The 141,920-nt window shown below is 39.7% G+C and overlaps 10 protein-coding genes, 1 non-coding gene and 1 pseudogene across 16 annotated transcripts; 7 read left to right on the plus strand and 5 right to left on the minus strand.

Annotated features, from left to right (window-relative positions):
- The first annotated feature begins 982 nt into the window (after positions 1–982).
- On the plus strand, positions 983–2,956 carry LOC115693157 (uncharacterized protein At2g34160-like). Its single transcript, XM_030620132.2, has 5 exons — positions 983–1,226; positions 1,599–1,647; positions 2,366–2,428; positions 2,515–2,579; positions 2,691–2,956. The coding sequence occupies exons 1-5, from the start codon at positions 1,092–1,094 to the stop codon at positions 2,787–2,789; spliced, it is 411 nt and encodes a 136-aa protein (XP_030475992.2). The 5' UTR covers positions 983–1,091; the 3' UTR covers positions 2,790–2,956.
- A 1,597-nt stretch (positions 2,957–4,553) lies between these two features.
- Positions 4,554–7,253, plus strand: LOC115693158 (uncharacterized; the record flags this gene model as incomplete). Its single annotated transcript, XM_030620133.2, has 4 exons — positions 4,554–4,776; positions 4,928–5,031; positions 6,764–6,895; positions 6,993–7,253. Coding segments are annotated over 4 exons (486 nt in total), but the record flags the coding sequence as incomplete, so codon positions are not given.
- Positions 7,254–8,292: 1,039 nt separating this feature from the next.
- Positions 8,293–8,374, plus strand: TRNAS-AGA (transfer RNA serine (anticodon AGA)). The gene has a single exon. It is a non-coding gene; the product is annotated as a tRNA-Ser (tRNA).
- Positions 8,375–17,269: 8,895 nt separating this feature from the next.
- On the plus strand, positions 17,270–27,210 carry LOC115693135 (protein NRT1/ PTR FAMILY 6.2-like). 4 transcript variants are annotated; one of them, XM_056306174.1, is made up of 6 exons: positions 17,270–17,425; positions 17,518–17,620; positions 18,826–19,043; positions 25,130–25,677; positions 25,866–26,209; positions 26,400–27,210. In XM_056306174.1, the coding sequence occupies exons 1-6, from the start codon at positions 17,321–17,323 to the stop codon at positions 26,930–26,932; spliced, it is 1,851 nt and encodes a 616-aa protein (XP_056162149.1). In that variant the 5' UTR covers positions 17,270–17,320; the 3' UTR covers positions 26,933–27,210. The 4 variants fall into 4 exon arrangements, with proteins under 4 accessions (XP_056162149.1, XP_030475961.2, XP_056162150.1 ...); XM_030620101.2 differs by having other exon boundaries at positions 25,130–25,671; XM_056306175.1 differs by having other exon boundaries at positions 17,342–17,425; positions 17,505–17,620.
- Positions 27,211–30,770: 3,560 nt separating this feature from the next.
- LOC130136114 (probable sugar phosphate/phosphate translocator At4g32390) lies at positions 30,771–31,877 on the minus strand (annotated as a pseudogene).
- An 11,632-nt stretch (positions 31,878–43,509) lies between these two features.
- LOC115663226 (protein NRT1/ PTR FAMILY 6.2-like) lies at positions 43,510–48,365 on the plus strand. The gene is made up of 6 exons (XM_030585244.2): positions 43,510–43,590; positions 43,685–43,787; positions 45,885–46,102; positions 46,295–46,836; positions 47,069–47,412; positions 47,605–48,365. The coding sequence occupies exons 1-6, from the start codon at positions 43,588–43,590 to the stop codon at positions 48,135–48,137; spliced, it is 1,743 nt and encodes a 580-aa protein (XP_030441104.1). The 5' UTR covers positions 43,510–43,587; the 3' UTR covers positions 48,138–48,365.
- A 1,684-nt stretch (positions 48,366–50,049) lies between these two features.
- Positions 50,050–51,641, minus strand: LOC115663227 (probable sugar phosphate/phosphate translocator At2g25520). The gene is made up of 2 exons (XM_056306254.1): positions 50,433–51,641; positions 50,050–50,211 (listed from the first exon to the last, which is right to left on the minus strand). The coding sequence occupies exon 1, from the start codon at positions 51,506–51,508 to the stop codon at positions 50,444–50,446; it is 1,065 nt and encodes a 354-aa protein (XP_056162229.1). The 5' UTR covers positions 51,509–51,641; the 3' UTR covers positions 50,050–50,211; positions 50,433–50,443.
- Positions 51,642–73,348: 21,707 nt separating this feature from the next.
- Positions 73,349–77,001, plus strand: LOC115691238 (beta-glucuronosyltransferase GlcAT14B-like). Its single transcript, XM_030617838.2, has 4 exons — positions 73,349–74,164; positions 74,994–75,069; positions 75,164–75,279; positions 76,009–77,001. Exons 1-4 carry the CDS (start codon positions 73,597–73,599, stop codon positions 76,524–76,526), a joined length of 1,278 nt encoding a protein of 425 aa, XP_030473698.1. The 5' UTR covers positions 73,349–73,596; the 3' UTR covers positions 76,527–77,001.
- Positions 77,002–79,030: 2,029 nt separating this feature from the next.
- LOC115691203 (nuclear pore complex protein NUP205) lies at positions 79,031–110,677 on the plus strand. Of its 3 annotated transcripts, none has more exons than XM_030617782.2 (45): positions 79,031–79,338; positions 79,605–79,700; positions 80,392–80,466; positions 80,647–80,751; positions 80,826–80,933; positions 82,896–83,055; positions 86,473–86,558; positions 86,708–86,830; positions 86,905–87,126; positions 88,702–88,791; positions 88,866–89,027; positions 90,091–90,207; positions 90,381–90,587; positions 93,427–93,528; positions 93,649–93,789; positions 94,456–94,586; positions 94,676–94,795; positions 95,033–95,156; positions 96,340–96,537; positions 99,388–99,506; positions 99,848–99,998; positions 100,122–100,234; positions 100,328–100,409; positions 100,549–100,635; positions 100,748–100,825; positions 101,653–101,847; positions 102,855–102,947; positions 103,028–103,141; positions 103,260–103,430; positions 103,641–103,696; positions 103,771–103,843; positions 103,916–104,106; positions 104,192–104,315; positions 104,422–104,499; positions 105,510–105,674; positions 106,354–106,518; positions 106,597–106,734; positions 108,017–108,160; positions 108,313–108,435; positions 108,516–108,611; positions 108,703–108,837; positions 109,054–109,154; positions 109,857–109,976; positions 110,058–110,190; positions 110,301–110,677. In XM_030617782.2, exons 1-45 carry the CDS (start codon positions 79,198–79,200, stop codon positions 110,382–110,384), a joined length of 5,637 nt encoding a protein of 1,878 aa, XP_030473642.2. In that variant the 5' UTR covers positions 79,031–79,197; the 3' UTR covers positions 110,385–110,677. The 3 variants fall into 3 exon arrangements, with proteins under 3 accessions (XP_030473642.2, XP_030473644.2, XP_056162189.1); XM_030617784.2 differs by having other exon boundaries at positions 108,313–108,420; XM_056306214.1 differs by having other exon boundaries at positions 103,284–103,430.
- Positions 110,642–113,150, minus strand: LOC115691205 (heme oxygenase 1, chloroplastic-like). The gene is made up of 4 exons (XM_030617787.2): positions 112,704–113,150; positions 111,510–111,733; positions 110,979–111,086; positions 110,642–110,870 (listed from the first exon to the last, which is right to left on the minus strand). The coding sequence occupies exons 1-4, from the start codon at positions 113,065–113,067 to the stop codon at positions 110,766–110,768; spliced, it is 801 nt and encodes a 266-aa protein (XP_030473647.2). The 5' UTR covers positions 113,068–113,150; the 3' UTR covers positions 110,642–110,765.
- A 1,492-nt stretch (positions 113,151–114,642) lies between these two features.
- On the minus strand, positions 114,643–118,215 carry LOC115691202 (SPX domain-containing protein 1-like). Its single transcript, XM_030617781.2, has 3 exons — positions 117,629–118,215; positions 115,932–116,058; positions 114,643–115,228 (listed from the first exon to the last, which is right to left on the minus strand). Exons 1-3 carry the CDS (start codon positions 117,911–117,913, stop codon positions 114,819–114,821), a joined length of 822 nt encoding a protein of 273 aa, XP_030473641.1. The 5' UTR covers positions 117,914–118,215; the 3' UTR covers positions 114,643–114,818.
- Positions 118,216–128,715: 10,500 nt separating this feature from the next.
- On the minus strand, positions 128,716–129,844 carry LOC115691250 (ethylene-responsive transcription factor WIN1-like). The gene is made up of 2 exons (XM_030617845.2): positions 129,700–129,844; positions 128,716–129,599 (listed from the first exon to the last, which is right to left on the minus strand). The coding sequence occupies exons 1-2, from the start codon at positions 129,777–129,779 to the stop codon at positions 129,050–129,052; spliced, it is 630 nt and encodes a 209-aa protein (XP_030473705.2). The 5' UTR covers positions 129,780–129,844; the 3' UTR covers positions 128,716–129,049.
- Positions 129,845–141,920: the final 12,076 nt, after the last annotated feature.

A 141,920-nucleotide genomic window follows, 5' to 3' on the forward strand; every position in this document is an offset into this window, starting at 1 on the left:
TTTTCCTTTCCTTTTTTTTTTTTTTTTCTTCTCTTCCTCCGCCGGCCATAGCTGGGCCGGCGGAGGTCGCCGGCCTCAGGCGAGCCGCCTCGCCTGGTCTGGGCGAGGTCGCCTCGCCGGCCTCAGGGAGGCCGCCTCGCCGGCGTCGGGCGAGGGCCGCCCTCGCCTGGGCTGGGCGAGGCCGGCTCGCCAGATCTGGCGAGGGCTTGGCCCGCCGGCGTCGGGCGAGGTCGCCCTCGCGGCGGCGAGGCCGGCTCGCCATTGCAGGCGAGGTCGAGCCTCGCGGCGTCGGGCGAGGCCGGCCTGCCAGTTGCAGGCGAGGTCGAGCCTGCCGGCGTCGGCGAGGCCGGCCTGCCAGTGCAGGCGAGGTCGAGCCTCGCCAGATCTGGCGAGGCCTCGGCCCGGCTCGGGCGAGCCGGCCTCGCCAGTTGCAGGCAGGTCGAGCTGCCAGATCGGCGAGGCCCGGCCGCCGGCGTCGGGCGGGCCGGCCTGCAGGCGAGGCCGAGCCTGCCAGATCGGCGAGGCTCGACCTCGCCTGCAACTGGCGAGGGCTCCCCAGCCCAGGCGAGGGCGGCTCGCCCGACGCCGGCGAGGGCGGCCTCGCCTGAGGCCGGCGACTCGGGCGGCTATGGCCGGCGGAGGAAGAGAAGAAAAAAAAAAGAAAAGGAAAGAAAAACAGAAAAAGTAATAAAAATGAAAAGTACTGTTCCGATTCTTGCCGGCCGCGCGGGTATTTCGCGACTGCTGACTTCCTTATGACATTCGAAAACTTTCACAATATACAAATTTTAACACATCGATCCACATGTAATTTAATTATAAGTTTTTTTTAAAATGGTGAATGATATTTTAATACTAGAGGAGAAGAAAAGATTGCTTTTTTTTTTTGCTTTTGTCGAAGCAGAATTAATTATACTGTTTTCCCATTTTTCATTTTTTTTCACATAAAAATTTTGCTAAAAAACCGTTTTCGAAAGAATACCATATTAAAATTCCGCAGCCATTTCTTCACCCCGGAAGTTCATCTCCTTCGCGTCGAGAGAGAGAGAGAAATCTAGGGTTTGGTTTTGCAGCGTCTCTGCGGTTTCCCGATGGCGATGGAGCAGATCACCGAGGGCGTCAGCAGCATCGCCCTGAACGGCGGCGGCGGCGAGGCCGTCAAGAAGAACCGCATCCAAGTCTCCAACACCAAGAAGCCCCTCTTCTTCTACGTCAACCTCGCCAAGGTAAACGTATGGAGAGATTCGTTCGAATGAAATGCGGATTCGACTTAGGTTTCTGGGTTTTTGTTTTTTTTTTTTTTGGGTCGTTTTCGTCGGTGGACCTGCTCGTATCGATTCACGTAGTCAGGTTGATGTGTGAGGTTTGTTTGGCTTGTTGTGGTTTTGTGCTTCACCGTCTGCGGTCGGGGCGGAGCCGATAATGTGTGCCGTCGCCGGCTTATGTGTTTGCCTGTTTTTGCTTTGGAATGTGGGATTTAGTTTTGGTTGATCGTCTCGCGTGGAGTTGTATGTGTAAAAGTTTGGTTCTTTTGCGGGAATCGATGGACAATCGGTCGGCGGTCTGGTGATTGGTGCGGTTTTTTGTTGTGAATGCAGAGATATATGCAGCAGTACAATGAGGTGGAACTTTCTGCTCTTGGGATGGGTATGGATTCTTATTCGTTTTTGTTGTTTTTGTTTCGCCTTTGATTCGTATGACTGTGTTTGTCGGAGTCAGGACTGTGCGTATGGCGATTAGAACGAGTCGATAGATATTCCATTTAACTTGTAAGCGTGCTTATAGAGCAGTCTCCTCCTGTCTGAATTGGAAATCTCGTCGCCAGTGCTTGTATACTAGTACATTCTTCCTCTATTTCTGCTTTGGCCTTGATCATAACTGAAAATTCTCATATGCAATCCCCTTTCTGAGGCTTTTTGCAAAACCAATTACGGGTATGCCTTGCAGTTTATATAACTCTATAGAGCAGGCAATAGTTCTTAGTTGTTGAGGAATTCGTGCAGAGGGTTGTTTGAGGAGCCATAAACCTTTCTATCTGCTCGGGTTTACAGTATCTAGGGGTTTCTGCAGTTGCCCTCGAACCTTCTTTTGTCTCTTAGGATGACTAGACTGGTCCTTATTGGACAGACTAAGGCTTGTAGATATATGGTTTCTGTTTTCGGGCAAAACAATTCCCAGTTTTGGGTTGGTTGGTGATGAGTTTTAATTAACTGTCAGTAATGCACAAGATTCAGCTAACTGGCGCATTGTTAATTGTTAATTGCTCTGTATGTTCTTTTTTATTTTGAAAGAGCTTTGGCTACCTGTCTGCTCATTGTGGCAATTGGCATTCTTAGTTTTTCATTCCATGGTTTTACATATGCAGCTATTGCGACAGTGGTCACCATCGCGGAAATTCTGAAGAACAATGGATTTGCCGCAGAGAAGAGTATGATATTCTCTATGTTTTCATAATATATGTTTGAAGCAGGTAATGTGCAAGTTTATGAGGAAATTCAAATACACTTCTTGCAGAGATCACAACGTCAACTGTTGGTATCAAGGACGAATCAAGAGGACGACCTGTCCAAAAGGCCAAGGTGAGTAAGCATTAGTCTTTATGTGCGCTTGATAGCGAATTTTCGTCTACGATTTTTACTTTTAGTACTCATGTGGAGTTTGATAACCTAGGGGGATTATATACTGTGCAGATAGAGATATTGCTGGGGAAGTCAGAGAAGTTCGATGAGTTGATGGCAGCTGCTGCGGAGCAGGCTGATGCTGGAGCCACTGAAGAAGAGCAGAGTTGAAGACTTGAAAGGGCTTCGCCATTTACCATTTGCTTTGTGGTCTAGGTCTAAACATGATTTGTAGAGTAGTCCTGATTGAGTTTGTAGCCTTGGAAATTTTGTAGGAACAGGAATGAAGTCCAATCTGCTGTCCACTTCCTTTTCATTGAATTTTTCGTGTTGATGTCGTGATTCGTGCACTGTGCATTCGCAAGATGAGCATATATCTGTGCAGTCTCGATGTGTTTCTTTGTACTTGGAAGTAATCATTCTTGGTCGAGTCTCTCTCTGCAGATAACGATCCCGAATATATTCGGGACATCGGATGGAGAAGAGGCAGTCATTCAACTGAGGGAGTGTTTGCACCGTCACTCGTCATTTTCTCTTGGAAACTATGAGCAATTCGTAAGTTCCATCAAGGTTCTTGAACGTGTTCTTATTAAATGATACACCAGAAAAGGCTCTTTGGGATGAAACTCCGAAACTGTGCAATGATCACCGCGACTTGAGTCGCTAGATCGAATGTTTCATAAGAACCCTTGGCAGAAAGTAGGTAATGAATTGAACTTTTAATATGGTTTGAGAATCATGCTCTGGGAAAATTTATCCAAAGGCATATTATTGTTTACCTCAAAGGGAGACAAAAGGCAAAGAGGGCGATGTTGTCGTTCTTACCCTTTAAGCGCATCACGGTTGTTTACCTGAATGTATGTATGGAACATTTCGAGTAAGCTTGGACAGAAATTGGCTCCAGACAGTTGTACGATGATATTAAGAAGCAAAGAAGAAGGTTGGTCAAACAGTGTCAACATTACCCATTGTCGTCAGTCGACACGATATTCTCTTCTTTTGCCGCCAAAGAGAAATATTCAGTGCTCTCTTTATCCATTTTCGTATTTTCCCAAAGACTTTTCCCGCGTGCCGAACCAATTGCCGCCTAGGTCCCTATAATTAAATCTTGAACATGGTACCGTGAAATCCCAATTATTCAATATTAATGCTCTGTTCATTTTGCAAAAAATGAATGATTTGGAAAATGTTTTTCAAAAAACGATCGTTCGTATCACTTGAAATAATTAGCCGGCGAAAATTTTATTCATTATCAATAACAATTCATACCTAAATATTTGCAAGCAATACAAGCTATCATTTTTTGGGAAATAATTTTTCAAATTATTCATTTAAGGCGAAACAAACCCACTTTGAAAAAAAGCTTTAATTTCATTAAAAATCGTAAACCGATGGCCCGCCATGTATTTATTCTAAATTAAATTTTCCGCTCACAAACAGTTCTTATACTGGCACCCAGTATCACAAAGTAATTTTTGGTCTCACGAAAATTCCTATATCGGCATTCCTAACATAAATCGGCCCCCCTCCACTTCAACAACAAAAATTGCTAACGGATGACAAATTTGGATCAGAGATACTTATTTGAGAATTCTTTTTAGGTCCGAGCTCCTAGTTTGGGATTTTTCGCGAGACCAAAATTAGTTCAGGTGGGTTGGAATTTTTTCGTAAGAAGAGAATGAATTATGGATAAATATATCACGAGGGTACCGGATCGGTTTGGAATTTTTTACGATATTAACCCTTCTTTTCCTTTTTTTTTTGTTCAAAATTTCAATTTTAACGATAGCGGAAAAATATTGATTAAAGATATCAAGGGTGTTGAAATATCACTATCACCGTCGTCTGACTCGTCTCCTTCCTCTCGACAAAACCCTAGCAGGCGCTTCCACCCCCCGCCAACTCGATTTGCAGAGACTCCTCGAAAAATGGTAAAACTTGTCGCTTCGATCGCCTTCGTCGACAGCTCGATCGATCCGTCGAATCGGCGGCAGCAATCTTAACTCGTCCCTCGTTCTTCGCCTACGTGTGTTGCAGACAGGTGAAGCGGTGAACCCGAAGGCCTACCCGCTCGCCGACGCCCAGCTCAACACCACCATCCTCGACCTCGTCCAGCAGGCCGCCAACTACAAGCAGCTCAAGAAGGGCGCCAACGAAGGTGTGTGTGTGTGTGCGCGTGTGCGTGCGCGCCTTTGAGTGAATGAATGTGCGGCGCGCGCGCGCGCGCGTGTTTGTTTCGTGCGTGTTCGCGAGCGGGGTGGTGGTTGTCCTGAGTGATTGACGGGAAATGCGGGTGCTTTGGTTTTCAGCTACGAAGACCCTGAACAGGGGCATCTCCGAGTTCGTCGTGATGGCCGCCGACACCGAGCCGCTCGAGATCTTGCTTCATCTCCCGCTGCTCGCGGAGGATAAGGTATATGCCAAGTTCGTGTTTTTATTGCTGCTCGCTTTGTTTTTTCAGTTAATTTGGGTAACGATGGCATGTGGGATGCGCTTGGTTTTAATCTGTTGCTTTTAGCGATAGGACGGGGAACTTTTTGCTTGTTTGTAGAAGAACCGTCTTTTCGGGGTTTACAAGTCAGGGCAAAATGAGTGTGTAAACTGAATCTGTGGTTTGTTTTGCTGTTCTGGGTTTTGAAAGAAAGCCCTCCTTTTTCGGATATCATGCAGGTTATGCTTTCAATTTTCTTTCTCTCATCTGTAGTTTCCCAAGAGGAGGTCTCGTATTTTTTTTTTTATCTTTATTTAACTTGCTGAGGGGGTAAAGTTCCGCTGAGTGTAACTTGCGAATATGCGCTTCTGAGCAACTAAAATGAGTATTCGATATCTGAGTCTTATGATGGGGTTGCATCCGAGGGATGGGTTTAAGAAAAACAGAAGACTGGTAATTGGTTTGTTGCTTTGATTCTGGCCTGGGGATAATAGACTAACTCGACTTGGTTTCGCTCGTTTTAACTTCACCAATCTGAATTCATACTGGATGGTTGATATTATTCAGTCTGTTGTTAACTTAAGAGTATGTGGAATAACAGAATGTTTTACATGACGATGCAATAGTCTGTTTTGATAGTCCTCGGAACCAGATCTTGTGCATGACTTGTGGGGTCTGTGGATTGGCAATGTAGCTGCATGGCTTGCAAAATTTGAATCCATTATCTAGCAACAATTGTGAATATTGGCTTGTTAATTATGCGGGGGAATTGAGGTCTACAAAATAAGAAATGCAGAATAACTTGAACCTAGATCGTAGAACATTTAGTGCTTGTTTTATTTCCACTTAACGATATGTAGCTTTCCCGCAAAATTTGGAATACTCTCCAAATTTCAGAAAAATTTAAAAAGGTACACAAATCTACGTGTCAACGTTTATATGTTGTGAAAGTTTCAAGTGTTTTGGCTTGAAAAAACTCAATAGTGCGTGTACCGCAAGATTTAGATTGAGAAAACAGTAAAAAAGTGAAAGTCAATCCGGACATGCCCTTAATCTATAGAGTATACAAAATCAAGAGAATTGGAAGTTATATTCATTAATAGTGATTAATGTGAGAAAGATGGCTCCCAATAGGGTTTAGGGACTATTTGTAACGACTTAAAACGACTCTAGAATGTAAGTCCTTAATCTACTTTAAGACCTCTTAATCTGAACCGTTGAATTTCATTAAAAGCCATGTCAGTCACATATGAAATGACTTAAACTCTAAAAGGGCATAGCTGATTGATAAAATCAGAAAAAGAAATAGTACCACTTAATTACGTAATTGAAATAATTTAGAATGGCATGCCTAATTAATATTCTTCAGTTTTTTCAATGCACCTGAATATTTTAGAGCATAGAGGACTTCAACTTTGGTAAAGAGTTCCCTCCACCTCCACCTCCACCTTTTCCTTTTCCCCAAAGTCTGCTATTATCGAATTGGCAACGCTTGGTGCGGAAGCGAATTATCTAGAGTTTTAGTTACCGGCTAATTCTTCAATTCAATGCTTTTGATAGGTAAAGAAAAATGCAGCTTTATGATTTCCTTTTTGAGATACGATAAATGGCGTTTGCCAGTTGAAACGTTTCTTAATACATCAGTATACACTGGTTTGCTATCACCTTGCCTTGGCATGTACAGATTCTTACCTTTTTCATGTCATATATACAGAATGTGCCGTATGTCTTTGTCCCTTCAAAACAAGCACTTGGTCGAGCATGTGGAGTTACACGACCTGTCATTGCATGTTCAGTGACATCAAATGAGGGAAGCCAGTTAAAATCCCAGATCCAACAGCTCAAGGTATGCGCTCTATCAGATTAATGCAATGCAGGGGTTGTGATTGTAATCATCCCTTAAATGCAATACAGACTCTTAGCTTTTCCCTGTGGAATTGCAGGATGCCATAGAGAAGCTATTAATCTGAAACTACATCCTGCATGTTCGGTGTGATGGGCCTCTTTGTCCGTGCGTTTGCTCTCCAAGAGGCTTTGACTGAGGAATGTGTTAGCTTTAAAGTTTTCGTGTGTCGGCTTAATGAAGAGTTTTGGTCTTTGGAGTTTCTTTCCTCCAGGTTCCATGTGCAAACAATTTGTATCTCGGTAGCTAATAGTAATCGTTGACATGCTGTAAGCTGATATTTTTAGTTGTGTTTGTGATCTCTCTCTCTCTCTCACACACGCGCGCGCGTTAGTAATCGTGTATGTTTATGTGCAAATTTGTGCCAATTGGGTCGAGAGGCATCTGGGATCTGGTCTTGGATCCTTCTCTGTGATGCTGAGAAATGATGGATAGTTGAAGAATATAATGCACCGAGCGATGATAACTTCCAATGAGGTAGCTGTTTTGCACCATGCTGTCTGGTGAGCATGCTTTGAAGCTGTTGACCGTATTCCCCGTTCGAGCCTTTCTTAGACAGAGTTGTTGGGGTTTTCTCTGTGCTTGGAGTCGGTCATTATTGGCTACCTCTAGCTCGGTTTCGTGATAGCCTTAAGTTTCAGTGGGAGTTGGGGGAGTGGTCAGTGATTGCGCGCATCATGGCCAGGAGAAAGGGTGATTGCCCCTTCATGATATCATGAAGCCTGACGATGCTCGTCTGCTCAATGCAATTTAATTCAATTTCGGTTCACGGTTGGAGATGAGTTCTAGGCTACGACTTCTAGTGAGCTAGTCTTGTCGACTGCTCGAGACCGACATGATGCCCGTCGAGCTTGACTCAAGTTCTACTATAAAAAGTGCTGAGTTTGAGATCACTCCATCGAAGGGGACAACCTGCCTCAGGTTACTAAACCCCAAACCTATCAAATACCTTACCAACTTCATGAACCAACTAAAGTGAGATGGCCAGACATGGAAAGTATAGCGTAATCTTATGTTTCCTTATTTCATGGATAATGCCGCAACCCTAAGGATCGAAAAGAATGTACGGCCACTTGAGAGATATCAAACGCAGTCAATTATCGAGGTTGAGTATTCGACTTGAACCGAGTAAGACCCGATTGCGTCCTCATTTTTCGGTCTACAACCTTTCTTTGGCCATGATAAGGGGGAACTTTTTTACGAATACTTGACGTCCTCGAAAACAACAATAAACTATGCATGATCCTAAAAGAGGCTCCACTGTATTATTTTATTCGTTTTTGTGCGATCGATGAAGATAAGGAATAAATAATTTAAAACGGAGAATTGAGCAACGGTGAGTGGGCGTGCCGGAGTGGTTATCGGGCATGACTAGAAATCATGTGGGCTTTGCCCGCGCAGGTTCGAATCCTGCCGCTCACGCTTTTTCCCTTTCTCTATCTAATATTTTTCTTCAATATGAAAACGCTCAAAAGTACAAATCTATCTCCGCGTAGCAAACTCGGAAAGACTGAATCTCAGATCCCGAGCAATGATGAACATGTTGCCATTCTCTTTTCCTTTTCTTTCTGTATTTTTTCCCGTGATCCTGATATGAATCATAAAAAACAAGCCATTCGGCTCCGAGCAAATGATGAACATGTTGCCTTTCTCTTTTCTTTTTCTTTCTACTTTTTTCCGTGATCCTGATATGAATCATAAAAAACAAGTCCTCTGGCTCCAGAAATGATGTCACGATTCGAGCTCGAATTCACCTGAGCCGAGCTCCTTAAAACGAATTGCTAATTGAGTATCTAATTGATGGCTTTCAGGATCAATGTAAGAGAACATCATCTCTAAGCATATTCCATGTTGTGATAGATTATGCTGATAGTGTATCTCTACCACCAGCGCTTCCCACTCTATATAAGTCATATTTCTTGCTAACACGACAGCACATCTCATAAGAAAATCATACCCCCTTGAACTGTTCACCAATTTGACCGTAAATGATGGATAAAGCACATGAATTTGATCTTTTATCGAGGGAGAAATTTGATTATGAGAATTAGCGAATGCTTCAAGATTGAAGGGTGCCTAACGATTTTAGTGTATTTCATTCAACCCAATTTCCTCGAATTTTACATTGAAAATTTGAATTTTAGTTTTCATTGGAGTCTCAGAATTACAAAATCCATGTATTCTATTCTTTATTTTGGGTTTTATGCATAATCGAATGGCTCTCTCTTTCAGGGACGAAATGCCTTTTGATGGCAGTATTATGACTTGGTTGAACATTTGCAAAAAGTTTCGTTATGCCAAAAAGACAGCATAGATTATAGAGTATAGAGACAACACAACAAGCTAACATGGTTCGATCGACATGACTTACTTCACAAGCGAAGGAGAATGGATATTCAATGGATAGAACTCTGCGTACAATGAAAAGTAAACAAACCTCTAAAAACCCTAGCTCCATATACACCTGATATTTCTGACACGCTCTGTATATATACGAAAAACCCCCATAGAAAATACTAAAAGAAAAACCATATTTGGGCCAATCCAAACCTCTTGAAAAAAATTCTCAATTCGTTCACCACAAAATAAAGAAATATGGGTCATAATTAATTAAGCCGATACATCGAGAATTCAAATAATAATTAATGAGTTTATTAGGAGCTAATTGACCCACACATAAGCGTTTATGATTGGTTTGTAACTTATCCCTCTATTCTTTGTAATATAAAAATTGCATTCCATTACCCCAACAAAAGCCTCTGTGATTGCTTCACTACCTTCTGCATCAAATGAGACTTTTGCAGGTACAGACAACCGAGGGAAAACCTCCAAAACGGCGTCTAGAACGTCATCTAAAACCAGAGCATATTCTTCAATTCTTGAAGATTGTTCCTTTCTTTTCCAGCACAAGTATTGCTATGACACCAAAATCATCAATAAATCTATGATCAATCCCTCTCCTCCGCCGCCACCCCCCCAAAAAAAAAAAGTTAGAAACAAAAACATTCGAAGACCGTACTCCATTTCAACCAACTTTATCAAGATGATGACAGTCAGAAAAGTTCCCGAATAGACAGAGAGGGAAAAGATAGCGTGGTCTGTTCTCCATGCATAAGGGTGATTTATATCTTAAACCATTTGACGTTGTGAAAAAGTTGATTATAGTGGGAGAGTCTGTCGACGTGATCAATTACACAGCCTGAGAGGTTTTGGTGGGAAAACCAAGAACAAAGAGACATCATTGTTAAATGTAATAAAGAGCAGTATATAGAAAGGCATTCCATGATCATGCTTTGCGGTTGGTCATGCAGAAATTTGTAGGACAGGAACTTGAAACATAATGGTTTGGTGGGAGCAGGTATGCATGCTGAGATATTTTTTAATGCTGCAAATTTCCTTTACGCAAAGTAATGGAACTAACAGTGTAGAAATGGTGAGGCCATGTTTCTGTTTCGAAATGTATATGTTTGATATTCATCAAACATGTTTCTGTTCCAACAACCGTATTTTCAAAATTTGAACCATCGTGTACACAGTGGTGACAATTTGATAGGGTGTTGGAGTCAAAATTAGATAGAGACACTCAGAATCAGACAATATATTTATAACATTACTCAAGGACAAGAAGTCGGTTCTCCCATCAGCTGATCTGAATCTTTGCTGGAGATGGAGAATGTACATTCCTAATGCAGAATGAAGAGAGTTTGCTTCTATTGCTGTTTAGTTGCGAGATTCTTCGATTTGTTGATTGTACAGCTTGAGATACTTCAGTGGTACTTACCCAGCTTTGAGGCGAATGAAAGCTATTTACTTATCAAAGAAGGGACTAGAAGTCTTTAAATTTAGAAGGTAACTTCATATGACCTCTTGTCCATGTTGGACGAACCAGATCTACTTTCGCTTTTTCATCATTCTGGTTTTCTCTTCTGCTCTTTCTTTTGCTCGACACTATCGCAGCACACAGAGAGTCTTCCACCGCCGTCGACCGACACCTGCAGTGGCCGCAACCTCTGTGGTCGCAAGAGGTCGTTACCATCACAAACTCATCTGCCTTCGTTGTTAGTTGGGAAGACCAATTATACTTTCTTTGGGAGATCAGGGAGGGAGGGAGGGGGAGAAATTTGAGAAATTTTGATCCATTGAAATATGTAAAGTTTTCTCCGCCCTCTCCCACGTTTTCCTCTTCATATATCTCCCTAAGAAAGCAAGTTTATGATTCCAAAGTGGCCTAATCTGAATTGTGCAATGTGCGGACCTGTCAATCAAGCGGATTGAATCGTGTTGGATGGGTCGAAAATGGGTTTGATCCATATTGATCCATTTATATGTGACATAATTTTAGCGACACGTATCTGACCTGAACCCACTACCTAACCCAGACTCCAAATTTTTAGCAACCCCCCTTAAATATGGAAAATAGAATACTAAAAAAAATCAATAAAAAACAAATTAAACACAAAAAAGAATTAGCAAATAAGAAATGACTAAAAATTTTGACGGATCAAGTTATTGGAACACATTTCCTGTTCTTTATCCTAGGGCTCTAAATGTAATCTAATTTTGTTTTTAAAAGAATGTTTTCCTTTTACTTAATTAAAATAAGTGGAATTTTTTTTTTTGAATTGGAAGTTATTCCTTTAAAATGAACTATCACCCTCAACTTGAGCTCCAAACTTTGCACAGTTCTTTTAGAATTAAGACGAACACAATTATCAGTAAATTAAAAGGTTAAAAGTTCTAAACATTAAGCAATTGACCCAATAGGAGCTAAACATTCTTAAAATTAGATGTTCTTCCTTTAAAATAAACTATACTCCTTGACTTGTGCTCCAAACTTTGTGAAGTTCTTCTAAAATCGAGTTAAACAAAGTTATAAGTAAATTAGACGTTCTAAAAATAATGCTGTGTTTAAATATTTAAGAAGCATACCTAAACTTTATAAGATAAAATAAAACAAAATAAAATAAAATATGAAAAAAGTAAAAAAAAACGAATCGTCATCTTGTTGCAAATCCGCTATTGAAGATTTGCAACATTTCTCTCAACCACTGGGTACCCGTTGTCGCAGCTAGATTGTCACTGTGTTTGAGTAGTCACCAAGCCATCATCGTGGCCAACTCATCATCAAGCCATCACCTATGAGTGTGTCTTCGTAAGTGTGTGTGTATGTGTCACGCTCGAGCGCAATTAGGTCACGAGCTTGAGCTCTCTATGTCGCGCACTCGAGCGCCAACTCATCGTGAGGTCGCCGGCTCGCTATTAATGGAGGACAAGTTTGAACTGTCAAGTAACTGTTTCGATCAGATCTGAAGATTAGAAGAGAAAGAGAAAGACCAATCATCTTCGAGCCAAGGACATTGTTGAGTCGCAAGCAACGCCGATGAGATCAACCGCAACTTTGGGCAACATGTTCGGCAAGATCCACTGCTATGGACGGCATTGCCAATATCCATTCTCTTTCTATTCTTTCTTTGTTTTTATTTTTTTTCGGATTGCAATTACGCCGCAGTGAAAATAGGTTTGAAATGAGCATGTTTCCAATCCATTAAAATTCATATGTAGTTAGACGCTAATTCTTTCGATCCATATCAACCCGTTTTTAAAATTTTAGATAAACCAATTATCGCTCGACCTATAAAATATGAGCTGAAAAAGGATTGTCGGATCCAATCTTGCCCTCTTTAGTATTGCCATGTCATATCCTAGAAGTCAAAGGGGGGGCGTTTGATGGGGGTCTCGGGTCACCCCTTCGCCTAGTTATGTGGAGGTGGTGGTGGTGGTGGAGGTGGAGCAGCTTTCCGGTTTCTCAGTTCTCATGTTGCGTGTTGCCGCAGTGCATGGCCGGTGGGCGTGATCATCCCTATTGCCCTGTCAGCTGGTACGTGCGAAGGTGCGTTCTATTATTGATCCCGGCTCGTGCCAAAGTGCTGCAAAAAGGGAGCTCGCCCTCATCCCCACGCGCAGCGCACATGCAGTGACGGAGCCCTGTTTGTCTACTCTCTTTATTATGGGTGTGATTCATACTCTCCATCGATAGAAACGTACGAGAGTTCTGCTCTCCGGTAAGCAGGCGAGGGTTCAGGGTAATTGCCCTAACAAGGGTCATAGGACGCGTTAGAGGGCTTTTATAATTATGGCATGTATTTTACTGGTAGTTTAGACTTGATCTCACGAATATTTGCGGAGTATATATAATCTCTTTTTCTTGTAATTGAAGGATGCAATAGAGAGGTGAAAGATGTTAAATATAGTTAAATTATTTGCTGGACGTAGCCTTAGTTTAAAGATAAACTAGGATAAAACTTTGTGTCTCGATTTTTTTTCCTTACTTTTACTCTCTATTTTGTTGTGTCTGTGTGATTACTCTTCAGATACCAGTCGTGTCTTGCTAGTTATAGTGGATGGGTCAACTCCGCCATTTGGAGAATCTCGCCTACTGATTGATTTAGTGGCTCCTCTTCTTTGAGCTGATTCCATTCACTCATAATTGCCGGCCCTAATAAAGCTACTCGTTATGGCCTTGCATACCTTATATTTCTCTGCATGGCCCTCAAGGGGCCACGACAAATAGGAACCTATTGTCACGGTCGGCCAAGAGAAAGAAACTTTACTTTTCAGTTGAGATTTAGTCACTGTTATCTTTTTAGTCCAATCAAATCTTGAAGCGGCTCAAATGGTGAAAAGGGTGTCAAGTGAGGATCCAGAGATTCCATTTGATTTCATGGAAGTTCGAATTTGGAATAGACAGCAGAAACTATTCATCCGGATTGATCCTACTGTGTGAAGAGAGAGAGGCCACGGATGCACGGAATTCATTCGGATCCATACCACATTTGTAGTGTAATACAGAGTAACTGTGCTTTCAAAATGCCATGTATTTTGATGATATGCTAAACTCGGGGTCATCGGCCTCAGCCGACTGTGAATCGTGTTCCTAGAGAGAGAGAGAGAGAGAGAGAGAGAGAGAGAGAGAGAGAGAGAGAGAGAGAGAGAGAGAGAGAGAGAGAGAGAGAGAGAGAGAGAGAGATCTGGTGGTGTGGTGGTGGTGGCGACGATCAATGGTGAGCCTGAGGCAGTGACAACAGGTAACGGCGAACCATGGGTGGTGGTGCTTGGTTCGCAAGGGGGGCGATCAAAAGGGAGAACCGTGGGTGGTGGTGCTTGGTTCGCAAGGGGGGCGATCGAAAGGGAGAGAAAATCAAGATTATGGATCATCATATATGATTCTTTGAAAACGTGAGGGTATTTTGTTAAGGTCTTAACCTTTAGATGACTTGACTTAACCCGAACTCTGTAATATTCGATTGTGCACACATCCCTCATTTGAAAATGGATGATTTTAGAGTCTCTCGATTCTTTCTTATCTATATAAGGCTTAGGCAGCAATACAGACAGTGATGTCTAATAAGATGATCATCGAATGTATGTGCGCGATGGTGAATATGGTGTGTCGATCGAGTCAACTCACTTGACCCTACTTCTGCACTCATGTTTCCAAGTAATGGTGGGTCAACTTCTAATTTAATCTCCTCCACCACTGGTTTGCATGGTTCTTTTTCAGCTTGTGGACTCAATCGTTCTACTTTAATTTGAGAGTTATCCCACTTGTGTGATTGGGTTGCGTATCATGATTGACTGGATAAGTTGATTGGATCACCTTTTGTTATAAGTTTTGCAATATTATTTGATAAAAAAAGGTTGAATGACACAAATGATCATTGAACTTTGATTCAATATGCAACGTGGTCCCTAAACTTTGAAATATTCAATGTGGTCCATGAACTGTAATCTAATATGCAATGTCATCCATGAAATTTTGATTTATTCAATGTGATCCTTAGACTTTGGTACATGTTGAATTTAGTCCTTATATTGCATAAAAATGTTAATGTTGTCCCTGGACTCGAATAATGGAAAGACAACATTGAATATTTTCATACAGTCCATGGACTAAATTAAACGGTACCAAAAGTCTAAGAACCACATTGAGTAAATTAAAAGTTGAAGGACGACAATACATATTGGGCTAAAGTTCAGAGACTATATTAAATAAATTTGAAGTTCAGAGATCATATTGCATATCAAACAAAGCTCAAGGATTATTTGTATAAAAAAGTAAGCGTAACTTCGTCACAACGCTGATTAACCCAAGTCCATAGTATCTTTGGAGGAGTGATAGGGAGAAAAAATACTTGTATGTGTCCGGAGCATGTGAACACACTTTATATCGGTCATTCAATGGTATGGACCCCATGATTAATTATGATTTGTCAAAGGATTGAATGTAAGACGATTGGCATATTCTTATGCCCAATTGGCTGATGACTTTGATTGCTGATTAGATGACTAAGTGAATTTTACACCGTTTGTATATGTAATGGTGTGGTGGACGATTTGATCAATGGCTTAATGATTTGATAGCTTGATCGATGATCTTAGGATTTACTGGTTTGATATGCGAATGATGAAGATCTGAATAGTGATTTGACGAATGTTGTGATTTATTACGCTTAAAAGATTTGATGACTTTTTCGAATAGTGGCCTACACTAAGATGGAACGGGTTCACATCTATTGAGTCCATGCAAGTCTTGTTCGATAAGGAGAAGGCAAAACCGTTGGATAATGACAGGGCGTCGACGATTCCGATGGATTGATTAAGATTGATAATTTGTTATCTCGTCGTAAACAATGAATTGGTACAAGGGAAAGAATATTTTCAAAGTTAATGGAGAGGGATTGGGAGGAATTTGTGAAAGTGGATGACGGACCACGAAGATAGTAACAATGATTTTGGAATCGTCTAATCATGAGTAATATCAAACCAATGGACCCTTAAAGTTTCTACCAAAGAAGAGGAGACACAATAATGGGAGAGTGAGACTATGAAAGACGCAAGCCAAATTTGAGTGGCTTGCAATTGTTCTAATCTTCTTCACCGTATATACCACGGATTTTATTCTCTATGGCAACATTAATCAAGTTTATAAAATATATATACTTAGGTAATTTTCCCTTTGACTCACTCTCCTTTGCAAGTTACAGTTCTCGCAAGTTCCTAAGACTAGTTGCTATAATTGATTGACGCATTTATCTTGGCCACAAAAGTAGGATATTCATCGTACGATCCTTTTGTCCTTGATCGGTGTTTTTAATTCTAATCCAATGAACCGGTCTGGCTTCCTTAAAGCTAATGAAGGGTCGACGATACGGTCAACTCCGGTTCAATTGACCGGTTCATAGGGTTTAACTCACTGGGCCAACGTCGGATTGGACCGATTCTTGACCACTCCGGTTGTTAAGTAAAAACCAGACGGGACCGTGGTCCGGAACCCTCGTTAAGTACTTTCATGGAGAGAAAGGGAGAGAGCCTCCCTCCTTATAGTGCATATGGCTACACGAATGCATGTTTCCGTTTTTAGTCACCACGAAGTACCAAGAAATTTCACCAAAAGTCCCAAATTCTTTGTACAACATTGAATTAAGTCGTAAAAATCATTCAATGAGCACAATCAAGCCCCAAACAATTTCGAGTAAGCTCAATCAAGTCCTTTAAATAAACAACGACGAACGATTACTTTCGTGATATTCGAATATTGCTAAACGTATCAACCTAAAATAACACCGCTAAATAAAAAGTCCAAGACTTGATTGCAAAAGAAGATTTAAGATTCAATTGGGCGAATTGAAAAAAAAAAATCTAAAAAAACTATTAACCCCCGCACAAAAATTTTAGGACTTTTTTGGAAGTATTTTTCTCCAAAAAGAACTCATCTCTATTTCTATGGTACAAAACCAGCTCCCGCTTAGAGTCGCACGAACTCTGGCCACCTTTGGTGGGGGTAACAAAACCACTACTACAAAAGCACCCCCCCCCCACCCCCAGAATACGTACAGACCGTGGTTCACCATCTCCATCCATGGCCATAACTTCAACATAAGTTGTACCGCAAAAAGATAGAAAACGAATGGGAGACTCCGTTACAATTCCATGTTCAAGATTCCCCATGTTTCTTCTCCGTCTCTCAGATACACCCTCCTCAATCGCCATCACCTTTTCCAAGAAACGAATAAACAAATGAGTAAGCAAATCTTCCCCACTTTCCTTGATGAATGCTGCACCAAATATAGTCTTGCAAAAAACCTCTCAAAAAGTTGTGTACAAACCCTCCATCATTAATCCCCAGAAGCTTCCTCTCAAAGGAGATGGTGATAAACATAATCCCTACCTTTATGAGGAGCAACAAGCAGTGATCTGTCTCAATTCCTTAGTGGCGGGTCCCCTATCCATTTCTTGTTTTCTTTTGGAGGGGGTAAACATGTGCTGAGAGAGTCTAAGTCTCTCTTTGCCTATAAAAGGACAAAGCTCATGAGGAAGTTAGTGAAGTGTGCACTCACAGTACAAGAACCAAAACCAATCCCTCTTGTTCTGGTGCCTTTCAGTCTATTCGAGCTCATTCAAGTTTTTGCTATGGTGGGTGAAGTGATCCCTTCTTAATTTTCGTAGACTTTCGTCATCCAACAACAAAGGAAACGGTAGAAATCCATAACAGTTATGTTTTTCAGGAGGAGAAGATGAGTTGGGCAGTTTCAGATGCTGTGGACTACAAAGGGTTCCCTGCAGACAGGTCCAAAACTGGTGGTTGGGTTCCTGCTGCTCTCATTCTTGGTCTGCCCTTCTACTCCCTGCTTATTATTCTCGCGTACACATATATCTTCCCTCCAAAATGCATATTCAAGAAAATGGAAACGATTGACACAGATCTGGACACAACAAACGAAAAATTTGGTGGGACTCGTTACATGGCATACGAAGTTCCAGTCCCCACACACTTTCCAAGTGATGATGTAGTGTAGGACTGAGTCATGTCATTTTCTTTTTTGAGGAGGAGGGATGAGATCACGCTCACTGAATATTTACAGATATTCTGCTGATAATGGTGAGATAATTCATGAGTGGCTTCACGAATTCACCTCTGACTCCTCCATTTTCTTTTAACTTTCATAAGATATCCTATGTATGTCATCAAATGATACTGCTCATGATAGTCTTTTTATTAGTTATCCTTTCTTTTGCTCTTCTCCCTTTTCATTTAACTTGGGCTAGGTTTCCACTTCAACAAGAACGAGATTTTATAAGTTTCATTTTTTTTTTGATTTCATTCGGTTGTAAATGGTGCATATGTGCATAACAATTGAAAGATGGATAATGCATAGAAGGTGGATTACTTATGACCTGACCTAACCCTCGGTGAATTTTGCAATCCATTAGTTGTTGTATTAGTGGAATGAGACTACAATATAATAGAGTACAGAACACTAATAACTATTTAACTGTTTGGTTTACATAATGTACAACCTTTTTATACCCTTGATTCATTGATAGCAGACGTAACGAGAGTGAAAGAATATATAAATACTAAACCACACTTTCATCTAATAGCTTAAGCGTTTAGCACAGTCAGCATTAGTTCCACAAAATCGCACATGATATTAAAGTAGGAGGTCTTAAGTTCAAATCTTCCAGACCCCTATTTGCTTCCCTATTTAAATATTTGCATGCTTTAGGCTAAGGTCAAAGTCCCACAAAATCTCAGAGAGAGAATAATATCATCAATACTCCAGAAAGAATAATATCATCAATACTCCAGAAAGTCATAAGTACAAGGATCATAATAATTATCACATTAATAGCCAATCAAGGGTTTAATATTACATATATAAACTGTTTATGGTTATTACTACAATTTAACCATATAATAATTGTATTTTTATAAGGATTATCACTTTAATAACCAATCATGAGAGCAATACTCATATAATCAAGATGTCATGATTTTGATGTATAATTTATTTGAGATTATTGGATAACAGGGGTAGAGATATGTGAGAGGTTGTCGACAATGGGAATAGCAGTGAACCTAGTGACGTACTTAGGCGGGACCATGCACTTGCCAAGCTCAACCTCGGCCAACACCGTCACCGACTTCATGGGCACCTCCTTCCTGCTCTGCTTGCTCGGTGGCTTCCTCGCCGACTCCTTTCTTGGCCGATACAGGATCATCGCCATTTTTGCCCTCATCCAGACTCTGGTAGGTCTCAAATTGATTTTCACATGCCTAACTATCACAGATTTTCACTATGTTTTCGGTTTACATGCTCACTCAACTCGTTACAATGATCGGAAAAACGAGTAAAATATATATATGCCCCAAACGGGCCCAAAACCTAAACCTATATAAAATCTCTTAATCTCGCACTATACGGGCCAGCCCAAAGCGGAACCCCGTCGGGGCGCGCCCGAACCCCGCGTGACCGGCTGAAGACCGTGTCGGGCGCGCCCCGAACCCCTGCATTCCGCACGCATGGGTCACATGTCGTTGGACAACACTTCGGTTTCCCTAAGCTCACGTGGGCGTACCCGGTGTGAGAAACAAGGGTCCCAGTATTCGCCAACTCCAACATTCTCCCACTTGGTGGATACTTCGCGCAAATGAGGGCCTTTCCAATATCATTCTTCTTCAATCCAATCGCAGTGAGAGCACCATTCAAACTTCGCACCTGTGACGGCTTTAGTAAGGAAGTCGAACTATTTTCTACCGTGTCAACCTTTACAAGCCGAACCTCTTTCTTCTCTACCTTTTCTCGGATGAAATGATATTGTATATCAATGTGCTTTGTGCGTGAGTGAAATGCTGGATTCTTAGCTAAATAAATAGCCCCTTGATTATCACATCTCACCTCTATGGCACCTTGCTCAAAACCGAGCTCCAAGCACAACCGCCGTAACCATACGGCCTCTTTTCCAGCATGAGTAAGAGCCATATACTCAGCCTCAGTAGAAGAAAGCGCTACCACGCTTTGCCTCCTGCTCATCCAACTCAATGCAGCACCAAACAATGTGAAAACATATCCGCTAGTGGACCGTCTACTATCAATATCTCCACCCCAATCAGCATCTACATGGCCTACGATATCAAACATGTTTCCATTCCACTGTACCTTCAAAACATAAAGAAAAATTCAAAGTTCCACGAAGATACCGAAAACTCTTTTGATCGCATTCCAGTGTTCTCTACCGGGTTAGACATGTATCGACTCAAGACTCCCCTTTGCTTGGGCTATATCCGGACGCGTGCACACCATAGCATACATCAAGCTACCCTGCACTCGCGTATGGAATTCGGGCCATCTCTTGACTTCTTCATCCGTTTTGGACATTGTTCCTGAGATAGCTTGGTCCCTAAAGGTATAGGGGTACCAACGAGCTTGCGATCTATCATATTGAATTTCTTCAATATTTCTTTTATGTATTTCTCCTGCCCTAGCCACGGCTTCCGTTTCTCACGGTCCCTCTAATCTGCATGCCCAAAATAAAATTTGCGAGGCCCCAAGTCTTTCATTTCGAACTTTTTGGCCAGCAAACTCTTCACAGAATTCACCATCTTCACATTATTCCCAATCAACAACATATCATCCACATATAGCGTGAGAATGACAAACTGATCGCCCGTTCTCTTCACATAAACGCAATGGTCAGAATTTGAACGCACAAAATTAAGTCTGGAGCATGTACGTGTCAAACTTCTGGTACCACATCCTCGGTGACTGCTTCAGCCCATATAAAGACTTTTTCAATTTGCACACCAAATTCTCCTTTCCTCTTACTTCAAAGCCTTCTGGTTGCCTCATATATATCTCCTCCTCCAAGTTCCAATGAAGGAATGCCGTCTTTACATCCATACGTTTCTACCTCAAGATCATATGCAATTGCTATAGACAGAACAAACCGTATCGAGGTCAACTTCGCCACGGGAGAGAAAATCTCGTCATAGTCAACTCCCTCAATCTGAGAGTACCCCTTGGCTACAAGCCTAGCCTTGTACTTCTCTACAGTCCCATCCGGTTTCAGCTTTCGCTTGAACACCCATTTACACCCAATTGCCTTTCTATCCTTAGGCAATTTACACAAGCTCCATGTTTCATTTTTATCAAGCGACTGCATCTCATCTATCATTGCGAGCTCCCACTTATTCGCATCATCCATAGATCTCGCCTCTTTTACAGAACTAGGATCATCTTCGGTAATGCTCAAAGCATGAAACGTACTTAAAGCACTAAGTGAGTATCGAAGTGGTACCTTTCTTTCCGCGTCGATCTCACGAGAGCCGGCATGCTATACGTATCCAGTCTTCATACGAATCTGCATCCTCGACTTCATTAACCGAGTCCCCTTGCTCCGATTCAGAATCAGACTCTACTAGCGTGCCTTGTGGAACCATCTCCACAGTTTCAGTTTTAGGACTTTCTTCAAGCACTACCACTTTCTTGGGCTCATCACCTTTCTGTGTGCCAACCTGGGGTTGTGATTCACGAAAGACAACATCCCTGCTATATACAATGGTCTTTGATTCTGGATTCCACAGCTTATAGCCTTTGACCCCTTCCTTGTATCCGACAAATATGTTCTTCTCAGACTTGTTGTCAAGCTTGCCCCGCTTTTCCTTGGGTACATGAACATATGCGTCACACCCGAACACCCGAACATGGGACAGATTTGGCTTCTTCCTAAACACTGCCTCATATGGTGTACGATCCTTCACTGATGAGGTCGGTGACCGGTTCTTCAAATAACTGGCTGTGGCTACAGCTTCTGCCCAAAATTCTGTCCCCAAACCTGCCCAACTCAGCATGCATCTTGCCTTTTCTATGAGTGACCGATTTAATCTTTCGGCTACCCCATTCTGTTGAGGCGTATATGGAGTCGTCTTCTGCCTTGCAATACCATTATCCACACAAAATTGCTCGAACTTATCCGAACAGAATTCACCTCCGTTATCTGTACGAAGGACCTTGATTTTCCTGCCCAATTGGTTTTCAACCAAAACCTTAAATTCTCGAAATTTCTCGAATACATCTGATTTACTTTTAATAAAATAAATCCAACTATATCTCGAAAAATCATCTATGAACGATACATAGTACCTGGATCCTTCAATAGATGGAGTCGGAGTAGGTCCAAAGACATCGCTGGGAATCAGCTCGAGAACCTCAGTTGCTCTTGTACCGGTGTGTTGGAAGCTAACTCGGTTACGTTTTCCATGGAGACAGTGTTCACGAACCCGAAACCCATAGAGCATTTTGGAATTCCTTCTACCATCTGACTTGAAGCTAAGGTAGACAGTCCCTTTTCACCGATATGCCCTAACCTCTGATGCCACAACATGGACGTATCATGTCCATCTTCCTTGGCCTCTTGGGAAACGAACCCGCTACCAATGATCACTTGTTTCCCGAGCAGCTTGTATAATGTCCCGTAACGGACTCCTCGTGCAATCACAATAGAACCTCGAGTCATCTTGCACGAATCCTTATCACGACTAAAAATAACCCCGAATCGGCCATCGTACCACGATAACAAATTTCTACTCATCAAGGGTATGTGCATCACGTGCTGGAATAGTCTTCACGGTGCCATTACTCATCCTCGGCTTCACCGCCACGCCCAAACAATTTGAGCTGAGTATCATCTCCGAGCATGACATCCCCACCATTATATTGCTCATATTCACAAAACCAGTGTCTATGAGGCGTCATGTGGTATGAAGCACCGGTATCGATCAACCATATATCCTTGTCATTGCGCCATACACGCAGCTGACCAAATACATATCTCCGCATCGACCTCCTTTTTACCCGAGGATGATTCAGCTTCTTTCTTAAAGCGGCTTGTTTTACGGTCCCGCTTCACATGGCCCCATTCTTGACATTTCCAGCACTGTACCCTCCTCTCCCTACTCTTCGATCGCCCACGAGATTTGGATCTGGATCCTCTCGGATTCAGAGTCTTCTCTGCTGGCCTTCCCCTGGCCGACAATGCCTCTTTACCGGAATTTCCCGATCCCTTTCTTCGTGTCTCCTCCGATAACAAGGCAGAACACACACTTTCATACGATAATTCCTTATCCCCACCACCGATCACCACAATCAGGTTATCCCATGAATCCGGCAGTGAACAGAGCAGTGTTATTGCCTTATCATCATCTTGGAACTTAACACCGGTTGATACGAGTTGACTAATCAATGTGTTAAAGTTATACAGATGTGCAGAAAACGAGTCGCCCTCATGCATCCGAAGATTATACAGCTTTTTCCTCAAAAATAGCTTATTAACCAACGACTTACTTTGATACAGCGACTCCAGTTTCTGCCATAGGTCCCTGGCTGTAGGTTCCCCCATCACGTTTGTCAGAATAGAGTCTGCGAGACAAAGCCGAATCAAACCCTTTGCTCTCCGATCAATCCGATTCCAGTCTTCAATCTCCTTCGGATCTGCCGGTTTGGAAGTTGAATCCCCATCGTCACCGCTTCCTTGCCTATCACGACACCGGGTTGCGCGCAACGGGCCTTTCCGTTTCGATTGCCGACCGGAGATCTCGATCACGAGAGAAGATCCTCCATCTTCATCTTCCATGAGATCAAATCGCGTCCCATCGAATTTTTCTATGTCAATTCGTGATCCTCCTGACATCTCGAATAAACCCTAATTCCTCGAACAACTCCGGCTCTGATACCAATTGAAGGGATGTGTCGAGAACCGAAACAGAACGATCACGCAGAAAACAGAGAAAATAGACGATGCACGAATTTACCCAGGTTCACCCTCGATTAGGGCTACGTCCTGCAAAGAGATTTTCACTATGTTTTCGGTTTACAGCCACTCAACTCGTTACAATGATCAGAAAAACGAGTAAAATATATATATGCCCCAAACGGGCCCAAAACCTAAACCTATATAAAATCTCTTAATCTCGCACTATACGGGCCAGCCCAAACCCGTTGAGGTTTCGGGGGGCGCTGCCCCCGAACCCCCGCCCGCTGACCGGGCAGCGGGGCACCCGTGTCGGGGCGCGCCCGAACCCCGCATTCGCACGCATGGGTCACATGTCGTTGGACAACACTTGGTTTCCCTAAGCTCACGTGGGCGTACCGGTGTGAGAAACAAGGGTCCCCGAAGTATTCACCAACTCCAACAGATACAGGACCATCGCCATTTTTGCCCTCATCCAAACTCTGGTAGGTCTCAAATTGATTTTCACATGCCTAACTATCACAATGCTATCTATCTATCTAGCTTGCTTTGGTCCCGGTTCAGGTTCATTCGTCTTCGGTGTAGGTCCACAACATTCATTTAACCCCAAATTCAGGTCAATGGATGAAATCCTAGGGATTGGGAAACGGGTTTCCAAATTTGGTTCGTAAAGTGATGTGATATATTATGAATGGACATTTAAATAGGTCGGTACATGCAAATATCCAATCAACATCCACCACTAGGGGTGAACATGGTTTCAGGGTAGAACTTGGAACTGGAGAACCGAACCATTGGGAGTCTGTCCGGTTCCAAGGTATACAAGGTAAGTTCTATGATCCAAAAATTGGAGAACCTGTATCGAAGGGTAGAATCTAGGTTCTAGGTAAGTAGAACTTAAAACCTAGAACCTAGAATAACTTTTTGTATTTTTCTTGATCTATGTCTTCGTGTGATCCTGTGGTATTTCACGGCATCTGATGATGAGTATATAATCTGAAACCACTAGTCTAAACTTTCATTTTATGATCGAGACTTTTACTTTGTTAATGTTTCATATTTTTCGTATGTCTAAGTGGTCAGTGGATTATAGCAGAAAGTGGTAATCATTAAATGTGTTGATTCACTGCAATCGTTCAATTAATAATACAAATTGAACTTGAGTAAACCCTGGGACCTGCGATAGGTTAGGTTTCAGGTTCTGAGGTATGCATGGTAGATTTCAAGTTCCAAAAAATGAGGAGCCTATTTCAACGGATAGGTTCCAGATTCCATGTGGAACCTGTACAGAACTTAGAATTGCTCACTCATATCCGCCACCTCACTATATAATCAGTCCGTTTTATAAACCGATCTCTATCCTTTTGGTATACTTATGAAACTTGTATACTTGTGAATGTTATTTAGTAGCTTTTAGCTTGCTTCCAAACCGTAAGACTCTCAATCCGCCTTTATTTTCAATTTTACTATGATAAAGTCAAGTTATATACCCAGGAATTCTTTTAGAATATTTCTCGGTAGTTTTTCCACTTTGTCTGTATGCTCATCGATGACTTTTAAGGTGGGGCACACGCAAACTATCTACAGGGCACGGCCATGCTAGCAATATCAACAAAGCTCCCACGGCTTCGCCCACCTCCATGCCAACCTGCCCGCCCATGCGAGCAAGCAGATGGGCTCCAGATGGGGATCCTCTACTTGGCCCTCAACCTCGTGGCCCTCGGCACCGGCGGCCTCAAGTCGAGCGTCTCGGGCTTCGGGACGGACCAGTTCGACGACAAGGACGAGAAGGAAAAAGCCCAGATGGCCTATTTCTTCAACCGTTTCTTCCTCTTCATCAGCGTGGGGACGCTGACTGCCGTCACCGTGCTCGTGTACGTGCAGGACGAGGTCAGCCGGAGCATTGCCTATGGGGCGTGCTCAGTCGCAATGCTCGTCGCGATCCTCGTGTTCTTGTCGGGGACGAGGAGGTACAGGTACAAGAAATGTTCGGGGAGTCCCATTGTGCAGATAATGCAAGTTGTGGCGGCTTCGAATAAGAAAAGGGGCTTGGAGGTTCCGTACGATGCTGGGTGCTTGTACGAGGATGGTCCTGAAGGGTCTAGGATTCATCACACTGATCAATTTCAGTGCGGGTTCATGCTCTCATTTGTTGTTTGTCTCTCCCTAGTTATTTTTCTCATCTTTCACAAGAATCACTCTCATTGCTCCTGATATCAAGCATATGAAGCTTTACTGAAACAACAACCTTCCATCTATTGAATCATGTCATTTTTATGATCATATCAAAATATCCACTCCCTCATTTTTGTCTCGACCACAGGTGCCTGGACAAGGCGGCTATTGTTGCCGAAGGTGGCTTCATGAAAGGCGGTCATAATTCTGCACCAAATCCGTGGAAGCTGTGCTCAGTGACAAGAGTGGAGGAAGTGAAGATGATGATAAGATTGCTTCCGGTTTGGGCAACGACAATCATATTCTGGACAACATATGCGCAGATGATCACGTTCTCAGTGGAGCAAGCTTCGACCATGGAAAGGTCCATTGGGAGCTTCCAAATCCCAGCTGGCTCGCTCACTGTGTTCTTTGTGGCGGCTATAATGATCACTCTTGCTGTTTATGACAGGTTTATCATGCCCGTGTGGAAGAAATGGAAAGGAAAACCAGGTATATCGACACACATTGCAATTGCATGAGTCATTGTTACACGTGATATTTCTGTTCCCTTCTAGTGATGTTGGTTCATGAAGCATTATTGAGAGAAGATCATCATAATAGGAACATTTTGCAAATAGCATTAACTTTGTTTAACATGCAAAAGTTCAAATCTGTACATGCTAAGCATTTCTCAAAACAGGTTTCTCCCATCTACAAAGAATTGCAATTGGACTCTTTCTTTCGACTTTAGGAATGTCAGCTGCCGCAATAACTGAGAGGAAGAGACTGTCGGTCACCGCATCTGTCGGCCTCGATAACACCACCCTACCAGTGAGCGTGTTCCTACTGATCCCGCAATTCTTCTTGGTAGGCTCTGGCGAGGCCTTCATATACACGGGCCAGCTCGATTTCTTCATAACTCAATCACCTAAGGGCATGAAGACCATGAGCACTGGGCTCTTCCTCATGACCCTATCGCTCGGCTTCTTCATCAGTAGCTTCCTCGTCTCCGTCGTGAAGAAGGTAACAGGCACCGGCGCGGGACAAGGATGGTTGGCCGATAACATCAATTACGGGAGGCTCGATTGCTTCTACGGATTGCTAACGGTCCTGAGCCTAGTGAATTTTGTTGTGTATCTTGTTTGTGCAGCTTGGTACAAGCCACAAAACCCTAAGCCTACGATGCAGATGGAAAAGATTGGCAACGGGTCCTCCATGGAGGAGAAAGTTTGATGTGCGCTTAAGTTTATGAAGGCTTGGAATGTCAACAATCAAGTGGGAAAATGGATTTTGAGCGTGTTGATGTACAATAGGGACAAGTGAGGTTGGGGTTCGATATACCTTTCACTTGTAATTTTGACTGGCCATGGAATAGTTTGGATTTTCTTTATGTTGCCTTTTCTTTTTCTGTAGGTAAGTACTCCGACTTCCTATTCTTATATATGTTTCATATGTTTGGCCCCTCTCATCAAATGTATTACGATAAATGGTATTTTTGCCAATTAAGTCCACCTTCTCGATCGATCCAATCAAGACAGGCCATCCAAATTAGGACTAAAAGAATTGCAACGACTTATCATATATAATCAGTTCACTATTATCTATTTGCTCGGATTTTCTCAGTGACAACATATATACTGCCCTTCACTATGGAGGTTCAATTGAAATGTCAAATTTTTGTTATTCTGATCGCTTATGTGAACAATCCTACTAATTGTCCTTTCTGCAGCTGAAATACAGAATACATGGATAGAAGTCATCGCATGTCATCACGGGTCATACTATCTTCCATTCTCCATTGAAATAAGTCGAAAAAGTGTATGAAGTCACTCGAGGAACCAGTTGCATATTGACTCCTTTTTCAACTTTACTTCTTTGGACATCCAACTCCATACATATACAAAGTACAGTTTGGTGGTAGGCCCCTTTGTGGGACTGAATCACCATATGGAGAACAGTGATCCTTGCTTTCAAAAGAGACGGGAATGGTGGTCCCAGAGTGAAAAGTTCCATAAGGAGAAAAGATGCATATGTGCCCAACTTTGACAATTTGACAAGTTTGACTTCATGTCAAGCCTCATGATTGATCTCCAGTCCATGGAAGGGTCCCATCTTATTCTTCCAATCATGGACGCATTTGCAAAAAGCCCAAAGCCCACAAGGCTAGCCCACAAAATCAACTTAAGCAGGGTAGGAGAGGAATTACTCGAGTCATTATGAAATGAAATTGTGAAAGGACTGTCCAAGCTTATAGCTCGTCACATGCGACGTCATCGGTTGAAATGATGCGCAACTACTAAAAAGGTCGCGTCGCTTTGTGCACAAGCTGGCTCTAATGTACGGCTCCATACTTCGGATGGGTTGTGCTTGTTGATTACCGCACACCGCATCGATTGAAGATATGACTTGTGACTATAACGGCAAGATCGTTTGGTACCCAAAGCTTCAACGAAATTGCTTCTATTACGGTTTCTTTTCCCAATTTTGATGTTTGAATGATCATAACACAAAAGTGTTTGACTAGATATTCGCTTATTTCCTTTGTTGTTGTGGCCGACTTGAAAAAGGCATGAAGGCCCAAAAGGAATGAATTAAAAGAAAGTATAAAGGCCAGCATTATTCATGATTAATACAATATATAATGCAATGTCTTAAAGGCAAAGATCAAGAATCACTAACTTCCTAATTTTAGGGGATATTGTCCAATCAATCCTAAACCTATTATACGAATGCCAATTCAGTCCTAAATTTTTCAATTTTGTCAAAGAGCGAAAATTGTCCAAATAAAAGTCATAAATCCATTGTACGATGGCCAATTCTATCCTAAACCTTTCAATTGTGCTATTTTATTTTTAAACTTATCGTACATCGGCCAAATCTAAGGGTGAGCACGGTTCCAACATAAAACTGGGAACCGAAGAACCAAACCAGTGGGTCCACTCCAATTCTCAATTCTAGGGAGAGAGGTTATGGTTTAGGAACCGCCGGTTCCCGGTTCGATTCTCGGTTCTTATATGAACCGAAACCGGGAACCTTAAATCTAAAATCCCTATTATATGAAAAATAGGGATGTTAAAAGAGGAAAGGGAAAATTTTGTTGCAATCATTTTTGTTTTATTTTACTAAAAATAAAACAAAAAAAAAAAAAAGAACCAGTTAGATCCTGAAACTGATCCTGGAACTTGTGACAATGTAGGTTTCAGGTTCCAAAAAATGAGAAAATTGTACCGGATGGTAGGTTTCACATTCCAGGTGAAACCTGTAAAGAACTCGAAACCGCTCATTCCAAGCCAAATCAGTTATAAACCTTTTAATTGTGCAAATTTAGTCCTAAACCTATTATATGGCGGCTAATTCAGTCCTATCCTTTCAATTGTGTCATTTTAGTCATAAATCTTTTAAAAATTTCCCAATTTAGTCTTAAACATTTTTAAAGATTTGCCAATATAGTCATTCCGGCGAATTTTGACCGAAAATCCCTGATGTGGTGATATATTCAGCGCCTACCGTCTATATGGCACAACCGGTACTGAATTGGATAGTTTTTATTATATTTTTAAATTTATGAATTTCTTCTTTTATTTCTTTTCTTTTCTTTTTTCCTTTCTTTTTACAAAAGGCCGAAGTGGGCAGATGGTTTTGGCCCTCACCGAATCTAAGTGAGGGCTTGCGAGCCCTTGCCCAGGCCCTCTCGTGTAAGGTCCTCGCCCACCCTCACTATGGTCGACAAAGGCCACGATGTTCTCGCCTGCCAAATCTAGCAAGGTCTTCTCGTCCCTTGCCCAGTGGTTGATGGGGCTATGTAAAAAGAAAAAAGAAAAAAAGAGAGAGAAAATTTCCATTGTAGTTGTCGTACAATTGGTTTGGAACTTTTCAAACACTTTTCCCCCTATTCAATCTTAAATAGTTACGCAAAATTTCAATATAATCATTCCGATCAAGTTTCGTTGGACATTGTTGACGTGGCAATGTGCTACGTAGGATAGCCAATGATAATTGGACCAAATGACTATTTAGGACTAAATTGACAAAATTGAAAAGTTCATAACTAAATCAGAATCCCTTTAGGACCGATTGAATAATTTTTTCCCTAATTTTGTAGCCTTCCGTTTTTGTGCCAATATCAATTGAAACAAGGCTAAATTAGTTCCTATACGTATACCAAAAAATCGCCAAATGTTTTAATACGTTACATCTATAAAAGACCCTTTCGATTCAATACTTAGTCGGATGCGTGAAAGAGTATCTAGAATACCACGCCACCCGCACATTTTGGTGGTTAAAGAAAGACAAAAGGAGAAGAAGATGCTTGTGTAGACAAGGCACATCATGTGATCAATAAATTAGTATATTCCTCAAATTCATCTTGACCATAAACATCTCTCTTACAGGATCATCTGGACCGACGTCTCCCCCCGAAATATAAATATAAAAACTATATAGTATAAAATTAATGACCCCAGTTTACCACCAGAAGAAGAGGAAAGAGGAGAGTATCCGATTTATTCATGCTAATCTTGTCCTCTAAACAAAAAAAGCACAAAAGAAATTTGGAGATAAAATTTACCATCTCATATCTTAAAACTTCTTTTCGTTCACTGAAATTCAAGAAAAATAAAATGAAAGGTTTACCAATTTCAACATCAATTTTTCTTCTCACTTCTCCTGAGGAAAAATTATTCAAAAAGTCATAAACCTATTGTACGGCGGCCAATTCAGTCATAAACTTTCAATTATGCCAATTCAGTCCTAAACCTATTGTACAGTGGCCAATTCAATCATAAACTTTTCAATTGTACTAATTTAATCATAAATATTTTGACAATTTGCTAATTTAGTCATATACTTTTTGATGATATGCTAATGCAGTCCTTCGGAGATTTCCGGCCACAATTATCCAGAATGACTATATTGACAAATCGTTAAAAGATTTATGACTAAATTGACGAATTTTCAAAAGGTGTAGAACTAAATTGGCTATCGCACTATATGTTTATGTTTAAATTGACACAATTGAAAGGTTTAGCACTGAATTTGCCGTCATACAATAGATTTATGACTTTTTGGACAATTATCCCCTCTTCTCCAACTCTTCTCCATCCTTCATCCCCTTCTCCTCCTATAGCTTCCTGGCCTCCTCATCGCGGCCCTCTTTGGCCTTCCCCATCTTGGCCTCCTCTACAGCCTTCATCGCCTGGAGCTTCGTGTTGTTGTAGTAGGCGACCTCGAGGACCGCGATACCGTACCCGACAGGCTCACTGGGGTCACCGTGTCCTTGATCACCAACCACGAGAAGCCAATGAGCAGCCAGTCCTTCACCACCCCTGCCACGTTCATTGTCAACGCCGGCGTCTTCCCAATAAGTAGGAACACCACGAGGTTCAGAGCGAACGCACACAACGATTTTGTCCCGAAGATGAGGAAATCAAAATGGAAGCTTGACGTCCGGATCAGCCTCAGCATCTCCATCACTGCCCACAGCAAGGTCAGGAACACAAAGTAGCACAGCGCGACCTAGTAGAGCGCCGTGATCGTGTTGAGCTTGATCCCGTCGGAGGTGAGGAGTATCTGTATCGGACAAGGTGCGTGGCCTCGAATGCCACTGCGCTGAGCTGCAGGAAAAACCCCATAGGCGTGGAACTTGGCCTCGCCGTAAGCTGCAAGATGCCTTTCGAGCTTAAAGTTCTAGTATCAAAAGCGTTGAGTTTGAGCACACTTCATCGAAGGGGCCAACGAGCATTGTCAAGTGGCCGTATTTTATTTTCAATTTTTAGCTTTGTGCATTCTCATGAAGGAAAAAAATAAAAATTTTCTACAATTTTCAGGTCCGGGATTTAGTAACCTATAGCAGGTTTCTTTATCATTGAAAAAAGTTAATCCTACAAAGCTTTGAAACTCAAAATTTGAGCTAGACGTTGAGTTTGCGCATTGAGAGATCAAATGCAGTCAATTATCTAGTTGAGGATTCGACTTGAACTGAGTTTGAGTACGTAAGACCCAATTGCACCCTTATCTTTTTTTTTTTTCCTTGGCCATGATAATGGGAACATTCTTATGACAATTTGACTTTCCTTGGAAAAAAAAAAACCAATGTATGATCCTGGGAGAGGCTCCAATGTCTTACCTTAATCCTGCCGCTTACGTTTTCTCTTCTTTCCTCCTTTTTGCATGCGCACATAAAGACATGAAGGATTTGGATGCAGGTCGACAAGACATTTAGACTAACACATGTATGACAAAGCAGTTAATTATGTCGAATTCCAAACAGATTGGACTTACATTGAGTCAACATATGACACACATATTCTTTATGTATTGTGATTTACTCCGTTCATCACATTATCCTTAGAACGAATGCATCTGGTATCTTTTCAATCTAACCGCTCAAAAGTATAAATCTCTCTCTCTCTCTGTAGCGAAAGCAGTAAAACCAAATCTCCGACTCCACGCAATGATGAAGTTTAGCTCAAGAAATGATATGATAATTCAAGCTCGAATTCACGTGAGCCAAGCTCCTTCAAAAGTTGCTAATCGGGTATCTGATTGATGCCTCCAAAATCAATGTAATAGAACGTGATCTGTAACATATCACATATCACGATCGATATGCCGAGAGAGGGTGTTGCTTACCATTTAAGTTCTCCAAATCCCAAATTACTAAGGTGGACTGCCCATGATACTTGACTTTCTGTTGGGGTGTGGTACGTACTCCCTAGCGACTGGACAACATGGGAATTTCCTAGAAAGATATTTCCTATTTTGAATTAAACTATTGCCTATATATATGGTACTTGAGAGATGTAGCAGAGAGATGCGAGGTGCTAATTATAGCGGAATCCATTGCTAGACGTAGCCCTAGTTTAAGGGTAAACCAGAACAAAAACCTTGTGTCTCGATTCTCTTTCTCGTTTTTTACTATCTATTTCTTTGTGATTATGCGGCAATCCTAACACTTTCTTCACCATTAAAATTCACAAGTCAATATAATTTTCTCAACATTGGTTTAAATCCACGTGGGTTAAGTCTCAAACAAAAAAGATAGTGTTGAGAATTGAACTCTACCACGACCTCCTCCCAGTCTATACAGAAACCGGTATGTAATATTGTCAAAGTCTTGCTAACGATGGCAAATCTTACCGGAAAATCATACCCTTGGATGTTTCACCAATTTGGCACAAAATGATGGGTAAAACACATGAATTTGATCATTTATCGAGTGAGAAAGTTGATTATGAGAATCAGTAAGCAATACAAGATTGAAGGGCGCCGAATGATTTGTGGGTATATCATCATTCAAGTCAATTTCCTCAAATTTTACATGAAAAATTTGAATTTTCGTTTTCATTAGACTTATCAAAATGGGTCAAAAACCAATTTCTTAACCCATATTTAATGAGCAGAGTCATTATATAAGTTAGTTATATTTAGTAAATGGATTATAAATAAGTTTAGAATGGCAAAGCTCAAAAAAAATATGGGTGTTAAATGCGTTATAGTTTATCCAAACCTAACTCACCTTTGTGACTCTCTTTTCACCCTCTATGAGCAAATAATGGACTCCTTGGACTTTTCAAATTCAGAGAAGTTTTGGTGGACTCACAAGATGGGCTCGACTTCACCCTTATTGAAAATATCAAGATGGCTTCTTTTTTTCTCATTATTTTTTATTTTAATTTATCTTATAAATTTCATCCGTTAGTTATTGGAGTATTTTTTTATTGGTTGCATTTGGCATTGCTATTTTTATGTAATATTCTAATCTTAGTTCTTGTCATTGCAATTCATGGTCAGCATAATCAATTTCATCAATATCTTACATTCCATTTAATTAATATTTTAATTCCTACACGTTTATTTGTTGCTGTAATTTTATGAATTCACCATCAAGTGTTAATTATCTAATTCTTCATTGTGAATCAATACAAAAATTGAAAATTCTACACAACGTTGAAAGTCAGTTTTTTAGCATCTTATAGTTGAAATAGCGATTTTATCCAAATAACATATATACATAAAGAGCTTAAAGTGGATTAACTAGGTGGATATGGATCTTCATAAGTTTGATTAAATATGAAAGTATTTTAGTAAATGAGTGGGGTCAGGTATGGTTTACTAATTTGTATTGTATATAAATGGGTTAATTTGGGTCGAATTATTTTCGATCCAACCCAAACCCAACCTGACCCACCTATTTGACAACCCTAGTTTTCCTTTGGAGTCTCGTAATTATAAAATCCATGTATTCTATTCTTTAGTTAGGGTTTTATGCATAATCGAATGGCTCTCATTTTCAGGGTTGAAATGCCTTTTATGGTGATAGTATGACTTAGTTGAACATTTTTCAAAAGGTTTCGTTATGCAAAAATGATAAAGTATAGAATATAAAGCAACGAAACAATACAATGAAATTACATGGTTCGATCCGTGTGACCTATTTCATGGGCAAAGGGAAACAAGAAATTTCACTAGACAGAATTTGGAGGGCAATGAAAGGTAAAAAAAACTCTCAAAGCCCTAGTTCAATAAATGCTCGATATATTTCACACACTATATATATCCACGGAAAGGAACCATACTTGAGCCAACTCAGACCTCATGAAACAATTCGCAATGGGATCACACAAAATATAGAAGTTTGGGTCATAAATAATGCTCCCTAACACCCCCCCAAAAAAAAATAAAACAAGAGAAAAAATTCTTTGTGATTGCTCCACTACCTTCTGCATCAAACGAAACTTTTGCAGGTACAAACAACTGAGGGAGGCCTCTACAATGGTGTCTAGAAGGCCTAAAGCCTTGTTGATATCATTGTTTGTTAAGCATCACTTTACACATGTTGCAAGCGTAGGAAGTGAGACACTCAAAATTGACTTCTAAAACTAGAGCATATCCTTCAGTTTGTTGAAGATGACACCTTTTTTTTCCAGCACAGGCATTACCCTATGACCAAAATTATCACCCAACCCATGATCAATCACCCAAAGAAAGTTACGATCAAAAACTTGTAAAGATCTTACTCCACTCAACCAACTTTATCAAGATAATGACAGTCACGAAGATGCCCGGATAGACTGAGAGAGAATAGACACAAAGCAAAAGGAAAAGCATAGCGTGGTCTATTCTCCATGCATAAGGGTAATTTATATCTTAAACCATTTGACATCGTGAAAAAGTTTCTTATAGTGGGAGAACCTGTAGGCTTGCGTCCTTTGAATAGTTACATGATTAATTAAGCAGTCAGAGAGGTTTTGGTGGGAAAACGAAGAACAGAGAGATATCATTGTTATATGTAATAAAGAGAAACAACACCTAGAAAGGCATTCCATGATCTTGCTTCGCGGTTGGTCATACAGAAACTAGAAACATATTGGTTTTGGTGGGAGCAGGTAAGCATGCTGAAATATCTTCTAGTGTTGCAAAGTTTCTTCACGCAAAGTAGTGGAACTGATAAGTAAAAATGGTTACGGCATGCTTTTGTTTCGATGTGTGTGTGTGTGTGTTTGATATTTCACGAAAATGAACCACCGGGTGCCCAGTGGCGAAGATTTGATAGTGCGTTGGATGTACAGGAGATGGAAACCGGCCGTGGTAAAACCCATAGTAATAGCCTCACTTCTCACATGCATTAATTAAATAATAAAATAACCTTCACTATGTCTATGGAAAAGTAACAAAAAAGTTCTAAATATTTCAATTGAACCAATTTAGTCCTAAATATTTTGCAATTGTACCAATTGAGTTCATTCAATAAATTTTGGCCGTAAATCGATAACATGGACGACGGCCGTCCTACGTGGCACGACCGAGACGACCGGCGCTGATCTACACAAATTTTACAATTTCTTAATATTTTCTGAATCTTTTATTAATTTTTCTTTTCTTTTTATTTTCTTTTGTTCAGGCATGGCCAGCCGCGGGTGAGGGCCATCACGCCCTCGCTAGAGGCCGCAAGGGAGCTTCCAGATCTGGCGAGGGTTCGACCCTCGCAGCCAAGCAAGGGTCGCCAATCAATCATAGTCTTGCTAACTGCGGCACTTCTCAACGGAAAATCATACCCCCCCTGAATTATTCACCGATTTGACGCAAAATGATGGGTAAAACACATGAATTTGATCATCTATCGAGTGAGAAAATTGATTATAAGAATTAGTAAACCATTTTAAGAAACTATTTTATCACCTAGCTCGGGAAATATGAGCTAAAATTGGATTTTGGACCTATTTTGCCCTCTCTAGAGATGGGGTATGAAAATTTAGAAGTCAAAATAGGTTGTACAAATAGAGGAGGGGGAGGGGATTGGATGTGATATCAAATATCAAATTTTAGAAGTCAAAGTAGGTTGTACTAACAGGAGTTCCCCTTCACAGTTATGTGGAGGTGGAGCAGCTTTGTGGATTCTCAGTTCGTTGTGTGTTGCCATGGTGGGCATGACTATATCTAAGATCCTGTATGTTGGTACGTGCCAAGTGCTGCAAAAGGAAGTACCTTATCATGCGGTGGATGGAGTCCTGCTTGTCGACTTTCTTGACTCTCATTTTTGCGCTGTGATTCAAGTGGGTCGGTCACTTCCCAAATTTGGAGAATCTCGCCTACCGATTGCCCAAATAAAGCTACTAATTATTGCCCTATTAGCCTTATTTCTATGATTGGCCAATGGCAAATAGGAACCTATTGTTATGGTTGGTCAAGAAAAAAAAGCCTTATTTTTCATGTGGGGTTAGTCGCAATGATCTTTTTGGCTTAATCAATCTTGTAAGCAGCTCAAACAGTGAAATGAGTGTCAAGAGAGGATGCGCAGATTCCATGCGATTTCATGGAACTTTGAAATCACAATAGACAACAGGAGCTATTCAACCGAATTGTTTGAAGAGGCCACAAATGCACGATTACATTCGGATCCATAAATCCACACAAGGTTTACCAGTGTAATGTAGAGTAACTTGCTTTCAAAATGTTATTTGTGTTGATCGTATTGTAGAGGTTTAGTGATGTGTTGGTGGTCGCGATGGGCAATGGTGAGCCTAAGGTAGCGACAATGGGCAATGACAAACCACGTGCAGTGGTGCTTGGTGGGCAAGGTAGAAAGTGTTTGGGTATGGTTCATACTCTCTAGAGACAAAAAAGCACAGGGTCCCGCTTGAGGAAGGTCTTATCTCGATTTCTTTTTCTTACTTTTTACTCTTTATTTTCTTGTAATTATGTGCTGAATCTTAACAGAGAGAGAGAGAAGGGGGAGGGGAGAGAAAATCAGGATCAGCATAAGTGATTTTTTGCAAGAGTGAGGGTATATTGTTAAGTTATAGTCTTTAGAGACTTCACCTGAATTCCGTATTATTCGATGATTCACATATCGCTTCTTGAAAATGGATAACTTTAGAACCTCTCGATTTTTCTCATTCATATGAGGTTTAGGTTTAGGCAGCAAAAGCAAGTAAAATTTAATAAGACGACACCGAAAGTCTCCGTGACCGGATTCAGCATTCTTGCAGACATCATGCGACGTGCATGTCGAATTTATGTGCGATGGAAATGCTGTGTGTCAAGGCAACTTACTTGACCCTACGCTACACTTATGTTCCAAGTAATAATGGGTGAACTCCTAATTTGCATAGAATCTACTACATCCACCACTAGCTTGCATGGTTCCTTTCCATTTTGGGGATTCAATCGCTCTTCTTTCTTTAGAGAAAAAATTACCAAAAAAGTCATAAACTTATATAAGACAATTCAGTCGCAAACCTTTCAATTTAGTCAATTTAATCTTAAACATTTTAACGATTTGCTAATATAGTCATTCTGGCCAATTTTGACCTATAATTGCTAATATGGACGCCAATTGTCCTACGTAGCACGGCCAGTGGCCGGTGCTAACGTGGATAATATTTTACATTTTTTTAATTATTTTAATTTTTTTTTATAAATTTTTCTTTTTTATTTCTTTTTCTTTTCTATCTTTTCATTACCTTCTTCCTCTACTGGTTACCGAACCTCAGCGATAGCTGGCAACCGGCCACAGGCGAGGATCGACGAGGCCCAGCGAGGTCCAGCGAGGCCACTAGCTAGGGTCGAGCCTCGTTGGCCATTGCCAATAGCTGGACCTCGCCATGAGGTCTAGCCTTGCCAGTGGCTAGGCGAGGTTCCGCCTCACCGGTCGCGAGCCACCACCAAGGTCTGGCGACTAGCGGAGGAAGAAAGAAAGAAAAAATCAAAAAATTTATACAAAATTTAGAATATGTAAAAAATTGTCCACACTACGTCAGCATCGATCGTGTCATATAGGACGACCGACGTCTACATCAAGGATTTTTAACAAAAATTGGTCGTAAGGACTACATTGACAAATTGTCATGAGAATTATGACTGAATTGACTAAAAATTGAAAAGTTTAGGATTGAATTAGCATCCGTACAATAAGTTTAAGAATTTTTTAGTAATTATCCTTTTCTTTAAGAGTTTCTTATATTGTATAATTGGTTTGCCTAATAAAATTGAATTGATAAGTTGATTGGATAACCTGTTCAATATATGTCCTTAGTTCAATTACCAAATTAGCAGGTTTTGTGCATTATTATACGATACATAAATAAGCTTAAGCTTATCATGAGGCTCATTAACCAAGTCCATTGTATCTCTCTATACATGTGTGTTGAAATATCCCATATCGCTTTACTATAGGGTTTAGAAGCTCCGATGTAAGATAATAGATATAGCGGAAGAGTAAATATCCTAAAAAATTGAGCCGTTAAATTAATATATTTTATTTAAAATATCCTAACAACATGCATCTGCAATTGCTACCAAGTTGAGATTCGTGGTAGAAGAGAGAAAAATGTAATATTATGTACATTCCAAATGAAAAGTACAAGCCTCCCCATATATAGGGTGAGAAGACAATTATTTTTAATTACAAATGTAAATCATAATTAAGCTAATCCCAAATAGTGATTATATATATTATATGGTACTCAAGGCAAATGCTTCAGTGGACATCTTTTTTATGTGATGTGCGGATTGCAAGACATGGAGTCCATTTTCAGTTGACCTGTCAAAATGGATCATAGACTCATTTCTAAACCCATGTTTGATGGGCTAAGTTGTTGTATGAGTTGGTTATATTCAATACATAAGCCATAAATGGATTTACAATGGTAAAGCCCAAAATTATATGGGTGTTAAATGGGTTCACAACTTCTTAGACTAAACCTACCTCTATGACTTTGTATTCACTCTCTCTCTCACTTACTCAATGTCTCTCTCACCTCAGTTAGTGTATGAGTTTTCATAGATTGCGTTAAATATGGAAGTGTTTTAGCAATATGGGTTGAGTCATGTATGTGTCACTAGATTTGTATTGCTTAAAAATGGGTTAGACAATTTTCGATCTGACTCACCCGTTTGACAGGTCTAATTTTCAGTGACATGCTGGCATGGGCAATTTGTGCCTTGCCATTGACCTATCATAGATTTGTTGCGCACTTGACTCAAATTTTCCTTTTCACATATATACCTGAAAATAGACTAGTAAACTTTCTTTTTGTTGCTTCTTAATTAAGGGGGAGACATCTTATTATTCTTTTCCTTTATGGGGTAGAATGCATTCTGGAGGGGCGATCGGGACGAAAAATTCTTGTACATGTCCGGAGCATATGAGCAAATTTCATCTCAATCGTTCATGGTATGGACCCCTCGATTGATTGCTGATTAGAATACTGTAAATTTAATCATGTGGCTAATGATATGATCAATGACATGGCATCCTCGCAGATTGCGTTGAATTGACAATATTAGCGGATTGATTAGGCTCGACAATTTGTTTTGTCGTTAATACCAGTCAATTTTTTTTGTGAAAGTGGATGATAGACTATGGCTCCGTTCGTTTCACAGAAAATGCTTTCCAGAAAAACATTTTCCATAATTTCCGTTGTTTGGGTGGCGGAAATTGAGTGGTCAAGGAAAATATTTTCCGATCAATGGAGAATTTCCTTTGAAAACCGAGGAAAATGAGGAAAGGAAATCATTTTCCCTCTTCTCACGCCCTCTCCTCTCTTCTCATGCTCACGCCCTCTCCTCCTCTCTCTCTCCTTTTCCCCATCGTTCTCACGCAACCTAGGGTTTTCATCTCCAGAGCCGCTCCTCCTCCGCTGCTGTCTCGCGCTTCGTCTGGTCCTCCTCCGCTGCTGCCTTGTGCGTCCTCTTGTCCCACGACCGGCGAGCTCGAGCGAGGCCGAGCCTAGCCTCACCTTGCCAGATCTGGCGATGCTCGATCGAGCTCGAGACCGGCGAGGCGAGGCCAAGCCTTGCCAGATCTGGCAAGGCGAGGCGAGGCCGGTTGTTGGCCAAGGCGAGCCTCGCCGACCTTGGGCGAGCAAGGCCGAGCCTCGCCTGTGGTCAGCCACCGGCCGTCGCCCTGGCCGATGACCAGCAGAGGAAAAAGAAAGGGAAATAAAAGAAAAGAAAAGAAATATTAAAATAAAAAATTATTAAAAATAGTGCATGAAGGAAAATATTTTCCGGGACTTTTTCATATTCCAGCCGAACACCGGAAAATTGTGTTATTTTTTAGGAAAATAATTTTTTAAAAAATATTTTTCAAAAACGTAATATTTTTCGCGGAATGAACGGATCCTACGAATATAGTAACCTAGATTTTGGAAGCGTCTAATCATGGGTAACATCAATGGCCCGTTAAAGTTTCTACCAGAGAAGAAGAGATACAAAGCCAATTTGAGTGGCTTGCAATTTTATTAATCATGTTTATCTAAAAGACCTTATCCTCATTTTCATTGCGTCACAGATCCATTTCCATTAATGAAAACGTTCACCCTAGAATCGATCATCTATATGGTTACATTAATCAAGTTTATATATTAAAGAATATTAGATAATTTCTCTGGCACTAACCCTCCCTTGCAATAAACCCGTCAAACGAGTAGGTCGGATCGAAAATGGTCTGACCCAAATTGACCATTTTTCTTACAATATAAATCTAATAACCCATAATCAACCCATATTGCTAAAACACTTATATATTTAACTTCTATGAAAACACATACCCAAATCGAAGTGAGAGCACGGAGTAAGCGAGCGCGAGATCAAATAAAGGTGAGAGAGAGTGAAAAGAGAGTCATAGAGGTGGATTAAGCCTAAGTAAGTTGTGAACAAGATCACCGCCAGACTCAACCAGTTCTCGACCACTCCGGTTATTAAGTAAAAACTAGATCAAACCACGGTCTGGGAATGGGAAAAATACCAAAAAAGTCATAAACTTATAGTAATTATGCCAATTCAGTTCTAAAACTTTCAATTATATCAATTGAGCCCTAAACATTTTAACAATATGCCAATGTAGTCTATCCGATCAATTTTGGCCCGAAATCGCTGACATAGACCCTAGCCGTCCTACTTGATATGATCAACGCTGACATAGACAAATTTGACAGTTTTCAAATGTTCTTTTTGAATTTTTTATTTTTTTATTTTTTTTCTTTGTTCTTTTTTTTACAACTCTGGGTCGGCAAGGTTGCCAGGCAACTATCGCCGGCCATAGGCAAGGGCCGGCAACCCTCACCGGCCACGAGCGAAGGCCTCCGCACCCTCATTAACCACAGGCAAGGGTGTCGTGCCCTTGCCCAAATCCAATTTGGGTGAACGCGTCGCGACCCTCGCCTAGATCCGTTCACCTGTTGCTGACAAGGGCATTATGGCTCTTGCCTCGACCAAGCAAGGGTGTCACGGCCCTCTTCTGGATTTGGGCGAGGGCATGGAGAACCTCGCCCGCGGCTAGCAACTTCGCTGGCCCACGATTGGGAAAAAAAAAAGAAAAGAAGAAAAAGAAAGGAAAAACAAAAAAAAGTAATAAAAAATTTGGAAAATTTAGAAAATTTGTTCACATCAGTGCTGGCTATGCCACACAGGACAATCGTCATCCGTATCGACAATTTCCGGCTAAAATTGGTCGGATAGACTAAATTAACAAATCGTCAAAACGTTTAGGACTCAATTGGCTCATTTGAAATGTATTTTTGTCTGTCGAAAGAAAGATGTCGTTCATATTTCAGAATAATACTCGAAAGATACATAGAAGGCTTTCAAGCCTAACAAATCTCAAATGACTGCAGAACAAAACAAAAGTCAAAAAGCAAAGAGCAAAGAACAGTCTGCAGCTAAAAGCACACTCTCATTCATCAAGAACAGATATACAACCGTAAATGATCGGCGGCCGAGATCTCACACTCCATTTACAATGGCTTGCGTCGCACATCTAGGTTCAACATCCTCATTATCATCATTGTGCAAAGACAGTAACATCAAAATGTTGAAAGAACACAGATCAAATATCCATAAGGCTCCAAGATCTATATCTAGATCTAGTTCGATAGAGTAAAACCTCCCAAACTTGACCTAAATCTAAATCGAAAGAGAAAAGCGGCTTAATCTCGGGAAGGTTATGGAGCCATGTTACGAACATCCTCCTCGGTAGTTGTTGACTAGACGAATACCCGAACTGGTCTCCACATTCACCTGAGATCAGCTGCAAAAATTTATTCAAACACACAAATTGTCAGAACAGAATAGGAGAGAAAAGAAAAACAAAAAGCTTCAAAAGAGGGAAGAGGGAGACAGAGAGGGAGAGAGGGGAGGAAGGGAGAGAGAGAGAGAGTCTCCCTCAGGGATGGCACTATAGGGAGATGGCGGCTTCAAGGGAAAGGAGAGGAAACCCTAACCTAGGAAAAAGAAAAGAGAATTTACACAATTGAAAGATTTATGATTGAATTAGCACAAATACAATAGATTTATAACTTTTTTGGTACTTTTCCTGTCCAAGAACCATTGATAAGTACTTTCATATAGAGAAAGTGAGAGCCTCCCTCCTTATATTGCATATGGCCATACAAATGCATGATCCTGTTTTCAGTCACTGAGAAATACAAGAAATTTCTTTGAAAGTCCCAATTTTTTTTATAGCATTCAGTTGAGTCATAAATCATCCAATCAGTGTAATCAAGTCTTACACCTGCTCAAGAAAGCTCAATCAAGTTCTTTCAGTAAATAACAACAAGCAATTACCTCTGTAATATTCGCATATTACCAACATGTCAACCTCAAACAACACTACTAAATATAAATTCGGGGCTTGATTGTGCTTTTCAAGAAAGAAGATTTAGGATTTAATTGGGCGAATCGAAAAAACAATCTAAAATACAATAACATTCTTTATATAAATTTTAGGACTATAGGGGTATTCCTTTTCAAAGAAATGGTTTCTGTGGTACAAAACAAACTCCGCTTGGAGTCGCACAAGCTCTTGCCACCTTTGGTGGGGCAACAAAAGGCACGGAAAAGCCTCCGCTGGAGAGTGCGCACGCACTTACCTCCATCCATGACCATAACTTCAACATAAATCTAACCGCAAAAGGATAAAACAAACGGTGAGACTCTGCTACAGTCCATGTTCAAGATTCCCCGTGTTTCTTTTCCATCTCTGAAACACATCCTCCTCAATCACCATCACCTTTTCCAGAAAAGATAAAATGAATAAATAAGTAAATCTCCCCACCTTTCTTGATGAATTCTGTACCAAATATCGCCTTGCAAAAACCCATCAAGAGTTTGTTTATAGATCCTCCATCCCTAGAAGTTTCCTTTCACCTTTATGAGGAGCAACAAGCAGTGATCTGTCACAATTTCTCAGTGGAGGGTCCCCTATCCTATTTTGTTTTCTTTTGAGGGAGTGATCATGTGTTGAGAGAGTTTAAGTCTCTCTTTGCCTATAAAAAGAGAGGCTCCTGAGGACGTTCGTGACTTGTGCACTCACAGTAGAAGAACCAAAACCAATCCCTCTCTATCTGGTGTCTTTCAGTCTATTTTAGCCCATTCAAGATTTTGCAATGGTGGGTGCAGTGACCTCTTCCTAACCCTCATGGATTTTCATCACCCAGTAACATTATTTCACATTTTCCATTACTTTCTCCTAATATTCTTCAGGAAGAGAAGATGAGTTGGGCAGTTTCAGATGCTGTGAACTCCAAAGGGTTCCCTGCAGACAGGTCCAAAACTGGTGGTTGGATTCCTGCTGCTCTCATTCTTGGTCTGCCCTTTGGCTCTCTCCACTTGTTTTTCTCCACACTTTTCGGACGGAAAAAGTGCCAAAAAAGTCTAAACCTTTTATTAGTGCCAATTTAGTCTAAACTTTTTTGGTGCCAATTCAGTCCTAAACCTTTTGCATTGGTACAATTTAGTCTAAACCTTTTTTGGTGCAATTAAGTCCTAAACCTTTTAAATTGGTGCCAATTCAGTCCTAAACCTTTTATTTTTGTGCCAATTTAGTCCCTTAGGTCAACTTTGGCCGGAATTTGTAACGTGGACGCTTGGCCGGCGCCGGTCACCGCGCTGACGTGGCGCTGCGTGGACAAATTAAATAATATTTTAATATTTTTTGAATTTTTATTTTTCCTTTTTTTTTTTTTTTTTCCACTTTTTTTTTTGGTTTCTTCTTCATCGGCGGTCGCCGGTCGGCGGCTCAGCGGCTCGATGGCCGGCGAGCTCGACCTCGCCGGCCCGGGAGGCGGCCTCGCCGGCGAGGCCGAGCCTCGCCTTGGTCGAGCGAGGCTCGAGCCCTCGCCGAGGGCGCGGCGAGGGCGAGCCTCGCCATGGTCGGGCGAGGCCCGGCCTCGCCGGATCTGGCGAGGTCGAGCCTCGCCCGGCCGCCCGGCGAGGCTCGACCTCGCCGGATCCGGCGAGTCGGGCCTCGCCCGACCATGGCGAGGCTCGCCCTCGCCGCGGCCTCCGGCGAGGGCTCGAGCCTCGCCATGGTCGGGCGAGGTCGGTCCTCGCCGGCTGGCCGGCGAGGCCCGGCCTCGCGGATCCGGCGAGGTCGAGCCTCGCCCGCCATGGCGAGGCTCGGCCTCGCCGGGCGAGGCCGCCCTCCCGGTGGCGGCGAGGTCGAGCTCGCCCGGCCCGCAGCCTCACCGGTCAGCCGGACGGGCGGCAGCAATGAAGAAGAAACCAAAAAAAAAAAGTGGAAAAAAAGAAAAAAAAAAAAATAAAAATTCAAAAATATTAAAATATTATTTAATTTGTCCACGTCGGCTTACGTCGCGCACGGCTGGCGGCCACGCTAGGCCATCGCAAATCGTCCAAAGTTGACTAAGGATAAATTAGCACAAAAATAAAAGGTTTAGACTGAATTGCACCAATTTAAAAGGTTTAGGACTTAATTGACACTAATAAAAGGTTTAGGACTAAATTGGCACCAATGCAAAGGTTTAGGACTAAATTGGCACCAAAAAGGTTTAGGACTAAATTGGCACTTATGCAAAAGGTTTAGGACTTTTTTGGCACTTTTCCCCTTTTCGGACACGTCAAATGCTACCTGCTTATTACTGTCATGTGTACAAACTCAACAAACCGGAAATGATTAATACAGATCTTGATTCACCTCTTATATCATATACAAGATGAGATGATGTGCACACACTTTCCAAAGTGATGTAGTGTGCGATAGAGTAACGTTTTCTTTTTTGAAAAAGGAGGGATGAGATCATACTCACTGCATATTTGCAGATATTCTGCTGATATTGGTGCCATACTTCATGAATGGCTTCGGGAATATATCTCTGATTCCCCCCTTTTCTTCTTACTTTTTAAGATGTCCCATGCATATCTTCAAGTGATACTCATAATAGTCCATTTTACTAGTTGTCGTTTCTTTGTTTCCTTTTGCTCATCTCCATTTTTCTTTTAACTTGCGGTAGGCTTCTACTTCTACAAAACGAGAGTTTATAAGTTTTATTTTTTTGTTTTTATCATATAGATGGATGATGCATAGAAGGTAGGTGATTCCTGAAAAGCATATGTTTATAAGAAAATAATATCATCAAAATTCCTAAAATACTCCCAAAGTCACAACTACGCGGAATATAATAATTATCACTTAACAGCAATCACGAATTTACTATTCCATGCATCATGCATGTTTAAATTTATTACATCAAATATTTATCTTTCAATTATATATTTTTTATAATTGCAAAAATCTAGTCATTTAATAAATATATTTTTACAATGGTTATCACTTTAGTAACCAATCGTGAGTGTAGTTCCCATATTTATCGAGATATTACTATCTTGCTATATTAAAATCTAATTATTATGTAATAATTTATTTGAGATTATTGAATAACAGGGATAGAGATATGTGAGAGGCTGTCGACAATAGGAATAGCAGTGAACCTAGTGACGTACTTAACCGGGACCATGCACTTGCCGAGCTCAACCTCGGCCAACATCGTCACCGACTTCATGGGCACCTCCTTCCTGCTTTGCTTGCTCGGCGGCTTCCTCGCCGACTCCTTTCTCGGCCGATACAGGACCATCGCCATTTTCGCTTTCATCCAGACTTTGGTGGGTCTCAAATTGATCTCTTACATGCCTAACTATCACATTTACTATCTATTTGTCTAGCTTTGCTTTGGTCCCAGTTCAGGTCCATTCGTCTTCAGTGTAGGTCCAGAACATACTTTCCTGAAATTTTCTAACAATATTTGTCGGTAGCTTTTCGACTCATTTCCTGTACTCATCGATGATTATTTACAGGGCACGGCCATGCTAGCAATATCAACAAAGCTCCCACGACTGCGCCCGCCTCCGTGCCGACCCGGCCTCCCATGTGAGCAAGCTGATGGGCTCCAAATGGGGATCCTCTACTTGGCCCTCTACCTCGTGGCCCTTGGCACGGGCGGCCTCAAGTCGAGCGTCTCGGGCTTCGGGACAGACCAGTTCGACGACAAGGACGAGAAGGAAAAGGCCCAGATGGCCTATTTCTTCTACCGGTTCTTCCTCTTAATCAGCATGGGGACGTTGACTGCCGTCACCGTGCTCGTGTACGTGCAGGACGAGGTCGGCCGGAGTGTTGCCTACGGAGCGTGCTCAGTCGCAATGTTCGTCGCGATCCTCGTGTTCTTGTCAGGGACGAGGTGGTACAGGTACAAGAAGTGTATGGGGAGTCCCATTGTGCACATAATGCAAGTTGTGGCCGCTTCGATTAAGAAGAGGAGCTTGGAGGTTCCGTACGATGTTGGGTGCTTGTACGAGGATGGTCCTGAAGGGTCTAGGATTCATCACACTGATCAATTTCGGTACGTGTTCATGCTCTCATTTGTTGTTTGTCTCTCCCGAGTTATTTTTCTTATCTTTCACATGAATCACTCTCATTGCTCCTGATATCAAGCATATGAAGCTCTACCCTTTCCCCTTCTAAAGAAAGGAGAGATGTTACTGAGATCCATTCCTTTTGTCTCGTCTATTGAGTCATGTCATTTTTATGATTGTATCCAAGTATCCACTACCTAATATTTGTCTCGACTTCAGGTGCTTGGACAAGGCAGCTATTGTTACCGAAGGAGACTTCGTGAAAGGCGGTCATAATTCCGCACCTAATCGGTGGAAGCTGTGCTTGGTGACAAGAGTGGAGGAAGTGAAGATGATGATAAGATTGCTTCCGATTTGGGCCACGACAATCATATTCTGGACAGCATACGCGCAGATGATCACGTTCTCGGTGGAGCAAGCTTCGACCATGGAAAGGTCCATCGGGAGCTTCCAAATCCCAGCCGGCTCGCTCACCGTGTTCTTCGTGGTGGCCATTATGATCACTCTTGCTGCTTATGACCGGTTCATCATGCCCTCGTGGAAGAAATGGAAAGGAAAACCAGGTATATACGCATACATTGCAATAGCATGAGTTATAGGTAAACGTGATATATCTGTTCCCTTCTAGTGTTGTCGGTTCATGAAGCATTGTTGAGAGGTGATCATCAGAATAGGAACAATTTGCAAATAGTATTAAATTGTTTAATATGCACAAAACGTTTATATCTATCCATGCTAAGCATTTCTTCATGCAGGTTTCTCCAATCTACAAAGAATTGCAATCGGACTCGCTCTTTCGACTTTAGGAATGTTAGCTGCCGCAATAACCGAACGGAAGAGACTGTCGGTTGCTGCATCCGTCGGCCGTGCTACCACCACCCTACCGGTGAGTGTGTTCCTATTGATCCCGCAATTCTTCTTGGTAGGCTCCGGCGAGGCCTTCATATACACGGGCCAGCTCGACTTCTTCATAACTCAATCGCCCAAGGGCATGAAAACCATGAGCACGGGGCTCTTCCTCACGACCCTGTCGCTCGGCTTCTTCCTCAGTAGCTTCCTCGTCTCCATCGTGAAGAAGGCGACAGGCAGCGGCGGGACACAAGGATGGTTGGCAGATCACATCAATTACGGGAGGCTCGATTGGTTCTACGGACTGCTGACAATCTTGAGCCTAGTGAATTTTGCTTTGTATCTTGTCTGTGCAGCTTGGTACAAGCCACAAAACACTAAACCCACTTTGCAAATGGAAAAGATTGGCAACGGATCCTCCATGGAGGACAAGGTTTGATGTGTGCTTGAGTTTAGGAAGGCTTGGAATGTTAATGATCATGTGGGATAGTAGATTTTGAGCGTGTTCATGAACACATTAGGGAAAAGTGAGAGTGGGGTTGGATATACCTTTCACTTTGTGATTTTAACTGGTCATGGTATAGTTTGGATTTCCTCTATGTTGCCTTCTCTTTTTCCGTAGGCATGTACTCTGACTTCCTATTGTCATATATGTTTCATATCTTTAGCCCCTGTATTACAATGAATGGTATTTTGGCCAATTAAGTCCACCTTCTCGATCCAATCAAGAGCGTCTATCCAAATTAGCTCCAAAAGAATTGCAATAACTACTTATTTTATCATAAAACCGGATCGTTATCATTTATTTGCTCGGATTCGGTGATTACAGATACTTCCCTTCACTATGGAAGTCCAATTGGAATATCAAACTTTTGTTATACTGATCACTTTGGTAAACAACCCCACTAATTGTCCCTTCGACAGCTGAAATACATGATACATAGATCAGACATGGGACATCCCACCTATATTACTAAATGTCGTCACCGGTCATATTTTCTTCCATTCTTTGTTAAAATAAGTCTGTAAACGGGTGCGAACCCGACCGAGGACATCGAATGGACATTTTTGGATTTTTGTAATTTGTCGAAGTGTCATCCAACTTATCTTTTTTGAGGATTCATCCTACAAACTTTCGGGTGCTTCGACCGTGGGTCCAACTTTTGTACGAAGTCACTCGAGGAACCAGTTGCATATCAATCCCTCTTTAACCTTTACCTCTTTGGATTTCCAACCCCATATACATGTAAAGTTCAGTTCGGTGGTAGCCCCCCCTTTGTGGACTGAATGATGCCAAGGGGAATTGGTGGTCCTTGCTTTCAAAAGAGACAGAGGGATAGTGGTCCGATAGTGACAATTCCATGAGGAAAAACAGATGCATATCTGCCAAACTTTGGCAATTTGACACTTTTTTGACTTCAAGTCAAGCCTCTTGATTGATCTCTAATCCATGGAAAGGTCTCCCATCTTATTCTTCCAATCAACACATTTGCAAAAAGCCCAAAGCCCACAAGATTAGCCCACCAAATCAACTTCAGCAGGGTAAGAATGGAATCACTTGAGTCATTATGAAATGATATATTGAGAAGGTTTTATTTCAACTGTTCAATGTCATAGCTCGTCGCATGCGACGTCATCGGTTGAGATGGTGCGCGACAAGTAACAAGGTCGCGTCGCTCTGAACACGAGCCGGCTCTGATGTATGGCTTCGTGCATCGGATGGGTCGTGCTCGTTGATTACCGCACGCCGAGTCGGTCGTGGATATGATTCGGGACTATAATGGCGAGATCTTGTTGTACCCAAAGGTTTGACGGAATAGCTCCTGTTAGAGTTTCTTTTTCCCAAATTTGATGTCTACATGAATGATCATAACACAAAAGTGGTTGACTAAATTATTCACTTGTTTCCTTCGTTGGTGTGGCCAACTGGAAAAAAGGTATGAAGGCCCAAAAGGAATGAATAAAAAGAAAGTATAAAGGCCAGCAGTATTCAATGACTAATACAATGTATCATGCAATTTCTTGAAGCCAAAGATCATGAATCACCGAACTGTCTAATTTTGGAAAAATTATCCGATCAGTCCTAAACTTTTAGGCGAAATTTCAATGTAGTCATTACGGTCCATTTTCATCGGAAAAAGTTGCCGATACAGAGGATGGCCGACGATGACTAAATTGGCGAAATCGAAAAGTTTATGACCAAATCGAACCGATTGGCTAATTTTCTCCCCAATTTTGTAGCCTTCCATCTTTGTGCTCCATATCAATTGAAACAAGGCTAAACAAGTCCCTATGCGTACACCAGCAAATTGCTATATACTTTTAAAACATGACATCTATGAAAAGACCGGTTCGATCCAATACTTGGTCAGACGCGTGACTCGGTCGGTGGTTAAAGAAAAAGACAAAAAGAAGAAGAAGATGCTAGTGGTGTAGACACATCATGGGATCAATACATTGGTACATAGTCCTCAAATTCCTCTCGACCATAAATATCTCTCTCACAGCATCATCTGGACCGAACATATAAAAATATAAATATATTAAAAAAACTATAGAGTATAAAATTAAATGACCCCAGTTTACCGTTTATTCATGCTAATCTTGTCCCCTAAAGAAAAAGAAAAGGTACACAAAAAAATTTGGACATAAAATTAATTTGCCATCTGACATCTTTAATTTTTTTTTCCTCCTCCACTGAAATTAAAAATTAAAATAGAAGAAAGGGTTTTACCAATTTCGACATCAATTTTTCTCTTCGCTCTTCTTCTCATAGTCGTCTCCGTTCTTCAACTGCTTCTCCTCCAGCAGCTTCCCGGCCTCCTCGTCGCCACCGCCCTCGCCGGCGGCCTTCGACGTCTTGGCCTCCTCCGCGGCCTTCATCGCCTGGAGCTTGGCGTGGTTGTAGTAGGCGACCCCAAGGAAGGCGATGCCGTACCCGAACAGGTTCACCGGGGTCACCATGTCCTTGATCACCGACCAGGAGAAGGCGATGAGGAGCCAGTCCTTGACCACCCCGGCCACGTTCATCGTCAGCGCCGACGTCTTCCCGACGAGCAGGAACACCGCCAGGTTCAGCGCGAACGCGCAGAGCGAGTTGGTACCGAAGATGAGGAGATCGAAGTGGAAGCTCGACGTCTGGATCAGCCTCGGCATCTCCATCACGGCCCACGGCAGGGCCAGGAACACGAAGCAGCAGGGGGCGACGTAGTAGAGCGAGGTGATCGGGTTGAGCTTGATCCCGGCGGAGGTGAGGAGTATCTGGATCAGGACGAGGCGCGTGGCCTCGAAGGCCACCGCGCCGAGCTGCAGGAAGACCCCGAAGGCGTCGAACTTGGCCTCGCCGTAGGCGGCGATGGCGACGCCGAGGGTGATGGATATCATGTTCGCCATGGTGTTGGACCGGAAGGTCTCCTTCTTGAGGGAGATGCCGATGGAGTAGACGGCGACGGGCATGAGGGCCTTGAGCATCTGGATGAAGGAGACGGAGAGGTAGATGTAGGCGGAGTTGGAGAACCAGAGGGAGAGGGCGTAGAGGGCGCCGATGGGGACGACGTTCTTGAGGTAGAACTCGCGGGTCATGTTGGTGACGGGGTCGACGACCTGGAGGACGCGGACGAGGAGGTAGGCGAGGGAGGAGCAGAAGGCCATGTGGGTCATGGTGAGGGAGATGGGGAAGGGCCAGCCGTAGAGCTTCGGGTCCAGGATGTACTTGTTGTACACGATGACCGCGAAGGAGAGGGAGATCCAGATGGCCACGTAGGCGTAGGAGATCGCCACCTTCTTCACCACCTCCTTCGAGAGCGCCATGGCGGAGGAGGCGGCGCGGCGGAGGAGGAGCGGCGGCGGCGGCGGCGCGGCGGAGGAGGGAGAGGGTTTCGGGGTGTTGAAGGCGGAGGCGGCGGTGGATCTCTCTCTCTCTCTCTCTCTCTGGTTGAGGGCGAGAAGAGGAGAGATTAAAAGAGGAGAAAGAAGGTGGGTTCGTTGACTTGGAATGCTTCCACTTTCTTTTTTCTTTTTTTTTTCTTTTTGTGGCTTTAGGGTAAAGTTCTTTTAAGAACATTTTTATTTTTATTTTTTTTTCCCGACATAAACCACATCGATCGACATTAATTTGGATAGTCGATCGACTTTGTAATTCGCTGTCCATATAAATGGTGATGAATTTGATTGTGTAGGAACTAAATTACACGGCCGGTATATGATATACCAATTCGAATTGTTTTTTAATAGGAAGGTTATCTTAATTCGATCGGAAAAATGTTTATCTATTTTATGAACATGTTTTTTTTTTCTTTCTGCCTCTTGTAGTTACTTTTTTGTGTTCATCACATCTCTTAACTAGGATATCCAATATTTCCTTTTTTTTCGATTTGCATTTATGTGTATGTCTTTCTGTAATCCAGATACACGAGTGTAGATATCCGATTACTTGGAAGTATGCAAAACACTTTAGAGAATTCCACGTACAGTCAAAACCTTTGATTTATGCATTAAATGCAATTGGTGAGATTTGATTGAGTAACCTCCATTTACGCGCACCTTTTCGAACTGCTTGAAAAAACTTTGATTTGCATCTCCTCCTCGAACATAACATATCCATAATTGATTCGACGATGTGCTTAAATTTTATTTTTATTTTGGTCGAAGATGATGTGCTTAATTGATCAACTTGTGTTCGATCAACTATTGGATTGTCCAACCCAAGAGAAAACTATTGGGTTGAGTAGTTGATCTATTGAGCACAGTTAACTTCATCGCCATCTTTTTATATATTCTCAATTCAGACATTTAACAAGGAGATAATTTGTTATTTTCAGTTTGAATGATTATCAACTCGCAATCTCCGAAGACGTATTTCCCCATATAGAAATGACAAAAAAAGAACTATTTATTATCACTAGCAAAAAATAAAAAATACAAAATGAACTTCTCTGGTTTTTATTCTGCTCCTAAGGGAAGCACTTCTTTTGTCATGCCAAGGCCGCATCGCAAGCCATGCCTTAAAAACCTTGTGAAAGGGAGAAAACAAAATAAAAATAATTTACCGTTACGTAATATCACTAGCTAATCAAACATCTCTATCATATTTTTAAAAAATTCAAAAGTTAAATCTAACCCCGGCATTTTATCGATCGATAATTTCACATTTGCATAGTGTGCGATAAGATAATCGAATATGCGATAACAAATTGAATGTAATAATAATAATCATTTATTACTTATTAGGCAGAGATTGGACCAGGAGACACCTAGGTTGAAGTCAAATTTTTTTGGTTACGCGTCTTTATCAGTTTGGTAAATTGAAATCTTGTCTGGGTTTACACTTTACATCTATAATTTTTTTTCCTTTTTTTTTTTTCTTTTTCTCCAATTCCATGTCTTTAAAAAGATTTTTTCGATAGATTTTGACTTGTAATTAGACCGAAAATTACCATATGAGAATTGTTATGCGCGAAATTTTTCTTCGCTTTATATTTTTCTTCTGAAAATTCCGCTCATCTAGACAGTAACTATAATAAAATTACTTTATTGCTGAGATACCAATGAGGGAATTAATGTGATGGTTACCACCGTAATTAGTAAGTTAATTAAGTTTGACTAATCTCGAGATAAGCGGTCCATCTTTCGTCTGTACGTGCTTTGATTGCGCATAGAATGGTCCGCCAAATTTGGACTTGCGTGTGTAGATTGCAGAAAATTTAATTTCTTAGGACCCCCAGAAAAAGTTGGTCAACTACTGCAAATTCACGCTTTGCTTTGTATAGACTAAAGATTTGGGTATTGAAAAAGGAAACCCTTTTTTTTATATGGAAATTAATTATTGATTGGGTTTGTTTTTGTCAAAGAAAGAAAAAGAAAATTAGAGGGGGGTGGGGTATATTGTAAACCTCACAAAATTCAAGGAAATAATTTGCAAGTCTTGTCGTGTAATACATATATGAATACAAATTTTAAGGAAAAAAATCAAGTGAGGAGGGATAAGTACAATCTCTTTTCGCATCGATTTGTTTCGGTAAATACAGTATTTCACTTAATTTTTTTGCATCATAAGATGAATTGATGGATATTGCTCTGTCGTGTCGTCGTATAAAATATTGACAATTCTCAACATAGATATTTTCCCAAATTTATCTATCAATGTGAAGGGAAAAAAATTATATCTATTCACGTCTTTACTAAATAAAAAGTAAAAAAAAAGGGTGGTTTCAAAGTCGAAGTTTTATAAATAAAAAAAAAGGAATTGATTGAATCTTCTCCATTCTAATTTATAGACATAACAATAATTCAAAAGTAGCTCATATAATTACAAAAGGCGGCTTCTCGAATTTCTCGTACTTTTTAAAATTGAATTTTAAAAAATTCCCAATTCGACGAAATTCCAAATCGTTCCTTTCCAAAATAGATAAAATCTGTAGACGTTATTCTTTTCTCTACTTATTTAAAACCTTATTTTCCCGTACCCTTTTTCACACGCAAAGCATTTACACTTTCACCGTTACGAATAATCGGAAAAACTTTACGGGCTACCTCGATCGAAGAAGCTTTTAATTAATGGAAAAAATTCAAGATCAAACATTTTTCTTTCCTCTAACCGTAAAATTAAATAAAGGAAATAATTTTTTTATGAAAAAAAGCAGAATTCTAACGTAAGTACCACGATGTACGTACCAGTCTAGGTCTAAGGAACGTGAACTCACGTAGCGACCACGTTAAAAATTTAATGGTTTGAGAGACACTTGGACTTAGGACTTAGGAGTCGGTGGCCTTTCTTCTTCTTTTTTTTTAATTGTCCTATTTTTTTGTTTAATTTTTTTTTTTTCAGTTCTTGGGGGTTTACATTGACTGAATTCACATGGGATTGCTGACCTAAACGCATATATTGACCAATAAAGTTATTCGATTTCTATTAGTTAATTGAAGTCTTGGAGCTGTCAATGGGGTACCCTTTTGCTTCTTGGGCAAAGCAACGTTACTTGCAATGGCGTCCAATGTTTATTATATAGTGAGATTATCGAGCGGAAGATCCAATCTCGTGATCGCCTATTCCCTTGATCTCGTGCATCTTCGACACGTAGAGAGAATGGTGAATAGGAAAATGTTGGGCATGGCACATGTAAATCGTGATTGGAAGGTTATAGCTTAGGGAAATTTACCAAAAGTCCTGAACCTGAACTTATGCCAATTCAGTTCTAAACATTTTCAATTTAGCCAATGTAATTCATTCCGCCAATTGTCCGGAAATTGGTGACATGGACGTCGGCCGTCATACGTAGCACGGCCGACTATGATGTGGAAATTTTTTGAAATTTTTATTATTTTTTTCTTTTCTTTCTTTTCTTTTGTTTAATTATTATTAATGACCTGCGAGGGCCGCCAACCGTGTGCGAGGGCAGCGAGGCCTGCCGACTGAGCCCTCGCTCAAAGCCGCAATGGCCCTGCCCAGATCTGGGAGAGGTTGGGTCAGGGCGTCTCGGCCCTTGGCCACCGTCGACGAGGGCTTGGCCACCCTTGTCAACCACAGTAAAAAAAAAGTAAAGAAGGAAAAGAAAATTAAAGATATAATAAAAAAATTAATAAAAATTCGAATAGTATTAAAATCATCCACATCAACGCCGACCATGACACGTGGGACGGCCAGCGTCCACGTCACGATTTCCAATCAAAATTGACTGGATAGACTCAATTGATAAAACGTGAAAATGTTTAGGACACTACAAAAAAACATGTTCTTTGCGACGGATTTTGCGACGAAAAAATCGCAAAAATCCGTCGCAAATTGATTTTGCGACGAATTTAGCGACGGAAAAAATTCCGTCGCTACTAGGTCGTCGCAAATATTTGCGACGAAAATTTAGCGACGGAAATTCGTCGCAAATAATTCGTCGCAAAAAAATTCGTCGCAAATAATTCGTCGCAAAATTCGTCGCAAAATTCATGGCAAAATTCGTCGCAAAATGTATTGGACAGAAATTAGGCACAAACTTGATTCGTCGCTACTTATTCGTCGCAAATTAACCACAAACTGTAATGGTCGCGAAATTCGTATGTAAATATTCGTCGCAAATTTTACAGCATTTCGGCCATCAAATCTTGTCCATATCAATTGCTACGCATTATTGAACATCATGTAATACATTGAAAACAGTCAAAGGACACGAGAAAACCGTAGATTCCGCTTCAGAAACAGAAAACGAACAAACCAGACACAAAGCCATATAATTGAAAAATGTAACTGAAGGAAAGATGCTAGTCCGCAAAAAATAATGAGATATGTCAAGTTGCAAAGCCTCACACGATGATATTTGATATCCAATCTTATAATACATTCAAAACATTCATAGGAGGCGGGACAACCATAGAGAAATTTAGAAAACGAAAAATCGACAAACCAGACACAAGATTGGGCAGCTGTGGTACTCGGCAGGACACCAAAAGCATTCACTTTTGTGGACACACGATGAAATGTGGATACATAAATAAAGATATTCGATCAGATACTGGAATATAACGAAGTGCTTATGCATGGATGTGGAACTAGGTATAAAAAAACAAGTAAGAGGGTTAACAAAAAAACGTTTCAGGACGAACATCAATGTTCTTACCTATGAGTATGAGTCAACTTTGACATCCACTGTAATTTTTTCACCCTTGTAAACCGTATTTCTGTCACATAGGAAAAATTAGATCCTTGAACCTAGTTGTGAGAAAGTTGTGCACAAAAAGTAATTGTAGGGCATGAACAAATTGGGTGAAACTGTACTTATGACGCACTTGCAGAACCATCACTACCACTAGCATTGCCCATTAAAAGTTCATCATATTTTTCCTACATTAACAATATAGATGAAAATAAAATAACTTCATATATATCTCTACCATAAATATTAAAAGCATTCACGATTTTCATTCTAGTTTCCATAAAGTCCAAAGTATAACCTTACGTACCTTAACAGCTTTTGCTCGATAGACAATCCATGTCTTATCTTTCTTTTGAAATGTGCGTTCAAATGTAGCTGCAAATGTCGGTTCTATCCCCAATTCTTGTGCCTACAAAATGTAAACATGAGTAATTGAATTAAATTAACTTATAACTTATTTAACAGACTTACCAGTCGTTTGCGATGCTCCCCAATGTTGATACAGCCCCCAGCATATGTGGCAGACCCTTCACTAGAACTAGAAGATCAATTCTTTTTATTCTGCTCACTGATTTGCTGACTCTTCTCAGTTTCCCAAATTCTGTTAATTTTCGCCCAATTGTCAGCTGTAATGAAAGCCGGCTTCACTCTTCTGCTCTTCGCTCTATTCATCACATTTCGTATGTGATCACTGACTTTCTTCTGAAAAATTCTTCTCACTTCATTCTCGAGCTGGTCATCCCACTTGAACTTCCGCTGCAATCAATACAAACAAAACTGAAAGTTATTATGATGGTCACATATCCATTACCATGCACCGGACAATTCGGCGATAGACTTTGTTAAGTTCATCTCGGGGAAAATATTCTTTCCCCTTTAGTACCGAAAACTAAAGAGCTGTTCTGGTCCCTTTACATCATTCTTGACCATCAATATACTACACCGAACTTAGTTGGTAAGAAAATAGAATATCTAAAACTTACCTTGAACTCATTCCACCACAAATCTTTCACCTCTTGTGGAACACTTTTGTAATTAACATACTCCCCCATCCAATAGTTTTTGATTATTTTATTCAGTTCCCTCACAACAAACGTAGCATCCGTGAATCTGCAAACACACGGATATTGTGCAACATCGACAATTCAGTTGACATCCATATCGAAAGCCATAAATATTACATATACTAAAAAAAAAATTGAAGTACTTACGAATCTCCAAATGGGCATATCAGGATTCGGTTATCTTCTTGACCTTCGTTTCCGTCATTATGCGAATGTTGCGCTGAATAATAAGGTGGAACGGAAGGAGAGGGAGCCAAAGGTGATTGAACTGGAGGAGATTGAGTTGGCATGTGGCCAAGTCCCATAACATGTTCTTGAGCGTTGGAGGAAGGATCAACGTGTCCATATTGTCCATCAGCATATCGTGGTTGCAGGTTAGATGAAAGGATAGGAGAAGATGAAAGGGCGGGGGACGAGGATGTTGAAGAGGCTGGTCTTCTATGCACGTGACCTCCACGTTTAAACTGACAAGTAGGAAGGTTAGACAAATATGTAAAAAAATATGAACACGTATTATGGAGACATAATGACGTACATGACGAAACTTACCATTTTGATAGGCTGCAGAAAATGTTCCCTCTTAATTAGCCATTGCCGAGTGTTTATGACGTGCAATTTCCTACGAACAAATATACTATGAATCGCACTCATTTTGATATCAAACATCAATATATGAGCATGATATGCCATGCTAAGCCGACATTAGCCATAATTAACCACACGATCCACTTTCAAACCACATGATAATTCATCAAGTACAAGAACAACCATGAAACATCAATTTCAGTCACATGATCTTCGTTCTCGGCCACACGATCATCAATCAAAGTGGCTGGCCACAGGCATTATAAGCCTTTAATTTTTTGGCCATCTAAAAAAATTTAAATTTCACTCAAAGTGGGTGGCCACATGTATTATAAGCAATTCTGAGGAGTTTTCAAATTTTTTACATATTTAATATTTTTTTGGCCACCTAAAAAAAATTATTTTTCACTCAAAGTCGATGGCCACGTGTATTCTAAGCCATTCTGTGAAGTTTTGAAATTTTTTATTTTATTATTATTTTTACATTTTTCGTGCACCTAAAAAATTTACAATTTCTCTCAAAATGGTTGGCCACAAGTATTTTAAGCCATTTTATAATTTTTTTTAAATTTTTGAATTTTTTATTATTATTCTTTTTTCGGGCACCTAAAAAAATTAAATTTCACTCAAAGTGGGTGGCTGCAGTTATTTTTTGCCATTTTGTGATATTTTCAAATTTTGGTTTTTTTAATTTAAAAAAAACATTCACCAAATTTAATATTTTCCCAAAATATGACTTTTTTTAAATTTTCACGAAATTTTTCGGATTTTTTCAAGAATTGTTCAATTTTAATGCATTTTCTGAATAAACGCTTAATCAATCACCCGATGATCATTAAACGGTTAATCGGCGATATAATGAATAAATTAACCAGTCGAACATCGATCAAAGCAACATGCAATCCTCAAATCGACTCCTAACTTGGTCAACCAATCAGACACTAAACAATCCCTAAACAAGTCCGATTAATACTCATTATAATAGGTAACATTTAGAGAGTTGCTTACTTGGTTCAAGGCCAAGAAAAACCCAACAATAATTAGATTTTGCGACGGTTAATAGTGGCGGGCTCGGCACGGGCGGCGGCGGCGGGGGCAGGTGGCGCGACGGCAGCGCAGCGAGCGGTGGCGGGCGGGCGACGGCAGCGGGTGGCGGGCGGCGGCGGCGGTTGGGCGGGCAGGCGGCGGTGGGCAGGCAGCGGCCGGGCGGCGACGGACTCGGGGGCCAGCGAGCTAGGCGGCAGCGAGCTAGCGCCAGCGGCTGCCTCGGGGCGGCGGTAGGCGGCGGCAGCGAGCTCGGTGAGCTGGGGCGGCTGCCGGTCAGCTGTGGCCCAGCGCGGGCGAGTAGGCGGGGGCGGGCCCAGGTGGCGGTTGGGCGGCGACATTTGGGCGGCGAGGCCCAGGCGGGGACGGTGAGCTCGGCTTCTGGCCCAGGCGGCGACGGTTGGGCGGCGACAGGGAGCTCGGCGACGGTTGGGTGGCGGCTGGGCGGCGACGGCGAGCTCGGCGAGGCTGGTCGACGACGGCTTCAGGCGGCTACAAGGCGGGCCGGCGAGGTGTGCGGGCGAGCGAGGAGGCGACGAGTGGCGACCCCACGCGCGGGCAGACGACGACGGGGACGGCGGCGATGGTGACGGGGGCGACGGCTAGACGGCTGCGGCGACGGAGCAAAGAGACGAAGAAGACGGCGAGCTCGGCCAGGCTAGGCCGCTGCTGGGCAACGACGGTTGGGCGGCGACGGGGAGCTCGGCGAGGCTGGGCGGCGACAAGGAGCTCGGCGAGGCTGGGCGGTTTCTGGGCGGCGACGGTTGGGCGGCGACGGCGAGCTCGGGGAGGCTGGTCGACGACTGCTTGAGGCGGCTGCGAGGCGGGCCGGCGAGGTGCGCGGGCGAGCGAGGAGGCGGCGAGCGGAGACCCCACACGCGGGCAGACGACAACGGGGACGGCGGAGACGGCGACGGCGGCTGCGGCGACGGAGCAAAGTGACGAAGAAGACGGCGGCGACGGCGACGATAGTGCACTCGGCGATGAAGACGAAGAAGAAGAAGAATAATAATTTTAGGCGAAAAAAACCAAAAAATGTCAGAGAGGAAAAGCTGACCAGGGCACGTGCGCGTGCAAGCGGGAGAGAGAGTTTGCGATGGACGGGAGTGATTCCCCTCCCAAATTTGCGACGGACCAATTTGCGACGGATGTTTCGTCCGTCGCAAATTTGCTACGGACGCAAATTTCCAAGCAGTCCGTCGCAAAATTTGCGACGAACGACTCTCGTTTGTAGCAAATTTGCGACGAACTGTTTTGTCTGTCGCAAAAGTTGCGACGGACGACTCTCGTCCGTAGCAAATTTGCGACGGACGAAACAGTCCGTCGCAAATTTGCCAAGGACGCAAATTTCCGGTGACTCCGTCGCAAATTTTCGACGGACTTTTTCGTCGGTCGCAAATTTGCGACGGACTGTTTTTTCCGTCGCAAATTCGCGAGGGAATTTTTTGTCGTCCCAAATTTGCGACGGACATGTTTTGGTCCGTCGCAAATTTGTGACGGAAAAAACAGTCCGTCGCAAATTCTTTTTCTCCACCACAAATTTGCGGGAATTTTTCCCGTCCCAAATTTGCGACGGACTTTTTTTTGTCCGTCGCAAATTTGCGACGGACTTTTTTTATCCGTCGTAAATTTGGGACGGAATTTTTTTTTCCCATCCCAAATTTGCGACGGAATTTGTTGTGTTGGTCGCAAATTTGCGATGGAAGAAATAGTCTGTCGCAAATTTGCGACGGACTTTATTGTCCGTCGCAAATTTGGGAGGGAAAGTCCTCCACCCGCTCCCAAATTTGGTCGCCGGTTAACCTCAATGGTGGACGTGTTCTTTCAGTCCTATTCTTGATGAACTCTTTTTTATTCCTTCTGAATGTATGATTTATCGGTAAAAATTTTCTGTGACAGTCAAAATAGCTGGGCTTCTTTCCATGTTTTAATCTAAATGACTTTGATCTCTCCAAACATATCGGACATCCTAAGATCCCAGCTGTACTCCATCCAGATAACATTCCGTAAGCTGGAAAGTCTTTTATCGTCCAAAAAAGAGCAGCCTTCATTACAAATGTTTGATTGGTAGAAACATCATATGTAAGGGCACCTTCCTCCCATAACCGTTGCAACTCTTCAATCAATGGTTGCATATAAACATCTATTAACTTTTTCGGATTTTGCGGGCCAGGCACGATCAATGTCAAAAACATATAAGGTGTCTTCATGCACATACCGGGTGAAAGATTGTACGGCGTTAAGATAACTGGCCAACATGAATAACTTTTTCCTGATTTCCCAAATGGGGCAAATCCATCAGAGCAGAGACCTAACTTGATGTTTCGAGGCTCTATCGCAAACTCAGGGTACGTTCTATCAAAATGCTTCCATGCCTCTGCATCTGAAGGATGACACATTAGATCCTCTTCTGGTTCATGATTTGCGTGCCAAGTCATGTGTTCAGCTATGGCTTGAGACGCATAAAGCTTTTGCAATATGGGGATTAAGGGCAGATAAAATATTTGCTTGCATGGTCTACGCTTCTGATTACGACCCTGCCTCCTGTTAATCTTGTACCTAGGTTGGCTACAGAATTTGTAAGATTCTGCATTTTCATCATCTCTCCAATATAACATACAACCCCTACTACATACATCAATCCTTACAACCGGAAGACTTAACTTATCCACTAGCTTTGTCATATCGTAACAATCACTTGGCATGCTGTTATCACGAGGCATTGTTTCCCGCATTACTTCAACAAAAGAGTTGAAGCAATCTTGCGACACATTATGCTCTGCCTTGATATTTAACAGTCTTGTTGTCACAGATAACTTAATATGGTTGTCACAACCTGGCCATAAAGGTTCATCTGCTGCTTTCAACACTTCCCAGAATTGATTATATGAAAAAGCTCCATTACACACATTCTCATCAAAACCCATTACTCCCATGTCTTCCAATTGTGATGCATGACTAGTACCCACTTGTTCATGTGTAGGAGTGAAACTAGTACTTGCATGGTTCGAATCTGAAACAAAATTCTGACCAGCTGCATCAATCATCATCCTCTCGTATGGGTTCAATTGGTCATAATAGCTACTTTCTTCCCCTCCTAAAAATTGGTCACTTCTTCGATATCCTTCATCAGATATAAATGGTTCACCATGGCAAGTCCAATTATAATAATTCGGAGTAAATCCAAATCTACAAAGATGTTCTCTAACTATATCACACACATGAAATTTACCATTACTGCACTTTCTACACGGACACCTTAACTTATTTCCATCCATGAACTCATATTTACTACTAACAAAGTCTAAAAATAGTTCCAACCCAGTCCGAAACTCATCGGTCAATCCTTGACGTCTAGGTAAGTTCTTATTATACATCCAAGCCCTGTTTCTTTGCATTGTGTCTATATTAAAATAAAAAATATAGTAAAATATTTAAAATATCATATCTACCGTTGTTAATTAAAAAAAATTTATGAAAATTAAAATTTTGTTTTTCACGCAACAATTACTACGAAATTTTAAAAAATGAAAAAATTACCATGTAAAGAAGACTTACCCAGATATTTGACTGAAATCTTGGTAGCTGAAAGTGGTCAATTTGAAGAGAATTGCAAAGTTCACTTGGATTGCGAGACCTTCAATTGGACACGTACCTAAATAAAAGCAAAATCACTTAACATTTATTTTTTAAATTTTTTAAATTTTTTCCGAATTTAAAAAAAAAATTCTTATAATTTTCTCCGATCGCCGGACCGGCGACCGGCTAACGAGCGGCCGGTTGACGCCGGCGAGGCGGCTCGGCCTTACCATGGCAGCCGACCCGGCTGATTTGGGCGAGGCCGAGCGGGGTCGCCATGGCCGCGAGTCAACCTCGCCGTCGCCCGGGTGGGCGACGGCGAGGTCGACCGGCGGCCTCGCCCAGATTCAGGGGAGGCCGGCCGGGGCGACGGCGAGGTCGACCCGCGGCCCCGGCGAGGCCGGTCGGCCTCTGGGCGATGGCGAGGTTGACCGCGGCAATGGCCACCCCGCGCGGCCTCGCCGGCCATGGGTCGGCAGCCGGTCGGCCTCGCCAGATCGGGGGAGGCCGCCACGGCGGCGAGGTCGGCCGGCACCTCGCCCTTTCGTCCGTCACAAATTTGCGACGGACGGTATTGGTCCGTCGCAAATTTGCGACGGACGAAAGGGCGAGGTGCCGATCGACCTCGCCGCCGTGGCGGTCCGTCGCAAATTGGTGGCCAGTCGCCGGTCGGCCACCAATTTACAACAAAAACAGAAAATAATGTCAATAAAAAAAAAATTCGCATCTGACGATGAATCAGAAGGACAGGACAATATTAGTTGCACGTTTAAACGGACTTAATTAGCTACGATACTTACCTGTGGAAAAGCTTCACCGAGATTGATTTCTGTGCGCACGGATTATTGAGAGAAATGATAGAAGGAGAAGGTGAGAGAAAGCGGGCGACCTGACGAATCACTACTGAAAGAGAGAGAGAAATTGACGGGTGGGGTGGGGTGCTTATCACAAAATTAATTTTCCGATACAAATTTGCGACGAATCCAATTTCGTCGCAAAATCCGTCGCAAAATTCGTCGCAAATTTGCGACGGAAAATTAGTCGTCGCAAATTTGCGACGGAACTAGCGACGACCAACTTTCCGTCGCAAAGTTTGTCGCAAATTTGCGACGAAAATAATCCGTCGCAAAAAACATTTTTTTTTGTAGTGGGACTCAATTGGTATAACTAAAATGTTTATGACGGAATTGGCAAAAATGCAATGGATTTTTTGGTAATTTTCCCTAATAGCTGGTACAACCGAATTTACCAAACGGAATTTGAAATCCATATTTATTGAGCGGTAAAAGCTAATATTATTTTCCAATTTATATCACGATGGGTGTTGAGTACGGCTAAAGATCGAATTCTCTACCTCGTACATCTATCATTTTAAGTGTCCCGATAGATCCCAATTATTGATTTATGTAAATGAGGCTTTCGTCAATCATTAAAATTTGTCGAGACAAAAAAAGGAAACATTGTATATGATAGAAGAACACCCATTCTGACCTAGATTCACCCTCTCAAGTCGATTACAGAAGTGTCGGCAAAACGAAGTTAGGGCATAGCGAGGACAATTTCCTCACTGCGAAAGAGCATGGGCAAGCAACACTGCACAAATCAAACCAAAGGCCTCCCCTTTTGCGAGGCATAAAGTACCAAAATTCCCTTTTTGTGTCCAACCCGCTAAGCTCTTATCGAAACTTGCTTCTTAAATCAAGAAATTTAAAGGTAAGTTTGTCGAGAGTATAGTATGCCACTATCACTAGATGTTCATCAAAAAGATTTCGGTGAACATCATGTAACTACACAGTATCAGTGTCAATCAAATTCAATGTGCCCAACATCCAAAACATAAGAAAAAATGACTCTTCACCTAAGGGTTGTAGTTAGGGGGCGACGAAAGAACTGTTCAACACGTTTAATCAAACCGCCCTCTTGCGGTTTATTGCGGTTCAATAGTCCTTTTCCCGAAAAGCTACTCCCGAACCGAACCGAATCATTAGTTTGGTTTCAAATTTTTTGAAACTAAACCGAACCGTTTTACATATTTATTGTTGTTAATTTTACCATTCATGCATGACGTAACATATTTTTTTAGATTCGAAGTATGTTTGATTTTCTAATGCAAGCACCACATTAGATGCACCGAATTTAAACGATAAAATCGAGTAGGACTTGCAACCACGATGAGGTTAATGTCATCTACCGTTGCCGCTACGGGCCTTGCCAAATCACCTGCAACCATGGTCGCCTGTGTGTGAGTGTGTGAGCGTGCAATGTACGGATTTGTGCTTGCACTAGGCAGGGCGACCTCCGTACTAGAGCCAGTGCCGGAGGCCACATGCGACATGTTGGCGGTCAAGGGCACGGGGTCGAGCGATGCAAAAGAAGAGGACAAGGGGCCGAGACACGGAGAGAGAACATGAGGGGATCCGAGCGCTTAGTGGGGGGTCATTGGTCACCGCCAGGGGTGTCAGAATCGAACCGAAAAATTAGTGTATTTCGGTTTCGGTTAAGTTTTGGTTCGGATAATCAAAGCTAACCATTCTTTTTTTTCAGTTCGGTTCATATCAGTTCGGTTCGGTTCGGTTCGGTTCGGTTCGAACCGAACTAAAAAAATAACTTCGGTTTATACCTTAAAAGAGTGAATCCCCTCTCTCTCTGGCTCAAATCCCCACTTTCTACCGCAACGATGAATCGCCGCCACGATCCCAACCCTCTCAACGAGGAAGAAGACCTCCATTCTGCGCTTCCGTCGCTACTCTTCTCTCTCGCACGCTTGAGTCTAGATCTGCTCGCTCTGTGTGGTCGGGTTCCGTAGCATACGAAAATGGTTCGATACCGAAAATGGTTCTATTGATCGAGCTGATAATTCTTCTGGGTTCTTGCGAGAGGTTCCATTTTTGACATTTCTCCTGACTCTTTAATTGCAAGGATTTGCTGCGTTGCTCCTCTACTTGCAGTCTTAGTTTGGAGTCGGGGTTTAGCCGTTGTATCTTCTGGGTATTGTGGATTAGCTTTTGTAATGGTTGGTTTGCAGGTTGATGGTGGCGCTTGTACTGTGGACTTGCTTAAGCGTCCTCGGATAAATAGATTTGTTTCTAAGGCTCCGTTCGTTTGCGAAAAATGTTTTCAGGAAAATATTTTCTGGATTTTCCGGTGTTCGGGGCGGAAAATAACTTCCACGGAAAATATTTTCCCTCCCCACGGGCAATTTGCCTTCACTTTGGGGAAAATGATTTCCTCTTTGAAAGAGGAAATCATTTTCCCCCAAAGTGAAGCAAAATTGCCCGTGAAGAAAAATGTTTTCCGTGGGAGAGGAAGTTGATCGCCGGTCACTGCCGTCGGCCGCCGATCACGCCGGCGTTCGGCGGTCGCCGCCGCTCTGCGGCGTTCGGCAGTCGCCGTCGCCGCCCGGCGATTCGGCGGTCGCCGTCGCCGATCCACCAACCCCTTCGGTGCGTCGGCCGCCGCCGCTCGCCGATTGCCTCCGCCGGTCATCGATCGCCGGTCACCGTCGGCCGCCGCCGGCCGTCGGTCGTCGGATCACCGCCGATCGCCGCCGTCGCCACCGACCGCCGTCGATTCCGATCGCCGCCCGTCGCTGCCCGCCATTTGCCGATCGCCGCCTCCGGTCGCCGGATGCTGCCGCCGGTCGCCGGACACCGCCGGATCGGCGGTCGCGAATCTACGAGAAAATTGTGTTCTAGGAAAACATTTTCAGGAAAATGACTCTAGGGAAAATATTTTCCAAAAGGAGAATATTTTTAAAGCGAATGGGCTAAGTTGGGTGATGGTTATCTCTATTTAATTCCTATTAGAAACAGTTGCTTCACTGGGCATTTCTAATCCTTGATTCAGTTCATTTATTGAGCTTTCTTTCTTTTGTTTGCAATGAGCTTTACAAGAACAACATTCAAGATTTGCAGGTCCTTTCTTGGCCCTTCTCAAACCATATCAGTTTGGTTTGTTCTGGTCATGTTTGTTTGTGCTGAAAACAAAAAAAAAGAAAAACTGAAAACCAAGCTGTGAATAAAAAGCAAAAAAAAAAAAAAAAGAAGAAGAAGAAACCGAAAACCGAGGCAGGCAAGACCAAACCGGTTTTCGGTTCGGTTCATATTTAGTTCGAGCAAGATTCGGTTCGGTTCGGTTCGGTTCAAGTGCACCTTAACGGTTTGGTTCGGTTCGATTTTGAGAGAACCAGAGCAAACAAACCATTACACATAGTCACCGCTTGCCGGTCATCATCTCGGCGGCGGTGAGCAATGGAGGCAGCGGCTAGTTGCAACGGACGAGCTGCCAGGAGGGGAGGATAGAGAAACTGGGTAAGGCTTTGGTGGGTGGTGTATCGGATTTTAAAGAAGCAAAACTCGTTTGGTTTTCCAGATACCGTTATTTGACACTTAGGCAAAATTGGACGAATAATTTTTCTTGTGGATCATGAGCCTTTCTTGTAAAATTACTTGGAGGCAAAAGTTAGTTTCTTCTTATGTATTTGGCCCTCATAAAACGGTGAGAGCTCTTTCGAGGATTTTTACATTTTTCTAGAAGAATTGTTCTAAAACTATAGAAGAGAATCCCTTGAATTAATTAACATTCTTCTCATTTACAAAGAGCTGATCTGTTCATTAATCAGAAATGATAGTGAAAATCCAACGTACCGACCACAGCCTCTCGGCCCCACTACTATCTCGTGGTAGCGATGATACGGTGCAACCACCCATCTATTACCATTGTCATTATATTACGAATCTCATATCATTTGGCGTCATGTGTGTTATGCTCTCGATTTTCCATTGGCTTGTTACACTGACAGAATGTACCTTCTCTTCTTAATGATTGATGTCTGTATGGCCTTGGGCTTTCTTTGTTTTTCTCTCTCTCTCTATCACGCGAGAATCTTTTGGGTTTAAATAATTAAGATCTGGCCAAATCAGTGTGTCGTGATGCAATGATTTTCCCATATGTAAATGCGTTAGAAAATCATCCAATCATTAAAGTCTCATTACTCTTTCAACTTGTCACGAAAACATAATGCAACAAGCAATATAGAGTGAGGAATATGGTGGGTGAGGACTTTGTTTTAGGTTTAGCGAAGTGTAACGAGGGGCAGGTTCCAAAAGTACGTGCGACTAACAACAGTAGAAAAATCAACCAAAGGAGTTGCGGTGTCGCGATCAAGAAAGGGTTAGGCGGACGTACAGTCAAGACACGCCAGAAAAGCGCAAACATATAGTGGAAATACATGTGTTTAAGTCTTGAGCTATGGCATTCGAGCGGTCATAATCAACCACTTCGTCATTAAATTAGTAGTTCGGAGTTGAAAATTAGGAAAGACCTAATTCTCTCTCTCTCTCTCGATCGAGTTTATGTTCTAATATTGTCGTACCAATCATATGTCGCCTATCACGAAGCTAATTAAAGAATCTGTGGTAAATAGCCGAGAGAGAAGAAGGAAGACAGGAGAAGAAGAGAGGAAGAAACGAATCGTAAAAGTTTTAGGACTTGCAATGCATTTATTCCTTTATTTTTTTTTCTCTTGTTATGGATTGAACCTTTGACCTTCTAATATGTTGTACAGATCGTATGCCTTTCATGACCGCCAGGCCAATCATCGAGGACCCAGTGATAGTTGATAAGCTAAAATTAGTTGGTAATTTAACGGAAGAAAATTTAGAATTACTCAAACTAAAAGTGATAATCTCATCTAAGATCAAAAACTTTTAACACCGTTATAAGTTACACAAATAAATACTGGTACACTAATAAACAATCGGTAATTCTTAATTCTCAAAGTACAAATAAATATTTATGCTGTTTAAAATCTAATGGTAGCTTAATAAGAAATTCGACGCTACCCAAGTTGATGGTGAAAATTTAACGGGATAATGGCATCACTAGTCTTTATAGTTTTTCAATTTATTCAATATCATCTCCACACTTCTTTTTGGCCAAGTGGTCCTTGGACTACATGTTTTTGTCCTCAAGGTTTTTTCTTTTTCCTGCCGTAAAAAATGCACACAGAATGCAAACGTGGACCGCTACATTAGCGCCGTATCATCGCTAATTGGACAAACAAGTCATGACATGTATTTTTTACGCGGAATGGACCAAACTATTGGAAAATTAAAAAACAAAACCCTCAAACCCTAAAGAAAAAGAGAAAATGTGGGAAGAAAGAGAGGAAGTTCTAGGGGCGGCGGCAGCAGCGGCGATAGCAAGGCACCGACGGAATCCGCTAACGGCTCGTCGACCTCTGTGACCGAGGCGAAACCCCTGCCACCGATGAGTCCTAACCTGATGTTTCCTTGCTGGCTGCCCGCTTCTTCTTTTTTTTCCTTTTTTTTTTACTTTTTATTTTATTTTTTTCTTAATTAATTATATCAATTTATATTTATTTTATTAACTTTTAAAAGATTTAGGGTATTCTTTTAGGCCAACTAAAAGACACGTAGGACGATCATGTCAGCAAACAAAGACAACTTAACATCATGTCAGCATTTTCGCTAGCTTTTTTTTTTAACAGAAGGATTTATTTATAAAAAAAAAAGATAAAATTCAGGCCCCACATTAATAAAAAAAGTACAAAGACAAAATTGAATAAATTAAAAATCATTGGACCCGCGGTGCCAGCATTCTAGATTCAATCACCGTTGTATTAGATAGGGATGAGCAATATGGATCAACCGAATAGGAAACGGGTGGACTGAGCCGGCCCGTTTGGTTCAATTCCTATGAGTGCTGGTTCGGTTCTCAGTTCTTAAAAGTGGAACCGGGGTTCAGGTGGTCCGGTTCCCTGTTCCAAGGGAAAACTGGACCGAACAGGGAACCGGATCGAATCGGACCACACAACTCTCTATATATAATTTTTTTAATTTCTTAAAAAAATTAAGTAAAGTAAAGTGAAACCGTAAGTGAACTTCAATCGTCCTCCTTTCAAACTTTTCAAAAGTTACATGGTCTTTAGTAGTAACACAAACAAATTAACTCTCTAGCAGCTATTCTCCACTAGAACAATCACTATAAAATTACAAAACTTTCGGACCGATTTCAAAGAGGAAAATGTGCATAAATAGCCGTTGTAAGTAGAAAGAGACTTGATGTGAACACAAATTGCAACAACTATTGTAAGTTATGTACAATAAGTGATTGGTTCCATTTGACCGCACCGAGAACCAATCACCCCCAGCATTAGATAGTCACCTATGTCTTCCCGAATTTACCAATATAAGATGATGATTCACATTCTACCTCTTGAATACTAATGATCAACTTACATAGAGCTTATGTAGACCTGTCAAAATAGGTCTTAAATCCATTTATTAACTCATATTTGTTAAAATTGGTCATATCAAATTTGACGAGCCTAGCTATAATGATTTCTAAAATGAAAAGCCCAAAAATATGAGTTTAAATGGGATATGTCACAAACTCATTTTCAACCCACTTAAAAATGGGACCTAGTGACTCAAGGTGGCCCATTTTGATGTTAGTGGTATTCATCATTTCAAACCTAACCCACCTGTAAGCCTAGTGACTCTCTCCGCTCTCTCTCTCTCCAATCTCATTCTCTTGCTCTCGCTCGATCTTGGAGCGTTTGCGCCACTTTGGGTGCAGAACCTGCTTAAGCTTCTGCCTCATCTTCCGCCCCTAATCTCTCCTGCTTGAGCGCATCCATCCCCTCACGTGTTCGATCTCATGCTCGAGTTCGTCACTCATCCCCTCTTCTTGGCCTGGATCAAGGCCTCTATGGACTCAACAACCCCAACCTCATGATCATGCATCAGAAGATCTACAAGGGGAAGTTATGATGCCCAAAATGGGCGTCCCTAGAGCATCCGGCGGTTCGGTTCCTCTCGACCTCTTGGACGCGAACTCAGAGACCTGGATCACCGTCAACGAAATCGAAAGCAACCTGCGATTTCAAGGAAAAATCTATAGCTTTTTGTAGAGTTCTTTTTATTTTTCGTTTATTTATTTTTGGAGATATATTGGACGTTTTTCTTTGCTTTTTGGGTGGGTTTAGGTTGAATATGAGTTGTGTCAAGTATGAGCCATGGGCTAATGCCAGTTAAATGGGTGGTTTTGGGTTAAACCCATTTATGACCTACTCAAACTCAATCAAACCCACCAATTTGCCAATTGCTTATTTAATAGTGATAATGACTCAAATAATCCCCAAACTTTAGCCAAATATGCAATGCGGTCCCTAAACTTTTCAATTGTTTCATTTTGGTTTATTTATTTTTGGAGATATATTGGACGTTTTTCTTTGCTTTTTGGGTGGGTTTAGGTTGAATATGAGTTGAGTATGAGCCATGGGCTAATGCCAGTTAAATGGGTGGTTTTGGGTTAAACCCATTTATGACCTACTCAAACTCAATCAAACCCACCAATTTGCCAATTGCTTATTTAATAGTGATAATGACTCAAATAATCCCCAAACTTTAGCCAAATATGCATGCGGTCCCTAAACTTTTCAATTGTTCAATTTGGTCCATGACTTTTGTATATTCAGTTTAATGAACTATATGGAAATATCTAATATTGTCTTCCATTAATTCAAGTTTAGGGCTAACATTGAATATTTTCATATAATGAGGGATTAAATTGAGCATCTACCAAAGTCAGGGATCACGTTGAATAATTTAAAAATTCGAAAATGACATTGCGCGTTAGGTTAAAGTTCGGGGTTATATTGAATAAATTAAAGTTTAGAGCATGTATTATTAGTTGGAAAATTCAAGGATCACTTGTGTCGTTTTCTCTAATTTAATGTTATCGGCTGAAGTCTCTCAACTAACCATAATTTATTTGCTAAAAAAAAGTAATTGGAGGTTGGACTATCCTTTTTCCCCCTAGAAATGGACAAACATATCACGTCTAGACTTTTCCACATTGCCAGTACCAGAAAAACGCAGCATAGGACGGCTTCTGTCTGTCCGCTCTCCGTGGCGCCCTAGAAAAGGTGAAAAATTCAGCAAGCAGCGTTTTTTAATTTTCTGTTCTATTTTATTTCATGTAATATAAATATAATAGGAAAAGTGGGACTGCTCCACCAACGTGAATAGAATAAACTAGCAAAAAAGTACGCACGTCTTTATGCAAAGAAAAAGGGGAAAAAAATCTGTAAAACTTTCTAATGGAGAAAGATGATTATCATGGATTTCAGGAGAGGTTTCAAATAAACACTTTTGAGTGGTTTTGTGAATGATTGTCTTCTCATAAATAGATCGGTAAGATACGATATGTCGCTCCCCCTAAATAATGAATGTGAGTTTTTCGTAGAATTTGATAAGTATATGGGCACATTTACTAGGGGTTTTTGCATCATTGTGATAGTTGGAAACTCAATGATTATAATTAGTGAGTAAAGTCATATAAAGGATGAGTGATGGCCAACAATTCGGCTCCGAATCAAAAGTGAATGGATTCCAATGTTTTTTGCAAGCCTTTGTGAAATTGAAATTAATAAATAAGGCACCAACAAATGTTTGAAAATGGCAAGGAAATTGGACAAAACTTTATTGATTAGAACAGATGGTTTACATACTCGGAGGCCATGCTTGTTCGGTGTTTGAACCTGAACATAGACAGCTGATGGAGATAACTGAAGTGCATGGAGAAAGTTAAAAAGTTTACAAATTCTGACGGGGAAAAAACTTTTATAACGAAAGATGAAAACTGGAATTAAGAGGTCTAATCTCAATCGATTCGTTATGCATGATCTCGTCATCTCCATTTAGTGTCAAAGTCTCATGTGTTGTTGTCATCTTTTGTGATGTCTTGATTGCTAGTCCCTCTCTTTGATTTTTCTTTATCTTTAAATGGGCCTTTCCGTCATAAGTTACGATATTTCTATACAAGAATTTATAACCGTCTTGACAGGCGCGCCAATCTAGAGATGATTTAGTTGGTCCCGATTTCTTGACTCTAGTCATCCCTTGGTTAACAAATTCTCCTTGACTCAGTCTTCAACTTTCGTACATGCTTCGAGTTGATTGATCGTCTCTAGGTGTGTCCTGTACTTCATCACCTAAACTCTACCCACGAAAAACTTTGGATCGATGAACTCACCAAACATTTTATCAATGGGTCTCGTGCATCGATTTATTATCATGTCTTTAATGATCAATGAGTATTGTCAGGCGCATTCCATCGCTTGGATATTATGGATTTGGCATATCATCATGACTTGACTTGAGCCATTAACTTCTTTACGTTTTGGCCCAAACTCTAGGCTTGGTGCCAATAGCACGGCAAGTGGGGCCTCAGATCGCATTCCCTGTCCTAGTCCTGTGGTGTAAATGCTTTACCGCACCATTGTCCCATTCATGGGGCGAGGCATGTCGGCACCGAGCCTTGCAAGACTAAAGATTTATTATTGAACATACATAATTGTTCAATAATAATAATGCTACCTTAAATTTATTCATATTCTGTACATTATCGAAAGTTTCTTAATCTCATGAGCTTGACCTTGCTTATTCATTTTAACTTGTCTGTATCTTTCTTATTATTCACTTACTAAAGTATATTGTCTACCATTTTGACTTTTCTTTCCACGAGCTGCATCCTCCTTGATAGATTTTGGACTCTTTTCAATCTTATATTTCGCGAACTTGTAGGTTTGTCCGAATCCCGTCCGGTTTCCCTCCCAAAATTCCCGAACAGCCAATCATCTTGCTCCCTGACCCACATGGCACTGCGCAGCTGACTGCCACTCCATCCACAAAAACAAAAAGCTAACTTTTTCGAGTGTGCACACTCCTCTCTCTCTCTCCCACTTCAGTTACTTTCCAATTCACCAGCCACCAAAACTCATCATTGCCCACCGATTCCGTCACCTCCGGTGGCGGTGGCGGTGGTGGTGGAGCAACCCCACCACCCATTTTCGATCCTCCCACAGACCCAGTGTGAGAAAAGGCAATCTTGTCGCGCAATTCCGCGTTCTTGACGACGTTCTTGATCTCCTGAAAGTCCCTGACCTCTCTCGGCCATGGACGCAGCCGCTAAGCCCCACAAGAAAAGGAAGTGGTTCTTGCTTCTCGCCACGGCGCTGGCGCTCTCCACTCTGCTCGTCTTCTTCACCGTCTTCACCCCCTCTGCTGCTGCTTCTCATTCTTATTCTTCCCAGTTCTTACGCCGTGCCCATGTGGAGACAGAGCTTCCGGTGTTCGTCGAGACCAAGCTGCAGGTGTCCGCGACCCTGGATGACCCGGTTCCGAGATTGGCGTATCTCATCTCCGGTTCGATGGGCGATGGGGAGAGCTTGAAGAGGACGCTGAGGGCTCTGTACCACCCGAGGAACCAGTACGTGGTTCACCTGGACTTGGAGGCTTCGGCGGAGGAGAGGCTGGACATGGCCGAGTTCGTGAGGAGCGAGCCGTTGTTTGCGAAATTGGGTAACGTGAGGATGAGCGTGAGGGCGAATCTGGTGACGTACCGAGGGCCGACGATGGTGAGCAACACGCTTCATGCTGCGGCAATTCTGTTGAGGGAAGCAGGGGAGTGGGATTGGTTCATTAATTTGAGCGCTTCGGATTATCCCTTGGTGACCCAAGATGGTATATAAAGACTTGCTCGATCTTCTTGATGTCGTTCCATGATACGAATGCATCTGTTTCTGCACCTGCCCTGTTTTTTCGGGTTTCCCCTTCGTGTTTAACCGATACATCAAAGTCGTTGCTCTGTTCTGTTGGGTTTGGCTAAGCATTTTCTTAGTGGACCTTGAAGCCAAGCTAATAGTTTCAGAAAACTAGCCTTTGTCTAGAGTCTAAGACATATTTACTAAACACATAGTAACATGATCATGTAAATTGTCTGCCGGTGATCGGTCCAATGTTTTCTTTTTCCGGGCTTTGACTATGTTCGTGGTGATCTCAAGTTGATACGTTTGGAAACAACTGACGACTTGGCGTCACCATTCTGAATTACCTCTAAAGGGGGATTGTGTTTTTTACTTCATTAATATATCTTGAAGTAGGTAGAAACCGTTCTTTCTTCTTCTGTTCCATCACTTTTGGGGCTTTGCTGTTTTCTCTTTCCTTTCTTAGGCAAATTGAGGAGAGCGAGTCTATGCATTTATCTGCTTTAATAATCAGGAGTAGAATACTATTTAATTACTCCTTTAGCAGAAACCAACATACTTGCTTACTTTTACTAGTGAAGCTGCTGACTCACCACCCTGCACCTAGGCTTCTGGTCTCGAAGAGTCCCAAATTGTTTATTCACTTGATGCCTTCTGCTGTGGGTTATCAAAGCATCCTTAGTAGTGAAATGGGTTTTCCTGTCACGAAAATTCGATGTAAATGAGCACGGAATCGATATTTGGAGTGTATGCCTAATGGTCACTTACTGAAGGCACTAATCATGTTTGTCTTTTCATTGCTGCAGATTTGCTTAGCACTCTGTTGACTATACCCAGAAACTATAACTTCATTGAGCATACCAGCGATATTGGTTGGAAAGAGTTCGTGTCTCATCCATTTGTTCTTATCCATTGTGTATGTTGCAGATATCTAGTGAGAGTTTCTAAGTGCTTGTTGACTGCTGGATATCTACAGGTACCAGAGAGCCAGGCCTGTTATGATTGATCCAGGGCTGTACAGAGTGCAAAAATCAGATGTCTTCTGGGTATCAGAGAAGAGAGATGTGCCTTCTGCATACAGGCTGTTTACAGGTGAAGAATCCACTAAGCAGAAATCTCTTTTCATATGTTTAATTTATTTGTTAAATGGTGTCTTGGTGTTGCTTTTAAAATCGAAATGAAAATTTCTCAAAGCACACAAGCACATATTATCTTTAGCATGAAGACACATATTACTCTCTCCACTTGCACTATTCCTTGTTCTGTTCCAGCAATAAGTAAAACTCGTGAGTTAAATTAAGAAATAAAAAATTGCATTAGTAAAAAATTGGTAGCCTCTAAACTCGAAGTGGGAAATTGTCTCTGGAATTTAGATGCAATATCATCTGTCATGAGAAAATAAAAAGCAGTTAGTTCTATATTGCTCAAACCAAGTTAATTTCAGGTCTATATGATGCATGATGCCTGCAGTTCTTTCCTACTAAGTGAGCTTTCTGATAAGATCTAAAGATCAAGTCAGAGTTTTTTGTTCTTGCTTCTTTTTATATTTCTTTCTTACCTTTCCAGGAGTAGGAATATGCAGATTAAGCAAATGACATGCATATGCATATAAAAATTGTGTACCAGTGTGTGTTTGTGTTATGTACATGTACTAAGACAGAGATGCCGATTAGGCTGAGAAATTTCTTCTCTGTGCGATACATATAGATCGTCTATTGGATCTATAAGTTAAGGTCATTACATTCCACAAGCAAAATTTCAACATTTTCAGCATGAAATTACTGCAGATGACTTCTAAAGTGTGCCCATGAATCCCATCAGGTTCTGCTTGGATGATGCTCTCTCGGCCCTTTGTTGAGTATTGCTTATGGGGGTGGGACAACCTCCCAAGGATTGTGCTCATGTACTACTCCAACTTCCTTTCTTCACCAGAAAGTTATTTCCACACGGTTATTTGCAATGCTAATGAATTCATCAATACGACTGTGAACCATGACCTCCACTTCATATCCTGGGACAACCCTCCAAAGCAACACCCACATTTCCTCACACTCAGTGATTTCCAGATGATGGTAGATAGCAATGCCCCCTTCGCGAGAAAATTCGGCAGAAACGATCCGGTTCTCGACAAGATTGACTCTGAGCTGCTCGGTCGAAGCGTGAATGGATTTTCACAAGGAGGGTGGTTTAACAGTGAGGAAAGCATTAACAGAACATATGCCGATTACGTCACACCCAACATTACAGAGCTGAGGCCTGGTCCTGGGGTTGAAAGGCTCAGGAAGCTCATTGCTGGTTTGTTATCGGGGGATAACTTTCATGCAAATCACTGCACATAGCAAGAAAACTTCCGAGCCAAGGGACTTGTTTTGGGCACCTGTGCACTGGTTCTTCCCCTTGTGATTGCTACGCCATATGTTGCTCTTAATTCAACTGGTAATGAAGGATCACTATAGGACAAGTTACAAATTCTTCTGGGATTCGTGAAGCAAGATTTCAAATATACTAGCCAAAAAATCCGTTTACATGTCTTTCTGATCCGGAATCTCACTGAGCTGTTCATATCACAAAGGGACAAGTAATGTAAGTACCGGAGCTGGAAAAGTTGAAGACGGTGAAGTTCTTATCTTCAACTGCTGCTTTAAATTAGTCGCGGGAGGGCAAGTTTGAGCCTAAAATATTGTTTAGCACATTGAGTTGTTTACTATACTTTTGCACTTCGTATACTCAACAGAAGCATTATAAACATCTGTAAGGGTGTGTACTAAAGGTATATATGACTTTCTTTCTGCCGCTACATGACAGCGTTTCTAACATCGTCTTTTTCACCCTACTGCACTTCATCAGACGAGACTAAGATTGGAAGACATGAAGGAAAGATGGGTAATTGCAAAAGCAGTCCCCCCCACAGTTTTATGGTTTAACAAACATGGAATAACCTAATCAGAATCCATTCCTTTTCGTTTGTATTCCTTTGAATGGATCATGATAAAGTTCGTGAAATGTCCAATGTAAGTAGAGTACTAAATCCACTTGTTAATGAAGTAATCCATGATTTAGCAGGTCAAGTATTTTTTTCCCATGTAGTCGATGGTGTGGAAGGTGAACGTGAGGGGATTTCAGATTGTCTCGAAGAAAACCGGCTGGTGCATCAATGTAAACTGCACATACTGAAGTTGGAGCAAGAATGAAGAAAGAGATTCGAACACGAATTTCATGCGCCTGAACGCCGCTCGTTCTCGACTTAGTCAAATACTACCAGCAGCAAATTACTTCTGTAACTTAAAATTAACTTCACAAGTCACATATGTACAGAGCAAAGTTCTAGTTTAGAAACAAACTTTTCAAGTGGATCACTTGCAGAGGTAAATTGAAGGAGAGGATAAGACTTCTCCCTCGAAAAACAGGTTGAGGTTCAATTCCTGCAAACACTGACGGCGTTTGGTTAAGTTTTTCCAAGAGGTTTTCAAGGGCCTCCAAAGTCCCTTTGGAAAAAAAAGATAAGTGCGTTCAAAGTTCTAAAACTTGTCATGAAAATGCAATTGAGTCCTAAAACTTTCAAAAAGTGCAAACAAGTCCTAAAACTTGTCAAATTGTTTCAATCAAGTCCTTCCATTGATTGTACTTTTTGAAAATTTTTCCATTGATTGTACTTTTTGAAAATTTTAGGACTTGTTTGCACTTTTGTGACAAGTTTTAGGACTTGTTTGCACTTTCGTGATAAGTTTTAGGACTTATTTGCACTTTTTGAAAGTTTTAGGATTCAAGTGCATTTTCGTGACAAGTTTTAGGACTTATTTGCACTTTTTGAAAGTTTGAGGACTCAATTGCACTTTTATGATAAGTTTTAGGACTTCTAGTGCACATATCCCAAAAAAAAAATAAGGCCTTTAGTTCAATTTTTGGGACTTCTTTAGCCAAATGCTGGCCATAGTAAAGCTGAAAGCCCAATGCAAGTTATGGCTTTCAAAATTTGCATAAGGTCATTCTTTTCATTTTTCGGTTTTGCCATTATTGTTACTGTTCATCTTCTCTGCGCAAGGACCGCCAACGAAGCCATATCTGGTCGGCATGGGGTTGATAAGAGGCTGGCAAGGGGCTGATGAGATCACGCGACCTTATACTACTTGCAGCCTCTTGTGGAGATTGCGCAACCCCAGAAAGGGCAGCCTGGGTCGCACGAGCTCAGGCGGTCCTCCCTTGGGTCATGCAACCCTCATCAGGGGCCACTCGAGGTTGGGCGAATTGGTGCAAATTGGTGCTAACATCACTCAAAATTTAAACCAAAAAGAAAAGGAGAGGGGATTATCAGGAGCCAGGACGGCCCTAAACCCTCGTTCGTTAGTCACCACCCATGGGGTGAGGGTTTGGAGGGCGGCGACAATGACTTGACGATGACCCCCTTCTCTACCACCACCAAGAAAAGAACTCGCGGCCATCGTCACCGTGCCGCCGTTGCCACTTGGCCAGCCCAGTAGGCTCTCACCACCAATAGGCGACGGCTTGCCCTTGACCCAAACCTTTGAGGCGAGGGGGCGATCATCCCTTGTTCGAGGCAACGTCACTCCTTCCTCTCTCTTCTTGCTCTTCATCATTTCAATAAATTATCGGCTTGAAGCATCCTATCAATCTTACGTGGTAAAACTCCCATCACCCTTAGTATCGTTACGCCTAGCACCTCTATTAGAGTAAACTCCGACTAAGTTCCTAATGATAATTGATCGAAGGATTTAATTGACACAAATAAAATAATTTCGATAACTTGATTAAGAGAAAAAAAACAAAAAAGTAGCATAAAAATCACCTTTAAGTTCCATTAGGGCTTTTGAGGGGTTTATCACACACACACTCTCTCTCTCTCCTTCTTCTTCCCCCATTCCTTTTTTCCCGCCTTTCGAGCCCTAAATCTCCCCTTCCCATGGCCGTATGAATTCGCCGCACTGAGAATCACCCACCGCCTGCAAATCCTCCTCATCCTCCCGGAATCGGCACCGGCGATCCTCGCCGGCGATGGCGTCTGCGAAGCAGCTCCTCTCCATCATCGAGTCGGCCCTGCTCGGCCCGTCCCCGCCGGCGCCGGCGCAGAGGGTGGAGCTCATGCACGCCCTCCGGAAGTCTCGCCCCTCCCTCCAGTCGCTGCTCTCTTATCCCGTAATTTGCCCGTTTCCCTTCGCGTGGGATCGCCCCGCTTGCACGCCCGTTTATTCCTCCGTACGCTCGCGCTTTCGTGTCTGGCTGGCTGACGAGGAATCGTGGGTGAATTCGATGTTTGGTTGATCTTTCGAGGGAAAAGAAGCATTTTGATTGCGTGCACGAGTTTCTGATGCTGCATTGGAATTGGGTTTTGTATTCCGTGTGTCGTCTGATAGAACTGACTTGTTCTTTGACTTTTGTTTTTGAAATCTTGGCTTTCGCAGCCTCCGAAGCCGTCAGATCGAGCGCAGGTTCAGGCGAAAGAAGTGCGGCTGCCGGATTCCTCACCGATCTCATTGGACGATCAGGATGTTCAGATTGTAAGCTGCTATGGGCTGTGGCTGTAGTGAACTTTTTCGTCCAGTGTGTTATTTTTTTTCTTCATTTTGAATATTGTCACTTCAACTTCAGTTGGCTTCGAAATGGAGAATAGGAGAAACTAATTGAGTAATTGAAATGACTTACTGAGGCTGGACTAATTTGTGCGGGTCTTCTTATGAATGTGCCGAATTTACTCCTCTCTCCTATATGCTATTGTGGATACTCTCTCCTCGTGAGGTTCTCATTTTGCTCGCAACGGGACCAATCTATTTTGTACTTATGTTCTCCGCTTCATCTTTTGGGCTGTAACTGATTTTGTGTTTTATTTTTTCTTAACCTGGTTTGATATATGATTGATAGGTGGGTTAACGCCTATCTCATTTTAAGGAAGTCTTTCCCGCACATGCATTGTTTGTTAAGTGAAAAATGGCTTCTTTTATATTACAGTCTTCAGAATTGCATTACTCTTTTTGGGTCTATTGAATTCTCTGAGTGATGAAGAAGTTTGAGTTTTTGGTGCATCATTTGATTGTCCTATCATCGATCCACTTTATATTATGTTATCCATAGTTGATGATCTTTCATACATACAGAGATAGATCTACTTTCTTATAGATGACATGATCCTGCAATTTCCTTTTCTGTTATTGCGTGAATGCAATTTGATTTTTGTTTTGTGATGATAATTAGGCTCTGAAATTGAGTGATGATCTCCACCTAAATGAAGTGGAGTGTGTTCGTTTGCTTATTTCGGCCAATCAGGAGGTAGTGTTTGTACACATCTTTATACTTCAGTCTCTTTTTGACTAATTTTATATGCAATCTGAATTTGTGGTTATATTCTTACCATTATAGTTTTATTGTTCTACTTGGGTACTTTGTTGGCCATGATATCTATGTGATATTCCAATTGCTTGCTCTGGAAACTTTGGGTGTCACTCCCAGTGGGGTCTAATGGGAAGAGAGCCCCTAGAAATTTTGCGTCTTGCAGCTGGACTCTGGTATACTGAGAGAAGAGATCGGATAACAGCCTTATATACACTCTTAAGGGTACCTTCTCATTCCTATATAGAATTTTCGTTTGTCATAACTTGAAACACTTATCCCTTAGATTGCCTTTTCAGGCTATTGTGCTAGATCAAGGATTTGAAGCCGATATTCTTGCTGACATTCAGAAGTACCTGGAAGAACTTATAACCGGTCTAAGACAACGGTTCATCTCTTTAATTAAGGTTAGTACCTCAGAGTCTTCAAGTTTTCATTTCTTTGTGTGATTTGAATTGGATTTGCCATTTCTTTTCTGTGAAGGGTTTATATGCCATCTCCACTGTCACCGAATGTTTTCATTTGTTAATCCATCCCAAATGTGTTTCTCCTCAAAACTTCCTGTCTGTTCATGCTGATTGACTCTGGTAAAGATTGCATTTAAGGTGTCAATTTGTTGTTGCTTATTGTGTGTTGTGATACAGATTCAACTCTCACTAATTCTTGAGATTGTGGGTTTCCTCTTATTTGGAGATCAAAGGGAACGCAGATGTTGTATTGCATCTAGGGGTCCGTGACTCTGGAATAGTGGACAGTTGCTATATTTCTGCTCGATGAGATGCAGTAGATTCAAATTGTTTTCTTGTTGTGTTTTTTTGAGCTATATTAAGATAAAAGATTTAAGGGATTTCTTACTGATGAAAATTTTTGTAGATATTAATGCATTTTCCTTATGTTCGTGAAGCATCTTCTAAACGCCTGATTGTCTTACCCTTTCGTGTGGTGATGCCATGCGTCAACAAATAAAATGAGCAATCCTTTCTTACTTTACTTCAATGACTTGTTTTTGCTTTCTTTCTCCTTTTCCTTTCATTAGTTGAACTATTTGTGCACGTCTTCTTTTTTTAAGCGAGGAATGCACATAAGTTAGTCTTGGTGTGGAATTCACATAAGTTATTAAACTATTATGATAATTATTGTTTAAGCATTGCAATATTCAGCTTTAAGTTTGTGAAGAATAAGTATATTTAGATGTCTTTCTCCTTGATTGACTCTAAAGGGAAAAGATAAGAACATGTAAAGAAAGGAGGCTCAATTGATGACCTTCCGGATTTTTTTACAGAGAGACAATGAGAGACTTTTTCTTGGGCCAAACCACCAGAAGATTGGTTATGCTTGGCGTAATTATATTAGAAGGAGCTGAACCCAAACCCTCTGCCTCTAATGCTTATTGTTTGTCATTCGTCATTAAGGGTTTTAATAGTCAGAGGGAATAGACTAAAAAATGTGATGCTGCAATGTTCATTAATGAACAATTGAAGAAAAGGCTGGTCATGCATTTCCAGAGTGTACTGTTACACAGATTGGAAAAAAAGACCAATTTTGTGGACATCATAGTAGCTCAAGCAATACCTTGTTAATATATCTCTATTTTCTACATTTCTTGCTCAAAAGATTGATTATTGATGGAAAAATACACAAGCTTTATTGTTACAAAGTGAGACAAATGTGTTATCTGGCCTATGAGTTGTACCTTCTGCACCTTTGGCTTTAACCTAAAACAGTAATACCACCTAAATTGCTACTAACGAGTTCCTAATGCATCAGTTTTAACAATTGTTCTCATCCTGTAATGCTTAAATGCGAGGTTGTTGATCTCCATCTGATGTTTTTGAAAATAACATCAAGGTCAACTGCTGTATTCTTTTTTCTTCCTGGTATTTATCCTTTTTCGGTTGCAGAAACTATTCAACAACTACAAAATCTGGCGGTGACCTTTCAAGCAGGATAATTGTATTCTGCCTAGTCTGCCAAGCCATGTGAAATTCCCACTAATAGAATTGCCTTCTATGTCTTAGATAGGCAGCTCACTGGAAAGATTATTTCTCTAAGTTTAGCTTTTGTGTTGCTATAATTTATGCCAACCTACCTGATTAGTTAATGCAAAATAACTCTGCTATGTAAAATGGAAACAAAGATCTTTTAAGAAAGTTGACCCATTAATGTAGGTAAGTATTGCTCAAGTACCAGGTTCTTCTTTTGCCATTACTGCTGTAATGTCTCTAAGGATTCTTGGTTTTAGTTGATATATGTTAATTAGGTATTGTGGGGGAAGTCCTGAAGGACAACATTTGAGCATTATGGAACCTAACTCTTTTGTATCCCATTCCTGCTGAGTTAACGAGCTAAATTGCTGAGTTTCATGCTAGGAACTCAATCGGGAAGAGCCTGCTGGTTTTGGTGGTCCACAGTGTGAACACTATGTTCTAGACTCTAGGGGGGCTCTTGTAGAGCGGGCAGCTGTGGTTTGCAGGGAAAGACTCATTCTTGGACATTGTCTTGTCCTCTCTGTTCTCGTTGTGCGAACAAGTAAGATGGAAGACATTTGTTAGATTTGGCTGTTCAAATACAAGTAGATATACAATAGAATTTGTAGATTAAAGGCTCTACATCCTTCTTTTCAATTCTCTTTCTGTTTTGATATCTGTGCAGCATATTTATTGGTTAATCCGAAATAACGTGTCTTTCTTCTTTGACTGAAAGAAAAGTGGTAGATAAAATAGAGAAAGATTATTGAAAGAAATAATAATCAAATTGCACCCTCTCTGTAATAGGTAAATACCTCTTTTTCTATCTAGCCATAAATTTTTCCTTAGCAAGATCCTTGCTCTAGATTTTTTCTTTGATTGGTGCAGATGATAATTTCTTTCTTTGTTTTTTACTCGCTTTCTAGTGTGGTGATAGCGTACCACTTAACTGAGAAGATTTGAAAAGCCAGTTTGGATTTTATAGAGGGGGGTTTGAGGAAACAGTGCCCAGGGGGGGCTCCTTGGGGTTGCATAGGGATTCTGGAAGTGACTTTCATTTTGGCAGCCAGCCAGATATCTAAAATTAGAAGAAACTTCAGTTGGATTGTGTTTTCTCTTGGATAAGGTGTTTTGGTGGGTTGGTTCCCAGCCTAGAACTGGAAACCAACCCTGTGACCCCCAGTTCCTATTTAAAAAAATTGCAACCAAGAAGTGGACCGGTCCATTCTTATGTTAAAACTTTTTTGTAATAAAATATAAAGTTACACCATTTCATCACGAAAACATTCCTTGGTCAAGTGGTTGTTTGATCATACTGAAGACCATGGTTCAAATTTTGATGGTCGCAAAAGTTTTTTTTATCCCAAAAGAGGCTTCAAAACAGGTTCATGACCAGTTCAACTCGGGAACTGGCCTAGGAAACGAACCGGTCCTAGATGTAGGATCCTGGAGTCGAGAATCGAACTAGTTTTCCCTAGAATGGCTTGGAATCGACCAGGCCGGTTTCGGCTGGTTCCCGGGTTGAACCAGACCTGGTGCTCACTCCCACGTTCTGGGTTATGTGATAGCAGCACGAGGGCTTGATAGTTTTACTGGGTTGTTACCTATCAGTTGGTTTGAGAAACCAGACCTGCATTTACTGGGCTTAATCAGAATGAATAGATTAAAGCTGTTGCTGGGGAAATTGAGGTATCTCTTGAAAGGGGATATGATTGGTTAATTTGACGGATCATCCGCATTATGCTCAAGGGGAAGAGGTCAGACCATTAGAAGTGAATACAGCCGTTCATGTCTGCAGGGTTTCTTCGAAGTTGTATAATTTTGGAGGTATTCAAAGGGCTGATGAATCATGATGGCTAAAGGCTTGGCTAGCTTTTCTCCTGTTCGAGTCCTGTAATTGTCGTTACCTCTGTGATACGAGATTAAATCGGTGTTTGTACTATGAGCTAGATATTTGAAATTGGTACCCCACGAGCTCTCTGAATAACCATCATATTGAGTGTTGGGTAAGACCGAATAGTATTTTAAGAATCTTTAAAGTTTCTCTTAAGATTTTGATTGCAAGGAGCGGGTTGCTATATTGTTTCACAAAGTAGAAAAACTGCACACATTATAGGATAATCACCTAGTCCTGAATAACCGTTGATCCTCATGCTGTATTGAGCCTCCATTGACTTCCACAACACCCACTTTTCAGCAAATTGATTACATAATTGGATCTCTGATGACCGTCTGCAATTAAATATATGCCTTGGCGGTACTTTTCCCAGAATGATAATCTGTCTGAGGCCGTGTTAGATATTCTTTGCGAGTGCAAGGGAGCACTAGAGTTCTGTATTTGATTGTTAAAGTTAGTTATTGCAATGAACTACTAATCCAGATCTTAGCATTGGGAGCTCCACATTAGATCTTTCTGGTTCAATTTCAAAGGATTCTTACTTGAAATTCAAAATCTATTGGTGTACCCTTAAAAAATGTACACAATTTGATCATTCCTAAGGCCTAACCAAGTTTTCACGCATTTCAGCCTTTAGCCTCTTGCTTTTGCTATCCTGCTTTTGAAAAGCAGTCTCATGTTATTCCTAAAACACCAAGTAGATTGGAAGAGGACTAGAATTTGTAGAGTATGTTCATTACCTTGATGGGGGCATCTTTGATTTTTGGTATAGGTGGTCTTTGTAGGTTCATTGAGGATGAAGTAGAGGTACTGGAGGGTGTAGTTGGAGGTCTAAAAAGGGAAAGAAGATTCCCCTAAATATGTTTTTTGGTTGGTATGTTGGGACCAAAATTAAAACTTTTTTGTTTGACTTTGTTGAATAGCTTTCCTTGCAATGATTTTAGTTGGCCAAGGATTGATAGAATATTGATGGTTTCGGAGTAAAATTCTTGTAGTTTAAATTTTGTTATGCAAAGCTACCCCTAGTTACTTGGGGTACTCTACGAGCACCGTTGGTATAATATTTCTCCTTTTGGAACTTGGAATCTACCTAAGACCTCTTGGCGCATGACATTGACCACCTTTCTAATGAAACAATGACTGATCAATTAATGACTAGATTTCATTGTCTATATTGAAATAGTGACTTTATGACTTTAATACTTCACAATAGTTACTAAAATAGGAGTTATTGAATTTAAAGATATCAGGCAGTTAAAAATAGACAATGAGATCATTTTTCTCTGAGAGGAAAAATAGATGGTGAAAAGCAATCAAGTTAGAGTGATGGATATTAAGTTTAGGATATGGTATCAGGAGTGTCAAAATTTAAGAGTGAGTTATGGATCTAGAGATTTTGGTCTTTAGTTAAATATGTTACAGCAGGACCTGGAACATGGTCCAGTGCCTTGGCTATAAGGTGATTAAAGTGGGTATAATCCTATACTCAGGAACCTGTATGTACTCATACGTTCCAAGATTTTGGGGTCAAAATCTACCCTATATATTAGGTACCTCAAGGAAACCTTTTCGATTCTGCTAGTTTTGTAATTTCAATGGTTCAGGGGTTCTATTGCCAACAACTACTCGCTGCACTTTAGTTAGGTTGGAAGTATAGAATGAGACTTTTTGAGGGAATAAAATAAGTCTTCTAATAATAGGAGTCTTGATACTTGACCATTAATGTGATTTAAGTATGACCAGACTTGATGCAATTGATCCAAGAGCTTTTTTGGTCATGTAAGACAATGGCTAGTGGCTCGTGTAGGAAGCACCTTTTGCCCATCCCATGATAAAGTCTGAGGCTTGAATGCAGGACCTTCCTTCTTCGAAAGAGACTAAGAGAGTAGATGCTGCTGAGGAATGATCTCAGAGTTAGTGGATACATAGGTTGTAAATGGATTTTGTATAGCGAAGGCTTTCTTTGGTGCCATATCAATTGAAATATCTTTTTGTAAATAAAAGAATCATGCATTGGAAATTTAGGTTCTCATACTTCTAGAATACTTCGATAAAGGAGTGCTAAAAATGCCCTTTTTTTAGGTGCCAAGGAAGTCAAGGATATTTATTCTATTTTGAAAGACAGTGCTGCTGAACTCAATGAGAATAGTTCCACTACCAAGCAGCAGGTATGTAAATATATAGTGGTGGATGAAAACAATGGTGGTTTTTGTTTTTTCTATTGAATCAATTTTTTTAAGGTTAATATCTTTCTGGAGATGGAATATATTCTGTAAAAACTATATTACGTACTGATAATTTTCTGTTCCTTTTGCAGATCGCATTTAGCCTTATTTTCTCACTTGTTATTGCTTTCATATCGGATGCTTTGAGTGCAGTACCTGATAAAGCAGCTATCTTGTCCCATGATGCTTCGTTCATAAATGAGTTTCATGACATTGTAAGACCAAAAACAGAGTGATTTCTGATCTCTATGAAGTGTAAGCAATTTGTTCATTTTCTTGCTTGCTGTAGGTAATGACTTCCGGAAATAATGTCGATACTTTTCTTGATGGTGTGAGACTTGCTTGGGCTGTACACTTGATGCTGATTCAAGATACGGTTACTCCCAGGGAGCATGTCCCCATTGCTTCATCAAATGATTTGGAGAAGATTTTTTCATGCTTAGAAGTAGTTTTCAAGAACAATGTATTCCAGTCATTATTGGACAATGTTCTTCGAACTGCAGCGTATCAGGTATTGTAGTTGTCTTCACCCTGATTTACATTTTAAGTTTTCTTCAGTCAAGGTCATTCTTTGAAGGAGGTAGGACCATATGAGTGTTTATTGTCAACTTTACGAACTTTGCAATTGGAGTTTTTAATACTGTTTCTAAAGAGGTGTTATTGGTGGATTGAAAGCAACAAGAAAGTATTGGAAACGAGAGAATCAAGAGTGGAAGGGACCCACAAAAAGAGATAATTTTGGCTTTTCTTTGCTTTTTAGAACAGGTCCATTGTTGATGAGCCACCTATGTTATAATTTTCGCTTCAGATAATAGTTGATCTGTCATTTAGCTCCTTGTGCTTTTAAGAGAACTGCATGTATGCCAAAGCCTGTGTGAACGAACTTTGGTTATTGGAGAGGGACTTTCAGTTCGATGTTGGAAAGAAAATGATTGCTAAGATGATTTCTCTCCTTGTTTTTTGGCTCGTTTGGAGAGAGAAGAACAAAAGGACATTTCAAGGAGTTGAATCCTCATTCGCATTCTTTTAGCGATAATTGGTTGTACACTCTTCACTTTTGGTATAGCAGGAAAGTTCAATTTCATACATCTAGTTTGTTGGAAATGTTAGAAACAGTCTTTTCTGCATAATTTTATATATGGTTGGCTTCTACCTGAAGCCGTCTTGTATGGGGGTGGTACCCCTTGATATCGTCTTAATGCAATTTTATCTATCATTAAAAAAAAAAAAAAAAAGTGTGCCGAGGCTGTGACCTTCACCAATTGGATCAAGACAACCACTATCCCCTACGAAGCTGCAGCGTTTTTCCCATATCCTATCTCTACCATGCTATTTAAGTAAACAATCCAAGGAGTTTCTCTCATTGTAATTTTCTTTTGGAGTTTTATCCTCATGTATATTAGTGCTCTTTTTGGATATCTTTGGTGCTTGGATTCATTTCATGTCTGCTATACTGCTCATGGAGCCTAGGCTGTGAGCTTCGTCAACTTTTGGACCAAGACAAGTATTATGACTATAAACCTGCAGCATTTTCTCTCATTGTAATTATTTTTGGAGTTTAACTCTCATGTCTACCGGTGCTCTTGTTGATGTCTTTGGTGCTTGGATTTTATTGCATGTTGCTATACTGCTCAATTTACATGACCATTGCAATATTATCATGCCCAAGACCATTTGCATTTCGAGACCGGATGTGTTTGTAGACCAGCTCATATATTATCTTCTGTCCCTTCTGTGCTCTTAAGACTGGTTTTCTTGTTGTGACTGTCGTTTGGGCATTTGCTTCTCATGTCTTGGGAATATGGCCAGATACGTAGATGTACTTCTTTTAGGCACTTCGTCGCATAGTGGCATTGTGAATGCATTCCATGTCTTGAAGTATTTTTTCGGGATCCTGATTCTTGGTACACTAAAGAAACTATTATTTTATTGCTTTGTTGTCTGTTTCTGGCAGAATAGAATGATTGATGTACGGCCAGACCACCTATTTCTTTTTTTACATACCTACATCTTGTTGCTTGTTTGGGTGTGATAAGTCTGTCCTCTTTCTTTGTCTTCCCCTATTGATACTGGACAATTACTGCAGAATGACGATGAGGACATGATCTACATGTATAATGCCTACCTACACAAGCTGATCACTTGCTTCTTGTCTCACCCACTTGCCAGAGACAAGGTTAGTTAGATGGTGCTACGGCACTTATCAATGCTCATCTTTCTACGACACTCAATCTGACTCTTCCTTTTCAGGTAAAAGAAGCAAAGGAGAAGGCTATGAGCATGCTTATTCCTTACCGAACGGTTGGATCACATGATACTTTCGCAGATAAGAACCTGAATTCTGAACAGGCCGTTGGAGTTGGTCCTGTACCGTTTGTATCTCTTTTGGAGTTTGTCAGTGAGATTTATCAGGTCAGTTTGACGGGGCTTTAGCTAGATGAATTGCTGGGGAACATCCTGCGCTTAATAATTTTATGTTCGAAATTAATGGAAACTGTATAATGTTCTCTGGCTTGTTCAAGGACAGCATAAGGAGAATTCCTTCCGTGTTAGAATCTTCTTAATATGGGTCAAACAAGAGGCATCAACAAGTTGTCAAGGGCCTCAAAGCCCAGCTTCTGAAGTGGATTTGGATCTTGTCAGCAATGGAAGTTCATATCTTTCTTGTTGGAGGGCGCAGCTGAGCGTCTGAATTAATGACAGTGCTCAAAGAAATAAAATAATCAATACAGCAAAGAATATAGACCATGAATCAAACCTTCATTATGTGTGGAACTTCCAAGACTATATTTTAATTGTATTAAAGACTTAAAGTCTTAGTTTTTTTTTTTGGCTGAATTCTGCAGGTGTTTTGCTTCAGAGAGAAGAAAAAGTTGTTGCTTTTGATATAATGTTTTTTTTATAAAATTTTGTAATGATTTGAAAAATGGTTAAGTTTGTTCTAATGATTGTAGAGCACAAGTCTCCATTAATTTCTTGAACCTTTTCCACTTAAATTTCTTTTTCTCCCCTTAGAATTGTGCTTCTGGAAGGCAAAACATATCTGCTCAGATCTTAGAAGAACCCACGTAGCTGTTTTTGAGAAGTGAGAAATGACTTAATTGTTTTCATTCTCTATCTGACAACGAGTTCAAGGCACTTACCTGGTCAAATTGTTCAGGAATACTAATGATTTTAGTAAGTTTACATGTTAAATAGTCATACTTTGTAAATCTTAGTAGATATTGTGTACAGAAAAGAAGGTGCAACCTGTCACAAAGGGAGATGTGTGCTTTATTATGTTCAAATAATTTGAAATCTTGCTTTTGCATGTCTACATATAGCTTCGGCACTTGAGGCTCTTTTTCTGCATCTCTGTTTAGGTTAGCTATTCCCTGCTTTTGCTATAAATCATACTTGCTTTGTAATCCTCTTCTTTACGATGGCATTTTCTTTAAGTTAGTTATGACCATCTTCTTATCTTAATTTGGATCAGAGGGAACCAGAGCTGTTGGCTGGAAATGATGTATTGTGGACATTCGTTACTTTTGCTGGAGAGGACCATACCAATATTCAAACACTCGTTGCTTTCTTAAAAATGTTGAGTACATTGGTATGTCAAGCTGTTTTTGTAATGTGGTGGATTTATCTCTAAGAAAAAATTAGGTACCTTTAATGCTAAAAGAGCTTGTTTACACTTGGTATGTAATATGTATTATAGTGTGTCATCTGTGCATTCCTGCATTTAACCCAATGCAGTAGTTGCTAAACTGGTATTTTTTTCAGGCTTCTAGCCAAGAAGGTGCTTCAAAGGTTTTCGAGTTACTTCAGGGCAAAGCATTCCGTTCGGTTGGGTGGAGCACTTTGTTTGATTGCTTAAATATCTATGCTGAAAAATTTAAGCAGTCTCTCGTAACCACTGGAGCAATGTTACCCGAGTTTCAAGAGGGGGATGCAAAAGCCCTTGTTGCATACTTGAATGTTCTTCAAAAGGTTGGTTTCTTTTAAATGTCCAAAAATCTGCTAAATAGGGTTCTCATTTCAGCAGTTGCGTTTGCAGGGCAATTTTGGAATATCTTTATCTTTTTCCTTTGATGGCTAGACATATTTAATTTAATAAGAAAGTTCTTAAGAACATGCTCTATCGAATTCCTTATTCATCTTGGAGATATATATTTTCTCTGAAAGCATCTATAGATAGGTATAATTCACCAAGAGCTATGGTATCTTGGTGTAGGCATGCATGCGCTTTTGCGTGTACATGTGTGTGGTTGTGGGCGTGATGGCCATGCATGTGCGACTTTGTTGCCCGTAGGACCATGTTTCCCCATTTCATTAAAGATTCGATTCTCCATTAATCTTCAATATCCATGGCAAGGTAGATAAGATACATTTATTGCTTTAGGGAAAGGAATAATCTCTTTGGTCAGAAAATATAGAAGAATAAATATTCATCTACTCAATAAAACATAAAAAGCAGTAGCCTTTAAAGTAGTTACATTCCAAAAATTGTACATATATGGGGCACCTCCGCCTAGCATGGTAGCCGAGTTATTAGATGTCACGGCCCAACCGATTGCCCTTGTTTAAGGACTGTGCAACCAGGGTTGTCAGGATTGGAATATTAGGTAGGATCGTTGAAGGTCTTTAATGATTGGATCGAGGATCATAAGATGCTACAAATTTAAGAAATGGAGGCCTAAATTGTGAATTTTTACTTTGTTTAGCACTATTGCATGGATATAAACGCTAAATTGGGGGGATGAATTTAAGCTCTAATAGAGAATGTCAATGGTCAAATTCTTCCATTCCTTAATTTCAACTTTAGCATAAATTCTACATAGTTCAAATAAAACATGTCATTTAGAATTTTGAGTAGTTTGCATAACATTGATACAACAAATATTCATACTCTGCCAAAAAATAAAATAATCAACAAACATTCATTGACATCATTCCTCAAAAACAACTGCTGTAAAATATTTCTAAAATTGACTGTTAATATAAGCTCCCAACAAAATCCAAAGAATTTAACAATGTAGCAAACAAAAAATCTAATAAGTAAGTCCAACGAGAGAAGCAGCGTTGTCAACTAGAAACTTCATTCTGTTGAATGAAAAAAACAAAAAAAATCAGATGAATAGAAAATGAAAGAAGAAAGTTGAAGAACAGAAACAGCTTTACTAGTCTTAATATCCAAAAGAAAAGACATTTGTTGATTGGAAAAGAGTTTGGCATGGTGACACGGTTAAAAAAAAATGAAAAGCACGAAGATGAAGTTGAGTTAAGGTAAGAGATGTGGATGAAGTTTGATTCCCAGCAAAATTGCCCATCCTTTGACTGAAGATGAAGTTGAGTTAAGGTAAGAGATGTAGATGAAGCTTGATTCCCAGCAAAATTGCCCTTGATTTCACTGAAGATGAAGTTTGACTCCCCCATACCTCTGCCTCTACTTGATTGCTGTCTTCAAAGACATCAGGCCAAATTTTGATATTTTTCTTCAGCAGAATCCTGCTTGTGAGACGGGTTCATTTTTATTGGATTGGATGTGGGATCCCAATCCCACTCCAATGCCCATAGTGAGCGATTTTTCTAGAAGATCCTGATCGCTCAGTGAAAATTGGATTGTAGAAACATTCAAATCTCGATCCTGACAACTACGTATGTGACTTGTACTGTCCCTACTTGCATATAGTACACCAACCAACTCAAGTGCTTAAAAGCCCCAAATCAAAAGGAGCACACACAGTTCTTTCTTGAATAAGTTGGCTAGCAAGCAGCAATGGTTCCGGTTGTTTGTGAATAAAGTTGTACTCCTGTGATTAATACAAACAATGGACAAGGTGGGAACTCGAGTTGGAAGGTTGAGTAGTTGTACCCCCTTAAAGGGATTTTGAAGCATAGTGCCCTCTAGCAGAGGAGATGTTACATATGCTTGAGATTGCACCACGCCACAAATAAGAAATATAAGAAAAATATGTGTACATCAGTGCCCCTATAGTAGGCGTGTACGTTGCGAGTGGCCTTGATGACTCACCCCGAACAAGCTGGATTGTGGGAATCACAGATTGTGACATTAAGGCTTCTGACTCTTACCAAGGTGTCATGTGTTTGAACCCAAGGGGTAAATAGTTGCATGAGCCAATCCCCTTGGAAAGAGGGTCACAATGCTTGCACTTTGATGGGGTTGCAGTGACTGGTTTGCCCCTTCCCGAAGGTTCCCCGGGGTCTTGTGCGGGGTTGTGTAGCTATACCTCAGAAACATTTCGTAGTAGGTTTGTAGCTCTTATAAAAACACCGAGGTTACCAGGTTGGTTGCCTGTTCTGATCCTGTTACCAATAAGGAAAGAACACCATGGTGCACATCTAGAATCACATGACCGCTATATTGAGTTATTCTATTCCTGGGCTAATCCATAAAATTCTCTCAAATATATTCATTGTCACACTCTACAAAATCTTGTTTGACCCTTTATTGTGGACTTCCATGAAAGCCACTAGCAATTTTCTATTTGTCAGGTTTATTTGACAGTTTCATATTGAAGGGCACATGTTTGTCCTCATTTTGCTTATTTCTTCTGGGTGAACAAATTACACTCTGAGGAATAGGCACATCCCTTTCGTATTGATAGTGGAGTTGATTATGTTGAAATGGTTACCATGGGGGTTGCGTGGTATACATCGTTATGTTGTTTGGAATGAGAGCACCGATTGCTCTTTGGATTATAAGTAGTTTGTAGCTTATGTCCCGCCAAAATCTTTAAAAAATTGAATTGTGTTTCCTCTTTAAAGTACTAACTGCTGCAAAACATTGGTTTGCCTTTTGCTTCAGGTTATGGAAAATGGGAGTCCTACTGAAAGAAGGAACTGGTTTCCTGATATTGAACCTTTATTCAAACTCCTTAGTTATGAGAATGTTCCGCCTTATCTTAAGGTCATCATGTCTTTTCTGCTTCCTTATTACCTGCAACTTTTTTGAACTAGAGGTCAGAAGTTGCCAATTTTTCATGGCTTTTTCATTTTCCTTGAATCAAGTCTCTGTTCACTTTTACAGGGTGCTTTGCGGAATGCCATAGCTACTTTTGTTCCCGTGTCTCCTGTTCATAGAGAGACAATTTGGAGTTTTCTTGAGCAGTATGATTTACCAGTAGTAGTTGGTCCACATTTGAGGAATACAGCACAATCAGTTGCACCGGTCAGTTTTTCGTGCATAATCTGATTATTTTCAGCACATAACTTACCTCAATGTATTGAATTTCTTCCTTCTTTTCTTTATTTATTTATTTTTTTGTTTTTTTCTGTAATACTTGAGTTATCTTGTCAACCATATGCCAATCCATGTGGTCAATGTATCTAGTTGTGTCGGACTTTGTCATTCATATTGATTGTCTTTATCATATCGATTTTTTTACATGTTTCGATATGTAGTGGTAGTGTACACTTGGATTTTCGTTTACTATCATGAGCTTAAATTTCACTAAACCTAATCTAAATCGTCAAATGTTGTAACCGCACTATATATAATGGGAGTGTATGATCACATGCCATCACTTTCTTGTAGAACCCTCATTTCTATCATTATGCAATCATTGCCAAAGTGAATTTAGATATGTGCATTAATTGATAAGCTAAAGGAAACATAAACGAAGATGAAGCAAAGCCAACCAAAAAATGAAGGAAAATAGGAAAGACCAATCATGGTTTGACATGTGGCATATCACCTGTAGGCCTTGCTTGGTTCAATTGAAGCAAACGTGGCTGCAGTGGTTATACCACTTCCTGTAGTTAGGTTTTCACATCAAGCTTGGCTGAAAGAAGTGCCTTAACTGTTAAACAGAAGATTGTGTTTTTTGTGCCTCAGGTCTATGATATGCAATTTGAATTGAATGAGATTGAAGCAAGAAGTGAACGTTATCCATCTACAGTTTCATTTCTCAACTTGATTAATATCCTCATTTCAGAAGAGCGAGATGTCAGTGACAGAGGGCATAGGTACAGTTTATCTAATTTCTCAAAGTCGGTACAATATTTCTTGTTGCCAATACTTTAATTAGATATTCAGTGGTTTTTTTCTTTTGCAGATTCATTGGGATCTTCAGATTTATATATGACCATGTATTTGGGCCATTTCCTCAACGAGCATATGCAGATCCTCATGAGAAATGGCAGCTAGTTGTTGCTTGTCTCCAGCATTTTCACATGTGAGTAACTGTTTCATTTTCTTGCGATGGTTTCTTCCTGCTTTTGCCCTTTTCCACCAATCTTGCGTTTCTTCTTATTTTCTATTTGATACAAACATTGTTTTTGTAAAGACGAGTGTATCTACCTATTATCTTCACTTTTTCCTCCTTGAATGTTGATAAGCTTCCTTTATTGTCTGATTTTCAATTAAATAGAATATACGGCAATTCTTATATTCTGGGCAATGCATCACACAGGATATTAAGAATGTATGAAGTCAAGGATGAGGATATCGTCAGTGTCATTGAGAAGTCATCCCTTGCGGTGGTCACACAGCCTGCTTCGCTGCAGACTCAGCTACCGGTCTTGGAATTGCTGAAAGTATGTGCTAGTTTTTCTTTTCAGTTGAGAGCATAATGGCTATTACTCATGTCAACTTGGACATCGTCTATAGGTTGCATATCTTACCTGGTTATTGTGTAATTCTCATGTGCTTATGTATTTTTTTTTCAATAGAACGAAAAAAAAACTGTAACTGAGTGCAGTGTCGGAGGTATCAAGAACCATTTAAATTTTGCATTCTCATGAGTCAGGTCATCCACATAGTGAAGCTGATTTCACATCTTGCAGAGAAGATATTTCCCTTCTATATAGATATCTGCTGCCATTTTGTTTCCTATTAAGGATTACATACTCTCTTCTCTTGGAAATGGCCCTGGTGAATTGCCCATGCCTGTGGAACTTGCTGGTGGAAAACCCTCCTCACCAAATGAAGCTAGTTTAATGCCTAAATTGCCTGACCCTTAGTGGATCTGTTCCCGGACTTGTATATAATGCACAATCTGTTGTTCACTGCCAACAACTCCTAAATAGCTTCCAAAAAAGTGCTCTTCCCAACAACTGAGAGCAAATAAGTTAAGTTGCAAAATCACAATTGTTTAGTGAATGGTTACCTTTTGGATTTCTCACTTCAAGATCCTTAATAACATCTTAATTCTTGTCTTCCATTTTGTTTTCCCATGTGATTTTTCCATCTGCTAGTACAACATCTACTTCTTTTCTGCTTTAGTCTCCTTTTGTTGGTTTTTACACTTCCTTTTTTCTTCTTGTTGGTTTTCTTAGAATTCTTTCCATCAATGTGCTCAACTTCAACGGAAAAACTCAGTGGATCTGCTTGCACAACAGAACAAATCTTAGATGGATTCTTGGCTTTGGTTCTTGTTGGGCTTAATTCTGCGTCTCTTCCTCTATGAATTGCAACTATTTCTTCATTTTCATTGCATCGTTGAGTGAACCGGCAAGTAAAATGGAAAATTTTTTACGTGGATTATTGGCTTTTGGTTCTTATTGCTGGGCTTGATTCAGTGCCACTTTCCCCCATTGCAATTACCTCTTACATGATCCTCTTTCTTGCAGCAAGTGGATAGATTTTATTTTATGCTACTTTATTTTTTTAAATTGGAAGGGGGGGGGGGGGGGGTATTTGCTTGAACTTGCACTCATTTCTTGACTTAAATTTACAAATATTACATAGAACAGTTCTTGATCAAACTTATTCTGGCAGGATTTTATGAGTGGGAAGACTGTCTTCCGGAATGTCATGAGCGTTCTTCTGCCTGGAGTAAATTCAATTATTGCAGAACGAACTAGTCAAACTTACGGTCAACTCCTTGAGAAGGCTGTGCAACTTTGCCTAGAAATTATTGTTCTTGTTTTGGAGAAGGATCTGAATCTTTCTGACTTTTGGCGTCCCTTATACCAGGTAAGATCTTAACATTTCCGATGTAGCTTGTTTAAGGCTTCCTTCTTTGCATGGTTACCTTTCCTATTTTCTCATTTTTATAGTATATTTTCTGTGTCGATGGAGTTACCTCTACATTGAGTGAATAAATCCACTTAATATTTCAGGTGCTACACCAACTTATTTTCATTTTTTTCCATTGTTTATTTTTGCAGTACTTTTCTTTTGTAATTTGATTTTATGAAATTTTAGATTATCTTTTTAAAAGCAAATTAAACTTTTTCATTTCAGAATAGGACAATGGAAAAAATTATTTATATCTTAAAAAGTCAATATTTATATGTCATTAAAGTTTTTAGGTATTTTTCATTAAAGTCAAATTGTGTAAGTCCCGAGATTTGATATTGTATTGTCGGAAGGGTTTTTAGCTTCCAACGAATTAAACTACTATATATTGGTTCTGATAAATCTATTTTAAGGGCCTTTTAATAACATATTAAGCATGTAAATGGCTTGAAGCACTTAGTGTAATTACAACCTGGATCTTTTTCTTGTTTAAGGGTCCATTTGTTTACACTTCAAAATAAGCAAAAATTAATCTTTTACCCCGCCAAAATTTGAAATATTATTTGAGTTCGAAAATTATGAAAAATTACATTTGAATCTAAGCATCAACATTTTGTTGTTTCGAGAGATTTTGATAGTGCTTGGGCTGTAGATTTGGATTTGTAAAAAACAAAAAGTAAAAGTCAATCCAGATAGACTCTAAGTGTCCATTTGTTTGAAGGAAAATTGTTTCCAGGAAATTGTTATTTGACTTTTCAGTGTTTGGATGACAGAAAATTAGTTGATTTACAGAAACGTTTCGATTGGATTGAAAGCAATAAGCTTAGATTGGGGTAAAACGAATTTCTCTTCTGACAAGAAGGAAATCACTTTTCCTAAACCACCAAATAAGTGAAAACTAACTATTTTCCTTGGACATGATTTCCATGGAAAATATTTTCCTTCATAATGAAGTTTTCAGTGAAACAATTGCACCCTAAGTCCGATTTCATCTATAAAATATCTATATCGTAATTAGGAATTAGTTGCTGGGTATATATGAAATGAGGTGCTAAGGGTTTTTATGAGTGTCCCTATTCTCTGTAAATAGTACTCTTATGCATGGTAGCTAAAATCGCGATGTGGCTCATAAAATAGATGATTTTTATGGGCCAAATCATGAAGACTGAGTCGACTTTCTTCAAAACATTTTATGGTTAAAATCAAAGTAAAATCGCGAGTTGACTCAGTAAACTCAGTACACTTGCTCTGAATCAATTGCTGCTTTTCTTCTGTGAAGAATTTACCTGGACTTTTGAGCTTCTTAAAGCCAAAAAAGGCCCAAAAGCTTTTAAAATAAAATAAACCCATGAGAAGAATCAATGAAACACAAAGTAAATAAGAAAACAAGTAAACCCCCTTTTCACAAACAAGTCAGGGCACAAAATTAAAGGGCTCTATTTTCTTGCTCTCTATCTCTCTCTCTCAACTCCATCTCCGTGCATCTTCCATCCATGACTATTTCAAGATTCTGTCTCTTACTTTTGGATGTAATCTTGTAAGGAGTTTTATCTCCTTCCTTTGTCACAATATTTCATCAATCTTTCCTCTTAAATAATTAAACAAATGAAAACTTTCGAAAATTTTTATTTTCATTTACTTATACCTAATAATGTAATTGTGGTGTGAAAATTTACCATGTAATTTACTTTTACGGCTGAATTTAATTGTTTAAAATATTATAACTAACTTTTAAAGAGACCGAATAGTTTCCTTCAACAATTTTATAAATTTTTGAAATCTTATGATTTGATTTTACCGAAGACTCATCGATCCTTGGTGAAAATGTGAGTTTGACAACTTTCCTCTTATGTATTCTTGACGTAAGCCATTTAAGTAACCACACAGTTGTTTCTGATTCTTTATTCCTCTGTCTTGCAAGCCTGAAATCTTAACTTGGTATCAAAGGAGGCAAGAGAGAGGAACCAACGCCCTAATCACAGTTTTGACCCAGTGGCCATGAGAGAGAGAGAGAGAGAGAGAGAGAGAGAGAGAGAGAGAGAGAGAGGGTGGGGGGGGGGGGGGTGAGGGGGAGGGTCCCCCGTCTCCCTTTTACTTATGAAAATAAGAGTGTCCTAGCGATTAATAGAGTGCAAAAAACTCATGCATCTGGGAAAACTGATCAAGCAAAAATTTCTATTTCTTTTTTCATTACCAACTGTAGCTCAACAAGGGCGATAAGTGTGCTAGTTAACAATTCCATAAAAACTATGACATCATGACCTGGATGTAACATATTATGCCACTGTGATGATCTGTGGAAATCTATCCAATTTTTTCTTTTACAATCGGTAACTTTCCCGCCTCTTGTAGTAACTCTGGATTTCTTGTGAAGTATTCTCTCTTTTTTACACAGTTGTTCGGTTTCTTAATGCCTATGCCTATGGCACTATAGAAAAGCCCAATGTCAAAGCAACTTAGTTTTATGTTCTGTTTTTTGGTTCTGGTAGATTATTTTAAATTGATGAGACATCTAGTGAGGCATGCAAAAAATGTCAGATATTAGCTTCTATACTTGGGATCTTTAATACTGGTACCTATCTGGGCCTTGACTATCGGCTTTCTACAAAGCTTGTGCTTGCTCAGTTAATCTTGGGAATTGAGAAATTTAAAGGAGACTGCTGAGCTTGGATGTCTGTATGTTTTTTGTTTGCATTTGACTAAAAAAGTCTAGCGTTATGAAGGAACTGTTGCCTCTTGCTAGTTTTTTGAAATTATTTTGTGAACGCCACCAAGGACTCATTGTTCAGCCTTAACATTTTGCAGCCTTTGGACATTATTCTATCGCAAGACCATAATCAAGTTACTGCCCTACTGGAGTACGTCAGATATGATTTTCAACCACAAATTCAGCTTTGCTCTATCAGAATAATGAGCATCTTGAGGTATCCTCCTTTCTCTTTCTGAACAAATTATTTCTGGTTCAGAGTTTTCTCTTCTATTTAGAATCAGTAGCAGTATGTTTGAGTGGCAGTGTTATATTTAACACTAGCCATGCATAGTGGGGTTAATGGCTTAGTTGGACTTTTCTGTATCATGTGTAGGGAACCGTAGAGTTTGAGTTTCAACAACATAGATTTTTGTACTTATTGGGTTAAGAATTGGTTGGTGTTATGGTGGTGGCTGTTGGGTGGAAAGCCATTATTTCATGCAGCAGTGTTTGTTGGCATTGTCATTAGCATCTCTACCTGTCATAATGACCTCCAATGTGATTTTTCTGTGGCAGTTCTCGCATGGTTGGGCTTGTACAGTTACTCCTTAAATCAAATGCTGCTAATTGTCTGGTGGAGGATTATGCAGCTTGCCTTGAGTTGCGGTCAGAGGAGTCCCAGATTATAGAGAACAGCAGTAATGATCCTGGTGTTCTTATAATGCAGGTCTTGCTTTTTTTGGTTTTACTTCATCTGAAAGAGCAGTTGTTTGTAACTTAGTCCTTTTATCATTTAGAAAAAGAAGAGAAAGATACAATTTTTCCTTACTTTCTTCTTTATCTTTTGTAGGTTTTAGTTGATAATATTAGTCGGCCTGCTCCAAATATTGCACATTTACTGCTGAAGTTTGATCTTGACGGCCCTGTTGAGCGGACTATGCTGCAGCCGAAGTTTCATTACAGGTACATCGCAGAAAATATGCTGCATCATTTCTTTCTTTTTCTAATGTCATCTTGGTTTGGTTTCATTTATAATGCTTCTGAACTTTAATGTAGTTGCTTGAAGGTCATACTTGAAATTCTGGAGAAACTTCAAAAACCAGATGTGAATGCACTTCTTCATGAATTTGGCTTTCAGGTTAGCTTTGTTTGATCGTGGTTTGCCATGTGGGGAAAAGAGTAAAATTATGCCTTGGCACTTAATATTTTGGCCAGAATTTTGTTGTTAGTTAGAGCCTTCCAATTTGTTTTAGATTCTTTTCTTTTTGCTTTTGTAGCTCCTTTATGAACTCTGCTTGGATCCAGTTACAAGTGGTCCTACCGTGGAATTACTCAGCACCAAAAGATACCAGTTTTTTGTGAAGGTGTGAGATTATTTTGTATTTTGATCTTGCATAAACTGTAGCGTTAAAAAGTTCTGCCTCTGCAAATATTTGACCTTTACCCTCAAAATCTCACTTCTGTGCTTCATTGCAGCACCTGGATACAATTGGTGTTGCTCCACTACCTAAACGCAGCAGCAACCAGGCCCTTCGCATTAGTTCCCTTCATCAGGTTTGTATCTATGACCCCAATCATTATGTTGTTGGAGATTTTGGTGAAGGTTAAATTGTTCATGTGGTGAGGTTCCACGAATATCCAGGCCATGGGAACATCATGCCTAATACATGCTGGAATCTAAATTTTTCTCTCTGATGAAGTTCAGTTTTTTCTGTACTGCACTAGTTCGGCATTTTTTTTTTCTTTTTCCTATTTTTCCAGGGGTAGCACTTTAATGCTCGTCACTACTTGCTTTGCCATGCCTATACTGACTTCTCAGTTGCTGTTTATTGCAACAAATCAAATTGCATTTTCAGTGGATGGCTATATATGTTTGATGAGCTTGAGGTGCATAAAGTGACCTTGTTATGCTAGAAGCACTATCAATCAGGATTTTCTCACGTTTCATTTTTATAAATTGTGTCAGACATCTGATAAATTGTTTTAACCTCATTGAACATCTATGATATACTGAGTTTTGACATGTTGCTCCTTAAGTGTTAAGCAAGTGATACTCCTTTTTTTAATTTGGTGTACTTTTTGCTGATTCATGGAGAAAAGTCTTCTCTAATATATACCTGTGGCTTGCACAACATAGAAACATGCTTGGACGATATGCATTTTTGAATCATTGATCTAATTAGCATTTGGAAATATTGTCCATCTTCACCCAAATGCATGCTCAGTGTATGGTTCATGTGTTGTGGAATTAGTTGCATAGTTAATGCTTTCTTCAAGGTGCTGGATATCTTTGTCTCTGGGTGATGGTGATTGAATCTTGAAGGCTTAATTAAGTTCAAGTGTTCTTAATGCCAATGTTTAACCTGCTCTTATGTTTCTAGAGAGCGTGGCTGCTAAAGCTTCTAGCTTTGGAGTTGCATGCTGCTGACATGAGTAGCACCACTCATAGAGAGGTGTGCCAGAGAATCCTTGCTCATCTGTTTGGTCAGCAAACTACTGATCTTGGAGGAGATCCTGTCATTGCTTGTCAAAATGATGCAGAACACATTGGAACTAGTGCTGTTGATAAAAATAAGGTATTGAGAGCCTTCATCTGATTTTATGACCTCGATATCTGGTTTCTGCGATCTATCGATTTTTGTTTCTTAGAGCTTGGTTGGAATATGCTAAATGCTTTGTATACCTCTTAATCTCACATATTGCACTTGAACTGTCTGTGCTCCATATATCTAACTGTAATGAACATGAAAGTTAATAGGTTGTTTTCATGTACTGCTGAGCTATTGCATTGCATGAAGGCTGAACGTAGAACCGGTTTCCTTAGAAATTAGTTAAAGAAATTATTGTAATCCACCTGTATATAGGTATCTTACGATTATTACATTATTTATCAAACTGTGCATATGCCTAATAGCTTAAGCTTTTTATCATTTAACAGTGGTCGCACAATGTTGTAGATGTGGTTTATAGACCAACACTAATATACGCTGTACAGTTTAATTGATCATCTTTTTCATCATCATTTTGGTTCCCAAATTTTTTTAAATTGTTAACTTTTTTTTATCATTTGGCAGTGGTCCCACAATGTTGTAGATGGTATTAGGTATCTAAAGAATGTTTTGTAGATCCAACACTATTATATGCCGTACAGTTTAATTGATCCACTTTTTCATCATCTTTTTGGTTCCAGATTTTGTTGAAATCATTCATTTAAGTGTCTCCTGCAACTTACTCAGCTGGAGAACCTTACGTCGCAATATTTTAACAATAATCTTTCCCGACGTAAGTCACTGGATCAATATTCCCTAAAAATAGGGTAGAAAACGACATCATTGAAAACATAATTTGCTCCATATTGAAATTGGGTTTAAATTGAGTGCGAACGAAACCCTAGCCCTATAAATGGGTGTTACACTCATCCAGTTTAATCATAAAAATTCTTTGATTGCCCTGACAACTGATCTTAGATATGATATCATAATCGATCAGGAGGTTCTATCATAATAACAGAAAGAGTCTTTCATCCATCTTCTCTCCAAATTTACTGTGAACCTAATATACTCTTCCTGGAACTGAAACTCAGGTTCTAGAGTTGCTTGAGGTTCTCCAGTTTAGATCTCCTGATACCACGACAAAGCTTTCTCAGGTTGTTACGAGTGGAAAATATCAAGTTATGGTGAGTCTTCAGACCCTTGGAATCATAGTTTTTGTGACATTTATTCCTCTAAGCTGCATTTGACATTATATGTATGATAGGCTGAGGAGATACTCATAAATCCAGCAACTTCAGAAAAAGGTGGAATCTATTATTACACTGAGCGTGGTGATCGCCTGATTGACCTTGCCTCATTAAGTGACAAGCTCTGGCAGGTCAGTCATTCACTGGCAGGGTTACTCTGTGAGACCCAACCTCTTCTATTCCTGAGCTGGGCTTTACTTATTTCTGCTGATAAATTTTTTCTGGTGCTCATATTTCTTGCTGTGCCAGAAGTTTAATGTTGTTCATCCTCAGTTGAATAGCCTTGGCAGTGAACCTGAACTAAATGAAGTAAGAGAGACTATTCAAGTGTTGTTGCGATGGGCATGGAAGTACAACAAAAACCTTGAGGAACAAGCTGCACAACTTCATATGCTTACTGGATGGTCGCATATTGTGGAGGTCCTTGTTTCCCTCTACATCTCCTTGTACCACTATGACCTTTTGCAGCAATGGATACACTAGATGCACCTCTTCCGATGATTAAACCTTCCAAAATTTGCACTCATATATGGTCTTCGCAAGTCTATAGCAGTTTTCAAAAGTACACCTGGGATTGTCTTTCCTTCTTAGCCAATATGGTTTTGATGCATCCATCTGTTGGTTTTGTAGATCTCTGCATCTAGAAGATTGTCGCTACTAGAAAATCGATCGGAGAACTTATATCAGTGAGCATCCTCATTATTAATTGTGCTTGTTTTTCACTCATATAGAAGTTTAATAACTGCTTTGGTCATTACAGGGTGCTTGATGCCACCCTGAGTGCTTCAGCCTCTCCAGACTGTTCACTGAAGATGGCATTTGTATTGAGCCAGGTAGAATCTGAACCTTCAGCTCAGTGCAAGTTGGCTTTATAATAGTTGACAATTTTTTTGATGGTCATATAGGTTGCTCTCACATGCATGGCTAAGCTGCGGGATGAAAGATTTCTGAGCCCTGATAGTCTTAGTGCCGATGGTTTTACATGTCTTGATATGATCATGGTAAAACAATTGTCAAATGGTGCTTGTCACTCAATATTATTTAAGCTCACCATAGCAATATTAAGAAGAGAATCATCAGAACCCTTGAGGAGACGGTATGTTGCAACTGAAGGAAATTGATTTTGCTTCTTCATTTTCTTTAGCTGTTAACCGGACTTCCACCTCACATATTTTGTTCAGGCAATATGCATTGCTCCTCAGTTATTTTCAGTACTGCCAGCATGTGCTTGACCCAGATGTTCCAGCAAAAGTTCTTGGATGCTTAGTTGATGAGCAGGATGGTGATGATATGGATCTCCAAAAGGTTTCCACCTTTCTACATTCACGATGAAACCCTTACGAGTTTGTGATCAGCTTTTGCTTGGAGCAATAAAGTTCCTGCTTGAGTAGTTTTTATATTTTTCTTTCAGCTTGATAAAGAACAGCTAGAATTGGCTCGTGCAAACTTTTCTATCATCAAGAAGGAAGCCCAAGGTATCCTTGATCTGGTGAGTAGTTGTTTGACGACTAGGGTTATGAGGATTTGTTTGTGAGAACCTCAAATCAGAGTAAAGTTTGTTAAAGGGCATATCATATCCACTTAGATGACGTATATTAGAAGACATATAGTAAATCTCAATGGATTTCATTTGCTATGCTTTGACCCGTTGATTATCTAAACCCAAGGAATTTGCTACGTTCTCTTCATCATGAACACTATCGACATGATTAGGAGTGGGGGAAATTCTTTATGGCTTATGAACTTGCTATTTTGCTCTTCATCAATGCAAATGATAAGGAAGTTTAGGATCCTTATGTACTTCATTGATGATTCACAATTGATCCATCTTCTTTGCAAACTTTTATCTTTGTTTTTTGGTCTTGCGATAGCAGAACATTACTTAAACTTGAAAGTAAATTCTATAAAATGACAACAAGGTTGATGATGCTTTATGATACAGAATGCTAGGTTAAGCATTGATCCACACAAAATGAGCATTGATGAGAATGCTACATTGGATTGATAGGTGCTTAAGGAAAGATATGATTCTGATTGAGTGTACTTGAGAAAAGGTTGGTGTGACAACAATTAGGTTTAAGATAAGAGAACCTCATTCGAGGTGGCTTATTCATTTGGAATGGTCGCCATTTAATTCTCGTGAGAAGATCTTAAAAGACATGGCATATGGAAAGATCTCATGTATTTGGACCTTTTTGAAGACTTGAAAGAAAATAAACGGAATTTCTTAAGAGGATCCATCTAGCAGACGCCACTTAGTGAGATAAGACTTGTTGGTTGTTGCTGCTACTAAGCTGCGCTACAATCCTGTACAAGAACGGCAACAACAAAGAAATTTTGTCCCACACAAATATAACCTTGTCAAGTTTAATAATTCTTGTATTCCATCTCCTGTATGATTATCAACGTGGACATTGTTTTATCATTGTCACTTTTATTGGTCCTTAGAGTTGTTCCTTCTGTTGTTTCCCTATTTATTTTATTGGTTGCAATCTTCAGGTGATAAAGGATGCGAGTCAAGGCAGTGAACCTGGGAAAACAATAGCATTCTACGTTTTGGATGCACTTGTTTGTATAGATCATGATAGATATTTTTTGAACCAACTCCAAAGCAGGGGATTCTTGAGGTCTTGCTTCATGAACATTACCAATGTGTCTTTCCAGGTTAGTTGGCTTGTAAATTTATATGAAATCTTTTGTAATCTCATGTGAGTCACTATAGTATGAGCTATAAATTACACTATAAAGGGTATTTTCATTCTATGTCTCTATCCATTCAGATAAATAGAGGGATAATCGATGTCATATTTTAATTTTGCTTGTTAGCTTTCTTATTCTAAGTTTCTTTACTTGACTTTAATGGGTGACATTGTTCATTTGTTTACTTTTGGCATTGGACGTGAAATGGACAGCCAGAAAGGGGGTTTGTGCTGTGCTTCACCTGTAAAAGTTTCTGTATCAATGGTGTTGTTAATTGTACTATATATTAAATACAGGATTTTTTTTTGACTATCAGAATATTACCATATAGTGAATTGTATTGTCTTCGGCTAAAATATTTAATAAAAAGAAGTCTCTCAGTCCTAAATTGAAATCTGGACTTAATTTTGCAATGTCAGCATCTGGCATTTCCTGCTCTTTGGTTCATTCTCATGGTTGATGCATTCCATGTGAAGTTGTTTCAGTACCCCATGTTAAAAATTTGAAGCTTTCTTTCTTGAAATCACAGACTCTATTGTCACGACTGTTATTGATGATGCTTTCCTCTAGTCCAATTACATAAGTCATCTCTCCAAGTAAGTGTCGGAGTTATATTTTAAAGGTTTTTTTCTCCTCCTGTTAGGACGGTGGTCATTCCCTTGACTCGATGCAAAGAGCGTGTACTCTTGAGGCTGAACTTGCTTTTCTTTTGAGAATCAGCAACAAATATGGCAAATCTGGGGCCCAGGTTTTGTTATCCATGGGTGCCTTGGAGCATATTTCCTCAAGCAAGGCAGTGAGTATGCAGGTGATGTATCTTATAATTTGCTTATTCTGGGTATTTTTATCATTATGTTCTTTTAAGCTAACATAAATCCTGTGTCAGGGATCCCGAAGGCTTGTAGACTCTAAGAATCGAAGTTATGTGGCTGCTGAAGTTGACAAACAGCGAATGGTCGTCACTCCCATTTTACGATTAGTGTTCTCTCTAACATCACTGGTAGAAAAATCTGATATTTTTGAGGTCAGTGAATTTCTTTTATCCTAACAGTTCCAATTCTTTGAATGTCCACTTCGCCAAAGAGTGTAGTTACTGATATTCAGCTACTAATGAATTGGCAGGTTTTATATTATAAAGATAATTTCCTCTTTACAGCCTCTTTTGCAGTTTTTATAGAGCAAATTCTATAGAGAATATATAAATTACCAACGTTTTAAGGTTACTAACTCTTATGGCATATCAAATTACTTATCTTAATTTGAGTGACTTAACAACTTTTGTCTGATTAAGTTTTCTACTTTTTGAGGTCACTGACTTTTGTTTGATTTTTTCCAAATTACCAATTTGTAATAACTGATCAAGTTTTTATTTGCATAGTTTACCAAAGGTCTATTTACATATGTAACCTATTTTTCGAAATTTACTTCCTATAATTAATAACGTTAATTTGAGTGAGTTCATATCTGATTCAGTTAAATAACCAACTGGCACCACGTTACCAGCGCTTATTTGAATAGTTCGCTGACATATATTTGATTGTTTTCAAATTACGAACTTTTGTAAAATTTCATTATGTCACTGTCATCAAGTGGAAAACAAAGCAATGTAAAATTTAAACATCACTTTTGATATTGAACATACAACCAAAATGTGATGCTCAAAACTTTCACGCCACAATGGACTACATCATATGTGATGATTCTAGACCTTGATTGTGAGTTTTCTAATGCACTTAAGGCTCAAATGACCAAAATAAAATGTTTATGCCTATTGTGACTACTCTGACTCCGTTTGTTTCGTGGAAAATCAACAATTTGGAAAATATTTTCCTAACTTTAATCATTGTTATCTCTTACAAAAAACGAGTCAATGAAAAATAATTTCATTATTAACAATAATTTTTGCCTATACATTTTTGTTGATAATGAGAATATTTTCCATTACCTCTTTTCCTAAGAGATGTAAATGATCAAAATTAGGAAATTTTTTTCCAAATCATTGATATTCCGTGAAACAAACGAAGCCTAAAAAATGTTTAGCACTTCAATTGTGATTTTCCTCATTGACCACCCCTATGTTGCAGTGAAACCAACAACCGAGTCTGCAAGTTAAATGCTACAGTTTCCCATTTTATTGATGATGCTTTTTGAGTTGCATGCAAATTAACAAAGAGTGCTCGTTCTTCCTGAATACCTACATAGCTATCTGAAGCTTGGCGTGATGCCACGATGCTCCTGTTGAATTTGTCTAGTTCAATCACATTTTTTTTGTTTGTCAACATATTGCTTTTGTTTATCTGTAATAGGTGAAGAATAAAATTGTCCGTGAGATTATAGATTTTGTTAGAGGACATCAACTACTCTTTGATCAAGTTCTTTGGCAAGATATTTCTGCTGGTGATGAACTGACAATTGAGCAGATGAATCTTGTAGTTGGTATCCTAAGTAAGGTAATGACCTTTTTAATGTATTGTGTGGCTGATAGCTTAATGCATTCAACTTCGCTTCATTGAATCATGTATAAGTTTTAGCTAATTCTCATTAGCTGTTGCATTGACCAGCCTGTAATTATCTTTAAGAAATCTTCTCTTTTTTAACATAGGTTTGGCCTTTCGAAGAGATTGATGAGTGCGGTTTTGTCCAAGCACTTTTTGCCATGATGCGTGCTCTCTTTTCTTTTGAATCTGGCGTTCCTAGTTTTGCTCAACAAGTATGTGTTCTTGAGGTAATCTTATTGTACTTCTACATATGATGAAATATCTTATTAATCTGACCTAGTTGTTTGATTCTATTTGGCATGGACAGAGTCAAAAGAAGTCAGAGTTGAGCTCATTTCGGCTATGCTTTAGCCTGATGTCTTATCTATATTATCTCGTCACTAAAAAGATGCTACGACTGCAGGTATATATGTGGAAATCTTTATCGCTGAAGATATGTTTGTAGATTTTATCAGGTTGATAGAACTTTTATTGACCAGAATGTCTCGTTGTAGGTTTCTGATGGTGGTGATTACCGTACTGCTGCTGCATCACTACAACCTACCTTGACATTACTTGCATCTCTTCTTAATTCTGGGACAAGTGCACTTGAGAGAGCAGCTGAGGAGAAGTCCTTGCTTTTAATGAAGGTGTACTTAGGCAAAAGACATAACTAATATAGCTCGCTCGCTCTCTCTCTCTCTCTCTCTCTCTCTCTCTCTCAAGCGTGTCTTGTGTTCCTACAAGTGGCCAGAATACAGTTACCTTGTAAATATTGCTATCGAAACAATTGTTGCTGTCTGTTATGGTGGTGGTCGGTCGGTCGATTGTCTTGTTCTTATTATCTATGTGTTTTGCAAGTGCAGATTCAAAACATAAATGAACTGTCAAGACAGGAGGTGGATGAAATCATTAACATGTGTCTTCAAAGAGACACACTTTCAGCATATGACAACCTGCAGAAAAGGTATCTACCATGTAAATGAAAGTGTGTACAATCTAGATTTTTGTAGCAAGGATTTTCCTTTATCCAAAGCATCTTGTCATGTGGTGTTTTGATGTTTTGGAAACTATGACAAAGATGGATAACTGTTATATGTTTATGACAAGTTATGCTTGTTACAGTTTTTGAAGGATTTAATAACCAAAACAAATGCAAGGAATTGAAATATGAAAGTATAATTAACATACTAAATTTTGAGAACCAAGAATCAATTTTTATGATTCTAGGAGGGGATGAATGATCTTCATGTATATATGCTATGAGGCCTTCCCAGAAATCTACCATGTAGCTAGAGTTGTTCCAATTTTGCTGTCCTACGCCCTTCTTGTTATCCTTACATCACATATAGTGACAAGGAATGGGTTGACTTCAGAGTAATTTTAAACTTATCGGAAATATCTTTAATAGAAGCCATGATTAGAATTGTATGGGCATCCACCATTCTTGGAATGGAATAATGATTCCCGTGTTAATGTTTACCTGAGCAACTTCTGTGTTTGTGATTTGCTACTTCTGTGTTTGTGATTCGCGTGGCTGCAGTCTCACATAATTTCTTTAATCCTTATATGCATTGTTAATCTGTGGTATAAGAATTTGAAGTTGTCTATTGTGGTTTTTGTGTATCAGATATTCTGATAAGTTTCATGATGTTTTCGCTCTCTTCAGGAGGTATATTGCTATGGTAGAAATGTGCCGCATTGCTGGCAATAAAGATCAGCTAATCACTTTGTTGCTTCCACTGGCGGAGCAGGTTCTTAACGTCCTCCTCATCCATTTTAAAGATAGGTACAGACATTGTCCTCTCTCTCTCTCTCTCTCTCTCTCTCTCTCTCTGCCTTGCATATGAACATCCCACTTTCTTGGCAGTTTGCTTTCATCTGACACAATGGGGACTAGTCGAGCAATTTCATACGGTTCCAAGCCTAATTCGGCACAGGATGTATCTCCGTTGTGTGAAGAATTGATTCCAATCTTGGAACGGCTTGAGTTGCTAAACGAGGTATTGCGCATTATTTCTTCATCCTATTTTTCGAAGCCCGGCATATTGGCCGGCCTATGCCTGTTGCTGCTATGGGATCATCTTTTTGACGAGTCTGTTTCTTTTTATAGGAGAAAATAGGTAGCAATCTTAAGGTGTTCCACAGATTAGTGAGTTCCCTCAAGGAAATGTTGATTGAAAAGTTATCATTGTGAAGTTGCTCAAAGAGCTCCAATGGTGGCAGAGCTCCGAGGTCATGGCAATGATCTTTGTAAATATGCAAAGCTAGTGTAATTTAATTACTTAATGTGTCATAATTAGCTTATGTTAGTTGAAATAACACGACTGCAGACATTATAAAATGGCAGCGATCTTTTTGGCTCGGCCAAGTCTGTAACACATTGAAGTCTTCAGCATCTGGCACCGCAATTTTCACTGGTAAAGCAATTCTTGTTGTAACCTGAGTAGAATCTTGGACGTGAATGAATGATGATATATTCTTTCTGAATCTTTACAATCCTTCGGAATGGAAATCCATACGATACACTGTTGTTACAGTCTGGTGACAACATTTAACCCGTGCCCGCGCACGTGCCCTAGTTTTGCACTGGCGACAGTATCAAACGAAGGATGTCTCCTGAGTAATTGAAAGATCTTTCTGTTTCCTCCAAACAATGAGTCTTCTCCTCTCTAGTCCAGCCCTAGGTAACACAAAAAGACAATGTTTTAGTCACCGCAGGAAGGAAAACAGACTGAGAACCAAGAGAGACAATAGAAAAAGCAATTAGAGGGAGAGGCCGGAGCAGCACCAGAGTGATTTTATTGATTTTGTCCCTCAGATTCTGCAAAATCTGCTTGAGCTCACCATCCCACTTGTAGAACTCCAAGACCTTGTTGTTGAGTATCTTCCCAGCAACCTGAAGCATCAGAGTAAGAGGGTTGATTTTCAACACAATCTTGTGCATGTCCCTACTCCTAGTTGTTTATGACTAATTATGCCAATCACAGTTCCTTGAGACAAGTTATGCAACTTTTGAATGTCTTGAACAAGAAAGAAAACAAAGTAATTTAACAGGATTATATAACGCAACTTGCCAATTTAGCATTGGACAAGACTTATGTAGCGGCGTAACAATTCAGGCGCGAGCAAAGCCGGATCGAAACCATATATGATGCTTAACAAAAATGGACATACTAGTAGATACATTGTGTGGCCAACAAAATTGCTTGTACATATATACAATATTACAAGCATATCATTTCAGTTTTTGTGCAGACTTGATTTATCAAAAAAAAGAACATAGATAGACGGAGTAGCAAGTACTATGTTTTTTGTTTACCTTTTTGCCAATCATTCGACCGCCAGCAGTGTGGGCAAAGTAAAAATTGTAAAAGTGGCAGATGAAGGCAGGAAAGTCGTTCTCTGACAATTCTTGAAGATAACATGCATAGTCCACACCTGGACCAGATGGCCCTGGGATTCCATGGCCTTGGCCTTTGAACCACTCAAGGTCTTTCCCCAATTGCTCAGATCTTTCCAGGCCAGTGTTTCTCAATTCAGCATCTGGAAATCAAACGAAAAAGAGTAAGAGCCGAATAGAATCCAAAACGATTCACCAAACTGATGAAGGGATGTGGTCTAATATATAATCTAATTTGAAAGAAAATTGTTTTCGAGAAATTTTCTTCTGACTTTCCGATTTTTGGATGTAGAAAACTAATTGATCTTAGATTGGGGAAGAAAGAAATCACTTTCGCTAAACCACCAAACAAATGAAAATTAACTATTTTCTTTGAAAATGATTTCCATGGAAAACATTTTCTTTTATTATGAATTTTTTAGTGAAATAAACGCATTGCAAGATCTGTTTGTGTTCATCAAAGATGCATTCTCAAGGAATGAATCACTGTAGGCATAATCTAATCTAGATAGAAATTATGAAGCGAAGTATCAAATTTATAAAACGTGAGTCGAAAATCGAATTGAATAGTAAAATTCGACAGAGCTCTCAAGTTAGTTTCTATTTCTAAATTGGCATATATCTTTAGGTAGAAAACATCATGATATTATACATTTTAAATTGGAGAGTTATGTCATAATAAGTTTTTTTTTTATCTCTTTTCCCTCACATGCGTCCAAACTATATTTTATATCATTTCTTTATTTCTCTCATAATTATTTAAATCCCTTCTTTTTTCCTTGATCACTCCATCCCAACTTAATGTAAGAGAGAGAAGGAGCAATTTAGCCTAACATTACACGAAACCCATAGAAATCAGAGACAATAATCCCCGCTAGCCCATCTAGATCGATCCTGCTTCCATTCGACACATCGAATTTGACAGGATCGAAATCTCACAAACTCGACAAACTCTGTACAAAAAGAATCACTTTTTCATCAAATAGTGAAAGAAAAGGAAAAAAGGAGGTCTCACCAAACATTTCAACCTACCCACACAAATCTGTTTGGCCCACAAAGGCAAAAATCAAATTGGACTCCTCTGGCAATCAAGAATCAGAAAGATGAACTCACAGTAAGGGAAATCAGGCTTGTCAACAATGCCCTCAAGTGCATCATACACCAGCTTGCTCTCCACAAGAAACCTCAGATACCCATCCACGGTTGGCTCCCACTTGGAGACCGACCTCTCCTCTGGCCCCTTCACTTCCTTCTCTCCCTCTCTTGCCTGCTCTCTGGTGTGCAGTTTCATCGACACCATCCTCATCTCATCCACAAATTCCTTGGCCTGTGATGTCATCTTTTTGAGATGGAAGGAAAATGGCTTTGTGATGTTGGTGTCTTGATGAGTTATGATCTGCCCATATGCATATATAGCGTGTGAAGAAGCTGTTGATGTTTGAAAATATGGTGGGGAAATAAGACTAAGAAATGACATTTGGTCATCGCTTGAGATTTTCCACAGACAGGTTTGGCCTTGCCTTCACGGCAAAGAGATAAGCAAAGAAACTTTATATGTTGAGAAAGAATAATCCATCGCTATGATATAAATAACAGTAAGATGAACTGTTTTGCTAACTTGGATGTGGACAACTTGCTTCATTAGGGTATTTAAACTGCAACCTACCATTAATTTATGAAATGTATCTCCTCAGAGATGCTTTTTAGTTCAAGGGTCAGTGCTAATGATATCATAATTGGAGGATTTCCAAAAGATAATTCAATTATTAAAGGCGTACAGGTGCAGATACTCTTGCCAGAATAGAAGTCTTGCTGCATTCGTTTCTTGGACAGACAACTTGTCGCGAACTCACGCTCTCCGCAAGTAAATTATAAAGATAAAGAAATTGCATCAACTGTGAGATGTTATGCTGGCAAATCTTGTTGTGTCTTTTGTTGTGCGCGCACCGTTACAGACCGATGCTTTGTGTAAATAGTATGCGAAATGAACTACAATAACCAATCATCGACTAACCTTCAAACATTTTATTTCATAATCCATATCCTAATCGCAAGGCACATTACTTAGATCCCACGTAAAAGATATGGAATTTCGGTGACTTCCAATTAGGAAACGAATCCACAATCCTCAAGACTCCTAAATTGAGCATTATGCATCGTCACCTCACCTCGTTTTGTCACCATGCTGTTTGTTTGCCTTGGTGTGCTTCTGGAAGGTGTGTTAATGACAGTCGTTGACCCTCGAGTAAGTATTTGAAAGAAATCTGAAAGTAGTAAGTCATATAGCCTACAAATTGTGTTTCGTTTTATAATCTGAAAGTAGTAAAGATAGTATAACAATCGTACTATATTGTTATCAGGGCGTTGTTGTGGTACCGACGGCCAATAATTACTGCAAAATGGAGTGTCCCAAGAGATTTTTTGGTCAGTATCCCGAGACATTCAAGCGACAAGCTTGCTCAATCCCCAGATTTGATCAATTCGTTATGAATCTATAGAGTAATGTTTTAGGGCTAAGGCACAGGGACACCAACCCGCTTATCTACAACTCCAGCAGGTTCTTGTGCGATGCTGTCGTGGAGTTCCTCTTTCAATGTCAATCAGCAAACACTGAATTTTTCTGAGCGTCTATACGGCGGAGGAAGGAGAAGGAACGTGACCTTGAGATCACTTTTGAAGACCTTAGTTCGGGTATATAAAGATAAAGGCTTTCCTCACGCAGAGGAGTAAAAGCCTGAGATGTATACAACCAAGGAAAACTTAGATGGTGATGCACAAAAATACAATACCAGGGAGATGCTCGTCCTTCAAATTACATTAACATAAACTTCAGAAAAGCTCAAGACAGGTTTTTTATGGTTGAATGATCTATCCATCTTGCAAGGAAGGAACGAGCTGACCTTAGCATTATCTTGTGCACATAGCAATATTTGAAGGAGGGTATTCAGATTTCAACGACAAATAAGTTCCATAAGAAGAAAACTGCATGATATCCTCCTTCTGCAAGATAGAAGTTACAACAGTCTGAAGGATTCTTATGCACAAACCTACCGGTATGTAATAACTTTTCCATATATTTCAGCATCCTCTTACACAACTGTCAGTGTATAAATCATGCATCTATGATGCATGCAAGGAAAAAAGGGAAAAATAGAAGTGTAACACAATGCATTTGCCAAACAAATGTTACTGCTATTTGGCAGCTTGCTCAAGAACAGGGATTTTATGTCATGTTTCGTCGAATCCCTGACTCTGCAAGGGTGGTAAAGAGAACACACTCACAGTCGAGCTTCCACTGCGGATTTCCTTCAGAACCCTTAATGCTGACACAGTGCTCTTCATGTACAAGCTCTCCATTGGCTTGATCTCTATGAGTTCTTTGTTCGCATTAAACATATTGCCACTCCCATTTGAGGTGGAAGCTGTCAGATCATACTGTTCACTTGCATCAGAGACCTCAGATGAATCTGGGGTTTCATTATTAGGGAAGAGGTGATCGAGCATGCTCTCGCACTCTTTCACAAGTTTGTAAAGCAGATCAGTGGTGAAGAATGGCTGTTGCGAGACCTTTTGTATGAAGGGCAAGCGAATGAGAGCTCCTGTCCTCTTGTCATACTTCTTCAGGATTTTCACCAGTCCTGTTTAAGACAGCATGAGTTATTGATCTCAGATTAAATCATGCGACACAACACAATTCCTGACAATGCTCCAATTACTTATAATTACTTGATGGAAACACTTCTGTGTTACGTCATATAGAACCACTGAGGAACCAGAAGATCGCTTTGCCTTACTGGCCTTCTACTTAACATCACAAAAGACAAAGAAATGAAAATCTGTTACATGATTCCTCCATATGACCACAATTTGGTGAATTAGCAAATTTTACCAATTCATAGAGCTAAACTTTGTCATCAAGCGTCAGATGGCAAGCCAGTATCTCATGACGCGAGCCATCTACCAACAAAGCTACAATACCACCAAATGAAATCTAGGTTTGCCTAGCGTTAGCATAAAAGATCAATTGCTATCTGAGACAATATTCTTTTAAAAGAACTGGGAAAAAAGCCGACCAAAAAATTTGTGGGCCAAATACTAGCAGAATCGCACACAAGATAACAACTTGACAAGTTGAACCAGTGGTAACATCTATTTTGTCTCTTAATTCCTTAAACCATGGTGGATGACTCAATCGATATGTAAGAAATATATAGGAAAATGATTACAGCTTGAGTTCTGCTGTGAGTGGGGTAAACAGAACGTAGATACTAGTCTACCTTGACAAGAATGCCATGAAAAATGATCAACTCAAAAGGGCCCAGGTCAGAGAGAAAATGGTACCTGTATAGTTGAGGGCACTATAATTCTCTAACAAAACCATCTCCCCGTGGAAGTCTACAATTTCCTTCCTAATTTTTATCATCTCTGCGCTAACATTCTCTGATTCAGCGACCCTATCTTGTAATTCCTGCATCAGATAATATAAGGCACAAGAGTCAATTATCCTCTCCCAGTATGCTTCAGCAATCTCTTTGCATACTTCTCCCTTTAATTTCAGTATCTAAAACATGGATCAGTTTTGCCTAACACTTCCATCTTTTACGAGGAGACTAATCATTACAATTACATTGAAGAACATATAAAGACACATCTCAATTCCTATATTCAAACTGAATTAGAGGACCCCACAGCAGAAAACCGTTAGTTGCTGCTCACCAATTAAGGGTGGCTTAGGCTTTTAACCTGCAACTACAGTTGAATTTACACTTCAAAGGTGACACCTTTCCTAGCAACTTTTAGCCAGAAAGAGTAAAATTCAGAAAAACATGTGTTAATCTTATTCCATACACTCTAGAACATTACTTGATATTTTGACATTCCTTTTCAAAAGTCAAAAGCTGGGAGAGACTAGCTTCTATTTCTGGTTTACTTGGAACTGCTAGCCATAGAGATTTTCATTGCCTTTTGGTGTCAAATTTGAAATCGACGACGCTTTTTGCTGCCCTTCCAAGTTCTAACAGCGTTTGTCCCATCATCACCATGTTTAGCTTAAATTACTTAGTAAATTTACGGTCACACAATCAAAGTATAGGAACAAATTGAATCTGTCCCTAATAAGTGTTCAAGTCTGTCCACTTTATGTGATCCAAGATGGTTGCACTGTTTCCCAAATTTATCGCTCTTTCAAAAGTCATAAATGTATTTAGCCGATAACTTCTTGTTGACTCTAGGCAGCTTAATACTAGAGCAGTCTAACCACACCATAATAAACAAAAATATTTTTCTTGTTCCATTTTAAACAAGAATATCACTGAGTTTACTCTCCACTGTATAGAGAAAAGGGTAAAAGAGAAACCCGCTATTCTTTAAAACCAGTGAAAGAACATAAGAAAGTGTGCCAACTATGTCTATACCAATCCCAAATAATCTCTCAGGCACGGCCGATGTGGAACTTGAAGACCAAGCTGCAGAAAGGCAATCTTTTTTATAACCTAGGGGCGCGACCTTAATTAGCCGGCAACTTGGAGGAGAACTCGCACAGCAACCCACTGCCATGGCTCCCCACTTATTCCAATGGCAAGACTCGAACCCACAACCATTGGTTCCCGAGCGGAAAGCATGGAATCATCCTTACTACTGCTCAATCCCCAGGGCAGCAAACACATTTGGCACAAGCATAACTTGTCGTTTTCTTTTGTCAGTGTTCAGAGCAGTAGACACAAAATCGCACCGGAACCTCGTATAGTCTCACACCACAAGCAAATGATTAAATCACTGGAAAGAGAAAACAAGAAACGCTCGAAAGAGAGCACTTTTTTTTTTGTGGAAAAGCTACCGATTTAGGAATAGAATTAGATGCATTCTAAAGCAAAAAAACTCCATAAATAAGTGCCTTACTATTCATTATGTCCCTAACATAGACATCACATTACCATAAACCAAGTTCTCTCTCTCTGTTCTATTGCCGATTCAAGAAACAACAAAAAATGAAAATGACGCAAAACCGCAAGAACAGAGCAAAGACATAATCGAAGTACCTTCAGTCTGATAATGTACTCCTCCTCCTTCTCGACGAAGAAGGCGTTGAACTTCTCGAGCTCGTCCTCCAGCAGCCGCACGAACTCGACCTCCTCCGCCAGCACGGGATCCAAGCACCAACACCCCGGGGCGTCGGCCCTCCTGGGGCGCTTGATGGGTCTCTCGCCGGGCCTCGGGTGGCTCGACTTCAGCCGCCGCTTGAGCTCCTTGTAGGACAGGAACTTGTCCCGCCACTCGGGCAACGTCACCTCCATCTGGTTGCTCAGGCTCTTGCCGAACTTCATGGCCACGTCCCGGGACGGCCGGTAAACCACCGCGACGGGCGGAGACGGGAAGGCGCCGGAGGGGAGCGGGAGGGGGAAGGGGGAAGGTGGGAGCGAGGCGGAGGAGGAGAGTATAAGTGGAGGAGGGGGAAGGTGAGGGTGAATATTCGTTGGTGGAAGAAATGCGGCGAATATCCTGTGTTCTTGCTTTCTTGGTCAGACGAATATCCTCAGTTCGGTGAAGAGAGTTCACTCCCACCTCAAGAAACAGAACATTATTCAGTTCTCTCGCAAAAGGCATATTTCGACCTCATGCTTAAAGGACACATGAATTTCATATGGAGGAAATACCCACCTAAAAAAAACCCTAGATTATATTCATCGCTACATTCGATACCCTAAATTTTCTCTTTTCGTCCTCTTCGGACCTATCCCATTTATGTAGTAGTGCGATGGTTAGCTTAGATCTGACTGTACCAGACGTTTCTTTTTAGAAAAATAACACAGATGGTCTCTGAACTTTGACTCGATATGCAATATCAACGTAGTATATGAACTTTGGCTCAATGTGCAATGTGGTCCCTGAACTTTTAGTTTGTTCAATGTGGTCCGTGGACTTTTGGTACAAGTTCAATTTAGTCCTTGAACTATATAAAAATGTTCAATGGTGTCCCTGAACTTAAATTAATGGAAGGACAACATTAAATATTTTCATATAATTTAGATATTAAATTGAATATGTACCAATAGTCTCGAGACTACATTGAACAAATTGAAAGTTCGGGGATCACATTATATATTGGGCTAAAGTTAAGGGACCACATTGAACAAATTAAAAGTTCGAGTACCACATTGTACATTGGGTCAAAGTTCATAGACCATTTGTGTCGTTATCCCTTTCTTTTATAGGGCCGATATCAAGAATGTTGTTCATCTAACGATAAACCTAATTCAAACTATAAAGCTACGACACGATCAGACCCAAACGAACAAAACGTTCAATTGAATCGTACCAGTCTCTACTGGGGGTATTACTCATTTTTGTACTTGTTGTTTTATTTTACAATTATTTCTTCAATGAAGAGAAGAAAAAAGAATAGTAGAATACTAAGTAATAATAAGAATTGTCTTAACCCATTCGGAAGGATCACATTTCATAATTTTCTATGGCTGTTTATGTCTTTAGCATGACAACTTAACGAAAGAAATGGCGGAGGAAAGAGGGATAAATGGCCGATACTACTGGAAGGGTTTCTCTCTGGATAATAGGTATTGTAATTGGTATACCTTTGATCGGTTTAATAGGTATTTTCTTTTATGGTTCATACTCCTTGTTGGGTTCATCTATGTAATAATCTAATAGTAAGATGAACTGAGTTGGAGACATGAAAGCTTAAGAAGGCCTTATTAAGCTTTCATAATATGTTGTTAGTATAAATATAAAATAAATATCTTTTCCCAATTTTATGTAAATATTAAATCCAAAAGTCATTATTACTAAATTTTTAATTTAGGCAAAGCATGGTGTTTATGAGATTATCGAGTACTCGATGAATGATATTGAGGGGAAAATGGAAATTTAATTTGTGAAGGCTAATTAATATGTAAGGGATCAAATGTGGATATCCTCTTATTCTTCTGGTCTTGGGCCTTGTGGCCTTTGTTTCCTGTTTGCTTATCTAGGCCTTCACTTTCTTATATGTATACATATGCTTCTTCTGGGCTTTTTATACATTTCATCTGTGTAATTGGAATACATATTTCGGTATAAATTGTTCGTTGAATTGTATCCTATTCCAATAGATCTTCCTCAATCGAACAAAATAAAGACGACATTCTTAGTTCGTATCGTATGTTAATGCGAATTCTTCATTCACATGCGATGCTATCAGTTTGATGGAATCGTGATTTACTTTGAGAATGTTGTCTAAATTCAATTTTTTGATAAAACATATCATTTCTCATGGCAATTATATATTATGTTGGCATTGTAGAGAGAAAAAAAGGGGTCACAATCGTTTGATTTGACTGGTATAAATTACCGCATTAACAACCCTAAAAATATAATTTATGTAACATTTCTTCCGTATTAAGAATCATTAAAATCCGTATAATAGATGGATAGCATGCAGAGTCCGCAATTTTCATAAGTTGTCATTTAATTTCACGTGTAATCTCACAAAAAATTGAGCAAAAGACCGAGACCATCCCAAGCTTGGCAGAGCAATTGTGATGCACATATTAGCATGGATGAGAATAGAATATTGATAGATCATAATTAACAAAAAACATTAAAAACTAACTAAACTGGACAATAATTGTTCCAGTATGATTCTCTCAAACAAGAAAGTCTCCAATTTGCAAAACAGAAGTTGTTTTTTTTTTCCTTAAATATTTCTTTGATTTTTTTTGAAGTTCAGTATGGTAACTTTAAATTGAAGGGTGCATTTATTTCACTGAAAATGATTAATTTTTATTTATTTGGTGGTTTAGGGAAAGTAATTCCCTTCTTATTAGAAAGGAAAGTCATTTTCCCTCGATCTAAACTTGTTTTAAGTTTATAGAAAATGTTTTTCGTAGATTGACTAGTTTTCCATTGGCAAAATATCGAAAAGTCAAAAAATAATTTTCTAGAAATAGTTTTCCTTCAAATAAACACGGATCCCAAGTTTTCATAGATAGCCCCTATGTTTTAAAAGCCTACTTGAGTAAAATTCTCCACGTTTACTATTATAGTGAGACGGTGTGGAAAAGAATTATCCATTGTTTGACGTGGCGTACCAAATTCTAAACAAGTTTTCTTTTGAAGAAAAGAAGAAAAACAATTGGCCAGAGCCGGTTTCTATAATAATTTTCATAATAACCATTCTGTAGATTTAAAAAAAAATCTTAATATCGAACCATGAAATCGGCGATAAAAAAAACCATGAAATCAATTAATTAATAAATTAACTATATAAGGAACAAATTGGAGAAACTGTTGGAACTGTAGGCTTCACCGCTTTAATGTAAGAAACTTTTTTACCTGACGACAATAGTTATAGAAAGTAAATAAGGAATTACCATCATAGTTAACAAAATTGAAGTATGCCATTTTAGTCAGTAGTCTTCTAATGATGCCCTTTAATTGAATTTAGTAGCTCTTCGAAAGTTACGAACTGTATATAATTTGCTTAAAATACACAAAAATCCTTGTCTGTGTACCTCCGTTCTAGCAATATACAATTCTCATTATAATATATTTATCCATCTCATCCAACAACTTAAGTTATAGAATATTCTGAAACTATTGATGGGCGGTGCACTCCTTAATAAATAATGTGCAAGCTCAATCTAGCTGTGAATTTCTTAATAATTTTGATGCGACAGGTTTGTTTGATATGAAGAGTGAATATATACTGTAGAACATATTCATCTCATCCTTTGCACGACTCATCAAACTTGTCGGGTCGACGCATTAGAAACTCGATACCTTTATTTGAGAGATCTCTGAGTACGCCCAAATCTGAATCTGTCAATCTATTCAGTCAACGGCCATTGAGGAGGAAGTTTGTGACATGGCTCCACAACCTCTCCCAAATTAGGCTGCTCTCCTCTCCTGATTTAAATTTAGGTCTAGATCTAGGGGTTTTACTCTCCCAAACTAGATATGGATATAGATTTGGGAGTTCTTTACAAGTATTTGATATGTGTTCTTTCAACGTATTGATGTTGGTATTTTTGCACGGCGATGGTGATGAGGACGTTGAATTTAAACACGCAACGCAATCCGTTGCAAATGAAGTAGGAGATCTCGGCATGTGCTCATCACTAAATCTGGTGATCGGCCGTCGAACGATGTCATATCTATTCTCGAGTATTATTCTAAGAAATGAATGGAATTTTTTCTTTCGATCAAAAAAAGAAAGTTGTGAGTCGACTAAGAAAATATCAATCCGACCAAAAAAAAAACCAAAAATATATTAATTGCTCCAAATCATACTAGCAATCCGATACGAGGCTTCTCCAACACAATCCACATGTCCACCTCAATATAACTTGCACACGAACTAATTGTCGTGATCTAATTGCAGCAAAATCAAAATGCATATTTTGCTCCGCTCGAGTGATTAAATGTGAAATTGACCAAGTAAATCTCTATGCCCTTGAAGCTTAAATTTATTTTAAAGATATTTGGGGTGGTCCCGATTTAGTGGATAAAAATGGTAGATCCCTCGTTTATGGCTCTTTATGGCTCTGGACCCTTCCTTGTCCAATCCACTAATTTTGGGGGAGAGATCTGGGGCCCTATTATTAAACCTCTTAAAGACAACTTTGGCAAAACCCCAATGAACTTTATTGCAAACATTGATGAATTGCCCAACCACTTGGGTGACCCCATGGAATCCTTCCAAGGCTTTATAACTACTTTTTATCGATCCCCATGGACATTTTGGCCACGATCTGTGATCACAATGAGATTTTGTGGGGGTTGAGTACGAATTGGTTAGGGTTTTAGCGGATAAGTGATTAATTTGGTCCGTCTTAGTTTACTTTTTAGGCAATCGAGTGTCTACCTCTTTCGAATGATTCGATGTAGACCATTCATCATTAGTGTTGATATCATCGGATTGGTGATGTGGCATCATTAATGTGGCACGTGACAGACTTGTGACGCTGATGTGGTGCTCATATCAAAGACAAGCTTTGTTTTGAGAGAGAGAGAGAGAGAGAGAGAGGTGGTTGGGCAACAGCAGTGGCGGTACACCGACGACTCTTGCCGTACTTAAGCAAAGGTTGCCAAACTAGAGAGAGAGCCCATCCGTTGTGACGACGGAGGGAAGAAACAAAGTCATGCAAACCTATGAGAATACTTGTATTTTACTACCAAACTGTCACAAAGTTACTTATTAAATATCCAACTAAAAATTCACCTATTGCTTAAAATCAATTCAAAATTTTGAAATCATGAAAAGTCAAGTGATTGTATATGCAAATATTGCTCACTGTAAAAGATTTCAAATGTTTCTTGTTAAAGAAAAATCACATTGTGAGCTCGCAAGATTTAAAACGGCAAGAAAATAAAAGTCGCTCGAAATAGATCCTAGAATTTCTGATTTGTTTTTTTCCAACCAATAAAATCGATGCCTAATACTTAAAAAATAAACCTGACCTGCTTTTTTAGATTTTCAATCACCCTTCACATCTTATCGTAAAAGTGTTCTCAGGTTTTGTTATCGATTAAATTCCGACAGAGTTTGTGCACATTTGGTTCCATTTGAAGTACTTACGTTTGCAGGTTTTGTCGTCGATTAAATTCCGGTAAAATTTGTATTGAGCTCTTTTGAAGTAAAGTTACCGATTTTCTTGTCTACCTGTGATATTTCCTATTCAGAATTGCCACGGAATTTGTCTCCTATAATAAAACCGAAAAATGACTTTCAGCAAAAAATATTTCATTGCCGAATCCAGTTCGAGCGAAACGAACTATTTCAAACATTTTTAATTAATCATTACACTGTGGAGAAGCATGTCACTGACGAGGTCGAGCGTTGAGCTGCGCACCAAGTTTCAAGTTTAACGACCACATGCAACAAACACAAAGTCAAGTCTTCTTCTGTGTAGACTTGTCGTACTAAGCATCTTGTGGTGCTAGTACTCCCATTTGGCCATGTTAGTGAGAGGTCCCTAATTTCGTCCTTCCTTGGTTATAATTTCGTGAGGTCATGTCAAAAGAAAAAGGTTTCCTAAATCATCCTAATTTTGGGGACATGCATTTATCTAATGCACCCTTGTAATTTCGTGAGGTCATGTCACAAGAAATAGATTTCTTAAATCATTCTAACTTAGGAGACATGCATTTATCTAATGCACCGTCTGCAACGATGTTATAGAACTCACATGGAACCTGACGCATCAGAGGCTAAACTACACACTGATGAACTTGATGGATCTTAGCATTTTTTTTAATCGGCTTCTTTTGTTTTACGAAAAATGAATAATTTAAAAAATATTTTCTAAAAAATGATCGATTGTATCGCTTAAAATTTAGCCAATGAAAATGTTTTCATTATTGATGATAATTTATATTGAATATTTGCATGGACGATGAAATTTTTTTTTTCATTCATTCAATTTTTTAAGCGATATAAACACTCAATTTTAAGAATTTTTTTTTCCAAATCATGCGACGGGCTTGAGCTAGGCCTTCGGATTAGCTTAAAATGTTACCTAGGCTCGTCCATCGGGGATTAAAAAATATGAAAACTATGCGGGGCTAGACAAATCTGGTGAAGCCTTTAATGAGGTTTTTCCCTAACCCTTATAATATGCAAACATTTTTCCCTAGAGAGGATCACTTTGCATCTTATTTACATATTAGGAACACTTGTTGTCATGTAAGCTTCTAGGTGGCTTTTATTAAATTTTTCGATTTTTAATATCCTAGGCAATTAAGAGAAAATCCAAAAGCTTACCCTTTTGAAAGCATAAATAGGTTGAATGTCCCAATTGCAGCAAATATTAAACATTTTATGTGCAATATAAATTTTTGTATTGACGAAATTATTAGTTATTTAATTTACAAGATGCCAGTTTCTCAAAAATAAATATTGATAATTATTAGGGAAAATGCCATAAAAAACCCCAAACTATGCCATTTGTGACACATTTACACTGAACTTTTTTTTGTGGCACGAAAAACCCCAAACTATGCCACCCGTGATACATTTACCCCACAATACTTTGACCCATGAGCATTTTCGTCATTTTCCTTTTTCTGTTTTTTTTTCCTTTTTTTTTCTTTCTTCTCCGGCGAGGGCAGCCCTCGCCTTTATAAATATTTTCGTGGACTATATGTACGGACGATAATTCATAGACGACAGTAGATCATGCAGCAAATATTTTGACGTCCACGTTATCTTTTCCAAACACTTCTATTTCCTAAAACTATGATTGAATTTGATCTCTGGTGGGAGGGGGCACCCGTTTGAACAAATTAAACAGTTCAAATCCTCTTATAATAAATATGACTGGTCAGCTATCAAAGTGCCTGTGAGATATGTGGCAAATATCTCTTTACGTCGACACAAACCCGTCTGTGACAGGCCGACTTCATAATCCATTGCTTTCCATCACTCCTTTCTAGCGACGAGGTTGCGTATATCAAACCTCAGAGACATCTCTCTCTCTCTCTCTCTCTCTCAATTTATATTGACTTTAATATTGATGGGATGCACCAAATAGTCATACGGAATGAAGATGGGTAATCGAAATGCGGGTGCGCATGTCTCATCGACGACATACTTGCGTTTTTGACCCTTTCCACAATGCATTAATTGGGAGTGGTTAGAGTAAAATAGGAGTGGTCGGGATGTAACTAGGGGCCATGCATGCTGGCCTACAAACCAAACAGCTTTGTTATTTTAGTAAGTTAACATTGTAAAATGTTCGGGTCACTTTGTTATTAATCAATTGTGTGTTAGGCCAGGAAATCAACGTGACCTTAAATAAACGCTACAAGAAAATAGGGCTACGGAGACGAAAATAACTAGGTCGCTAAAGATAATCGCTTCGTCGCCATAGACCAAGCCATGGCCATGGAATTTGTGTTTCGTCCCCATTGCACGACCAATTGCGACAAAGCAATGGTCGCGTCGCTATTGCACGACAAACTGCGACAAGATTATGATTCCGTCGCTGTCGTTGCATTGACAAAAAAATTAGTTTCGTTACATCCGAGCAGATAGGAACTGACCTCAAAAGATGAAACAAAAAAGTTTGTCGCACTTGGGTGGAGTAATGATGACAAAATTTGTGTTTCGATGCTGTTACACAACCGACTGCGACCAACATATGATTTGGTCTTCATCGACTTAGGTGCTACAAAGGTCACAAACCCAATTTCGCCGCCATAGATCACCAAGCACAACGAAGTTTTATTTGCCGCCTTAGGCGCTTAACGTAGATGGCGTCTACAACGACGAAACTTATAATTTTGTCACCATGGGCTAACATATCGAGTTTTTCGTGGCGAAAATTTTTGTTACCATCACTTCTGCAACAGATTTATGATGTACTGTGACGAAGTTCTCCGTTACCATAGACTAGACTTTGTTGTAGTGATTTTAGTTAAAAGTGCTACACTATGTGTGGTCAATCTACAAGATGATTTTTACTTGCTAAGGCAAATGTAAGAGTGAATGATTAGTTAGAGTGACGATATGAAACCGTAGAAAGAGTTTTTGCTCAAAATATAATCGCCTAATTTAAATCTAGTTGATTCTGTATTCAAATCACAATGTCATGTGGGGCCTTACACCATATAGTGCATGAGGCAATTTGCGTGTATCCACGAGGATTAGTCGAGTTGGACAGTTTAGTTACCCCATGTTATAAAAAAGAACAATTGAATAGTGACATACTTAATGGAGAGAGAGAGAGAGAGTGAATGAATGAATGAATGATAACTTGGTGGGAGAGAACAGCCCTAAAATCTCTAACATTAATTGTCAATTGAGGGAAATGATAACAAAAAAATGAAGGTAGCACTAAAGCTCCAAATTTAAGCCATTTGCAATAGCTTTCATTATACACACAGATAGCGGATAGAATCATGGTCGCATTTGCTACTTAACTCGTTAGTCTCGAGATCATGATCCACCCCTCTAAAAATAGGTGCCCTATCGATTTACAATGCTTGTTTGTTTTGCATGTGATTGAATCACGATCCTACGGGCCACTACACAACAACTTTAAATGAATTGCTCCCGTTCGGGTAGTTGATCGAAAGATGCATCTTTCATTTATATGTATAAACATGATATAAATGATCGTTTTCGCTTTACCAATTTTGGCTATGTGGTTTCATTGTGGTCCTTCATGAACATTGAATTCTCTCTCTTTCTCTCTCAATTTACAATTCATCATACACTTTAATAGTGTAAAGAACTTCTTCCTTCATTTGGTCATGTGGGGGTCCCTTGATTTTCTTAGTAAGTTTCGCCCATATTTCCTCGTAGCTATAAGACCGCACTGTGGACGGAATCGCGCAAATGGCTATCCTCATATTTATTATTTCGCTTGTCCTTATTTCGCAACGAGCGAGAAATTACAATTTTCGAATTTTATAGAAGGTGACACATTTCCATGTTACGTTTCTGCTGGATCTTGCACTAAGTCTTTGGATATCTAATTCGATCATTTGTGTACCAAGAGGCACCTGCATTTGTGTTTTTACATAGATGAGGTTGCTTCTTACGGGCCAATGGTGTTTAATCTTTGGTCTTGAATGTGCTCACATTCTTTTCATGGCATCGTGAATTTTAATCTAAGGCTCCATTTGTTTCGCAAAAAATGAATAATTTGAAAAATATTTTTTTAAAAATAATCGCTTGCAAAAAATAAATGAACGAAAAATATTTTTATAGTGCACGAAAATATTTACACTTAAATTCTTGTCGATAATGAACACATTTTTCATTGGCTAATTATTTCAAGCCATACAAGTGATCGCTTTTAGGAAAATATTTTTTAAATTATTCATTTTTCGCTAAACAAACGGAGCTTACGATGCTGATTTGCTCAAGACATCGTTGCATTGTGGGTTTATTTACAAAGTGGTTATTTTTCTCCCAAACATCTCTATCAATATACTAAATTCCTCACCATCCCAAAGTCCCGCTAGTCAATTCTAATCCTAACCCAGCCACCTACCCTAGTTGCCATCGTCGCACCACCCCCGCTTGCCGTTGTCGACAAGCCCCTCCATCTCTACCGTTGCTCATACCTCTCTCTCTCTCTCTTTGTGACGACCTGGATATGAAACCTAAAGTAGCCATGAACAAGCTCAATTTGAGGTAATCCATGGCGGCAGAGAGAGAGAGAGAGAGAGAGAGAGAGAGAGAGAGGTGGAAGGCGATGAAGGTAGAGATGACAACTGGAGGTGGCGGAGCGATTGCCAACGGCAGCGGGCACGGTGGATGGAAACAAGTTCCGGTTTACGATGGTTGGCTTTTCAAGAATTTGGAATTTAACGCTAATATTTGAATGAACGATAAAATTGAGTCTTTCAACTTTGCGAGGCTAAATTCTAACGTTCGGGATAAAAACTGATCTCGAGGTAAAAAAGTGATGATGCTAAATTATTTTTTTTTCCCCTTAAAATAAAATTCAAGGATACAAACATAAACTTGCTAAAAGTAAAATGACTCGAATTATAACTATTTCCTCATATAAGGGGCTAATAAAGGAAAAAAAACTCTTGTTATTTTGTACTCTCGAGACCTTTGGAACATGTATAGCCTGGACATTGATGTCGTGAAAAGACAGGAGAAATTGGAAATTCCTGTATATATATATTTGCCTGGTCCTGATATTCCCACGTAGTAATATCTAGGGAAAAATATTTTAAATCGATTTTTTTTTGGGTTCAAACTGCACAAATATAAATAAAATCTATAAATTGGATCACATGCTTTTTAAATGGTGGGTGAGAGGGAGTGACAGATTATTAAAAGAAATTATCCCAAACAGAGCATTTAGTGCTTGTTATAAAGCTTTTATTCAGCAACTACTATATCCAAGAAATCTCAAAAAACGTAGCATTCTAGTAATTTTTCTCATGCGTTTAATAAAAGGACGTACATGATTTGATGATTGATAATTCCAGACCAATCATCTGTTTCTCCCGTTCGATAGGTAAATTAAGGAAATCTTTTTTTCACGTGGATTTCGTAACCCTAACTCGAATAACACATCATGTACATGAGCAAACTTCGTTTCGTATTACGGGACTTAGAATTCGCTGAACATCGATACATCATGATCAGCAATCATGATCGAGATACACATAAACAACAGACTTCCTGCTTGCTTCCATGGCGTTGTGCGTCACCTTTTTCCGCACATTATCCAGCATTAAGGTAAGTTTTACAGTACAAAGTCATATTGTCATCTTACATGAATAATGAAACTATGGGATTTTTATTCCATCCACCGCAATTATGAGACTATCCTTTCTGCGAGCCGTACTTATATGCTCGCGAGTTTAGTATTATATGCTCGCGTTATTTATTATTTGGCGAGCAAATTTAACGATGGATGAAATAAAAATCTTAAGTAGTATATATATGTATATAATATATATATAAGTACTTAATTTTTCGTATCTTTTTTTTTTCACTCTTGGCGACTAGAGATAGATAAGCAATCCTCACCCTCATGTGAATCACTGTTGAGGAGCTCCTCAATCATCTGCAATGCGATTCTCTGCTCTTCCTCCATATCATTGCTCCCTCTTCGTTCCGAGTACGACGCGACGCCCTCGGGATCGTCGGAATTCGCCTCGTTGCCCTTCGGCTTCTTGGCTCCGAGCTGGACGGTCATGACCCAATTGGAGTCCGGCCTCTGGCCCGCCCGCTTCTGCCACACGCCGATGTCGGAGCTCTCGGTGTCGAGTCTCAGGCACGTCAGTGACGCCGTCTGCTGCCTGCTGCATTTCCGGAGCTTCGCGTGCAGGACCTCCGAGAGGCCCTTTATTGGCGGGGAGGCGGCGGCGGCGGCGGCGGCGGCGGCGGAGGGGGGCGACGTAGGGTCGGCAGCAGGCGGGGCCTGGGGCATGGGGAAGTTGGTCTTGGCGTTGCGGCCGCTCATGAGGACGGCAGCCTGGTCGTAGGCGCGGGCCGCTTCCTCGGCCGTATCGAACGTGCCAAGCCAGACTCGCCTTTTCCTGTAATAACAGATGGGTAAGAGTAATTGAGCCACAAGGTCCAGATATCGACAAAACATCGGCGTTCTTGAATTGGTGATGAGCAAAAGGGGATTCTTACAGCAAGGGGTGGCGGATTTCGGAGACCCAAGAGCCCCAGTGACGTTGTCTGACTCCTCTGAACTTCTTTGATTGCACCATCTTGAGAGAGAGAGAGAGAGAGAGAGAGAGAGAGAGAGAGATAGAATGACAAAGTGAAGAGGGAGGAGATATATATATATATAGGCGAGAGAGATGAATGTAAATTTTGGAAAGAGGTAATCTGTAGTGTAATGCAGTACTTTCTACACACGACCGACGTGCTACTACAGATCGAGTGTGGCAGCTGGCCACACAGCTGTGGTACTTATGAAATCCGGTTTCCATTGGCAGAAGGAAAAATCTTAGGCCTAGGTAGCTTTTATGATCTTTGTACGAACCTCTTTTGGAAGATAGGTTATTCTGGGCACACAAAAATATAGCTCACGGCGGTCTCTTTAAAAAGATCCTTTGTAGTTTTCGGAGCATTGTAATATTTTGGGCTTAATACCAAAAAAAATCTCAATCTTTAACTTTTGTCCCATTTTTACTTTTTATCTCATAAAAAACTTTTAACTTTAGGTCATGTCCCAATTCTATCCTAAACTTTTTTTTGTCCCATAAAAAACCCTCAACTTTAGGTCTTATCCCAATTTTACCCTAAGCTTTTATTTGCCCCATGAAAAACCTCAAACTTTTGATCTTGTCCTAATTTTACCGTCCAGTCTCAATTTTATTGTAAATTTTTACAGTCTCATAAAAAATCACAAAATTTTACTTGAGTCACAAATCTGACTCCATTAACTCTCCGTCCAAAATTTCTCGTTGACAACCAAGAGATATAAATATCTCAAGCAAGAGCTGTTTGAGTATCCCAAGCACTCTCCGACCGCGAGAGATGGAACATTCCCAAGCATGAGAGATTGATAAGCGCAAAATCCCGAGGGCGATTTTGACGGAAGGTTAATGGAGATCTTTATGAAACAAAAAAATTAGTGTGAAATTGAAACTTGACCTAAAATTGGAATTTTTTTATGAGATAAAAAAAGTTTAGGGTAAAATTGGTAATGAACCCAAAGTTGAGGGTTTTTTATGAGACAAAAAAAGTTTAGGGTAGAATTGGGACATGATCTAAAGTTGGAGAATTTTTATAAGACAAAAGGTAGAAATAGGACAAAAGCTAAATTTGAGGTTTTTTTCTGTATTAGGCCTAATGTTTTGTATGAAATTCACGACAATTGTAAGCGATTACAATAAGTTAATATGGAAAATTAATCTCTCGAGAGATTGTAGAAATGTCTTGATTGATACTTTACTTAAATCATTAGCACAACTTATGTTTGTGAGCTTTATTTTCGTCTCATCCTTGATTGGAGGACTTCTCCTCTATTCTAACTTTTGGTAAGAGAATGCAATCCATTAATAAACTTAACATGGAAAATTAGACATAGTCAAAACCCAACCCTTACACCACACACCAGCCCACATCCCCATCTCCTCTTTTCTTCTGTTTACTCTCCCTCTAGTGTACATAGCACCATCCATTGTCACAGTGTGGTCGACGACGCCGCCGCCGCCGGGGACAGCCCTCCATCTCCGACCACCTCCATAGAGAAAGGCGATATTATAGGCGGTTTCACACCTTTGGTGGTGGCAGCAAGGACGACTCCTAGGGAGGCTTGTGTTTAGTAGGAGAGAGAGAGATGCTTTTAATTTGTAAATTTTTTTTGGAAAAACCTTCCAATCAGAGATTGTAACGAGAAAATTTCTTCCCAATAGAAATGAAGACATATATGACCATATATTTATGGAGCATGATGCTCTAGAGCACCTTAGGAAATTCCTTTTTTGGAAAAGAATATATATAGCACAGTGGGTTTTCCTGTTATGAATTTATAATGTTGGGATATAAAAAATATTTTACAAAATTGATTTACTTAATGTTGAAATGAAGGATCTATAATGTGGGGGAATCAAACCTTTTATCTCTACTATTGCATGAACACAAAATAAAGTAGAAGTGCGCTTTAATGAAAATACTAACAAAATAGATTTAAGGGTGTATTTGTTTTGCAAAAAAAAAAAATGATTTGAAAAAAATTTTCCCGAGAATAATTGTATGTATTTCTTACCAAAAAAAAAAAAAGAAACGAAAAAAATTTCATCGTCCACAAAAATATTTAGACATATACTATAGTTGATAATGAAATATTTTTCATTTGACTAATTATTTCAAGCAATGCAAGCAATTATTTTTAGGAAAATATCTTCCAAATCATTCATTTTGTGCAAAACAAATGGAGCCTAAGTATCAATTGATGTCACAAACTTTGACGACGAGGAATTCCACCAATATAGGTGAACATCGAGATCATCATACTCTCTAATCTCACACGAGCTGAAAACTCAAGTAGCGGGAAATTGCGTAATTTACAGTTATAAATGGGGAAAATTACCAAAAAAATCATAAACTTATTGCACTTGTGTCAATTAGTCCTAAACCCTTTTCTTTGCCAATTGAGTCGTAAACTTCATGCATTTGTGCCAATTCAGTCCATCCGGCCAATTTTAGTCGGAAATCGCTAACATGGACACTGGCAGTTCTACATGAAGTGGCTGGTGCTGACGTGGATAATTTTTAATATTTTTAGAATTTTTTTTCCTTTTTTTTCTTTTCTTTCTCTTTCTTTCTTTTTCTTCCCTTTTTCCTCTGGTCGGTCAGCAAGGTCAACTGGCAAGGGCAAGCCTCTCCCATCCACAGCGAGACTCACCCTCGCCGGCCAGAGGAAGAAGGGATCGGAAGACAAAAAAAGAAAGACGAGGAAAAGAAAGAAAAACAAAAAATAAACAAAAAATAAAATAATTGAAAAAAATATAAATATTATTAAAAATTATCTACGTTAGCACCAGTCACGCCACGTAGGATGGCTGGCATCTATGTCAGCGATTTTCGATCAAAATTGATCGGATGGACTGAATTAACATAAATGTAAAAAGGTTTATAATTCAATTGACAATGAAAAATGTTTAGGACTAAATAAAAAATTACAATAGATTTATAATTTTTTTGATAATTTCCCGTCATAAATGCCTGGATACTATAATTCCCAAATAGTAGTGTTCAATCAGTCGCATCCGCCATACGAGCTGATCTAGTTCAACAGAAGCACTGCGCAGAGTGCAGACTGTCGGTGAAGTACTGAGAACGGTTGGTCGATCGCTGCATGCTCTAGGAGCCGTGACGGATCGAAGAATGGCTGATGCGGAGCAAGAAGGTAATGGCACAGCAGCTTGCATTTAGAAGATGAGTGACCTCCGACAATTAATGAACGGGCTACACAGCCTCCTCATCATTGAACTCCTTCCCTTCGAATTTAATTTGATCAAATCCCTTCCCCAGGAGACTCGTAGGAAGGTGCCCGTTCATTCATGACCTTGCACGGACTCAGGAGGAGGAAAAGAAAAGAACACAAAATGGTGATCCGTTAGTTCATGGGTACGAATCGAGAAAGCAATGATGCGTTTCGGTACGACGGAATTGAATAGAGGGCGGAAATTTACATGATGCCATTTGAATTCGAGATTGCTACCCATATGCTTTCACCTCGGTACACCGTCGAGCATCGAGCTTCTCGACGTTTTGCTTTCGACTATCGTCCCTCTCTCTCATTTCCTTGATAGGAAATCTCTCGCTCCAATTTCTCCAGACTGCTTCTGCTTTGCATATCTGTGCATGATTACTAGAGACACTTTTCGCTTATTGATTTAATTAAAACATTCCCTCAAAATGCTCTTCATTGACGCTTTCTTAACATCGATGTGATAGTTTAAACATCACCCCGGTCCTTTCATCTAATTACCATCTTTTTCCGAATTCTTTCAATGTCCCTATCTACCCTGCTCTCTGCACACATATCCTGTACCATACTGCCAAGTGTAAATCAAGTTCATATGACGGTTGTCTTTTAGATACATGCCCTAAAATAAAAAAAAACGTGAATTTGGATGTTCAAACATGTAAAGGAAAATAAGAGCATATATCTACAGTACGAGAGAAAACTTTGCACGATCGGGCCTGTCCCACTTACGCTTTGAAGATTTTAACAACCTACTCTCTCGATGATCATCAAAGTAAAAGATCGTATAAGGCTACTTATGAAAGCTTTTTTTACGCCTTTTGTGAAAAAAAAGATAGAAAATGTTTCAATATGTAAACTATACACCTATTTTATTTTATTTCATTGATCATTCCAGATGATACCTTGTGCATTCGTATTGCCTAAACTGTGACATAAATTTATTGAAAAAAAATAGAGATGAATCACCTCGACTTTGGCTAAAGAACAAAGGAAGGTGGAAAAAAGCAATGACTCGAAGGGACGCAAAACAGTTGGCTCTGGACCAACTCCGCCATGAAGTCTTAGAACCCCACAGAGGACGACAGCGACCCCACCGCCATCAGCTTTCTGTGCCCTCCAAACACGGCGGATCTACGACTGCACAGTCAAACGTACCCCATCCTCATTTCGATCTACAAGGGAAACTATCGTGTATTTATTTGGGAATATACGAGGAGTCTTGCAATCCACAAACTTAGATATTTTCGTTTCGACACGTGAGATTTCACTCTCGTGGATTTTCGACGTGATACGATTTTAACCGTTCGCTATGGAGCGACGATGAACTTTTGGATCGCATCGTAGCTAATATTTCATCGGTAGCTTTCTTATTAGGTCAGCTTTTGAATTTCTCATTGGGTAATTGGGTTGTGGCAATTTGATATAATAAAGCTTGTTTGTTAGAATTAAATTCAAGCGAAAAGTAATTTTTTACTTTCTCGTCAAAATTTATAACGGGTAATTGGGTGTCTAGCTTGTGCTCCTGGATTATAAAGAAATAAGGAAAGAAAAGTACCACGTTTGTTTCTTAGAAAATTAATGATTTAAGAAATTTTTCTTAAAAATGACGGTTTCTATCACTTGGAAAAATTAGCCGGTGGCAAATCCTTTTATTATCAACAACAATCTATGTCTAAGTATTGTTGTTGATGATGAAAATATTTTTCATCGATTCACTTTTGAAAATGATACAAGAAATCATTATTAAAATTTTTTTTTTCAGATAAATGATTTCCTGCGAAGCAAGTACACCATTTAGAATGCAAATTTAGAATAGCAGTTAAACTCATATAAGCTGTGAAATTTAACCATGAAATAGTGTTACCTGCCATATTAATTTGATAGGGCCGGCATAGTTCATTCGTTTTTCTCTGTGCCATTAAAAAAGTACATCGCAGAAACATGGACGTCAATGTCTTGGGACCTTCGACATAACATCGGTTGTTTTGCATCGCTATCTCCTTAACTCTTGGAACTTCCATGGACACAGAAGTCGAAAGTGTCCTGACTTTGTCGCACCTTAACTATGAGCACCTTATTTTCAAAACCAAGAAGAATTTATGCATAGTCGTCCATTATCTTTTAAAAACCTATTTAAATTAACTAATAATAGTCATTTCAATTGGGAGAGACTCGTAATCAGTACATTAACAAGTGTTGGGCTCAGTCTAGCCGGAATCGATCGAATCGTTTAATTTCTTGTAGCGACGGTTGCATGAGATAGAGGTTTCGGACGGAACTATACATCGTGGCTTATTCCTTAAAGATTGTGTCATGGAGGAATCGAACCCGAGACCTTGATAAAACTTAAAAGCACAGAGTCTTAGTCATTGTATCACTCCATCGGTCCCTCTGGATTAGTTTAGCCTCGTTTCAAGAGATGCAAACAGTAACAAGCCCAAGTCAATCTCCAATTTACATTCAAGAGGAAAAGCTCTCATGGTTTATTAGCTTTTCAATTGCTCGTTCGGTGAACTTTAATTTTTCGACTACAACATAGTACTTTGATTTGTTCCTCTAAACTACCAATCCTATTTGTTAGTTATTTTTGTTTTAAGAGTTTGTCTCTTACCCATTGGGGAATCCATTCAATTAAGTATGAGAAAAGAAAAACCAATAGTGAAAGATTATAATCTCAAGAAATTGACTATATTCGAACTTTCGCCATCACATATGACGCGTCTTCTTAATAGATTGATCATTGGTTGAAACGCAGTATGAGATAGATCGATTCGATTTACTCTTATATTGAGATTCAAGCGAACCTCAATTGTACAATGAAGGTGTTTATTCATAATCTTGGGCAACGACAGTGTACTCGATAGCACAAAGGGTCTTTCTTGGATGTACTAGATTGGAAGGCACGTTGGTGTTTCTAAATATGAAAACCTGACCAAATTCAAACTTCGAAATATATTGATAATAATCTCACAAATTTGGTATGGTATCATATTACATGACATGATAATGATCACACTTTTTTTGTTGTATGACCCATGAAGAATTTCAATCCAAATACATTTTGAGTTACATATGGGGTGTATATTGTGTAGAGAAGAGAATTGCAGATTATCAGCATCTTTATGAATATATTATTCCAAGCTCTTTCATAAGACCCTCCGAGTTGTTGCCATGTGTGCTCATGATGAGGTTTGAGTATAGCATCTTCATATTGCAAGATGCTACTAAATCTTGCTTCTGAAGAGTTTTAGGAGAATATTGACTATATATGGTAACTTTTTTACATGTGTTAATTCCTTATTAACTAGACAGATCATAGCTATTTTTTTTATGCAAAAGGGTTCCTTCTTCTGTTGCTCTGTAATTGCAGCAATGGCGGTTGTGAAGATTGACGTTGAGAAGAGAATAAATCTTCTCGATGGGCAACGGTTTTGTCACATATAGAGTTAACTTCAATTAGTAAAATCAGTACTCGTCTAAAAGATGTGTAACTTTGAAATAATTTAATCTTTTTTCGAGTATTTTAACTAAACCTGTGTGTTGCACGACAACAGCATCTAGCATCTTATCAAATGAAGTGACTGGCCATATGGGGTCACGTAATGACACGTACACACGGTCTAAGTAATCTTAAAATGTGGTTTTGTGTCGCTTTATGTCATCAATTACATAGGAAAAAAAATGGACATGCTTATGACCGGTCTCCTGATTTTGAGGTTTTATGTGATGCACGATTAGATCTGTCTCCTGATTGTTAGGTTTCATGGGAATGCATGACTTCTGCTTGGAGGATATAGAAAGCTGAAATATCTCTCAGAACCCTAGAGATGGACATGGCCTATTTTATAACTCCTGGGATGCATGCATTATTGTTTTTATGTGCTTTAGAATGTTTATACTTCCTGGACGGGGACGTGCTGCCTATTGTCTCAATCAGCGGGTCCTTGTTTGCAAGGGAATACTATATTCGATGCCTAGATTAGTTATGTCGATCAGGGCCCTCTCGATTAAGGTTTTCAGAGAGTACTATGAGTCTCGAAGACATAGTTTGTGTAATCTAGTAAGAATGACTTGAGATATGACACAGGACATCGAGGGTATATCATCTTTCGGCCATTCATTTATGCTGCAGAAGCTTTACGGACTCATGTGGTCGCTAATGGTCTTTAACCAGTTGCGTCCTAGAGAGTGATGGAGGACAAAAGTCGTCGGTTTTAGTCAGCTCTGATAGACTTTTCTGGCCAAATGAGAAAGAAGGGGGAAAGAAAACAGTAACGATAGAGTTACCGACTTCAGGAGCCGACATCCCAGTACGATGATGCATGGTTATAAGTCTCCCTTTGGTTGTGCAAGGCAGGTGCACAATGCTTAACGTTAAGACTTTTTTCATGTACTTTTGGGGTCCATGTCCTTAAGTACCGTAGACGACTGATATAGCACATCGTACGATGCTCGAATAGCATAGCTTCTACCATTGAGCTTTTGAAATCACCGTTCCGGCTTTCTTAACGATGCGCATAAAACCGTCACCGGATTAATCCACAAATTCGTACCGACTATACAATAACTTGTCGACTAGTAGCTATCTATGGGTACAAAAGAAGATACTGTAAAATTTCACTATTCTGCAGCAACGATAACAACAAGAAGGGACGAACAAGAAATGGAGAAACTATCTCGCAAATGTTGGAGTGCCGTGGTGGTTCTATAGCATTATGCAAATGTCGGCAAATAATTATAAGACTTTAACTAATTGAGTGTTAAGTAGAGAACCTGATTGGTGTTAGGATTCAGTGTACAATCACAATGAAATAGAAAATAAGAACGAAAAAAGGAAATCGAGATACAAGTTTTTTTATCCTGGTTCACCCTTAAACTAGGGTTACGTCAAAAAATAGATTTCACTATCATTTGTACATCACACCTCTTTATTACATCCCTCGATCATAAGAGAAATAAACTATATATACTCAGTAGTTATTTATGGGTGGGCCCCAATAGTTGGTTACTTACTTCGTTGAAATTCCTACACCGTGTCAAGTAAACCCTAGAAAGCATTTATTAAGACTCGAACGACATAATTTCGACACATGGGTTTCGAGTAGCTTGGTGGGAACTCTCACTTACTCTTGCAAAACATGGAAAAACACCACAAGAAAAAAAATGAAAAAACAAGTGAGAAAGAACTCTCTTCTAAGGAAAACACAAAGGCCCCATGTCTTTTCGTTATCGGCATGGATGGTGACGGGATGATTGAAGAGCGAATCGAGGGGGACTTCGACGATGGTGGTGCCCCACGGTGCGCCGGGGGGGACATAACGTTAAGCAAACGATGGCACATCCATTCAATAATGTGTGTGCAATGGGCAGGAGTAATGTCAAATGGTGGTCCTCCTCAATAACTTCATCATTGTCAGTACCAACCCCCCATATGATGAGCTCGTCATCGTTCATTGGAGAAGTCCTAAGGTTCTGTTGACATTGATTTCGTGATATTCCTTGTTATTCCCGTGCATAGTTAAAAAAAGAAAGTACAGTTGTGCACATGTAAATAATGTCATACACATATATATACTCTCTTTTGTCAAATATACCGATATATATATGTATAGTTATATATATGTGTATATGTATACTGTTATGATATCCGGTCTCCCATGGATTTATCAGAAGATGATGAATGAAACATGTATGCATCAGCGAAAGGCAGCCTCCATCAAAACTAGTCACGTCAATTAGCGCAGAAGAGCGGAAGATCACTATAGCATCATAGGCATTGTGCTATAGTTATTACACCCACTGTGTTGTAGCATCATTATAACTGAAAGGAAAATCATGTCGGCAAATTGTAGGATCGTATTGATTGTGCCGTAGCAATCACATGCATCATACTAAAGCATCACTGTAACCAAACAAGCACTATATATCACTACATTTATCCTCATGTTTATTATGCTTGTGATTCTGTCTGTTTTTCTTATCTCTCATGATTTGTTTGATGTGATTATATCGTTCACATATTGTGTTTGACATGTCATTGAAATTACACTTGAAAAGTATAAAGAAATATGATAAACGTACACTATTAACCCGTTTTCCAATAGGTTTAGCATTTGATGAAAATGGTTTTTCTAATAAGAAAAGTCATCGATTCAAGAGAAATAAGCAGCCTCACCACGAGCGCACAGGTGCACACAAACACATATTTACGGATAATTTTGTAATACCCTTACGAGATTTTGGGGTGGTACGCATATCGCATTTGCTCTGGAGCTATCAATCTTTATACATTACGCCCATGAACTTTCATTTTATTACAAACAATAACTCTCCATCATTTAGATATATTTTCCATAAGAAATATCTCTCTGGTTCTTAAATTGCTTTAAAAACAATGAACAAATTACTAATGAAATATGGAAATGAGAAAAATCATAGTAAACCAACAAAAAGATAAATGATAAAGAAAATATTTTTTAATCTTTTTCAATTATGATAAAATCAATAATAAACTAACAATAAGCTGAAAAAAAAGATGATATCTTGTTGCCTTGATTTCATATTTCTCTTCAAATTTGTACTTTTTGGGGAAAAGTTTTTGACTTTACAAGTCATTCTTCTTTAAAATTTTGAGCTTAGCGATTTCCCATGCAATAATTATTTAAAAAACACATCGCGCTTTTTAATTAAAGATTTGCCATGTCCACGTAACGATAATGTGAAAAAAAATCGTCAAAACAAGTTCATATTGGCTTTGAATGTTTTATGTGTTTTTTTTTTCATATATAATGTATACATTTGTCAGAGAGAACATGTAGAGATTAAGTTCTCAGAAGTTGGAGTGTTGAATTCCACAAACGTGAGTTAAGTTAGTAATGTTATTATATTTATTGTTGTGATTAGTTTCTTTTTATATTACAAAGATACTAAATTGTTTAGCTTGTTATGAGTTTTCTTGTTTTTTCTATACTTTATTTGCAATTACTTTCTGTCCATATTAGTAAACTCAAGGTAAGACAGATATTACATGAGAAAGTGCAATTTTATTGCAGAATGAAACTTTAGAAGGGCAATACACAATGATTAAAATTTCAAGGGCTAATACCTATTACTCCGAAAATTTAGGCAGTTTCATGGAATTTCTATATCATCTTTTTTCTAGGAGCCACTCAGAAAACTATATTTCAAGTTATTCTTGTGCATTGTTGAAAAAAAAGAAAAGAAAAGCTGTTGTACACATGTAAGAAATGTCACGAAATATGTTAAATATAAATTGTTGGCCCGTTTTCTAATGGTTACGATTGACCTTGGTTTTGGATCCCTGCATTTTCTCTTATCTTTATTCTGCTTGTTGTTTTGTCCGATTTTCTTATCTCCCGTTGTCGATTTGATGTAGTTACAGTAAAATATTGTTTTTTTAATCTTTTTCAAATATGAGACAATTCATGATAAACTAAAATGAAGCTGGAAAAAAAGATGAATAGCGTTGCCTTGATTTCATATGTTTCTTTCAAATCTGAACTTTCTCGGGAAAAAATCTTAACTTTATAAATCATTTTTCTTTTATTTTTAGCTTAGCCATTTCCCATCCGATAATTATTTAAAAAATATATTTTTTTATAAATAAAGTCCATCATGTTACTGTAACTGTAATGCTAAAAAAATCCGAAAAAAAGTGTTCGTATTGGCTTTGAATATTTTTATCCTTTTTTTCTTTTTATATAATGTATACATATGTCAAAGACGATGTAGAAATTAAGTTCCCAAAACTTAGAGCTTTGAAAAGCACAAATTAGGTAGTTAATGCAGTAATATTATCATATGAATTGTGGTAATTAGTTTCTTTCACATTTACGAAGATACTAATGTTTTTAGCTTATTACGAGTTTTCTTGTTTTTTCTATTCTTTATTTACAACTATTTTCCATTCATATTGGGGAATTCAAGGTAAAAGAGATATATCATGAGAAAGTACAATTATATTTCAAGATAAAATTTAGGAAGGCAATACATAAAGATTGAAAAATTCAAGGGCTAATGCTATTACTCCGAAAATTCAAGGGGGAATCCGTGAAATTTTTCCTTGTCATCTCTTTTCTAGGAGCCACTCTGAAAATAATAATGTTCACTAACAACAAGGTCCAAACAAAGTCGGTTCAAATAAAGAAGAAGGAAGAACACTAAACGTAGTCGCATAAGATTGATTATCTACCATTTTCTAGGGCACTTCTTTGGAGTACTCGAGAGAGAGATATCTTTTTGGTAAGGTGTTTGATGGGCACATTGTGCGAATTCAATGATAAAAAAAATTTAGGGTAGCAGGATGTGGGGAATAGCACATAATAACAGCACCCCAACACCACTTTGTTGCCTGGAAATGAAGAAGTAGAAGGTACTTCACAGTACGAGAAGTGAAGAGCCTGTATCGATTCCTTTGTTGCTGCACAAGCACGGGGCTTTTAAAGGTCCACCAATGGTAGGTGGGATATATTTTGTCAACAACGGCCTCTTTCCTCTTGGAGCTTTGTAGAATTTACCTGCCAATGTTGGGTGGGACGTATTCTATTCTTTTCTTTTCAAGAGTAGAGAGCTCGAGCGGAGAGGGATGGTGCTAAATAAATGGGAAATATCGAAAACATACTGTGAGACTTTGTGGGATTATTGTCAATTATTGTAAAAGTTTAAGTTGTTATATGAAAGCGTGGATTAAAATTTGATTATTCTAACACAGACCTCGTTTTTTATTCAATTACATATTTTTATTTTTTACAAGTGCCATTCACATATCTCTAAGGAAAAACCCACATTGAAAAGACCAAATTGCCCATCCTTACAGACTCATCACATCATCTTGGTTAGGTTTTCAATGATTCGGTTTTGAGTTGGTTTTGAGTGTTTGGGGGTG

The sequence above is a fragment of the Syzygium oleosum genome, unplaced genomic scaffold (assembly GCF_021117445.2).
Source record: "Syzygium oleosum isolate NSW1041296 unplaced genomic scaffold, Sole_v2.1 Sole_v2.42, whole genome shotgun sequence".
Lineage (NCBI taxonomy): Eukaryota > Viridiplantae > Streptophyta > Magnoliopsida > Myrtales > Myrtaceae > Syzygium > Syzygium oleosum.

Coding starts and splice junctions, on each gene's coding strand:
- LOC115693157 (XM_030620132.2), top strand. CDS start 1,092: ATGGCGATGGAGCAGATCACCGAGGGCGTCAGCAGCATCGCCCTGAAC. Junction 1,227..1,598: donor TCTACGTCAACCTCGCCAAG/GTAAACGTATGG, acceptor TTGTGAATGCAG/AGATATATGCAGCAGTACAA. Junction 1,648..2,365: donor ACTTTCTGCTCTTGGGATGG/GTATGGATTCTT, acceptor TTACATATGCAG/CTATTGCGACAGTGGTCACC.
- LOC115693135 (XM_056306174.1), top strand. CDS start 17,321: ATGAGGAAGTTAGTGAAGTGTGCACTCACAGTACAAGAACCAAAACCA. Junction 25,678..25,865: donor ACTGATCAATTTCAGTGCGG/GTTCATGCTCTC, acceptor TCTCGACCACAG/GTGCCTGGACAAGGCGGCTA. Junction 26,210..26,399: donor GAAATGGAAAGGAAAACCAG/GTATATCGACAC, acceptor TTCTCAAAACAG/GTTTCTCCCATCTACAAAGA.
- LOC115663226 (XM_030585244.2), top strand. Junction 43,788..45,884: donor TCCTGCTGCTCTCATTCTTG/GTCTGCCCTTTG, acceptor ATTGAATAACAG/GGATAGAGATATGTGAGAGG. Junction 47,413..47,604: donor GAAATGGAAAGGAAAACCAG/GTATATACGCAT, acceptor TTCTTCATGCAG/GTTTCTCCAATCTACAAAGA.
- LOC115663227 (XM_056306254.1), bottom strand. CDS start 51,508: ATGGCGCTCTCGAAGGAGGTGGTGAAGAAGGTGGCGATCTCCTACGCC.
- LOC115691238 (XM_030617838.2), top strand. CDS start 73,597: ATGGACGCAGCCGCTAAGCCCCACAAGAAAAGGAAGTGGTTCTTGCTT. Junction 74,165..74,993: donor TCCCTTGGTGACCCAAGATG/GTATATAAAGAC, acceptor TCATTGCTGCAG/ATTTGCTTAGCACTCTGTTG. Junction 75,280..76,008: donor TGCATACAGGCTGTTTACAG/GTGAAGAATCCA, acceptor GAATCCCATCAG/GTTCTGCTTGGATGATGCTC.
- LOC115691203 (XM_030617782.2), top strand. CDS start 79,198: ATGGCGTCTGCGAAGCAGCTCCTCTCCATCATCGAGTCGGCCCTGCTC. Junction 100,410..100,548: donor TTCATGAATTTGGCTTTCAG/GTTAGCTTTGTT, acceptor TTGCTTTTGTAG/CTCCTTTATGAACTCTGCTT. Junction 104,316..104,421: donor ATGATATGGATCTCCAAAAG/GTTTCCACCTTT, acceptor TTTTTCTTTCAG/CTTGATAAAGAACAGCTAGA.
- LOC115691205 (XM_030617787.2), bottom strand. CDS start 113,067: ATGTCATTTCTTAGTCTTATTTCCCCACCATATTTTCAAACATCAACA. Junction 111,734..112,703: donor CAAGCCTGATTTCCCTTACT/GTGAGTTCATCT, acceptor TTTGATTTCCAG/ATGCTGAATTGAGAAACACT. Junction 111,087..111,509: donor GTCGAATGATTGGCAAAAAG/GTAAACAAAAAA, acceptor CTGATGCTTCAG/GTTGCTGGGAAGATACTCAA.
- LOC115691202 (XM_030617781.2), bottom strand. CDS start 117,913: ATGAAGTTCGGCAAGAGCCTGAGCAACCAGATGGAGGTGACGTTGCCC. Junction 116,059..117,628: donor AGTACATTATCAGACTGAAG/GTACTTCGATTA, acceptor TATCTGATGCAG/GAATTACAAGATAGGGTCGC. Junction 115,229..115,931: donor TAGTGCCCTCAACTATACAG/GTACCATTTTCT, acceptor TGTCTTAAACAG/GACTGGTGAAAATCCTGAAG.
- LOC115691250 (XM_030617845.2), bottom strand. CDS start 129,779: ATGGTGCAATCAAAGAAGTTCAGAGGAGTCAGACAACGTCACTGGGGC. Junction 129,600..129,699: donor GAAATCCGCCACCCCTTGCT/GTAAGAATCCCC, acceptor CTGTTATTACAG/GAAAAGGCGAGTCTGGCTTG.